At 44.8% G+C, this 125,710-nt stretch overlaps 1 protein-coding gene and 1 long non-coding RNA gene across 4 annotated transcripts; both read left to right on the forward strand.

Moving 5' to 3' along the window:
- Positions 1–39,230: 39,230 nt before the first annotated feature.
- On the forward strand, positions 39,231–51,653 carry LOC118366295 (uncharacterized). The gene is made up of 2 exons (XR_004821927.2): positions 39,231–40,116; positions 50,523–51,653. It is a non-coding gene; the product is annotated as an uncharacterized LOC118366295 (long non-coding RNA).
- A 5,914-nt stretch (positions 51,654–57,567) lies between these two features.
- On the forward strand, positions 57,568–95,566 carry LOC118366296 (neuroepithelial cell-transforming gene 1 protein-like). 3 transcript variants are annotated; one of them, XM_035748853.2, is made up of 10 exons: positions 57,568–57,760; positions 70,398–70,464; positions 75,343–75,405; positions 90,144–90,428; positions 91,960–92,022; positions 92,262–92,435; positions 92,624–92,881; positions 92,989–93,159; positions 93,523–93,709; positions 93,826–95,566. In XM_035748853.2, the coding sequence occupies exons 1-10, from the start codon at positions 57,618–57,620 to the stop codon at positions 94,278–94,280; spliced, it is 1,866 nt and encodes a 621-aa protein (XP_035604746.2). In that variant the 5' UTR covers positions 57,568–57,617; the 3' UTR covers positions 94,281–95,566. The 3 variants fall into 3 exon arrangements, with proteins under 3 accessions (XP_035604746.2, XP_035604747.2, XP_035604748.2); XM_035748854.2 differs by lacking the exon at positions 57,568–57,760 and adding an exon at positions 70,002–70,057; XM_035748855.2 differs by lacking the exons at positions 57,568–57,760; positions 70,398–70,464; positions 75,343–75,405 and adding an exon at positions 86,559–86,826.
- The last annotated feature ends 30,144 nt before the right edge of the window (positions 95,567–125,710 follow it).

Here is a 125,710-nt window from a genome sequence, read left to right on the forward strand (position 1 = left end):
AAAAAAATCTACGCACTCATCTGCAATAGCACCCGCGCAATAGCCTCCGTGCAACTGGGGACCAAGGACAGGGGCGGTCCAGAATACGTCCCCATCTGACGGGACATGTCTGTTCATTCGCGATTATACCTACAACTATTAAGCACTTTTTGAAGGGGAAGATCCCTTTTAAGTACGTGTTTATTCCATCCATCTACCTGGGAGTGGAATCGGTGCGCATCTCAGGTGAGTGAACTTATTTATATAATGTCCCAGATGGTCGATACGCAGCTGGGTAGAGACTGTTTCTCTATGCTCTGCTCAGCTGTCATTTCTGCGCGTTACCGCAGGTGCTTTCCGCGCGTTATTTTGGCTTTCTGGTGTTGACACAGCGGAGGAATCGCATTGTGTTCTGTTTTCTGTAAGTGCGTGAAACGAAAATTCGCCCCTGCTCTTGTGGCTGAGCAGATTTGTAAAAAAAATTCTGCCAGATGGGTTTTGCTCTCTATTGCTTTGCCAATGTCCGCATTCCAGTTTGTGTTGCGCAGATTGAAGTTGAAGTAAGCTCGACAACTGGGTCTTTGCTTTCTACACATATTTGATAGCCTATTGCATGTATGCTGTTTAAAAAATAATGCCTATAGGTCGTCCACCTCACCCATATCTTGAAGGATGGCACCGAAACAACACATAGACAGCTGTCCGGTCCAAGGCTAGAAAATACAAGCAATAAAATGTTTTGTTTAAACTAAAATTGAAGTCGCTACTATAGTCTGATTTTGCGTTGTCAAGACAGGTTATTTGGAGCTTGCGCTGACAGCGGAGAGGGCGGCATTTTCATAATTTGTGATGTTCAGATCTCTCCAATCGTCATCATTACGCAACAAAAACAGAACATAACTACTAATCTTTATGAATCATATTCTATTCTGATGTAACATATTGGGTAGCAAAATCATTCATAACCTGGTTAAAATGTATTTCTGTGAAATAATTGTAAAGTTATAGAATTAACCAAATACTAGGCTACAGCATTGTGATTGGGGTAGCCTTTATATGTCCGATGCATGGATACATTTCTACTGTCAAATCGGAAACTGCGTAGCTGTAGGACCGTCCGCCGTTGATTACATCCTATACCCCCCTGTTAGCCTGCAGGTGGGGCCAAATCCTTTACTAACATGTTCTACGGTCCCTCTGTCGGACCGGAACGGGATGTTAGGGAAATGTGGCAATAACATGCGACGTCACTGCCTTGTACAGTAAGTATGTCGGAGTAGTGTCAGGGACAAATGCGCTTTCAAAACAGGTAGGAACTCGCAAATCTCTAAAGTTCATGATAACTGGGATTCGAAAAAAAAACGAACTCTGACAGAGAGAAATAGTTTTGAAAGTTCATCCAACTCGGAATTCCATATTCCTAGACCTCCGTCCTTCCGACCTGAATATTCTTTATTTTATTTAACTTTTATTTAACTAGGCAAGTCAGTTAATTAAGAAAAAAAATGTATTTACAATTTGTATTTGTATTTATTTATTTCACCTTATTTCACCTTTATTTAAGCAACTGTGATCTGGCCAAGATAAAGCAAAGCAGTTCGACACATATAACAACACAGAGTTACACATGGAGTAAAACAAACATACAGTCAATAATACAGTAGAAAAATAAGTCTATATACAATATGAGCAAATGATGTGAGATAAGGGAGGTAAAGGCAATAAATAGGCCATGGTGGAGAAGTAAATACAATGTAGCAATTAAAACACTGGAATGGTAGACTTGACAGTAGATGAGTGTGCAAAGTAGAAATACTGGGGAGCAAAGGAGGAAAATAAATAAAGTAGGGGAAGAGGTAGTTGTTTGGGCTATTTATAGATGGATATGTGCAGTGATCTGTGAGCTGCTCTGACAGCTGGTGCTTAAAGCTAGTGAGGGAGATAAGTGTTTCCACTTTCAGAGATTTTTGTAGTTTGTTCCAGTCATTGGCAGCAGAGAACTGGAAGGAGAGGCGGCCAAAGGAGGAATTGGCTTTGTGGGTGACAACTGAGAAATACCTGCTGGAACGCATGCTACGGGTGGGTGCAGCTATGGTGACCAGCGAGCAGAGATAAGGCAGGACTTTACCTAGCAGGGTCTTGTAGATGACCTGGAGCCAATGGGTTTGGCGACGAGTATGAAGCGAGGGCCAGCCAAAGAGAGCGTACAGGTCGCAGTGGTGGGTAGTATATGGGGCTTTGGTGACAAAACGGATGGCACTGTGATAGACTGCATCCAATTTATTGAGTAGGGTGTTGGAGGCTATTTTGTAAATGACATCACCAAAGTCGAAGATCGGTAAGATGGTCAGTTTTACGAGGGTATGTTTGGCAGCATGAGTGAAGGATGCTTTGTTGCGAAATCGGAAGCCATTTCTAGATTTAACTTTGGATTTGAGATGTTTTATGTGAGTATGGAAGGAGAGTTTACAGTCTAACCAGACACCTAGGTATTTGTAGTTGTCCACATATTCTAAGTCAGAACCGTCCAGAGTAGTGATGCTGGACAGGTGGGCAGGTGCAGGCAGCGATCGGTTGAAGAGCATGCATTTAGTTTTACTTGTATTTAAGAGCAGTTGGAGGCCACGGAAGGAGTGTTGTATGGCATTGAAGCTCATCCAGAGGGTTGTTCACACAGTGTCCAAAAAGGGCCAGATGTTTACAGAATGTTGTCGTCTGCTTAGAGGTGGATCAGAGACTCACCAGCAGCAAGAGCGACATCATTGATATATTCAGAGAAGAGAGTCGACCCAAGAATTGAACCCTGTGGCACCCCCATAGAGACTGCCAGAGGCCCGGACAACAGGCCCTCAGATTTGACACACTGAACTCTGTCGGAGAAGTAGTTGGTGAACCAGGCGAGGCAATCATTTGAGAAACCAAGGCTGTTGAGTCTGCCGATGACAATGACGGCATACCAAAAGGCATCCTGTGGTGATGGGGGCTGGGATTAAATATATATATGACAAAATACACATCACGATGAGAGACAACACAGCACTACATAAAGAGAGACATAAGACAACAACATATCAAGGCAGCAACACATGACAACACAGCATGGTAGCAACACAACATGACAACAACGTGGTACACAACATGGGACAAACATTCTTTTGCACAGACAACAGTACAAAGGGAAAGAAGGTAGAGACAACAATACATCACACAAAGCAGCCACAACTGTCAGTAAGAGTGTCCATGATTGAGTCTTTGAATGAAGAGATTGAGATAAAACTGTCCAGTTTGAGTGTTTGTTGTGGCTCGTTCCAGTCGCTAGCTGCAGCGAACTGAAAAGACGATCAACCCAGGGATGTGTGTGCTCTGGGGACCTTTAACAGAATGTGACTGGAAGAATGGGTGTTGTATGTGGAGGATGAGGGCTGCACTAGATATCTCAGATAGGGAGGAGTGAGGCCTAAGAGGGTTTTATAAATAAGCATCAACCAGTGGGTCTTGTGACAGGTATACAGAGATGACCAGTTTACAGAGGAGTACAGTGATTGGTCCTATAAGGAGCATTGGGGGCAAATCTGATGGCCAAATAGTAAAGAACATCTAGCCCCTCGAGAGCGCCCTTACCCAACAATCTATGAATTATGTCCCGTAATCTAGCATGGGTAGGATGGTCACTTGAATCAGAGTTACTTTGGAAGCTGGGGTGAAAGAGGAGTGATTACGATAGAGGAAACTAAGTCTAGATTTAACTTTAGCCTGCAGCTTTGATATGTGATGAGAGAAGGACAGTGTACCATCTAGCCATACTCCCAAGTACGGCTAAAAGATGGCGCCAAAGAACATGGCTGACGTTTAACGTTCTCCAAAACAATTGTGCTATTTTGTTAGTTCTTATGTGTTTTGTGTAACTTTAAAAAAAAAACATTTTTTTTGTACATAATGTTGCTGCTAGCGTCTTTTATGACCGAAAATAACTTGGTATCAGAACAGTGATTACTTCCTTTAACGAGTCCAACGAAAATAATATACTGCTTTCACTGGAACGGGCCCAGATCCCCGTAATTTGCTTGAAGAACAGATGCAGGAAAAGGGACCGCAGATCTGGCTGCCTTCTGAGAATCAGTAGGCGAGCGAGTAACCTCCCACTGACATCCGTTCTTCTTGCTAATGTTCAATCATTGGAAAATAAAATTGATGACCTACGATTAAGATTATCCTACCAATGGGACATTAAAAACAGTGATATCTCATGTTTCACTGAGACGTGGCTGAACGATAATACAGATAATAATGAGCTGTCAGGATTTTCCATGCACTGGCAGAACAGAGACTCTACCTCTGGGAACACCAGAGGTGGGTTGTGTGTTTGTTTGTCAATAACAGCTGGTGCGCGATGTCTAATATTGAAGAAGTCTCGAGGTACCTTTATGACAAGCTGAAGACCACACTATCTAACAAGAGAGTTCTCATCTATATTATTCGTAGCTATCTATTTACCACCACAGAACGAAAGTGGCACTAAGACTGCTCTCAACCAACTCTATAAGGCCATAAGCAAAGAAGAAAATGCTCACCCAGAAGCAGCGCTCCTAGTGGCCAGGGACTTTAATACAGGCAAATTTAAATCAGTTTTACCAAATTTCTACCAGCATGTTACATGTGCAACCAGAGGGGGAAAAAATCATAGACCACCTTTACTCCACACACTGAGATGCATACAAAGCTTTCCCTCACCCTACATTTGGCAAATCTGACCGTAATTCTATCCTCATGATTTCTGATTACAAGCAAAAACTAAAGCAGGGAGTACCAGTGACTTGCTCAATACGGAGTTGGTCAGATGACGCGGATGCTACGCTACAGTACTGTTTTGCTAGCACAGACTGGAATATGTTCCCGGGATTCATCCAATGACATTGAGGAGTACACCACCTCAGTCATCGGCTTCATCAATAAGTGCATCGACGACATCGTCCCCACAGTGACCGTACGTACATATTCCAACCAGAAGCCATGGATTACAGGCAACATCCGCATCGAGCTAAAAGCTAGAGCTTCCGCTTTCAAGGAGCTGGAAACTAATCCGGACACTTATAAGAAATTCCACTATGCCCTCAGACGAACCATAAAACAAGCAAAACGTCAATACAGGATTAATATTGAATCCTACTACACCGGCTCTGATGCTCGTTGGATGTGTCAGGACTTGAAAACTATTATGGACTACAAAGGGAAACCCAGACACGAGCCTATCAGACAAGCAAAATGCCTTTTATGCTCGTTTCGAGGCAAGCAACACTGAGCATGCATGGGGCGGCAGGTAGCCTAGTGGTTAGAGCATTGGATTAGTACCCGAAAGGTTGCAATATCGAATCCCCGAGCTGACAAGGTAAAAATCTGTCGTTCTTACCCTGAACAAGGCAGTTAACCCATTGTTCCTAGGCCGTCATTGAAAATAAGAATTTGTTCTTAACTGACTTGCCTAGTTTAATAAAGGTTAAAAAAATATATAATAATTTAAATGCACGAGAGCACCAGCTGTTCTGGATGACTGATAACGCTCTCGGTAGCCGATGTGAACAAAACCTTTAAACAGGTCAACAGTCACAAAACTGCTGGGCCAGGCGAATTACCAGGATGTGTACTCAAAGCATGCGCGGACCAAGTGTCTTCACTGACATTTTCAACCTCTCCCTGACCGAGTCTGTAATACCTACATGTTTCAAGCAGACCACCATAGTCCCTGTGTCAAAGGAAGTGAAGGTAATCTGCCTAAATGATTACCGCCCCGAATCACTCACGTCGGTAGCCATGAAGTACTTTGAAAGGATGGTCATGGCGCACAACAGAATCCTCCCAGACACCCTAGACCCACTCCAATTCGCATACCGCCCCAACAGATCCACAGATAACGCAATCTCTATTGCACTCAACACTGCCCTTTCCCACCTGGACAAAAGGAACACCTATGTGAGAATGCTGTTCATTGACTACAGCTCAGCGTTCAACACCATAGTGCCCACAAAGCTCATCACTAAGCTAAGGACTCTGGGACTACAAACCTCCCCCTGCAACTGGATCCTGGATTTCCTGACGGCCCAGTACATCACTGGAGCCAAACTTCCTGCCATCCAGGACCTATATAATAGGCGGTGTCAGAGGAAACTCCAGTCACCCAAGTTATAGACTGTTTTTTCTGCTACTTCACGGCAAGCGGTACCGTAGCGCCAAGTCTAGGACCAAAAGGCTCCCCAACAGCTTCTACCCCAAGCCATAAGACTGCTGAACAATTAATAAAATCGCCATTGGACTATTTACATTGACCCCCACCCCCCTCCCCTCCCTTTTGTACACTGCTGCTACTCGTTGTTCATTATCTATGCATAGTCACTTCACCCTACCAACATGTACAAATTACCTCAACTCACCTGTACCCCTGCACACTGACTCGGTACGGGTGACCCCTGTATATAGCCTCATTATTGTTATTCTTATTGTGTTGCTTTTTATTCTTATTTTTTACTTCAGTCTATTTGGTAAATATTTTCCTAACTCTTGTTGAACTGCACTGTTGGTTAAGGGCTTGTAAGTAAGCATTTCACGGTAAGGTCTACACTTGTTCTATACGGTGCATGTGACAAAGTTTGATTTGATAAGGTGACTACCTCAATCTCTAAACTCTCAGAGGTAGTAATCACACCTGCGGGGAGAGGGTCATTCTTCTTACCAAACCACATGACCTTTGTTTTGGAGGTGTTCAGAACAAGGTTAAGGGTAGAGAAAGCTTATTGGACACTAAGAAAGCTTTGTTGTTGAGCATTTAACACAAAACCCGGGGAGCCTGCTGAGAATAAAACTGTATCATCTCCATATAAATGGATGAGAGAGCTTCCTACTGCCTGAAATATGTTGTTGATGTAAACTGAGAAGAGTGTGGAGCCTAGGATTGAGCTTTGGGGTACTTTGGGGTGTGCTCCCTCTCCGGCCTCTAGTTCACCAGGCTGCTCGTTATGGCGCACACCTGTCACCATCGTTACGCGCATTATGACACTCACTTTGACTCATCACCTCCTTGATTACCTGCCCTATATATGTCACTCCCTTTGGATCCTTCCCCAAGTGTCATTGTCTCTGTTTCTTGTCTGTGCGTTGTTCGTGTTACTTGTTTTGTTAATTTGTTTATTTAAAAAAACGCTCCCTGAACTTGCTTTCCGACTTTCAGCGCACATCGTTACAGAATAATGCCTCACCAGAGGCCATTCTGAAGTGATATCGGGTCCAGGTGTCAAAACCGGAGCAACATGGGAGCCAGTTTGTCGGATTCCCATATGCCTCGGCAGGTTCCCCGTGTCAGCTGGCTTGACGGGTTTCCATACCTCAGCGGGTTCGATAGGTTCCCGTGCCTCGACCGAGGCAACTGGGGAGGTCTCAGCCGGCTCATTTTCCCCTTTTAATGTGTTTCCTTTAATCTTGTGTTGGCCCTGCATTTAATGAATTCTGAGGGATTTTATTTTTGCTCCTCGTGTCATTGTCAATAAAGTGCCACATTGGCCTAAATTCTGGACCACAGCTCATTCTGATAATGAATAATCTAGCTATTGAGCAAGGTGAAGAGACTAAATTACTTGGTGTCACCTTGGATAGTAAACTTGTCATGGTCAAAACGTATTGGCTCAATTGTTGTGAAGATGGGGAGCGGTCTGTAATTGATAAAGAGATGCTCTGCTTTTTGACACCACACTCCACAAAGCAAGTCCTGCTGGCTCTAGTTTTTATCTTATCTTGATTATTGCACAGTCATATGGTCAGTTGCGGCAAAGAAGGACCTAGAAAAACTGCAGCTGACCCAGAACAGAGCAGCACGTCTTGCTCTTCACTGTAATCAGAGGGCTAATATCAATACTATGCATGCCAGTCTTTCTTGGCTAAAAGTATACTGACTGCATCACTTCCTGTTTTTATAAGAAACGTGTTCAAAATTCCAAATTGTTTGCATAGTCAACATACACATAGAACTGACACACACACTTACCGTACCAGACATGCAACCAGGGGTCTTTTCACAGTCCCCAAATTCAAGAAAACGTACAGTATTATAAAGAGCCTTGATTCCATGGAACTCCCATCTCAGATTGCTCCAGTGAACAGCAAACCTGGTCTAAAAAAAACAAATAAAGCAACACGCCTCTCCCCTATTTGACCTAGATATTTCATGTGTCTTTAATGTACTGTACTGAACTGTACCGTTCCAGCCATTATTATGAGCCATCCTCCCCTCAGCTGCCTCCACGGATGTACTGAAATGTAGGCTATGTGGGATGTGTAAAATGTATGTAGTTCTGTTCTTGTCTATTAATATTCTGTATTATGTCAGGTTTCATGTATTATGTGGACCTCAGGAAGAGTACTTGCTACTATCACAACAGCTAATGGGGATCCTAATATAAAACCCCAAATAAACAATGGTCAACAACAATCAGACGAAATGTGAATGAAGTATGTTTGAGTTTGAGCAGGATTGACATTCCAAAGCATTGAGTGAGATTGAGTGTGGGGATATTCTAACACCCATTTCAAAGGAGAGGTTCAGGGATATAAGCAGTTGTTTCCTCTGGAGAGTGCATGACTTAGCTAAACTACGCGCTGCACTACACTACAGAGGAAGCAGCGAGATTAGTGACATGTTTAAAATGGCTAGAGTGTCACTCAAGTACTGTCACCCAAGTGTTTGTGTGTGTGTCTGGTGTACGTCCATATGCTGAAACCGACATCGCAGTCTGCGTCACAGGCCATGTATGAAGTCCAGTGTTGACAGTCTCCCTGTTACAGGCCAAATGGGTCTGTTCTTGTCCATTACAACAGACAATTTCATTGAATGATATGTTGTTGTGTTTGTCTTTTAAAGCCACGGCTATATTTAAAATTGAAGCACGCAGACACCTCCTGTGTCTTGGTAATTTGCAGCAGACTGCAATTTAATTCCTGTCCTCTTTCCCCTCCCTCTTCCTCCCTCTCTTCCTCCCTCTCCATGCGCCATCACTACTGGTGAGTCAACAGTAGCATGTTACTTGAAAACACTTGGATTGCAGACTGATTTGAGTACAGAGATCACTGAGGTTGGTGGTTTCACTGTGTGTGGGATGTATTGAATTATTGCATTTCCTCAGGCAGGTGTGTTGTAGTCAGAGTGTTTGTGTGTGTTTCTAGTTATACATATGTCTCTGTTTGTATCTGTGTGCCTGTGAGTGGGAGACCAGCTGTTAAAGTTTTATTTCCGCTTGGTGGTTGTGATTAACAACTCCCTTGTGACTTGTGTGTGCGACTGTGTGTGTGTGTGTGTGTGTGTGTGTGTGTGTGTGTGTGTGTGTGTGTGTGTGTGTGTGTGTGTGTGTGTGTGTGTGTGTGTGTGTGTGTGTGTGTGTGTGTGTGTGTGTGTGTGTGTGTGTGTGTGTGTGTGTGTGTGTATGTGTGTGTGCTCATGCAAATGAAATGAGCATGGATGGACTAGGAGAGGAAGTGACGCAGGAAGCAGCAGAAGAACAAGAGCTGCAGACATTAGGATACACTGCTGCAGAGAAACGGAGGGAGAAAGAGGGAGACAGGTGGAGAGAGAAACTAGCTGTACGTGCAGCACTGCTGAAATGCTCCATCATTTGCTCACAAGAAACAGACGAAGACAAGTTTAGTGTCTCTTTGAGTGCGTGTCTGTTTGAGTGTGTGACTGTGCATGTGTGTATGCGTGTGATAACAAGATGTTAACCGTAACGTGGCATGGCATTTGTTTCACCAGAGCCCTCCCGGTTCCTGCTCTCAGCAAACTCTACTGTTGCCAGAGCTATAACAGCTCTAACACAGTTCTAAGTCTCTCTTGAACACTAATCTAGACTGTTCTAGAATGGAAGGGTTTTAGCCCCGAGGTGAGCAGGAGGCTCTAGTCTAGAGCAGGTTGATTCCAGAGCCGAGCAGTCTGGTGGATAGGTACGCATTGTCAGTGTGTCTGGGCTGGCAGAGTTGGCACAGGGGTGGCCTGGGGAGGGTGTGAAATGAAACCTCAGTAGGGTACTGGCAAACAAAGGGAAAACTCCTGCCCACCTTTATTTTATGAAAATTAGACGTCTACAAATTGCCTTTATAGATCTCCCTTCCTTTACATTTCATATCAGTTATTTATCATTCTGACAATAACTGAAGTTGCATTAGGGTCTTTGTCAGCGGGTAAATGTTATGTGAAAATGATAAAACAACTCTGGCAAGGCTGTCTGAATGTGTGGGCTCGCCAATTAAGCATACTGGAATTTGGATGAGAGAGGGAGGGAGAGGGAGAAAGAGACCGAGAGATGAATAAAGAGAGGTGAAAGAAAGAGCGAGCGAATGAGTGAGAGGGTTGGTTGTCAAGCTGACGGGCAGAGGGGTGGTTTGGGTAGGAACTGAGATGCATTTTCACACAGCAATCACATGAGCTGTACTTGGCAGCCACTATTTGCTTTGATTCTGTCCGGGAGAACAAGACGTTCTCATTCCGGAACCCATCCCGGACCCTGGCCTGCCATGAGGAAGTGGAGCAGTCGTCAAAAGAGAGAGCGAGAGAAAGCATGGAGCCTCATTCAACCCAGAGTGAGAGTTAGAGGGGAAGTGCAGAATGCTACGGCTAGCTAAGTAGGCCACAGACACAGCGACTGTCACATGAACGCTGCTGCAGCGTTAGCCATTCTCTAGTGTATGTGTTACCACAGAGTGGAAGAGAGAGTTCATCATTTACTGTACATTAGACCTAATGGGGTTGGCTATATATGAAAAAGCAGGGCAGTGACTAGCTACGTCAGAGCTTCCAATATCCTGTGAAAGACAAATATCGACAGACAAACTTTGGTTATTTGATTTTTTTAAAAGCAAAGGAAAATTCTCATGTTTCCTTGACGACACCCCCATGACCACATGACCCTTGGATCTCAATAACCACTACACAGAAGTGGACGTACTATTGTTTCCTTAAAGAGGAAATCCACAGTAGGGGAATCGGTGCCGCCACCCACGGCCGTTGTTATTGTTTTTGTTTTGTTAAAGCAGACCTGGGAAGTATCATGGTAAAAGGATTGCAGCTTTAAACACATATTGATGATCTCCCTAACTCACCTAGTTAAAATACAGAAAAATCCCTGAGAAGAAATAAAATGTTAAGGGATTGTGTCCAGTCAGAGAGGAAGAGGCTCCGTTCCCATCAAAATCCGTCTACGTGAGAATACAGCAATAAGCAGACCAAGTGGGGATTTCTTGTATAGAGGTCTATGAGAGAGGGTTGGATTTGGTCAATAAAATGTTGTATTGTTAATTTGCTAAGTGAGACTTATTTAATCCAATAAAAGTTTTTGTAATGTTAAGGTTGTTCCGAATGTATTGATATACACTGAGTGTACAAAACACTAATATTCAGTTGCACCCCCTTTGCCCTCAATTGCACCCCCTTTTGCCCTCACAATTCGTCAGGGCATGGTATCGAAAGTGTTCCACAGGGATGCTGGCCCATGTTGACTCCCATGCTTCCCAAAGTTGTATCAAGTTGGCTGGATGTCCTTTGGGTGGTGGACCATTCTTGATACACACAGGAAACTGTTGAGCGTTAAAAACCCAGGAGCGTTGCAGTTCTTGATACTCAAACTGGTGCACCTGGCACCTACAACCATACCCTGTTCAAAGGCACTTAAATATGTCTTGTCAATTCACCCTCTGAATGGCACATATATACATTGTCTCAATTGTCTCAAGGCTTAAAAATCTTTCTTTGACCTGTCTCATCCCCTTTGTCTACATTGATTTGAAGTGACATCAGTAAGGGATCATAGCTTTCACCTGGTCAGTCTATGTCATTGAAAGAGCGGGTTTTACTGATGTTTTGTACACTCAAATATTTGATATCGGAGTTGTCTTTTGTTCACACGAGTATCTGGCCAAACAATGTGCTAGAATGTTCCCACCTGATCTCACCTCCTCCCACCTACCTTTCTGACAACGACTTCCATTGTTAGGGCAGAGACAAGACCATTTCGACATTATATAGATTATCTCTGGTCCAGTTGTTATCTGAAGTCACAGGAAATGAGGTCATCACTTCACTCTAGCCTGGTGGTGAAACAGTGCTCCCTGCTCTAATTTTCAGCTATCCCTCACCACCCTGACACTCTCTCACCCATCAACAAGTCACACCACTACTGTAAGGAAGATAGCACTATTCCTCTCTTGTGTGAGGATCTAACATCCAGAGGTAGAGAGAAAGAGAGAGAGACACACACACACACACAGAGGGAGAGAGAGGGAACAGGAAAGAGACAGAGCACAAACAAATAAAGCAACAGATCGATGGAAGCCCATTTTGGGGCCCCTGCTGTCAACAGACAGGGCTTGTATTTGCATTTAGATTTATTCCCTGTTCTGTCTCTGTGAGCACCCGTCTCTTGAGAGCTACTGCTGCTGCTGGGAGATTGACCCCCAGGCTGTCATCTGTCTTTGTCTGACTGGAGGAGGCCTCTCTCTCTCTTTCTGATTCTCTTTCTCTGATTCTCTCTCTCTCTGATTCGCTCGCTCTCACTCTCTCTCCACGGAGCTGTGTCGTCTCCCAGTGACTACATGAAATGTGATGACTGTGGAGGACTTTGGTTCCCAGTATGAGATGGAAACAGGGTTACATGGGGATAGAAACGGGTACACTGAGGATTAGGATTCCCAGGAAGATGTATTAAACTCTTGTTCTGGACTAATTGATGGTGATAGTGGGTCTCTCACACACACACACAAACACACTCACACATTTCCTCAAATCCAGGATCATTACATTCGTCCCACCCATTTCCAGGCGTAACTGGCCTAGATTGATGAGTGACTGGCCTAGATTGATGAAAATGGACCTGGAAGACTTACCATTTTAATACTTTCCTCTGCTTCTACCCAAGCAAGGTTTTCCAAAAAGTTCCACTGAGTCTAACCATTTAAGTGCTATGTGCAAGTCTATGAAATTATATTTGGCTTAGCTTTACAAAGTTGTTTGATGTTTTGTGCCAAATGTATAATGTGGGTGTAACGGCCGTCGTTGGTGGAAGAAGAGGAGGACCAAGGTGCAGCGTGGTATGTGTCCATATTTATTAAATGAACACGGAACTAACAAAGAGAACAACCGAAAACAGTACTGGCTGGTGCAGACACACAACAGAAAACATAAAATAATCACCCACAAAACACAAGTGAAAAAAGGCTACCCAAGTATGATTCTCAATCAGAGACAACTAACGACACCTGCCTCTGATTGAGAACCATACCAGGCCAAACGCAAAACACAACATAGAAAAAGGAACATAGACAACCCACCCAACTCACGCCCTGACCATACTAAAACAAAGACATAATAAAAGAACTAAGGTCAGAACGTGACAGTGGGATAAAAGGATAACTTACAGTACCAGTCAAAAGTTTGGACACCTACTCATTCCAGTATTTTACTTTATTTGTACTATTTTCTACATTGTAGAATAATAGTGAAGACATCAAAACTATGAAATTACACATGGAATCATGTAGTAACTAAAGAAAGTGCTAAACAAATCAAAATATATTTGAGATTCTTCAAAGTTGCCACCCTTTTCCTTGATGACAGCTTTGCACACTCTTGGCATTCTCTCAAGTCACCTGGAATGCATTTCAATTAACAGGTGTGCCTTGTTAAAAGTCAATTTGTCTAATTTCTTTCCTTTTTAATGCGTTTTAGTCAATCAGTTGTGTTGTGACAAGGTAGGGGTGGTATACAGAAGATAGCCCTATTTGGTAAAAAACCAAGTCCATATTATGGCAATAACCTGCTCAAACAAGCTAAGAGAAACGACAGTCCATCATTACTTTAAGACATGAAGGTCAGTCAATCTGCAAAATGTCAAGAACTTTGAAAGTTTCTTCAAGTGCAGTCACAAAAACCATCAAACACTGTAATGAAACTGGCTCTCGTGAGGACCGCCACAGGAAAGAAAGACCCAGAGTTACCTCTTCTGCAGAGAAGAAGTTCATTAGAATTACCAGCCTCAGAAATTGCAGCCCAAATAAATGCTTCACAGAGTTTAAGTAACAGACACATCTCAGCATCAACTGTTCAGAGGAGACTGTGTGAATCAGGCCTTCATGGTCGAATTGCTGCAAAGAAACCACTACTAAATGACACCAATAATAAGAAGAGACTTGCTTGGGCCAAGAAACACGAGCAATGGACATTAGACCGGTGGAAATATGTACTTTGTTCTGATGAGTCCAAATTGTCGATTTTTGTTTCCAACGGCATGCCTTTGTGAGACGAAAGGGTAGGTGAAAGGATGATCTCTCCATGTGTGGTTCCCACCGTAAAGCATGGAGGAGGTGTGATGGTGTGGGGGTGCCTTGCTGGTGACACTGGCGGTGATTTATTTAGAATTCAAGGCACACTTAACCAGCATGGCTACCACAGTATTCTGCAGCGAGACGCCATCCCATATGGTTTGCGTTTTTTTTAATAAAACGTTTTATTTAACCTTTATTTAACTAGGCAAGTCAGTTAAGAACAAATGCTTATTTTACAATGACGGCCTACCCCAGCCAAACACTCCCCGAACCTGGATGACGCTGGGCCAATTGCGTGCCGCCCTATGGGGCTCCCGATCACGGCCAGTTGTGATACAGCCCGGAATCACTGAGATGCAGTGCTTTAGACCGCTGCACCACTCAGGAGCATTTAGTAAGACTGTCCTGTTGAAAAACCAATGAGAATGACCCAGCACACCTCCAGGCTGTGTAAGTGGTATTTTATTTTATCCCCTTTTTTTCCCCAATTTCGTGGTATCCAATTGTTTAGTAGCTACTATCTTGTCCCATCGCTACAACTCCCGTACGGGCTCGGGAGAGACGAAGGTTGAAAGTCATGTGTCCTCCGATACACAACCCAACCAAGCCGCACTGCTTCTTAACACAGCACCATCCAACTCGGAACCTTGGTTAGCGCGCACTGCACCCGGCCCGCCACAGGAATCGCTGGTGCGCGATGAGACAAGGATTTCCCTACCGGCCAAACCCTCCCTAACCCGGACAACGCTAGGCCAATTGTGCGTCGCCCCACGGACCTCCCGGTCGCGGCCGGTTACGACAGAGCCTGGGCGCAAACCCAGAGTCTCTGGTGGCGCAGCTGGCGCTGCAGTACAGCGCCCTTAACCACTGCTCCACCCGGGAGGCCTGTGTAAGTGGTATTTGACCAAGAAGGAGAGTGATTGAGTGACATGGAAAGCAGTCAACAAGTGCTCAGCATATGTGGGAACTCTTTCAAGACTGTTGGAAATCATTACAGGTGAAGCTGGTTAAGGGTGTGCAAAGGTGTCATGAAGGAAAAGGGTGTCTTTGAAGAATCTAAAATCTAAAATATATTTTGATTTGTTTAACAGTTTTTTGGTTACTACATGATTCCATGTGTTATTTCATAGTTTTGATATCTTCACTATTATTCTACAATATAGAAAATAGTAAAAATCAACAAAAACCCTTGAATGAGTACGTGTGTCCAAATGTTTGACTGGTACTGTACATTTTCTATATGTGTTATGTGGAATGAAGAGCTGATTATATTCTATAGGTTGTATCTCTATGGCGCTGACTGTGCTGCTTCCAGACTTTTCTTTAGCTCAAGGCCTTTGATTTGACTCCTCAGCAACCAGCGCCAGACACGTGGGCAGCTGGCTGGAAAACAGAGTCAGAGCAGCTCAACGTCACACACACCCACACACACATGCACACACATGTACATAGACACGTGTATATGCAATAAACATTATATTACCAATGTATAACAGTATGTGTGGACAAAAACATGTCACATGTCATGTCACGCACAAAGTAATGTCACATGCTATGTTTACACTGTGCTTGTACCTGTGTGGGTGGAGGAGGAAGTTATTTGTGACTTTGTTCCTGGTGTTGTCATGCCCCACTGGCCTCCACTGAGCTGGATCATGATAGAGCCGGGGGCAGACCTCGAGCACTCTGGGACAGACTTATCACTCTCACCACTCACAATGTCGTCTGTCTGTCTGTCTGTCTGTCTGTCTGTCTGTCTGTCTGTCTGTCTGTCTGCATCGTCCAATAGATGAGTATTACACATGCATAAACACAAACTGACACACTCTCTCTCTCTCTCTCTCTCTCTCTCTCTCTCTCTCTCTCTCTCTCTCTCTCTCTCTCTCTCTCTCTCTCTCTCTCTCTCTCTCTCTCTCTCTCTCTCTCTCTCTCTCTCTCTCTCTCTCACTTCCCTCTCTTTTCTTTGACACTTCCCTCTCTTTTCTTTGACACTTTCCCAAAGGGATGTCTGGTATACATTTATGTCATCACAATTCATCATGCTTGACACTGGCAGTAATAGTGGTGTCATGGTTACTGCTGAGCGGAAGAATAAAACACAACACACGTTGTGTTCTGTAGCTCAGTTGGTAGAGCATGGCGCTTGTAACGCCAGGGTAGTGGGTTCGATTCCTGGGACCACCCATACGTAGAATGTATGCACACATGACTGTAAGTCGCTTTGGATAAAAGCGTCTGCTAAATGGCATATATTATTATTATTATTATTGTTGCCCTGATCATACTTAAGAGCCAAGGCCATATTTCTTATATTATTTATCAGTAATGTTGACTCTTAATTTTATATTTTATATATATGTGTTACTGCGTCATGCATGGTGTTTACTGAATGTGTTCATGCATAATTTAATAGGTGGCAGGGTAGCCTAGTGGTTAGAGTGTTGGACTAGTAACCGGAAAGTTGCAAGTTCAAACCCCTGAGCTGACATGGTAAAAATCTGTCGTTCTGCCCCTGAACAGGCAGTTAACCCGCTGTTCCTAGGCCGTCATTGAAAATAATTTGTTCTTGCCTGGTAAAATGAATAAAAATAGGTCATTTGGCAGTTGTACACTTTACCTCCACTAGGTGTCCCTACCACCTCAGCACTGATGCACTTTCTGTTAATCTAGTTTGCTCCGAAATGCCGGCGCTATGACATGTACAAAACATGTTTTACATAGTGAGTTCAAGAGGTTAGTGCTACTGATCCTCACTTTCTTCAGGTTTCACCCTCCTACTACCCTGTGTGTGTTCAAAGAAGCACGACATGGACACTCACCATAGAGCCCCACAGTGGAGGTGTCATAATAGCCAGAAAACCTAGCGGTCAAACAGGGAAATGGTTCCAAATGTTTTTCCACCATTCATCTTTCTCATAGAGGATTTTAGAAACACTTCAAATAAGGGCTGTGTTTCGTGCAGGCTTACAGTGATGTGATGATAACCATGTAAATCTCTCTCGGACAAGGTGACTTATATTCAGCTCTATTTACTCTCAGATTCAAAAATGATAATTAGCATCAAAGTAGACATCATGCAAGACTACAAATCCCTGCAAGCTCCCGCATGTCATGTCTAGCTCACACGTTTGCTAACAGATATTGTGTCAATTTAAAACTTGCACAAAACAGTTCACAGAATTGTCCATTTAAAGAAATGTAGTCAATTTATTCATTACTACATTTAGCTAACATTAGATAGTTAATCCAGAGATTCTTAACTTTGCCTTAATCCGGTATTCTCGTCCAGATCATGATGACATTTGTAGTTCTTTATGATAGCCACATTAGCAGATAATTATTTGGGGGGAGGGGAGATATAGGTGAATATATAGGTGAATATATTGATAAAAGTCACCTTGTTCTAGGGAGATTTACATTTACATTACATTACATTTAAGTCATTTAGCAGACGCTCTTATCCAGAGCGACTTACAAATTGGTGCATTCACCTTATGACATCCAGTGGAACAGCCACTTTACAATAGTGCATCTAAATCTTTTAAGGGGGGTGAGAAGGATTACTTTATCCTATCCTAGGTATTCCTTAAAGAGGTGGGGTTTCAGGTGTCTCCGGAAGGTGGTGATTGACTCCGCTGTCCTGGCGTCGTGGGGGAGTTTGTTCCACCATTGGGGGGCCAGAGCAGCGAACAGTTTTGACTGGGCTGAGCGGGAACTGTACTTCCTCAGTGGTAGGGAGGCGAGCAGGCCAGAGGTGGATGAACGCAGTGCCCTTGTTTGGGTGTAGGGCCTGATCAGAGCCTGGAGGTACTGAGGTGCCGTTCCCCTCACAGCTCCGTAGGCAAGCACCATGGTCTTGTAGCGGATGCGAGCTTCAACTGGAAGCCAGTGGAGAGAGCGGAGGAGCGGGGTGACGTGGAGAGAACTTGAGAAGGTTGAACACCAGACGGGCTGCGGCGTTCTGGATGAGTTGTAGGGGTTTAATGGCACAGGCAGGGAGCCCAGCCAACAGCGAGTTGCAGTAATCCAGACGGGAGATGACAAGTGCCTGGATTAGGACCTGCGCCGCTTCCTGTGTGAGGCAGGGTCGTACTCTGCGGATGTTGTAGAGCATGAACCTACAGGAACGGGCCACCGCCTTGATGTTAGTTGAGAACGACAGGGTGTTGTCCAGGATCACGCCAAGGTTCTTGGCGCTCTGGGAGGAGGACACAATGGAGTTGTCAACCGTGATGGCGAGATCATGGAACGGGCAGTCCTTCCCCGGAAGGAAGAGCAGCTCCGTCTTGCCGAGGTTCAGCTTGAGGTGGTGATCCGTCATCCACACTGATATGTCTGCCAGACATGCAGAGATGCGATTCGCCACCTGGTCATCAGAAGAATTTACACGATTATCAAAACGTCACGCCAGAGTAAGCATACACGAAACACAGCCCTTATTTTAAATGTTTATAAAATTACCTATGGGAAACCTATGGGAAAATGAAAAAAGATTGGAACCATTTCCCTGTTTGACTGCTAGGTTTTATGGGTATTATGAATCATACTGTGGTACTCTATAGACCTGCAGAGTTACCTGGAACTTTACTGTTTTGTGTGTATGTGTCCACTGTCTTGCTGTGATGATAAATAAGGATGAGTGTTTTTCCTTGCCCCCCGTGAGGGGTCCTGCATTGAAATAAGTCTGTGGGAGTGGTACATCGAAGAGTCCTCTCTCACACACACACACACACACACACACACACACACACACACACACACACACACACACACACACACACACACACACACACACACACACACACACACACACACACACACACACACACACACACACACACACACACACACACACAAACCACACGTTTGTTTTACTATCCTTGTGGGGACCAAACAGTTGATTCCCATTCAAAATCAGATTTTCCCTAACCCCCAAACCTAACCTTAACCTCTAACCCTAACTCCTAACGCCTAACCCAAATTGTAACCCTAAACCTAACCTCTACGCCTAAAATGTCCTTTTTCCTTGTGGGGACTGGCTAAATGTCCCCACTTGTCCGAATGTTCCTTGTTTTACTATCCTTGTGGGGAATACGGTCCTAGTGAGGACTTCTGGTCCCCACAAGGACAATAAAACTAAAAACACACACACGTGGAGGATGCTGCCCTCAGATCCACTAATGGCATTAGTCAGGCCTCACCAAAGGAGCATAGCTGCTGTTCGTTTCAATTAAGAGCATGTCAAGACCAAGTCCCACACGGCGCTGGAGTGAGCTCTGCCTAATTTAGCTCATTTCTTATTTATGAGAGAGAATGCAAGTAATACATAAACATTCTGTTCTCTCTCTCTCTCTCTCTCTCTCTCTCTCTCTCTCTCTCTCTCTCTCTCTCTCTCTCTCTCTTTCGCTCTCTCTCTGAATGTTAAATCCTCACACAAGAGAGGGATAGTGCTATCTTCCTTACAGTAGTGGTGTGACTTGTTGATGGGTGAGAGAGTGTCAGGATGGTGAGGGATAGCTGAAAATTAGAGCAGGGAGCAGCAGACACTGTTTCACCACCAGGCTAGAGTGAAGTGATGACCTCATTTCCTGTGACTTCAGAGAAGAACTGGACAAGAGATAATCTATATAATGTCGAAATGCTCTTGTCTCTGCCCTAACAATGGAAGTCGTTGTCGTAAAGACGGAAAGGCAGGTGGGAGTAGGTGAGATCAGGTGGGAACATTCTAGCACTAGACTAGCACATTGTTAGGGCAGATACCTGTGTGAACAACAGACACAACTCCGATATCAAATATTTTTTTCTCAAAGTTGCCCAGATGCCATGTGTGTTCACTTATACTGATTGTACAGAACATCAGTAACACCTGCTCTTTCAATGACATAGACTGACCAGGTGAATCCAGGTGAAAGCTATGACCCCTTACTGATGTCACTTCAAATCAATGTAGACAAAGGGGAGGAGACGGGTTAAAGAAAGATTTTTAAGCCTTGAGACAATTGAGACATGAATTGTGTATGTGTGCCATTCAGAGGGTGAATGGATGGGGAAGACAAAATATTGAAGTGCCTTTGAACAGGGTTTAGTAGTAGGTGCCAGGTGCACCGATTTGAGTGTGTCAAGAACTGCAACGCTGCTGGGTTTTTCACGCTCAACAGTTTCCTGTGTGTATCAAGAATGGTCCACCACCCAAAGGACATCCAGCCTGTGGGAAGCACTGGAGTCAACATGGGCCAGAATCCCTGTGGAACGCTTTCAACACTTTGTAGAGGCCATGCCCTGACGAATTGGGTCTGTTCTGAGGGCAAAAAGGTGTGCAACTCAATATTAGGAAGGTGTTCCTAATGTTTTGTACACTCTGTTGATATCAATACATTCAGAACAACCTTAACATTAGGATACTTATATTCGATTAAATAAGTCTCACTTAGCAAATTAGCAATACAACATTTTATTGACCAAATCCAACACTCTCTCATAGACCTCTTTATAAAAAATCCGCACTTGGTCTGATTATAGCTTTTGATGGGAGTGGAGCCTCTTGTTTCGGTTTTTCCTCTCTGACTGGTCACAATCCCATATCATTTGATTTAATCTCAAGGTTTTTTCTGTATTTTAACTTGTTGACTTTGAGATCATCCAAATAGCTTCAGGACTAGTGTTTAAAGCTGGAATCCTTCATGGTGAAACTGCCACTTCCATTTGCAATATTACAACAACAAATAAGTTACTGCAAACATCCAACGCTGTTTTTTCCCCCTCTGACATCATTGCACGCGTGACAGAACAACAGCATATGTAATGCAACAATTAGACAATGTACTGTAATAAAGGTTCCAGCTCTCTTGTCTTTACGACCTGTGCTGTGCTGCTGCTCTCACTGTGACTAGGCCTGTTGCTATGGTACACCACCAACCCTGCTCTACAAATACAGCCCAGACTCAACACTGGGGAGGCATTTCGGTGGGTGATATGTAAATAAGCTTTTCCCCTTCCCACTCTGTTACCTGATGTTGGGTTTCAGAACTGATCCAGGGACAATGTTGTATTTTTGTTCTGCTCATAGTACAGTTGCAGTAGGTTTAAAATGAAGTCACTTCCTCATACCATCAGAGTAGAGTAACTTATTAGCTGAAGAGCCTTAGTCATTATGACGCTGCGTCTGTGTGTGAAGAATAATTTTGCACACCCAATTTTTCAGTTTTTGATTTGTTAAAATTTTTTGAAATATCCAATAAATGTCGTTCCACTTCATGATTGTGTCCCACTTGTTGTTGATTCTTCACTACAAAATACAGTTTTATATCTTTATGTTTGAAGCCTGAAATGTGGCAAAAGGTCGCAAAGTTCAAGGGGGCCGAATACTTTCGCAAGGCACTGTATATTTGTGTTGGCATGCGTGCGTCATTGGCTGATTTTCTTCAGGTCTCACTCTCTGATTGGTTCTAAGACTCCGTCTTCAGTTGCATAAACGCTGACGGTCTTCTGACGGAAGCCTGTGATTGGCTGAGAGCCACAGGTCATCCATTCTAACATGAAGGGACTGGACTTTGCACAACGTGTTTCCATAGCAACTGCGTAGAGGTCAGTTGCTGGAAAAGCATGCACGAGTCCTTTTGTAATAAAACTCTCTTTACAGTGTTTTTATATCTATCTCTTCACTCGCTATTTATTTTCCTCTCCCTCTCTGTCCTCAGAGCAACAGCAAACATGCCTAAACTAATACAGTCGAACAAAACAGAGAGAGAGAGAGAGAGAGAGACTGTCCTCTCCTTGACTCCTCCTTCCTCTTACCTCCGTGACCCGGAAACCGTTAAGTGGGGGGGTGTCAAATGCTCAAGAGTATCCTTGCAGCAGGTCGTGTGGAGGTGTTTTATAATTTGCCACACCCCCTTTGAATCAGCTGTTGTTTTCTAGAAAGAGAAAAGCAATCACACATTTAAAAACTATTTGCTACTTATCCTTCTATCTAAAAAATGTATTGTACAACTAGCCGTTATTCAATTTTTTTTAAATCAATTTGCACATTTTTGGGGGGGATTGCACCCCTGTAAATGTAATTTGCATGCAAGCACATTTGTTTCCACAATTCCTCTCCTCCCCTCCCATCTTCTCCTCGATTACCTTTGAACTTGTTCAAAAAGAGGCGGGAGAGAATGGAGGATGGAGGAGTTAGCTAAACCAATTGACAATCTCCCTGAGAGGGAGACTGAGAAAGTGATTGAGTGAAAAGGAGAGTGGGAGAACCGAAAACAGGGCGGGAAAGAGAGATGCACAGAAAAAGCGAGAGAAAAGGAGCCAGGCTTGGCAAACAGAGTGAAGAGGGGAGGCTTTACAAGAGAGGAAATTCCAAAATGATGGCCGTCTTCTCCATTTTACTGGCTTGATCCCAGGTTTGTGTACCTTGACCTCGTCTTCATGGCCTATTATTGTGTCCTTGACTCATTGTACAGTGGGGATGTTTAAGCACTGGATGTGAAACCAGGTCACAAAGTAGTAGCAGTGCAGTGTTGTGTGCTGACACTTTGGACTGCACTGTGACCTCCTAAGCCAGAAGAACCATTCATACCCGTTTGTTAGTGTTGACCATTTTCTGGATCTTACTATGGCAAAAAAAGCATTTGTTTCCACTGTGTTCCCAATGTGTTCACAGTTTAGTCCTTGGCTATGAAAAAATAATGGAAAGTCTTCAAACAGGGAAACTCATGAGAGAGAGGGAGATAAGGCGAGAGGGAATGGAAAAAGTGGCAGGCTGGTATTTGCATTTGTTTGCGGCTTGTGATAATTTTAAACCATTAAATGATTAATTTTTGTCAATGTTTGAGGTGGTTTCTTGAAATTAACCCTCAAATGGGTGGGGATGATGCTACATCTCAGGGGTGTAAAAGCAGTAGAGCAGACGTCACAACAACGGTGATAACTAAAAGGAGATGTGTGCCGCCTGCCTGACGAAGAGCAGCTTGGGTCGGAACAGACCGCGCCACTGTACCCGTCTGCTGCTGTGTTTGATATAACCATTAGGGATCTGTTTCTCCTAAACACTATGTTTTTACACAGTCTTACACCGCAACAGATTCCTTCTACTTTGCAAAGACCAGGGGGGGAGGTTTTCAACGTCGACATGAGAGTTTTGTCTAGAAAAGAACCAGCGTGACAGACACAGAGAGACATGTTGACTATTTCGGTAGCCGTGTTTCCTGTCTTTAGTGTTCGGTGGTGTTTGTGTGTAGAAGGTCTTTAGACGTGTTCTGTTATTGTCAAAGGGAGCAAAGGTAACCATCTTATTCACCCATATACCCCCCGCGTCTTCTGCCTCCACTCACCACTATGCAAGATCATTGCTCAAGCTTGTTATTTTACTGCATGTGTCATCAATGGACCTTTTCTATTCTCTATCCCTCCTCTCTCCCCCCTTTCGCTCTGCCTCCTAAAGAGACGTTCCTCCTTTCTCTGTCTCTCTCTCTCTTTTTCTCTTGCTCTCTGTGGTCAGTTTCCTGTTTGTATGTTTGTCAGTTAGTCTCTGTTTCAGAATGACCAATTTGCGCTGAGAGCCAGTCGTCCATTCCATTTCCTGGAAGAGAGGCTTATGTTGTCTCATAGGAACGGGGGATTTTCTCCACACAACAATCAGCCAGTACATAATCCAATTCTAATTACTGATAGAGGCACTGTGACATACTGAATCATAACTGGAGTACTGTAGTGACTGGTATGAATGGACAGAGGTGACTATGTTCACTGTGGTTATACAAGGCCTTTTGGATGATTGTGGTGTGTGCGTGTGGTGCTCCTCATTTCCATGTGTTGGTTTGTGCCATAAACCATATATACACTATACAGTATATGCAAAAGTAGGTCTACACTCCTTCAAATTAGTGGATTATTATTATTATTATTATTATTGTGAAGTGGAAACATCTAGGAGCAACAACAGCTCAGCCGCGAAGTGGTAGGCCACAAAAGCTCAAAAGCTCACAGAACGGGACCGCCGAGTGCTGAAGCGTGTAACGTGTATAAATCGTCTGTCCTCGGTTGCAATACTCACTACCAAGTTCCAAACTGCCCCTGGAAGCAACGTCAGCACAAGAACTGTTCGTCGGGAGCTTCATGAAATGGGTTTCCATGCCTGAGCAGCCACACACAAGCCTAAGATCACCATGCGCAATGCCAAGCGTCGGCTGGAGTGTAAAGCTCGCCGCCATTGGACTCTGGAGTAGTGGAAACGCTTTCTTTGGAATGATGAATCACGCTTCACCATCTGGCGGTCTGATGGATGAATCTGTGTTTGGCGGATGCCAGGAGAACGATACCTGCCCCAATGCATAGTGCCAACTGTAAAGTTTGGTGGATGAGGAATAATGGTCTGGGACTGTTTTTCATGGTTCGAACTAGGCCCCTTAGTTCCAGTGAAGGGACATTTTAACGCTACAGCATACATTCTAGACAATTCTGTGCTTCCAACTTTTTGACAACAGTTTGGTGAAGGCCCTTTCGTGTTTCAGCATGACAATGCCCCCGTGCACAAACTGAGCTCCATGATTTGTCGAGATCTGTATGGAAGAACTTGATTAGCCTGCACAGAGCCCTGACCTCAACCCCATCGAATACCTTTGGGATGAATTGAAACGCCGTCTGCGAGCCAGGCCTAATCACCAAACATCAATGCCAGACCCCACTAATGCTCTTGTGGCTGAATAGAAGCAAGTCCCGGCAGCAATTGTCCAACATCTAGTGGAAAGCTTTCCTAGAACAGTGGAGGCTGTTCTAGCAGCAAAGGGGGGACCAACTCCATATTAATGCCAATGATTTTGGAATGAGATGTTCAAAGAGCAGGTGTCCACATACTTTTGGTCATGAGGTGTAGGTTAATGGCTCCTGTGCCTCTTAGCAGGAAAAGGCTGTCACCTTGGTGATACGTTGGGTTCATTCCTAGAAAGAAATGTGGCGGTCTGACATCCCCAGAGTGGGAGAGGCAGAGAGCACCAGGTAGCCTAGTGGTTAAGAATATTAGGCTAGTAACCAAAATGTTGCTGGTTTGAATCCCCGAGCTGGCAAGTTGGAAAAAAATCTGCCGTTCTGCCCTTGAGCAAGGCAGTTAACTCCCAACAACCACTGCTCTCTGGGCGCCTTGGACGCCAATCAAGGCAGCTCCCCGCACCTCTCCGATTCAGAGGGGTTGGGTTGAATGCATTGTTATGCGAGTAATTAGGTATCATCCTCCTTTTCAAATCCTGATCAGATAAAAAAAAAGAATTAAATGGTAACTTCAGAAGGCAAGTGGGTGCACTGTATTGCCAGAAGTCAGGTCATTTCAACATATAATATGCACATTTTGCAGTTAATCACAAGATATCAGATCACTAAGCCTCCTTAGGCTGTGGCCTTGTCTCAGTGTGTCTCTTATGGGGCCACTCAATCAGAAACCCAACATTTCTCATACGATACTCTCATCTCACAGTTGGTAGCTAACCATCAAACCACACCAGCACAGTCAATGGCAGTTTATTCATTCAATTAGAAAAGTACCTGCTGTCTTTGACAGGGTGAAATTAGTGTGCCAACCAAAAGCATTCAATACAGTGGAACTGAGACAGCTTTATTTGGCTGTTCTTTCAGATCAAAACACATCATCAACTGTTGAGATTTGAATCAGAGATCAGCACCGTTCATTTCAAACAAACCTCCCTCATTGGTCATTGGTGATGTCTTAGTTTGGTGTGTTATAAAAAACAATCGGAATCAAAAAACATGAGCTGGCGCACACCCAGAAAAATGATTTTGTGTGGAGGTGCTGACTAATGGCGAATAAACTATAAAAATCACACTCGTTGGTGATCACACGTTGGTGATTAGTTATTAGATGAAGGCATTTCTCAGGGAATTATTGGAATATAAACCATTTATTATCAGTATTATCTCCTGACGATGTCACTGTTTTCTGTTGCCTCCCTTTTAAGTGAACGTTTCATTTCCTCCCAAACGAAACTCGCCAAACCCTCTTGACGGTTGTGTGACCCCACCCTAGCAGGTTCAGTTCAACAATGAGGTTTTGCACTTTGAGGAGGTCACAAGTGTGGGCCAGTGCTGGTGTTGAATCATAGTGCTACTGTATGGTTACCTTCACTTCTGCACTGCAGTATAGCAGCTCTTACCATTTCACATACTAATAAGGCTATAGGACAGACTCCTACTGTACACTGTAGTATAGAAAGCCCTTCGCCAAGGTCTTGCTCTAGCATGAAGCATGTCTGTAGGGATGATGAAGTGCTCTATGTTGTATCTTCATACTTTGTATGTATGGCATGTTGTAGGGGTCGGTAGCATAGCATGGTCTGAATGTTGTGCCTGTAGCGAGCTCTGGATCAATGAATCATAGCAGAGCACAGATGGAGAGATCAAGAAAGGGAAGGAGAAATGAGTAAGGTAAGGAAAAGGTGAGATAGGGAGGAGAGGAGAGAAAGGGAAGGAGAAATGAGTAAGGTAAGGAAAAGGTGAGATAGGGAGGAGAGGAGAGAAAGGGAAGGAGAAATGAGTAAGGTAAGGAAAAGGTGAGATAGGGAGGAGAGGAGAGAAAGGGAAGGAGAAATTAGTAAGGTAAGGAAAAGGTGAGATAGGGAGGAGAGGAGAGAAAGGGAAGGAGAAATTAGTAAGGTAAGGAAAAGGTGAGATAGGGAGGAGAGGAGAGAAAGGGAAGGAGAAATGAGTAAGGTAAGGAAAAGGTGAGATAGGGAGGAGAGGAGAGAAAGGGAGACAAGACGATGCCAGCAAGGCAAATGAAGTATGTATTTAAAAAACAATGATAGCTGTACAGCCATGATGACTCTGCAGTTGTGAGGGGGACGGGGGGATTGGGTTGTTGTTAACTCCCAGCGTTGAGAGGTTTATTGCAGCGCAGGCACACTCAGCTACACATACATACTCTCACACTATTAGACTTACAGGGGACAGCACTGTTTCCCAACCCATGCTCCAGCCCACAAACCTCCTTCTTATCAATTTAATTTGATTGGGCTATGTATCCCCATGAGCTTCAGGTCGGTCTCACACTCCCCTTAGAGAATGAGCATTGGACTGGTGATCAGTGATCCGATGGTGTGAAGGGGACAGAGGAGTTCTAGAAGGTTCTAAAATGAGTTTCTGATCTCACACACTCATAGCTTGACCTCTATCACACACTCATAGCTTGACCTCTATCACACACTCGTTTTCTTGCTTTGTTGTTGTTGTTGTTCGGATACGATGTTAGATTGCATCATCCTCGATCCCTCTACAAAGCACAACATGTTGGGTAACATGATTGACATGTCACAGAGACACTGCCCTAACATTAGTTCATAGGAATTCATAGGAATCTTACTGCTTATGAGTCTGTTGAGATGGTTTCTCACTCTTTGGCTGGACTTAGATATCAAGACAGGTAGTTGTCACATTGCATTATTCATATCTCTCTCTTCCTCCTTCCTCCACTGTGTGGGAGTGAGCAGAGGATGTGTCTTTGTCCTGCTGTCCGTGTGAACATGAGGGTGCGTGTGCCTGTGGTAAGCTCTGCCTTGGCTGTGTTGTGTTAAATGAATCATGCAGTCACCCAGGTCATAAAATGCTGCAGTTCAAAGGATCACTACAGAGACACTCACCACACTGTTGAGAGAGAGAGAGAGAGAGAGAGAGAGAGAGAGAGAGAGAGAGAGAGAGAGAGAGAGAGAGAGAGAGAGAGAGAGAGAGAGAGAGAGAGAGAGAGAGAGAGAGAGAGAGAGAGAGAGAGAGAGAGGCTGATAAAGAAGTCCCTGTCTCAACAGCATGCTGGAGAGACATACAGAGGGGTAAGTACACACCCAGCTTGTGAATGCCATTATCTTGTGTTTTTTTAGACTGTTTGAGGCAGTGTTTGTGACCAGAGTGACTTGGCTGGTGCTTGATGGATGTTGTTCTGACCACTTGCCAGTGTAGTTGTGTTTGTGTGACAGGGAGAGGAGATGGTTCAGAGGTCAGGGATGATCCGGGGTGTTGTTTTTGCAACCATTTATATCAGTAAATTGCATTAGAAATGTCATACGCCCCTGTTGTTGCTTGCCAACACTTTCATATATGAACTGATTTCAGTCACCTCCAAGGTATTATGATGGGATGGGCTATAGTGGAATGGAAGTGTGGATACAGACGTAATTTTTCCACTGTGTTACTGGTGATTGGTCAACAAGGAGTTGTCAAACTGTCAGAATGACCACTTCACAATCAGAGTTATGGTAACACAAGGTACATCTATGCTTCAGTACAGCCATGCTGTGTACTGAGATTTAGCAGCCAGATTCACTTCGAAATTGGACGTCCATCCATGTCCCGAGGAGGTCTGGAGATGCCTTCAGAATCCTGCTAGGGCATTGTGGACGGAGATGGTGAATGAGCGTTAGCCACCCAGTGCTAAACAGTCGTTTTACATGTATTTGTTTTAACCCTATCCTTAACCTTGTTAGTTCTAGATCTGTCATTTTCATTGAAAGCAAATCGAAGAAGTAGTAGTTCTGTCATATGCTCTATTTCTATGCTTCCTGTTCTTCCGTTTTGTTTTTGTACACCAACTTCAAACAGATGAAAATACAATATTTTCGGTTATTGAAAATATATTTCACAGCGGTTTAAATGGTACAATGATTCTCTACACTATACGGTTAAAGGTGAAATATGCAGAAATCGCTCCCCCATTTCCTGGTTGCTAAAATTCAAATAGTTAGTTCAATTTCAGTTTATGCTAAATTACTTGTTTTGTCACAAACTTAAATTAGGCGATCTATTCAATTTTTAACCTTTAACTATTGTTTTTGTTTGAACTCTATCCCAGCCCTTAACTCTTAACTTAACCATTCAGAATGAGAGACAGCAGTGGTGCAACCCCAGATGCAGATGCTGCAGTAGGAGCAACTCTTGGTGTCCAAAACATGTCCTAATTTGACATTTGGAGCAGTTTTTGAAATTTTACGTTTGAAGAAACATGAAAAAACATCTGAACCTGAAGTTAAATTGATCAAACCGTAAGATCTTGTTGGATCTTTCTTCAAGGCGTCTAGTTGTTCTATATTATAGACTTCACAGTCACTACTAGACAGCAAGGTACGCTAATATGTGGTGAAGAAGGAACTACCCAGATTACTCTACTACGATAGGGCAGTTGTGAAATGACTCAGTCGCGAATGGCTGGTTTCTGAAATGACTTGCCACCGATTGATTGGATGATGTGTCAGTCAGAGAAAAGGGTAGGGCTTCATTCCAACCACTGATTCAAACCACCTGTGGGGACTTCACCTGAAAGTATCAATGTGCTTGTTTAAGGCTTTTGGCCAGTGCTCTTTTCTCAAGAACATACACACCACAGTTCCCAAGGCTATGGTAATACAAATACAAGAGAGTCACTTTGAATAATATGTGTGTTCTCTCACTCTCTCTCACTTTGTGGAAATCACACTGACATTGTCACTGTAACTGGGCCTTTCAGAGCTGTGGGCAGGAATGACTGTGACATCTCATTTTCACAGAGCAAAAAGTGACACGGTTGTCAAATGGACATTATCACCATTTACACTTCACTCACTTGAAAAACCCTCTTTAAAACCCTGTAAGAACTATATTTACCCCCAGGAGAGGGAAATTACATTTTAACTTGAGTATGAGTGGGGGTATAAAATAAAATTTGTTTGGAAATGGAATACGCTGTCAGACATGATTAGAATTCTAGATGTATGCAGGTTGGGAGTACTTCACTCTTCGTTCGAGATGCTTTCGCCCTGTCAAGGAAGGTCGGAGAAAAAAATAAAATACAGTTGGCACTATGCATTGGGGCAGGTACCGTCAAACACTGATTCATCCATCAGATGGTGAAGCGTGATTCATCATTCCAGAGAAAGCATTTCCACTACTCCAGAGTCCAATGGCGGCGAGCTTTACACTCCAGCCGATGCTTGGCGTTGCGCATGGTGATCTTAGGCTTGTGTGTGGCTGCTCAGCCATGGAAACGAATTTCATGAAGCTCCTGATGAACAGTTTTTGTGCTGATGTTGCTTCCAGGGGCAGTTTGGAACTTGGTAGCTTTAAGATTTTCCTTCACTGGAACTAAGGGGCCTAGTCCCGAACCATTAAGAACAGCCACAGACCATTATTCCTCCTCCACCAAACTTTACAGTTGGCACTATGCATTGGGGCAGGTAATGTTCTCCTGGCATCCGCCAAACCTGGCATCTGCCAGTCCCCGTCACACACGTTTTTTGGTTACTACATGATTCCATATGTGTTATTTCATAGTTTGATGTCGTCAATTTTACAATGTAGAAAATAATAAAAATATAGAAAAACCCTTTAATGGGTAGGTTTGTCCTAACTTTTGACTGGTACTGTCCTCGTTCAGCCATGACTCTGAGAAACATTGGATATTACAGTTTTTCATGTCCCGTTGATAAGATAGTCTCAAACGGACCTCATCCAGTTTGTTTTTGCCCACGTAATCTCGTCAGGGAGCCGGCTCGCTTGCCAGAGCTGCCAACTCGTTGAAGTAGACATTTTAGTCCAAATCGAGGTTAGTGATCGCTGTTCTGATGTTCAGAAACTGTTTTCAGGTCGTGGGAGAATTGGTCAGCAGCCGGTAGGGGGATCTGGGTATGGGCCGACAGTTTCTCCGGCTGGTGCCAAAAATGACATTCTTTGGCAGGGCACAGGGCTGTTGCAAAGCACTACTCAGGAACACAATGTTCGGGATGCTGGATGCAGCAAAGAAGCACTCTTAGATTAAACAAGACCAATGTGATAACTGCTGAGCTCTAATGGAAAACAATACAGTCGAAGCATTACTACTGTTGAAATATTACTGTAACATTACAGGAACAGTCACTTAGCGAAGTTGTCCTCTTTTTTTGTCCACTTTGCCGAGTGATTGATTGACACTTCCTCCAGCCAATAGGCCACTCAATCTCCTGGCTGTGGTCCTGGCCCAACAGAGGGGAGATGAGAGTTATTCTGCCTGCAATGCCAAGGGTAATGAGAACAACGCCACCACTGTATCTGGCTTCCCGGGGTCTGTGCCAGTCTAGGGGCCTCTCTCTCCATCCATGGCCGAGCTCCCCTCACCCTCAGTCAGCCACAGATGGGTGGTGTCTCCCCTGGGTGTGGTAGTGGAGAACCAAGAGACTGAGCTGAGACATCCGGTCAATTAATTATATAAAATGGCCATAATTATAGCATCTTAGCATTCATTTGTCTTATTAAATGGAGATTTGACAGACTTCCAATAGCAATCCATTAGTTTATTTAGATGTCTTGTGAAGAGGCAGGTAGAACTATTGTTACATGCAGGTGTATTGCTTGTCCACTAGAGAGCAGTGTGTGTTGGACTGTATTGTATTTTTTTGCCAGCTCAGACTTGATTTGTTAACTTCCTGGGATAGAGGATGGAGATGGTAGTATGGCTGTATGTGGTAGGGCTGGGTTGGAGGATGGAGATGGTAGTATGGCTGTGTGTGGTAGGGCTGGGTTGGAGGATGGAAATGGCTGTATGTGGTAGGGCTGGGATAGAGGATGGAGATGGTAGTATGGCTGTATGTGGTAGGGCTGGGTTGGAGGATGGAGATGGTAGTATGGCTGTATGTGGTAGGGCTGGGATAGAGGATGGAGATGGTAGTATGGCTGTGTGTGGTAGGGCTGGGTTGGAGGATGGAGATGGTAGTATGGCCGTATGTGGTAGGGCTGGGATAGAGGATAGAGATGGTAGTATGGCTGTATGTGGTAGGGCTGGGATATAGGATGGAGATGGTAGTATGGATGTATGTGGTAGGGCTGGGATATAGGATGGAGATGGTAGTATGGCTGTGTGTGGTAGGGCTGGGATAGAGGATGGAGATGGTAGTATGGCTGTGTGTGGTAGGGCTGGGATATAGGATGGAGATGTTAGTATGGCTGTATGTGGTAGGGCTGGGATATAGGATGGAGATGGTAGTATGGATGTATGTGGTAGGGCTGGGATATAGGATGAGATGGTAGTATGGCTGTATGTGGTAGGGCTGGGTTGGAGGATGGAGATGGCAGTATGGCTGTGTGTGGTAGGGCTGCGATAGAGGATGGAGATGGTAGTATGGCTGTATGTGGTAGGGCTGGGTTAGAGGATGGAGATGGTAGTATGGCTGTGTGTGGTAGGGCTGGGTTGGAGGATGGAGATGGCAGTATGGCTGTGTGTGGTAGGGCTGCGATAGAGGATGGAGATGGCAGTATGGCTGTATGTGGTAGGGCTGGGTTAGAGGATGGAGATGGTAGTATGGCTGTGTGTGGTAGGGCTGGGTTAGAGGATGGAGATGGCAGTATGGCTGTATGTGGTAGGGCTGCGATAGAGGATGGAGATGGTAGTATGGCTGTATGTGGTAGGGCTGGGTTGGAGGATGGAGATGGTAGTATGGCTGTGTGTGGTAGGGCTGGGTTGGAGGATGGAGATGGTAGTATGGCTGTGTGTGGTAGGGCTGGGATAGAGGATGGAGATGGTAGTATGGCTGTGTGTGGTAGGGCTGGGATAGAGGATGGAGATGGTAGTATGGCTGTGTGTGGTAGGGCTGGGTTGGAGGATGGAGATGGTAGTATGGCTGTGTGTGGTAGGGCTGCGATAGAGGATGGAGATGGTAGTATGGCTGTGTGTGGTAGGGCTGGGATAGAGGATGGAGATGGTAGTATGGCTGTGTGTGGTAGGGCTGGGATAGAGGATGGAGATGGCAGTATGGCTGTGTGTGGTAGGGCTGCGATAGAGGATGGAGATGGTAGTATGGCTGTATGTGGTAGGGCTGGGTTAGAGGATGGAGATGGTAGTATGGCTGTGTGTGGTAGGGCTGGGTTAGAGGATGGAGATGGCAGTATGGCTGTATGTGGTAGGGCTGCGATAGAGGATGGAGATGGTAGTATGGCTGTATGTGGTAGGGCTGGGTTGGAGGATGGAGATGGTAGTATGGCTGTGTGTGGTAGGGCTGGGATAGAGGATGGAGATGGTAGTATGGCTGTGTGTGGTAGGGCTGGGATAGAGGATGGAGATGGTAGTATGGCTGTGTGTGGTAGGGCTGGGATAGAGGATGGAGATGGTAGTATGTCTGTGTGTGGTAGGGCTGGGATAGAGGATGGAGATGGTAGTATGGCTGTGTGTGGTAGGGCTGGGTTGGAGGATGGAGATGGCAGTATGGCTGTGTGTGGTAGGGCTGGGATAGAGGATGGGGATGGTAGTATGGCTGTGTGTGGTAGGGCTGGGATAGAGGATGGAGATGGTAGTTTGGCTGTATGTGGTAGGGCTGGGATAGAGGATGGAGATGGCAGTATGGCTGTGTGTGGTAGGGCTGGGATAGAGGATGGGGATGGTAGTATGGCTGTATGTGGTAGGGCTGGGATAGAGGTTGGGGATGGTAGTACCTCTGTGTGTGGTAGGGCTGCGATAGAGGATGGAGATGGTAGTATGGCAGTGTGTGGTAGGGCTGCGATAGAGGATGGAGATGGTAGTATGGCTGTATGTGGTAGAGCTGCCATAGAGGATGGAGATGGTAGTATGGCTGTGTGTGGTAGGGCTGGGTTACAGGATGGAGATGGTAGTATGGCTGTGTGTGGTAGGGCTGGGATAGAGGATGGAGATGGCAGTATGTCTGTGTGTGGTAGGGCTGGGATAGAGGATGGAGATGGCAGTATGGCTGTGTGTGGTAGGGCTGCGATAGAGGATGGAGATGGTAGTATGGCTGTATGTGGTAGGGCTGGGTTAGAGGATGGAGATGGTAGTATGGCTGTGTGTGGTAGGGCTGGGTTGGAGGATGGAGATGGCAGTATGGCTGTGTGTGGTAGGGCTGCGATAGAGGATGGAGATGGCAGTATGGCTGTATGTGGTAGGGCTGGGTTAGAGGATGGAGATGGTAGTATGGCTGTGTGTGGTAGGGCTGGGTTAGAGGATGGAGATGGTAGTATGGCTGTATGTGGTAGGGCTGGGTTGGAGGATGGAGATGGCAGTATGGCTGTGTGTGGTAGGGCTGGGTTAGAGGATGGAGATGGTAGTATGGCTGTATGTGGTAGGGCTGGGTTGGAGGATGGAGATGGCAGTATGGCTGTATGTGGTAGGGCTGGGTTGGAGGATGGAGATGGCAGTATGGCTGTGTGTGGTAGGGCTGCGATAGAGGATGGAGATGGCAGTATGGCTGTATGTGGTAGGGCTGGGTTAGAGGATGGAGATGGTAGTATGGCTGTGTGTGGTAGGGCTGAGGGGAGGCATGGAAAGGTACTCATTGGGGTGTTGGACCCAGCAGCTCTAACAAGGCTGTATGTGACTCATCACAATGTGTGTGCTACTAACAATGTGTGAGATGTGCTCTGGCTGGCATTACGAAACCCAGAGTGTTTAGCCCCTCTCACCCAGTCCAGCCTTAGAGAGAGAGAGAGAGAGAGAGAGAGAGAGAGAGAGAGAGGGGAGAGAGAGGGGGAGAGAGAGAGTGTTTGTGTGTGTTTACTGTTAAGTCCAGCCTTAGAGAGAGAGAGAAGAGAGGGTGTTTGTGTGTGTTTACTGTTAAGTCCAGCCTTAGAGAGAGAGAGAGAAGAGAGAGTGTTTGTGTGTGTTTACTGTTAAGTCCAGCCTTAGAGAGAGACAGAAGAGAGTGTTTGTGTGTGTTTACTGTTAAGTCCAGCCTTAGAGAGAGAGAGAGAGAGAGAAGAGAGTGTTTGTGTGGGTTTACTGTTAAGTCCAGCCTCAGAGAGAGAGAGAAGAGAGTGTTTGTGTGTGTTTACTGTTAAGTCCAGCCTTAGAGAGAGAGAAGAGAGTGTTTGTGTGTGTTTGCTGTTAAGTCCAGCCTTAAAGATAGAGAGAGAAGAGAGTGTTTGTGTGTTTACTGTTAAGTCCAGCCTTAAAGAGAGAGAGAGAAGAGAGTGTTTGTGTGTGTTTACTGTTAAGTCCAGCCTTAAAGAGAGAGAGAGAAGAGAGTGTTTGTGTGTGTTTACTGTTAAGTCCAGCCTTAAAGAGAGAGAGAAGAGAGTGTTTGTGTGTGTTTACTGTTAAGTCCAGCCTTAAAGATAGAGAGAGAAGAGAGTGTTTGTGTGTGTTTACTGTTAAGTCCAGCCTTAAAGAGAGAGAGAGAAGAGAGAGTGTTTGTGTGTGTTTACTGTTAAGTCCAGCCTTAAAGAGAGAGAGAGAGAGAAGAAAGAGTGTTTGTATGTGTTTACTGTTAAGTCCAGCCTTAAAGAGAGAGAGAGAGAAGAGAGAGTGTTTGTGTGTGTTTACTGTTAAGTCCAGCCTTAAAGAGAGAGAGAGAAGAGTGTTTGTGTCTGTTTACTGTTAAGTCCAGCCTTAAAGAGAGAGAAGAGAGTGTTTGTGTGTGTTTACTGTTAAGTCCAGCCTTAAAGAGAGAGAGAAGAGAGTGTTTGTGTGTGTTTATTGTTAAGTCCAGCCTTAGAGAGAGACAGAAGAGTGTTTGTGTGTGTTTACTGTTAAGTCCAGTCTTAGAGAGAGAGACAGAATATAGTGTTTGTGTGTGTTTACTGTTAAGTAATGTTTATGTAAGATGTCTCCCCGCCTCTTCGATGGGATTGAGAGGCTTGTTGAAGATGAGATGATGTCCTTATAACACGGACCTTATATAAGGAGCTCTCTCTCTCTCTTTGTTTGTCTGTCTCTCCCTCTATGGCCTTGAGTGGAATATGCAGACAACGTCTATGCAGATAACGCATAGGTGTTACGCCCCTGAAAACAGGGGAGAAATAATCACGAGAGTGATACGGTGTTGTATTCTCAAGTCAACATTTAGTTCAATCATTTCACAAAAGTAACACATTACATAACAGAAAACCCATTATCCAAATAACACAGCAAAATAGCTTATTAACAACACGCATGTTCATTCACAATCGACATAAAATGGCAGCTACTCTCAGTACGACGCTATCCTTCACTTCAACCGAGCAGGGCTAATATTACTCTCTTCAAACTTAACTCTAACTTCCTCAAGACGTTACTAAAACACACCTTAAACACTCTTGACATGTTCGCTAGTTATAACATTTAAATTACTATTTTTATCATCAATAAAGTACCTGAAAACAGGGGAGAAATAATCACGAGAGTGATACGGTGTTGTATTCTCAAATCAACATTTAGTTCAATGAGAAAAGACCGCGAATTTCCCCAGGAATATGCGTGGAGACCAGAGCAATCGATCTCCGGCTCATAGATTAAGAGCATTTCGTAGATCACAGATTAACACTTTTAGGCACCACAAAATAAAGTAATCAATATAACGTTTACACATTACTCTCACAATTCGTACCCTTTGACAGATTTGAACTTTATATGAATGTTATCAATCTCTATCAACTAATACTGAATGCATCTTTTTAACCTTAGATGTTTTAAGATCCTCACATACTATGAACTTACTAATACTTTTCAATGTATAACAGGCTATGAATATGTCCTTTAACCTGTCACATAGGCAGTCAAAGTTATATTGGAGATGTACTGTATATCATAAAGGCAGAAGTTCTCCTCTTGATGCTGTCCACAGTGTTATGTGTGGTGATGAATGTTGAATCGTTGTGTACATTTTGTGTGTACACAACGATGTGTTTGCATAAAGGTGTGTGTTTATGTGTATGTATGTGCTTAAGGGTGTATGTGGTTGATTGGGTGAAGGTTTTATGTTTGTGGGGTGGGTGTTGACGGAGGATATTTTTGGTCACTGGTGACGTGGTGGTGTGTGTGTGTGTGTGTGTGTACTGTGTACCGTGTGTGTGTGTGTGTGTGTGTGTGTGTGTGTGTGTGTGTGTGTGTGTGTGTGTGTGTGTGTGTGTGTGTGTGTGTGTGTGTGTGTGTGTGTGTGTGTGTGTGTGTGTGTTTGTGTGTGTGTGTATACTGTGTACTGTGTGTGTGTGTAACAAGATCTCATGTTGCTCCAAACGTCACATTTCTAAGTGGTTTTGACAATCTAGATTCCTCTTCTGCTCAGTATCGTTCTGTTTCTCCAAACATAACGTTTCGAAGTTGCTTTGTCATAGTTAAGGGTTAAGGTTTGGGATAGGGTTGGATCCGCAGTCATGGAATTACGCCCATTCACAACCCCTGTCCGCAGCTCCCTAGCAAAATGAAAACCTACTCAGTGGCATGTATTCATGGATGCCAAGGGAAGGGCATTTTAACCAGGTAGTTTAGGACAACAAAAACTAAGTGTGTATTGTCTGACAGAGTCATAGACAGTTTTGGCAACATGAAAGAAAGGAGGATGCCATTGGTGTTTCTCCACAAGTAGGGTGAGTCAACATTTTGTTATACTTGCAAACACACACACACACGCATACAGAAATCAGTACCATGGACAGCCACATCATATTTAGCTGATGTTGATTGGACTGAATTGTTTTTGGTCTTTTAGTCACTGTATTATATTAAGCGTAGGTGATTTGATGAATTTGAAATGGTGCTGGAATAGTGGAGGCAGCTCCTGTTTTCTTTGCGACTTGCTGTAAGTCTCTGTGGTTCTAAATCAATAGTTGTTTAGTAGTCCTAAAAATGTCAGAAACATCAACTTGCTTGACCATGCTGTAGGTCATGTAACTGTTTGTTACATGCAATATGCTTTGTGGACTTCACCGGACAGAGCGTGCTCTCCGGTTTTGTGATGAAACAAAGGTGTGGTTGAATTTATTCTGCCACTGTGTCTTCTTGTTGTCTCGGCCTTTAGGCCCAAATATGACGGTGGCAAGGCATATGAACTAACAGGTTATAGAGCAAACAACTAAATGATCACGTTGTAATATGCAAATTTACCCACGCACCGCTGCTGAGCCTATTTGACCTTGATTTCCGGATTCATGGGATTCTGCTCAAAACCCAGGCCTACTTGATGGTAATTGCGCTCACTGTTTCCTCCAGTGAATGGTTTTGAAGGCATTTTCCAACTTCGTCGGGAAATGGACAGATGTCCAATTTCTAAGTCAATCTTGGGCGGTGTGTGTGTGTGTGTGAGCACATTCTAACCCCTCTCTTTCTTTACTTAATTGTTTACCTGGCCAGAGAACTTTAAAATGTGTGTGTGTGTGTGGGCATCTTGCAAGTTCATGTTGTGTGTGTTTTGGACTGGCCATACACACCACCACCACTTCTTTCACTACGAACTCTGCCTCACATACCCAACTATTAGTTCTAGGATGTACTGTATGATCATGCTGTTTTTGACAGATACATGGACGTTTGGAGGGAATGATTAAATGGAGGGAGGGAGGGATAGATTGAAGACAGGTGGAGGAAGGAGGTGGTATGAGGCAGATAGCTGCTGGGGGTTGTGGGTAGTGAGAGGAACAGGGTCAGAGTATCGGGTGACTTGGGAAGGGATGCAGAACTAGGTGAAGGGTTATGGGCTGGAAGACAGGGGCTGTTAAGGGGCTGTGGTGACACATATACACACACACACACTGAAACACACACACACAGACAGTGCTGGCTGCTGGCGCCTGATGAAGAACATCAAGAGTGAAACCTCAGTGACTCATAGTCCAGTCATGGAACCATAGATGCAGAGCACTTATGTGTTCATGGATGTGGACATGTTTAACTATACTTGTGGGGACCAGAGGTCTCCATAGGAATAGTAAATGAACAAAAATGTTATCAACTGGGGACATTTTGTTAGTCCCCACAAGTTCAAATGCTATTTTTAGGGGGTTTATGGTTAAGGTTAGAATTAGAATTAGGTTTAGTGTTAGGAGCTGGTGTTCGTTTTAGGGTTAGGTTTAGGGTTAGGGTTAAGGTTAAGGTTAGGGTTAGGGTCAGGTAAGGGTAAGGGTAAGGGTTAGAGTTGGGGAAAATGTGTGTGTGTGTGTGTGTGTGTGTGTGTGTGTGTGTGTGTGTGTGTGTGTGATGGCATGTAAACGTAGTGTCTCCATTCCAGTGAAATGGTGTTTAACATCTAGTTTGGGCAGATATCTCTCTCTCACCATGATTACAACATTTTGAAGGCCAGCAAAATGTTTTTTTTTCATGAAACATCTGTTTAATCCTTTCAACAAGTTGTTTTTGATTGTAGTCTGAGGATTCCTTTGCCCCTTCCACCCTCCAAGGTTTCCAACACAATGGCAGCCCGTCATAACCACAACCACAATAACACAATCCCAACACAACAGTCACACTAACCATTACAAATGTGAATCATGGCAGTCAGAGGATGTTTTCACTCGGAAACAGTACCGACTGCTGTGTGTTAGAAGAACTGCAACAGAGGAAGACAACCAATCTATATACAGAAAGGAGTAAAGGGAGAATCTTAGAGTGTTTTGGAGAGTGGTAGAGAAAGAAGGAATTGGAGAGAAAAGAGGATGAGGAAGAGAGAGAGTGTGGCTCACTGCCTGTTGACTCACTGAGCAGGAATGACTTGACTGGTCATGATCTGTATGACTGAGCAGTGCGCAAGCTCTCTCTTTCTCACACACGCTCTCTCTCTCGCACTCTCTCACCACAGACACACTCACCCGCTGAGTGGAGAGCTCCAGGACAGGCTGCTCTCGCAGCACAGCCTCAGGGACTTAGAGGTACTCTGCTGGGGAAGAGAGACAGGCAGGGACCCCCCCCCCCTGGAGCTCACTGGAACTTACTCTGTTTTTCTCTCCCTCTCTTTTTGTCTATTCCCTCTCACTCAGTCTCTCTCCCCTTTCTCTCCCATTATCTCTCTATTTCTACTCTCTCCTTCCGTCTCTTTCCCTCTCTCCTCTCCTTCTCAGGACGGACACAGGATGTGAAGAGAGCAGGTGGCTGACAGTCTCACAGCAACAGTAGGTTACTTTTTCTATTTTCATTTTTTCATGTTCATAATATATTACAGGGAGTTTGTTTGTGTGTTTTCGTTCCAAGGACATGGAGTCATATTGGAACACATCACTGCAAGTCAGGACAGATTCAGAGGAGATTCAAATCATGATCTTAATAAGTGGAATGCGTGATTATTCAAATGCCGCCGCTTATTCTCAGAACTCATTGTTCACCTACTGCCAGAGCTTGGCTTTAGGCTACCCTTTGGCTAGGTTAGTGATGATATGGTGCAGCTCTGTGCTTAGTCATTAGTAGGGATCTATGATGTAGTCTGTCTGTTCGCTGTAATGACTGAGGTCATTTATCTCCATTATATCTCCTCCTCCTCTGATTGCTGTGGAATATGAGAGGCTAGAGAGGGAGTTAACCTACCTACTGTACGGTTGTGAACGGGTCAACTCAGTTAGGAGCCCATATCAATTAGAAAGGGACTCCAAGGGACATTAGAATGGACAAGACTTTCCAAGGCGTGTTTGAATCAGATTTATTGTGCAACATTCCGGTTTCTGAGACCAATCTCACAGAGACACACACACACACCTACACCTGAGGTAACTATAGCTGTTGACTCAGCTGGTTTTGTGTTTCTGTGAGGCTCCTCCTCACACCTCCGTATGTTCTTGGAATCAGCGTGTGAATGGCTGGGAGGGGTGGGTGTGGCACGCACCACTGTACCTTGACCTAACACCCGCAACGCCCACACACTCGTAAACCTGTATCTTCACAATCACACTCTTACATACAAGGTTAAGGGCATGGCAAAGTTTGTGATTTATACTGGACTAATTCAGGTAGGGGCTCCTTCCTTCTCCACACACCTGGATTGTCCTACTGTGTGTGTGTCTGCTGCAATAGAAAGGCCTCATTCTGTCAGTATGGCTGATTCACTGTAGGGGGGAGGCCGGGGGAGCTTAAAACCTGCTCGTCTCTCATGTGACACACACACACACACACACACACACACACACACACACACACACACACACACACACACACACACACACACACACACACACACACACACAGACACACACACACACACACACACACACACACGCTTATCTCTGCTGGTCCGACTTAGCAGTGTGTTTGTGGCCATAGATCATGTCCCTCTAATTGAAAATGAAGCTCCTGTTCTCATGGCTCTGGATGTATGGGGACTGGAGTTGTCTTTGTGCCTCACTAGAGTGGCCCAGATTCAGTCAGGTCAGCTTGGGTCTCCACTTCAGGGTTAGTAGACAGGTCAGGGTCAATGGCATGGTTGTTTGTGTGTGTGTGTGTGTGTGTGTGAGAAATAAAGAAAGAAAGAAAGAAAGAAAGAAAGAAAGAGTTGGATACCACTGAGAGAGCATGTGAACTGGGTCCGGTTTCCCACAATGCCAAGTGTGTACAGAGATATGAGTCGTGGTCACTCAGGTGGAGCCCACCTCTGTTCCTACATCACCACAGAAACAGGCCTCTCATTTTGTTATCACTTACAGACTAAATTGGGGCTACATTGGAATTGCCCCACTTGACCAACAATCGCCGCCCTACTAGGGAATATGCTCTTTAAGGAATAGCTAACACTTGGGAACTGATAAGTGGGATTGACAATAATCTGTGATTAATATATAGATGTTTAAACTTCCTCTTCACTTTTTGGTTGGTGGTCTGTGCTGTTTGCTTGTCAACAGCCCTGTGGCGTGCCCAAGCCTGTGGCTATTCCCATTTCTCCTGGTATTCCCAGTTCTCCTCCTGGCTTGGCTGGGCTCCTCTCCAGCTTCCTGTAGTGGAGTGTTTGGCATCACACCGTGCCCAGGAACACACATTGCAGCCATGCCTGTGGGCATGAAGTGTGCATGTGGGAGAGGGAGAGAGATGGAGTGTCAGGGGAGGTAGAGTAAAGGTACTGTCTCTCTCAAACACACACACACACACACACACACACACACACACACACACACACACACACACACACACACACACACACACACACACACACACACACACACACACACACACACACACACACACACTACTTAGCAGTGCCACACTTTCTCACATGGTTGTGGGCTTCCTTTTCTTTACTAGTTTTTGTTGACTGCTGAGATAGACATACCCTCTGTGTTTGGTAGACCTGGAGTCAGAGGAGAGGACAGGAGAGGGGCCAGACTCACCCAGGTGGACAGAGGTAGGAGTGGACGGAAGGGGACACCCATGGAGGAAGGTCACTCTGATATTTCCCACTACTGACCCCCTTGTCTTGCATAGCCAGACATCGTATTCTTGCAATCGCAAAAATCAAAGCTCGTGACACTTTGATGACTCGACTGGTATTCTTGTGCTTTTCTCAGGAAATGGGAGGCTGTGGAGGATATGACAAACAGGCCTCATTCAGTCAGCAGACTAACAGCTCTACTGTACGCCACAGGGTACAGTGAGTAAAACTATGTATTTACTAAGGATCATACGGGAAGCCGTGACCTGTTTGTCATGGTCCTGTTAATGACTAATTAGTGTGTGTGTGCAGATGTATTTCAATTCAGAATTTTTTTATTTGATTTGTGTGTCTGTCAGTGCCTGCGTTTCTTCATTGTATGTTAGTATTGTGTAGAGAATGCGTGTTTGTTTTTGTGGGTGTGTGTATTTGTTTACATCTGTGTGTGTCTCTGTGTGAATGTGCGTCAGTGGATGGTAACCAAATCTGGCCTGCTCTGACCCATCCCTCTGGTGATGCACACACTCTGCCACGTCTCACAGCTCTGTTGTAGTGGAATGAATACCTGTTACGTCTCGGAGGGAGGGAGGGAGGGAGGGAGGGAGGGAGAGGGAGGGAGGGAGAGAGAGAGAGAGAGAGAGAGAGAGAGAGAGAGAGAGAGAGAGAGAGAGAGAGAGAGAGAGAGAGAGAGAGAGAGAGAGAGAGAGAGAGAGAGAGAGAGAGAGAGAGAGAGAGAGAGAGAGAGAGAGAGAGAGAGAGAGAGAGAGAGAGAGAGAGAGAGAGAGAGAGAGAGAGAGTTCACCTGGGACGACTTCTCAGTTGAAGCAGAACACACACAGTTCTGAAGCAGTGAAGCTCGCTCCCACACGTGCTGGAGAACGGTCACTGTTTGGCTGGTCCCAAGGGTATCTACACATCAGGCCCTGAGTGTTGCGGGAAACCAGGCCAGCCTGTTCCACACACACACACACACACACCCCTCCGTAGCTATCACTGTCAGAGCTCCCATTAGCGTCATTGTTCCCTTGGCGACAACAGGGTTAGGGGTCACTTAGCAACGGCAGAATGTTGAGGACACTGGAGGGAGACTGGAGCTCAGTGCTTCTGGCCTTTTGTTCCAGAACATAGCCTCAAGTCTGAAAATAGATATGGGCTTTAATATTTCCACACTGTTTTCCTCCGCAAAGTGATGACACACTCTTCTATGGTAGTCGGATGTCGTCATCACAGCTGATGACATACGTTAATGTATAGAGAATCTATGTCCTTCTATGATATGAGGAAGCCGGCGTGATGTTCTATATGACACTGAGCATGATGGATCGTCTCCTCTCCTTCTGGCTCACTGCCAAGAAGGGCTTTACATGTCTTAGAGTAGGCTTCCTCTTTCCTTATTCCCTATTTGATCAGACGGCACACCGTAAACACAAGGGGTGGTGATCGATACAAGCAGTGTGAGAGTTCTTCCCAGTAACAAATGTTTTTGACAAGGTTAACAGCGGTGATAAATGACCATAGTACTGGAAAAGCAAGCGTGAACATTTATGACACCACCAGGCTGTGCTGCCGTGTACCTGTGCTTCATGTAGTACCTGCGTCACACTACCTGTGTACTCTAATGACCGTCAGAGAAGTGGCCCTATATAGTCCTTACAGTGCACTATAAACTGAATAATCAGATAAACATGATATTATGAAAAAGCTTATCATATACTGGGAACCACGTAAAAATATATTCAGGAAAAATAACATTCTGGCATGTGGATATGCTTACACCTTTTTCTCTCTCTCTCTCTCTCTCTCTCTCTCTCTCTCTCTCTCTCTCTCTCTCTCTCTCTCTCTCTCTCTCTCTATGGAGTGGCACTGTGACACAGAGTGATTGAACCTTTAGATATTGAGGCAGGCAGAGATCAAAAAAGTCCTGTAGTTATTGATTTGTAGGGACGGAGAGGTGCCTGAGGAATGATTTGTAGGGAGGGAGAGGTGCCTGAGGAATGATTTGTAGGGAAGGAGAGGTGCCTAAGGAATGATTTGTAGGGAAGGAGAGATGCCTGAGGAATGATTTGTAGGGAAGGAGAGGAGCCTGAGGAATGATTTGTATGGAAGGAGAGGAGCCTGAGGAATGATTTATAGGGAAGGAGAGATGCCTGAGGAATGATTTGTAGGGAGGGAGAGGTGCCTGAGGAATGATTTGTAGGGAGGGAGAGGTGCCTGAGGAATGATTTGTAGGGAAGGAGAGGAGCCTGAGGAATGATTTGTAGGGAAGGAGAGATGCCTGAGGAATGATTTGTAGGGAAGGAGAGGAGCCTGAGGACTGATTTGTAGGGAGGGAGAGGTGCCTGAGGAATGATTTGTAGGGAGGGAGAGGTGCCTAAGGAATGATTTGTAGGGAGGGAGAGGTGCCTGAGGAATGATTTGTAGGGAGGGAGAGGTGCCTAAGGAATGATTTGTAGGGAGGGAGAGGTGCCTGAGGAATGATTTGTAGGGAGGGAGAGGTGCCTGAGGAATGATTTGTAGGGAAGGAGAGGAGCCTGGGGAATGATTTGTAGGGAGGGAGAGGTGCCTAAGGAATGATTTGTGGGGAGGGAGAGGAGCCTGAGGAATGATTTATAGGGAAGGAGAGATGCCTGAGGAATGATTTGTAGGGAAGGAGAGGAGCCTGAGGAATGATTTGTAGGGAGGGAGAGGTGCCTGAGGAATGATTTGTAGGGAGGGAGAGGTGCCTGAGGAATGATTTGTAGGGAAGGAGAGGAGCCTGGGGAATGATTTGTAGGGAGGGAGAGGTGCCTAAGGAATGATTTGTAGGGAGGGAGAGGTGCCTGAGGAATGATTTGTAGGGAGGGAGAGGTGCCTGAGGAATGATTTGTAGGGAGGGAGAGGTGCCTGAGGAATGATTTGTAGGGAGGGAGAGGTGCCTGAGGAATGATTTATAGGGAAGGAGAGGAGCCTGAGGAATGATTTGTAGGGAGGGAGAGGTGCCTGAGGAATGATTTATAGGGAAGGAGAGGAGCCTGAGGAATGATTTGTAGGGAGGGAGAGGTGCCTGAGGAATGATTTGTAGGGAAGGAGAGGAGCCTGAGGAATGATTTGTAGGGAAGGAGAGGAGCCTGAGGAATGATTTATAGGGAAGGAGAGGAGCCTGAGGAATGATTTGTAGGGAGGGAGAGGTGCCTGAGGAATGATTTGTAGGGAGGGAGAGGTGCCTGAGGAATGATTTGTAGGGAGGGAGAGGTGCCTGAGGAATGATTGTAGGGAAGGAGAGGAGCCTGAGGAATGATTTGTAGGGAAGGAGAGGAGCCTGAGGAATGCTCTTCAGATGTACAGTCGTTGATTTTAGAGGTGGAAGAGAGAAGTGCTCAGACTCCGAGGGCTTTGGACTGGCCGTGAGCCAGCAAGCAAACACTGGGCGTCTTTGAGGAGAACCGCTATGGTGCTGGGGGGAGGTCAGAAATAGTTGGCTCATTTTCCATCTGCATATCCAACGATAGAGAAATTATATATTATTCTCTGGAGACCGTGACATAAAGTTCTTGCCTAATCATCAACCATTCCCCACTCACTCAAACACACGCCTACATAGTACTATCAGATGTCTAAACTTGAAGATTTCTCTCTTCATAAACAATGTTGTACAGTCATAGTGTGGCTGCTGTTGAAGCCGGCTGGGGCTTTCTGGAAAATTAGTTTACGGTAAAAAGGAGCTCTCTTTTTGGGAAGTTGCCTTGGCGATGGGCCAACAGGGAGTCCGCCTGCTTTGTGTGTGTGCATGTGTGTGTGCGTGTGTGTGTGTGTGTGTTGTTGTTGTGACTCAGTGTTTGTGGGCTGCAGATAACTGTGTCAAAATTAAAAGAAAATGTGTCCCATTTAAAATAGATTTTAGGGCTTTAGTAAGAAAATAGCAGTCCTCAGTTTGCCGTGGCAGATGTTTGTCAGAGACTAAGAATGTACTGTACATATATACTATCTTAATTTGACCAGTTTCGCACTGCAGGAAAATAATCCTGCAGGAACAGGAAATGTGAATTATTATGTGGATTGTAATTAATGGACGTTCCTAGGCCGTCATTGAAAATAAGAATTTGTTCTTAACTGACTTGCCTAGTTAAATAAAGGTAAAATAAAAATAAATAAAAATAGGGGCTGATTCATTTTTAAAAAATGTTTTAAATCAAGTCTCACAAATTTAAAGTGGAAATTAAACTTAAGAAGCCGTTTTAAACCTCAAATACACTACAATTTGCATTTCCTGTTGCACTGCAAAATTATCTGACAACACAGTGATCAAATTACGATAGCACATCTGTGTATAATTGGTTTACTGTAAATGTGAACCACTTTGTCAAGATGTGTGAGTTTTGTCTCAGCTTAATTCCAAGGAGGGTGATGGTTCCCCCCTTTCCCTTCTCTTGCAATAGACACACACAAACACACACCCTGTCAGTTGGGATGTGTGGAGATAAACAGGAGGCTGATCACAGCAATCCTGAATGCTACCACCGTCATCTGGGTTTAGTGACTCACCCTGCCGTCATCTAGCCCCTCCGAGGGTCACACACGTCACCCAGAGCCCCACAACACACCCCTCTTCCTGGCTTGCCCCCCCCCCCCTCTCTATGGCCTACTCATCCCTCTCTGGCTCCCTGGCAGCCTGCTCCTGAGCTGGAGGTGAAGAGAGTCTCTGTTTTTCTTTCTCGCACATTTCCAGAGCCTTTCAGTCTCATACGCAGAAAAACAAGGGCTATTTTTTAACCGTGCTCCAATTAGGATGTTAAGATTGTTTATCTATTTCCGTGAAAGACGTGTCCTCCCAGCTTGCAGTGGCACAGAAAATGGAGCAACGTTCGTCCCGTTCCCGGAACTGGATCCAAACAGAGACAGATATTTAAGATTCTCTTGCAAGCGAGGAGACGCACTTGTTATTGTCCTCTTTTTCTCTGACAGTGGAAAAATACTTTGGATGGTTATGGGGAAACGTCAGCCTGCCTTGTGTGTGTTCTGAAAAGCCAGGAACTCTTAAATCTTATCTTATTATGTGGGCTTATTTTCGTGTGTGTGTGTGTGTGTGTGTGTGTGTGTGTGTGTGTGTGTGTGTGTGTGTGTGTGTGTGTGTGTGTGTGTGTGTGTGTGTGTGTGTGGCATTCAAAAGTCTGGCACTGTACTGTATTCCTCGCTTACTGCATAGATGCATGTTCGATAGTATTTGATTAAAAGCCCCCACTTACTCCAGAACCATGATGGATGTTCTGTTCTCCCTCCATCAGACTGATCTGCCATTAGCATAGCTCCACACAGTGGGCTAATACCTGCCATCAGTACAGCCTATTGCTCTGCATGGACCATGCATGAACCCATAGCGCAGCTAGCGCTCGCGCGCTAATGCACATTAACACACACATGAACCCAGCGATACACGCTAGGCTTAACCACATGATCTGGAATGGGGTACTGACAGAGACACTTATCCAGTAATGGAGGGTCTTTATTGGTTAACTCCTGGAATGCCCCTCAGAGAATGGCCCCATCATCCAGTTTAATGCCTTATCACCACATCTGTACTGAACGTGTGGCGTCATCTGTCACGGTTCACATACTGTACAGCACAGGGTCTTTGATGGGGTTGCAGGCTCCTTCATTATCATTACTCAGTTGGCACTCCTGTTTTGTAACATCCTATGCAGATTGACACGCACGCGCACACACAGAAACACACACACACACAATATTCACATCATGGACACCTGTGCATGTTGGCTGTGTACCCTATCATGAAAGATCTGTTTCAATGTGCAACCTCCTCCTTTAGCTTCTCCCATTGACTTTCCATAGACTTTCTTGATCAGGAATCCAATAAAGAGACTTAAGCCAGAGGTTCCAGGGGTTCTGAAAAGACTAGGAGGGAAGGTATTAATCAGTAGTATGTCAACACTGATTCACTGTCTCTGATGAAATGCCAGTCACTCCTTTGAGCCTCTTCAGCACTGCATTCCGCTACACAGTTCCAGGAACAGTTATGTCAATATAATGGCTCAGATGCTATCTTTACAGGAATGAAGGATACGCTCAGGTCAGGAATGATGTAGTCCCAGGGGATAGAGGGGTTTGGCGTGCTGCCTGTTGAAGACAGGAGAACTTAGTCAGTCATCAGGCCTCATAAAGCTCTGGATGACTCACTGTTTTAACACCTCAGCAGTGTGTCCTCTCTATTCTGCTTTAGTGAGTCCCATCAGAACAGTGTTTCTCACATTCATCAAATGACTGATTCGCATTATATTAGATGTGTTGTCATGGTGGGAAAGATGCTCTGAGTGATGACTCATAATCCCTTTCCCCTCCCACACGTATCGACACACACACACACACACACACACACACACACACACACACACACACACACACACACACACACACACACACACACACACACACACACACACACACACACACACACACACACACACACACACACAACCCGTAGGTAACTAATGCCATATCCGGCAGGAGGGGTAACCTTGTCGTCTGATTATCATACTGGCAGTGAGTAATTCTTCCTGTGTAATGACGAGAACATCCTTTCCAGAGTCAACCCTCCATCATCCCCCATCATCCTCCTCTTATGCACCTTGACCACAATCTACCCTCTCGCAGTCACCCCACATCCACAGAGCTCTGTCTGTCTCCTCCTCTTGTGTGAGGCGTTTATGTGTGTTTGAAACTCAGAGTGGACGACTTGCAGCACATACCGTTTCCACCCTTTTCTGAAACTAACAAATGAATAACCTTGTGTCACTTTTTTGGATGAGTATAAGATGAAGTCTAATCTCACTAAATAGGTGTGCCGCAAGGCAGATGTGCCCATACAAGTTTGGACAAAAGAAAGATGCTACTCTACCCAGAATAGGTATAGGCCGGCCTCTCCCTGAAAAAGGAATCTCATAAAATCTTCAGGAAAATTACCCCCCCCACCCCTCTCCACCACCATCCAGGCTGTTATATAAACACACCACCGTCACTTTCTCTCTTTCTTGCTCTCTCTTGATGTTTTTGATACCCCGAGTGAAGGAATGGAGGAGCAGCAGCAGGAAGGGGGACATTACCGTCACCCGCAGCAGCTAGGGCCTGCCGGGCTGGTGTGTGGGAGTCTCTATCTCTGCATGTTACTTCCTGGGAGAGAATGAAACAGAAAGCGCAACGGCCAAACCTCACAAGGGCTCCTTTCACATGGGGGGGAAGTGGTAGAGTTGAAATCTGTCTCTTACTTATTCATTCATCCCACAGGGTGTTGTTGTTGGTAGGTTTGGGGTTGGCTTCTCTCTTTCCTCTCCCCTACCATGCTACGTGCTGGTGGGTGACTATTTATGGTGTGGTTTATGAGATGTTATGCCTCCCCCTAGTGTCCAAAGGCAGGATTGTAGAAAAGTGCCACGTTGTGATGATACTGTTCTATCCAACTGTGTTTTCCTTATTTACAACATGCTCTGACATACACTATGCTCTATGGCCATTATAGGTCATCCAACACCCAGCATTCAGACACCTGTGATTGACTGTGAGAACCTCTTTGACCAACTGCTATTAAGCTGTGTTGTCATGGCGACGCCATGGTTACGTAAGTGTTTTGGCCTGGTTCTCATAATCACAAAGCACAGAGCTCTTTGTGTCCCAGTCGTTTTTTCCGACACTGGACACCCCAGCTGTGATCTGTTCACTCACTGTACATTCCTCCACCTGAATGTGATATGATGAAGATCAGGTGGGATACACAGGTGTGTGTGCTGCCTGCCACGCCCTACGTGAAACCCACGTGTGTGTTTGTGTGTGGTGTGTGGTCATGATGTCATCGTCAACACAAGCCCCATTGTAAATAGAAATAGGGTTTGGGGAGGTGCACATCGGTGTGTCACTGTGTCACATGGACAGCAGCCTGTGCCCTGCCGTGTCCATAGATACCTGCAGGACAGGTACAGTAAGCCGGACACAATAAGGAAGCTATTGTAAGGCTATGAGGCAAGCACTGTAAAACAGGTAAGATATCACGACTAGTGTTTAGTGGCTGTGAGAGTAGTTTGTTTGGTTACTCATGGATGTGGAGTGTTTGCCCAAACACACACAGACACACACTCACTCACACACACTCTGTGGTCATGTGGTGTTTCTATGTGTTTTTCCCAGGACCCTTGGCAGGCAGAGAGGTCGCTGAGCTCTGAGAACAACAGTTAGTTGGGTGGGTGAGTAACATTGTAACATTCATGTTTGTTGGGTGAGTTCTAGAATAGAAGACGAGTAGACTGGTTAGATGTTGTTACGTATTTCTTACAGTCATTTATTGTTGATAGATAATGATTGCTGTAATGAATTGTGCATACAAAATTGTATAATTGTCCTATACTGTCTAATATTGTAATGTGTTATGTTTTCTTTATGTTGACGTGACGAGAATAGTATCTAAAGATATGATAGTATTCTTATAATGTTGCTGCAGATCTTCTTCACAGCTCTACTGTTAAGAGGCAGTGTCCAAAGTGTGGAGGATGATGTCACACATCAGCTGTCCTCATAGCTGGGCTACCATGGCAACGACATTCATCAGAATGACTTCCTGCAAAAGCAAAGCACTGTCACGATCACTTTCTGTAATGACAGATCACTTTACGAGGATAATTATTGTGTTTGTGTAAGGTTAAGCATTGAAATGCGATGCCAAATGAGTGGACTGTCTTTGTAAATCTACTTGTCATCCATGTCACAACTGCTGCACAGAGTTTCTAAATAAGCAAAGTGTCCTCCAAAATCTTTGCTGCTGCCATGCAACCACTGCATCCCTATTATCCGGCAGTGAAAGTCTTCCCCCAGAGGCTGGTTTCACATGGTGGTTTAGATTAATGTTCCCAGTGTCTAGCACCATTTGAAATCAGTGTTCTTGGGGACAGGAGAACAGCACTGGGCCTCTGGTAGTGTCAGTCAGTCTATTGGAGCCAATCCTCTCTCTCTCTTTCCCCTTTAAAGGATGACTGATTTCCTCTGGTGTTTAGAGCCCCTTACAGCCTTCTAGCACCATTTGAAATCGGTTATAATGACTGGGGTTCAATGCCTCAATGTCTTCATGATGTCTACATGTCAACTCTACAGTCAAGCAGACAGGAAATGAATTGGATGAATGTTCATATTATATGTGTCACAGGGTCTCTGCTCTTCAGATCCTGGAATCACAATGAGTTGGACAGGAGCTCAATTCCAGTGGGACAGTTTAAAAGTTTTTATTGAATAAATGTTCAATAAAACTGAATTGATATTGCAACCTTATTTTACTTTTTCTGTGTGTATGTTATCATATTTGTGTCCGTGGTTCTGAACCTGCATGTGAACTATATAAACCTGCTCTGCTATGTATAAAACTTATCAGAGCTCAAGGGATCATAACAAGTCTTTTCACAATACCCTCACTCATAACAGATTTAATCACTGTTATATCTACAAGCACTCAACACAATCCAACACTTACTTTATAACATGATAATGGAAACAGGAAAGGCTTTTTATTGCAGGGCTTGTACCAGACACCACACAGAACCACAGAAGATGGCGTCTACTGAGTACAGAATGTTAAACCGGAAAAGTTCCTGTTCTGTAATGTGGGGTGAATGAGTTCCAAGGAAGCCTGATGTTTTCAATAAGATTTTAAAGTTGTGGAAGTTTATCTCATCTCTGCTCGGCGTCTCTGTCGCCTGTGTTACCATGTCACTCTCCGGGTCTGGCGAGACATGCAGTGCACAACCGGTATCTATTCATTTAGTGTGTTGTTGGGTGTAGGTAAAGGTGTGGGCGATGGCATTGATGGTGGTTAGCATGGTAGTATGAACATGATCATGGAGTTGAACTTGGAGACCATCCCAGAGAATGCAGTTGAACTGGGAGAGGAAGAGGAGGAGGCAAAGGAAGAAAAATAAGTGCCTCTCCACATTCGAGCTCTACAGGGGTACAACTTGGACCCGAGGTCATTCTGTGTACATGATTATTAGCTGAGATACTATGCAATTTCAACTCATATCATTATTTTAGAACCTAATTGGGGAGGACAGGCTCATTGTAATTGCTGGAATGGAATGAACGGTAAGAAACACATCAAACCTGTGGTATTATGAGCCATTCTCCCCTCACCAGCCTCCTGTGGAGCCTGTATTGGCTAGGTTGAAGACAAAATAGGTAAGGACAAGTTGTATTCATGAAAATTAAACAGATTCATGTTTATTCTAGTTGATAACTAGCATCGCCTGGTCGTTCTTTAAAAGTAATATCCTCACCATCTTAAATAAGCATGCCCCTTTAAAAAATTTTAGAACTAAGAACAGATATAGCCCTTGGTTCACTCCAGACCTGACTGCCCTCGACCAGCACAAAAACATCCTGTGGCAGACTGCACTAGCATCGAATAGTTCCCGCGATATGTAACTTTTCAGGGGAGTCAGGAACCAATACACACAGTCAGTCAGGAAAGCAAAGACTAGCTTTTTCAAACAGAAATTTGCATCCTGTAGCTCAAACTCCAAAATGTTTTGGAACACTGTAAAGTCCATGGAGAATAAGAACACCTCCCCCCAGCTGCCCACTGCACTGAGGCTAGGAAACACTGTTACCACTGATAAATCCTCGATAATCGAGAATTTCAATAAGCATTTCTCTACGGCTGGCCATGCTTTCCTCCTGGCTACCCCAACCCCCGGCCAACAGCTCTGCACTCCCCGCAGCTACTTGCCCAAGCTTCCCCAGCTTCTCCTTCACCCAAATCCAGATAGCAGATGTTTTGAAAGAGTTGCAAAACCTGGACCTGTACAAATCAGTTGGGCTAGACAATCTGGACCTTCTCTTTCTAAAATTATCCAAAGCCATTGTTGCAACCCCTATTACCAGTCTGTTCAACCTCTCTTTCATATCGTCCGAGATCCCTAAAGATTGGAAATTGGAAAGCTGCTGCGGTCATCTCCCTCTTCAAAGGGGGAGACACTCTAGACCCAAACTGTCACAGACCTATATCCATCCTGCCCTGCCTTTCTAACGTCTTCGAAAGCCAAGTTAATAAACAGATCACTGACCATTTCGAATCCCACTGTACCTTCTCCGCTGTGCAATCCGTTTCCGAGCTGGTCACGGGTGCACCTCAGCCATGCTCAAGGTACTAAATGATATCATAACCGCTATCGATAAAAGACAGTACTGTGCAGCCGTCTTCATCGACCTGGCCAAGGCTTTCGACTCTGTCAATCACTGTATTCTTATCGGCAGACTCAACAGCCTTGGTTTCTCAAATGACTGCCTCGCCTGGTTCACCAACTACTTCTCAGACAGAGTTCAGTGTGTCAAATCGGAGGGCCTGATGTCCGGACTTCTGGCAGTCTCTATGGGGATACCATAGGGTTCAATTCTTAGGCCGACTCTTTTCTCTGTATATTAACGATGTCGCTCTTGCTCCGGGTGATTCCCTGATCCACCTCTACGCAAACGACACCATTCTGTATACATCTAGCCCTTCTTTGGACACTGTGTTAACTAATCTCCAAATGAGCTTCAATGCCATACAACACTCCTTCCGTGGCCTCCAACTGCTCTTAAATGCATGTAAAACTAAATGCATGCTTTGCTGCCCACACCAGCCCACCCGACGAGCATCACTACTCTGGACGGTTCTGACTTAGAATATGTGGACAACTAGAAATACCTAGGTGTCTGGCTAGACTGTACTTTCCTTCCAGACTCATATTAAACATCTCCAATCCAAAATTAGATCTAGAATCGACTTCCTATTTCGCAACAAAGCCTCCTTCACTCATGCTGCCAAACATACCCTCGTAAAACTGACTATCCTACCGATCCTTGACTTCGGCGATGTCATCTACAAAATAGCTTCCAATACTCTACTCAGCAAACTGGATGCAGTCTATCACAGTGCCATCCATTTTGTCACCAAAGCCCCTTATACCACCCACCACTGCGACCTGTATGCTCTAGTCGGCTGGCCCTTGCTACATATTAATCGACAGACCCACTGGCTCCAGGTCATCTTTAAGTCTTTGCTAGGTAAAGCTCCGCCTTATCTCAGCTCACTGGTCATGATAACAACACCCATCCGTAGCACGTGCTCCAGCACGTAAATCTCACTGGTCATCCCCAAAGCCAACACCTCCTTTGGCCGCCTTTCCTTCCAGTTCTCTGCTACCAATGACTGGAACGAATTGCAAAAATCGCTGAAGCTGGAGACTTATATTTCCCTCACTAATTTTAAACATCAGCTATTTGAGCAGCTAACCGATCGCTGCAGCTGTACATAGCCCATCTGTAAATAGCCCACCCAATCTGCCTACCTCATCCCCATATTGTTTTTATTTACTTTTCTGCTCTTTTGCACACCAGTTTTTCTACTTGCACATCATCATCGGCTCATCTTTCACTCCAGTGTTAATCTGTTAAATTGTAATTACTTTGCTACTGTGGCCTATTTATTGCTTTACCTCCTCACGCCATTCACACTGTATATAGACTTTCTTTTTTTAATATTGTGTTATTGACTGTACGCTTGTTAATTCCATGTGTAACTCTGTGTTGTTTGTGTCACACTGCTTTGCTTTATCTTGGCCCGGTCGCAGTTGTAAATGAGAACTTGTTCTCAACTAGCCTACCTGGTTAAATAAAGGTGAAGTAAAAAATAATGTAAAAAATTGCTTGTCTGTTTGTTTAGAAATTGTTTACAAAGCTTTATGGGATATTAGAAATCCTCCTAACCTGGGTATCTTCAACCTAGCATATTATTGCTTCGATGTCACAACATACAACTTTTGGGGTGTTTCAGCAACAGTGCAAAGTTCTACATTACAGTTCTACAGTACACTATGACATCACCCAAAGACCTGTAGAATGCTGAATATCATATCTAAATATGATGGAACGGTGCTTTCACTTAAGCCTCTGAATCACAATGTCAGTATTCTCATTGTATCAACTTGTTTTTGAATCATCCATGCAGGCTAAAAAGTACGGTTTGATTTGATAGATTATTAGAGTTTGTTATTATAATACTTATGGATTGCAATATTAATTGGCTGTAGTGAGATTGTCCATGCATTGATTTAGAGGGCTTTAGGGAATAAGGCTTTCCTCCATCCAGTGAGCAAGGATGAGATTATTGAGATGAGATCTATCAGAAAACAAAAGGTGAGAGAATCATTCTAATAATGCAAATATATGACCGGGTTCCTCCTCAGAAACATCCTCTTAAATTGCCATCTGGGACGAGAAGAGAGGGCAGTTAGTGGAGCAGCATGTGCGTGTGCTGGGAAAGAGTTGAGTGGTCTTGAGTTGTTTTCACAAATCATTTGAAACATTATATTTCTCTCCATTACCATGTACAGTACATGTACAGTTAGGGATATTGATGAATGGCAATACTTTGTGTCCCACAGAGCTGCATCATGGGTGTGAACACATCTCTGTGTGCAGTTCTCTGAGGATAGGTCAACTTTTCAGGCAGGGACAACTGGCAAGAAGGTATTTCATCACACGCGACACGACATTGATTTTGGTGATTACAATTATAGAAATATTTTGTGCGTGTGTGTGTGTGTCTGTATCTAAGTGCTGCCCTAGATTTGACCGAGAGCACTGAGGTTAAAGATCAGTGTACTGAACTGTGTGAGCCCCTCACTCTCTCGGCCCTGCTGGAGACTAATGTCACAGTAACAGCACCAGGACAGGGGGCGTTCGGTTACAGCCTACTGGAATGTGACCAGCAGCTGTGAACTGCCGCCATGACTTCTGAAGCCTGGACCTTTCCGTGCATGCACGCTAGATTTGGAGCTGTTTGACAACTATTTGTTGAAATTCAGCAATAAATACTTTATACTTTATACTGGACTAATTCAGGTAGGGGCTCCTTCCTTCTCCCTATCCTTTGGATGATAGGTGAACACACCTGGATTGTCCTACTGTGTGTGTGTCTGCTGTAATAGAAAGGCCTCATTCTGTCAGTATGGCTGATTCACTGTAGGGGGGAGGCCGGGGGAGCTTAAAACCTGCTTGTATCTCAGGTGACACACACATATATACACACACACACACACACACACACACACACACACACACACACACACACACACACACACACACACACACACACACACACACACACACACACACACACACACACACACACACACACACACACACACACACACTTATCTCTGCTGGTCAGACTTAGCAGTGTGTTTGTGGCCATAGATCATGTCTCTCTAATTGAAAATGAAGCTCCTGTTCTCATGGCTCTGGATGTATGGGGGCTATGTGTGTGTATATGTGTGTGTATATGTGTGTGTGTGTGTGTGTGTGTGTGTGTGTGTGTGTGTGTGTGTGTGTGTGTGTGTGTGTGTGTGTGTGTGTGTGTGTGTGTGTGTGTGTGTGTGTGTGTGTGTGGACTCACTAAACACAAATGCATCTTTTGTAAATAATGTGTTGGAGTGTGCCCCTGGCTATCCGTAAATTGTAAACAAGAAAATGTTGCCGTCTGCTTTGCTTAATATAAGACATTTGAAATTAATTATATTTTTTACTTTTGATATTCAAGTATATTTTAGCAATTACATTTACTTGTGATACTTAAGTATTTTCAAAACGAATAACCTTTAGACTTTTACTCAAGTAGTGTTTTACTGGGTGATTTTCACTTTTACTTGAGTAACTTCCTATTAAGGCATGACAATTGGGTAATTTTTCCATGTGTGTGTGTGTGTGTGTGATTCTATCCAGAATAGTTCATTTTACACCAGATGACCCCATCTGCCTTTTGCAGTTGCATAACAATAATGTAATATTTTAAATCCTTGCAGAACACAACTGTTTGTTGAACTGAAATATCAAAGAGGGCAGAAATGCACAACATTAGTCTATTACAATACAAAAACACGGTAGAGTGCATTGATATTTAATTGTGTCTAAGGGTTGTTTTGTGCAGATAATAGAAGCAAGTTCATTGTAACAGCATTTCCAATTGTTATTAGAGGTGCTGGACCCGCCCAGAGTCGTCTGTTTATGTTATGACCCCTCCCATTTAACCATATAGCCTAGCAACTAGAACCTCAGGTCTTTCCTTATTGGTCATTGTTCAGATTTCCGCCATATTCAAAGAATTTCAAACATCCGTCTACTGTTATTATTTTTTCATAAATAGTTATCTATGATCTAGGTGAGAATCCTTTAACATTGATTTCTGGTTCTGCCTTTCAAATGGAGGAAACCGGTGAAGCACAGGTTCAAATTTCGATACCAGAGAAGCAGAATGACAGACCAAAGAGAAAGGCAAACATGAAGAGGATGTTCACCATAGATGATGAGACATCCCCCGAGAGAAATAACAATAGCAAATCAAGGTGAGACAAACGCGGCCTTAACTATTGAGTGCAGGGGATGAAACGATAGTGTAAACTATTTATATGGCGTTAACAACGTATTACCAACATACTCTAGCTAACATTATTTAGATAGCTAATCATATTAGTTACGTCAGTTGAATGTCTGTTTCGATTGCTAGCATGTGCCTGGCTGACGTTACAATTCGAGTAAGTTGTCATTGTTACACCCCAGTTTACCTCATGGTTCTCACAAGGGAAGTGAAATTATAGGCTTGATGACTTTGCTCATGAGATCATGCACGCCGCAAATGACATGTTACTATAAATTCCTTGAATTTTCTTTCACGGGTGTCTTTTCATTATCGATAACGTTACACCTATCAAAGCAGGGCGAGAGTGATGAATGGTCAACTATTCATCTTGGAGCGGGTTTGCGGAATGCTGTCATATCACGTAATTATACAATTTTATACAATTGAGATTTATTTATATATGAATAAATTAACAAATTATCCAATGGATTATGGTATTTTTTCCCACCGAAGAGCACAACAGGCTGTTTGGCGCATCTATCATGAAGAGGAGTAACTTTGCAGCTGTTTCTGATTAATAAGCAATGCCATGCTGGCGGGTGGTAACCAGTGGCGATTTTAGCATTTTAGCAAATAAATATTTAACCAGGTAGGCTAGTTGAGAACAAGTTCTCATTTACAACTGCGACTTGGCCAAGATAAAGCATAGCAGTGTGAACAGACAACAACACAGAATTACACATGGAGTAAACAATAAACAAGTCAATAACACAGTAGAAAAAAAGAAAAAAGAGAGTCTGTATACATTGTGTGCAAAAGGCATGAGGAGGTAGGCGAATAATTACAATTTAGCAGATTAACACTGGAGTGATAAATTATCCGATGGTCATGTGCAGGTAGAGATACTGGTGTGCAAAAAAGCAGAAAAGTAAATGAATAAAAACAGTATGGGGATGAGGTAGGTAAATTGGGTGGGCTATTTACAGATGGACTATGTACAGCTGCAGCGATCGGTTAGCGGCCCAGATAGCAGATGTTTAAAGTTGGTGAGGGAGATAAGTCTCCAACTTCAGCGATTTAAATTTTATATATATATATATTTGCAATTCGTTCCAGTCACAGGCACCAGAGAACTGGAAGGAAATGCGGCCAAATGAGGTGTTGGCTTTAGGGATGATCAGTGAGATACACCTGCTGGAGCGCGTGCTACGGGTGGGTGTTGCCATCGTGACCAGTGAACTGAGATAAGGCGGAGCTTTACCTAGCATGGACTTGTAGATTACCTGGAGCCAGTGGGTCTGGCGACGAATATGTAGCGAGGGCCAGCCGACTAGAGCATACAGGTCGCAGTGGTGGGTGGTATAAGGGGCTTTAGTAACAAAGCGGATTGCACTGTGATAAACTGCATCCAGTTTGCTGTAGTAGAGTATTGGAAGCCATTTTGTAGATGACAAGTTTGGCGGCGTGAGTGAAGTAGGCTTTGTTGCAAAATAGAAAGCTGATTCTAGATTTGATTTTTGATTGGAGATGTTTGATATGAATCTGGAAGGAGAGTTTACAGTCTAGCCAGACACCTAGGTAATTATAGATGTCCACATATTCTAGGTCGGAACCATCCAGGGTGGTGATGCTAGTCGGGCTTGCGGGTGCAGGCAGCGAATGGTTGAAGAGCATGCATTTGGTTTTACTAGCGTTTAAGAGCAGTTGGAGGCGACAGAAGGAGTGTTGTATGACATTGAAGCTTGTTTGGAGGTTAGATAGCACAGTGTCCAAGGAAGGGCCAGACGTATACAGAATGGTGTCGTCTGTGTAGAGGTGGATCAGGGAATCGCCCGCAGCAAGAGCAACATCATTGATATATACAGAGAAAAGAGTCGGCCCGAGAATTGAACCCTGTGGCACCCCCATAGAGACTGCCAGAGGACCGGACAACATGCCCTCCGATTTGACACACTGAACTCTGTCTGCAAAGTAGTTGGAGAACCAGGCAAGGCAGTCATTAGAAAAACCGAGGCTACTGAGTCTGCCGATAAGAATATGGTGATTGACAGAGTCGAAAGCCTTGGCCAGGTCGATGAAGATGGCTGCACAGTACTATCTTTTTTTCGATGGCGTTTATGATATCGTTTAGTACCTTTAGCGTGGCTGAGGTGCACCCGTGACCGGCTCGGAAACCAGATTGCACAGCGGAGAAGGTACGGTGGGATTCGAGATAGTCAGTGAACTGTTTGTTGACTTGGCTTTCGAGGACCTTAGATAGGCAGGGCAGGATGGATATAGGTTTGTAACAGTTTGGGTCCAGGGTGTCTCCCCCTTTGAAGAGGGGGATGACCGCGGCAGCTTTCCAGTCCTTGGGGATCTCAGAAGATATGAAGGAGAGGTTGAACAGGCTGGTAATAGGGGTTGCGACAATGGCGGCCGATAGTTTCAAAAATAGAGGGTCCAGATTGTCAAGCCCAGCTGATTTGTACAGGTCCAGGTTTTGCAGCTCTTTCAGAACATCTGCTGTCTAGATTTGGGTAAAGGAGAAGCTGGGGAGGCTTGGGCGAGTAGCTGCGCGGGGGGGGAGTAGCCAGGAGGAAGGCATGGCCAGCCGTTGAGAAATGCTTGTTGAAGTTTTTGATTATCATGGATTTATCGTTGGTGACCGTGTTACCTAGCCTCAGTGCAGTGGGCAGCTGGGAGGAGGTGCTCTTGTTCTCCATGGTGGGGCAACCTCAACAAAAAATGTTTTATTTGCATGCCAGCAAAGCCACAACACTAAACAATACATTCAAATGGTGCCCACAAACTGTTAGGGCCTACATAAAGCTGTCCCAGCAGCGGAGTCCCACCAGCAGTCTCAACACCTGAATATCAACTACGACTTGTCTGGCAGCGAAACAGTTCATTCAGCCTCATTTACTGCCTTTAACAAAAAAAAGACTGCTAATATGGCTGACTTGGTTAAACAAATGTGGATAAGAGGCTATCTGTAATTTTGATTAAGACATTAATGAGCTAGGACGGACATAGTCAATATAACTATTTGTTCAGCACTTTTGAAATGTACAGCAACATAATTCAGAACAGGTCGTTCTTACAGTATTCTCCCTGTACAGCAAGTCAGAACTGTAGTATAAATAAAGGGGGCATATAAGCAGACAATGAAAGCGCTTACAATATTCAATGATGACATTTTTCTAAAACAGGCTACAGGCTACATGTGCACCACCAAGTCAGAACAGTAGGCTAAGTTATGGGGGGAAAGGAGACCAAATGAATAGGGTGAAGAACACAGGCTACCAACAGCTTACTACACAATATATATTAGTATTACATTCTTAGCTACAGTATACATATCTCCCTGGCATATTACATCATTTATGCAGCAGCATACAATACATTTTTGGACTCGCCTTGTTGTGCCTTGCTCACTTGAACAAGAAGGTGGCGCGGCGGTCCTTCGTGGGCAAATTCTGTCATCAAAGTCTGGAATCCTCTGGATTTATGGTCCTATCTCCCATTGGCTATATAGCTAGCTTTGTTAAACCCGGATTGAGGCTTATTTGACAAGGATACAGTCGTTCAAGTGATGGCCACCCGCATCATCGGCGTGCCATGAAGGCGTCACTCTCTGACCAAATATGGTGTCCTATAAGATATACTACACCCCTAATGAAGTCTTGTTACCTTCTAGGATCTCTGAGGAATAGATACGAACATGATTTGACTCGTTCAAACAACGTTCAGGGTGAGATTTTCACAGATTCCTTTCTTTGCAAATTGAACGAGTGGAAATACAAAATCGATTGTGCGTGCTATATAGACCTTTTTAGGATATGAAACATGTTATCTAACAAAACAGCACTTCATGTTATCTCTGGGACCCTTTGGATGATACATTCTGAAATCTTGCTCTAAGCCCACATTTCACCTTCAGAGGTGAAATTAGCCAACCTATTGCATTGAAAAAAGTGTTTTCTTGATATAACGCGCTGCATGATTTCTAACTGTCCCGTTTGCATGATTTCTAACTGTCCCGTTAACGGAAAGCCGATCCTTAATTAAACAAGCAAACACATTTATATTGCAGCTAGAAGGTAGTGCTGGTTGCATATTCCAAGTCCACGGAAAACAATTTTAGCTGGTTACTTTTGCATGTTCCCATCAGGACCTAATTATCATTTTGCGTCAGCACATGTCGTAATTGTAAACTTTTAAACAGACAGTCGGCTACAGATAGCAAGTACTGCAAATAATTGTGTACTACTGGACAGTATGCTGCAATACTGTAATACACACTAGTTGACCACAAGGTGGCAGTAAATGCCAACAAATTAATCAAGTAACCACGAATAACAGTTGGTGTGGGTGTTTGGATGATAGATAAATAGTTTGTTAGTCACATGTGTAGGGACGCAGATGTAATTTCCGTGTACAGGGAAAATCTTATGTGCCGTGCTCCAACAGTGCAGGTCATTTAAAAAGAATTGAGTGAGACAAAATAAAGATGATAATAATATAACCACATTTACAACTGTGGGGGCAGGGTAAGAGTGAATGAAACAGGAATATAAAAAATAATACTATATACTTTACATAATTATTATTTTAAAAAATGTAACCTTTACAGTTAAGAACAAATTCTTATTTTCAATGATGGCCTAGGAACAGTGGGTTCAGGGGCAGAACTACAAATTTGTACCTTGTCAGCTCGGGTTTCGATCTTGCAACCTTTCGGTTGCTCGCCCAACGCTCTAACCACTAGGCTACCTGCTGCCCCTTACACTGTAGCAATGATAAATGTCCATTGGGGGTAGTCCGGGGGGGGGGGTGTAGCAGGGAGCTGCCTAGTGACTATCGAGCAGCCTGATGGTCTGGGGATAGAAGCCAGTCTGACAGTTTTTGTCAGAGTTGGGACGTGCCAAGTATACCGTTTAGACTTCCTATCAATTCAATTCAAAGGGCTTTATTCGCAAGGGAAACATATATTGACATTGCCAAAGCAAGTGAAATGGATAATAAACAGTAAACCTTACCCTCAAATTCTGACTGAATAGAGACATTTCAAATGTCATAGTATGGCTATGTACAGTGTTGTAATGATGGGCAAAAAAATAAAGTACAGAAGGGAAAATAAACATAAATATGGGTTGTATTTACAATGGTGTTTGTTCTTCACTGGTTGCCCTATTCTTGTGGCAACAGGTCATCTTACTGCTGTGATGCACACTGGTATTTCACCGAATAGATATGGGAGTTTATCAAAATTTGATTTGTTTTCAAATTCTTTGTGGGTCTGTGTAATCTGAGGGAAATATATGTCTCTAAATGGTCATACATTTGGCAGGAGGTTAGGGGGTGCAGCTCAGTTTCCACTTAATTTTGTGTACAGTGTGCACATAGCCTGTCTTTTCTTGGGAGCCAGGTCTGCCTACGGTAGCCTGTCTTTTCTTGGGAGCCAGGTCTGCCTACGGTAGCCTGTCTTTTCTTGGGAGCCAGGTCTGCCTGTCAGCCTTCCTTGTTTTGGGTCACAGTGGTCAGGTATTCTGCCTCTGTGTACTCTCTGTTTAGGGTCAAATAGCATCTAGTTTGCTCCGTTTTTTTGTTAGTAGTGTCCAATATGTCAACTAATTATTGTTATGTATTCTCGTGTTTTGGTTGGGTCTAATTGTGTTGCTTTGTGCTTTCTGTTTGTTTGTGAACAGAGCCCTGGGACTCATCTCTAGGTTCATCTCTCTGTAGGTGATGGCTTTGTTATGTATGGTTTGGGAATCGATTTCCATTTAGGTGGTTGTCGAATTGAACGTCTCTTTTCTGGATTTTGATCTTTAGTGGGTATCGACCTAATTCTTGCTCTGCATGCATTATTTGGTGTTTTACGTTGTACACCAATATTTTTGCTGAATTCTGCATATCTCTTTGGCCTACAGAACAGCATATGTCTCATGAAAGGACTTGGCACTTCTTGTTCAAAGTCTCATAAAGGTAGTGTTCCCGTCTGACTCCAACCTCTACTTGTAAGGAAGAAAATACTTGATTTGTTTCCACTTTTTTAATCTTTCCTGTTTGAGTATACAATTTATGACACATAGTCTTCATGAATTTCCCCAGGCCTTTAAATCAAACTTACTATTTCAGTTTTAGACAGACAGCAGACAGAGAGCCAAAAGTCACATTTATTTTGGGGTAATCAGTACTGAGAAATGTGATGTTGGCATGTGGCACACTGGTAGGCTTTCCATCCTTTGTGCCAAAAGGCCCCTGCCCACTGTTGGGAAAACATGGAAAACTGTGACTATAAATATGACCCCAATAGCCAACCCTGCAGGAAAACAAGGAGAGTGTTGCTCAGTGGACTTTGGACTACTAGGTAATAGGTGTTTGATTGCATGTTACCTTTGTGATTATTGAGCTGCGTGCTCCTGTGTCTCGATCGTTATTCACTGTCCTTCAGCCTCAATTATGTCAACATTTTCTGACTTGCTTCCAGCCTATTCAGGTGTTATTCACCCACAGAAGTGTGTAACGGGTCTACCTCTGCTTAAGAATCATACCCCTGCCCGTGACGTCCAATCACAAGCCCCAGGGTCCGACCTTTGTCCCCTTTTACAATGGACAGGTGTCGTGGGAGCAGAATGGTCAGTAATGTTCTAGAAAAATAAACAACTAACTATATAATGTCCTACAAACCTAGATTGTAAAACATCTATAGTTTTTAGACCCTTTAACAATATCATTCAGGTGTATCCAATGTCACGTTTCCAACCCACGATGAGCTGTTCAGAAAGCTGATATCAGCCATTGTGCTGGTGTGTGGGGCCTTTTTATGCATACGTGATTGATGTCACTTCGTATTCACTTGGTCATAGCAGTCAGCTTTGGGGCAAAGGCCACTTTCACTGTGCCAGTGTGAGAGAGCTGTATGTGCTGTGAGTCAGTGGAAAGGCATCATAGTAGGCCCTGCCTTTGTTTGTTAGGTTAGGTTATATAAAACTGATTCCAACCACCCCACCTCCCGCTCCCCTGGCCTCCACTCTTCCAGTATTTCTCACCTGGAAAAACTCTCCTGCCCCAGGTAAAGATTTCAGAGTAAATGACCTTCAGGCATGCACAGTCAGACACTCGGAGGGGTTTTTATGATGAAGTCTGTCAGGTGCACCACATTGCTATCTCTGTTTTTTAACAGGTCAGCATCCGTAAACATCCGGTCCACACATAAGGTCAGATAAAAGGAAATTGTGTCTGAAATAATCATTTGTTTTGTAATTGGGATGGTTTTTTTTTTTTTCATTTTAATGACCCAGGTTCCCGAGTGGCTCAGCGGCCTAAGGCACTGCATCTCAGAGCTTGAGGCGTCACTACAGACACCCAGGTTCGAATCCAGGCTGTATCACAACCGGCCATGATTGGGAGTCCCATAGGGCGGCGCTCAATTGTCCCAGCAACGTCCGGTTGTGGCCCTCTAAACAACATTACATCCCATCAACATTACAGAATCTGAAATAATTGATTTAGGCTAAGGTCAGGTGTGACTGTTATCTGGTGTGTGTGGGTCAGAAATGTGAGTAAAAGCAATGCTGGCCTAACCACTCTAGGATGATACAACGTTGATGTCATTTGCTGAACAACGTGTGCATCAGAGGAAGAACCTTCCAAAACATCATGATTAGGCCTAAATCCTGTTAGCAAACACCTTTCCCAGTCTCTGGGTGGAATTCTTTTCTGCATTATTACATAATGTACCTTTTTACTGTGTTTGTTTAGAATGATGAGCCAGGGGGAGAATGAGAGACCGGACTGCTGGTGATATGTGTGTTGGTGTACACACACACCTGTGTTTGGGCTCCAGCCTCATTCCCTGCATGTTTTGACCACTGTCTGAGAAATAGCCCTGCTCTGGCCGTCCCTTGGCTTCTCCTGAAGGAGCTACTGCGTTTATCTAGTGTTCCTGTGAAGCTCCATTGCATTCCTCAGACACCACCACCAGGCAGACACCAGAGAACCACCCAGGTCGTCACAGCGTAGCAGCATAGCTTTCATTCATCACCTCGCATACCTCAGTGTTCCTGCTGTCTACAGAACACACCGGTTCCCAGAACATAGAATAACACAAAGCATCACCTCACTTTATGAGCTCATTGGCTGCCAGATGTCACTGGGATGTCTATTGGACAGGAATGTCTCACTGAACAGAGACGTTTCTGATAGCATACTGTTGATAGACCTATCAGGGTACTTATTACTGGTGTCTCTTCAGATTTGTTTCACATCATGGCTCATTGTCTGAGGTAATGTCATTTTGAATAATGTACACATTAATACACACCCTAGGGGTGTTCTTGACAGTCGTCATAACCATCCTCCTCACCTCCAGGCCACAGCAGATCCAGTAACTAAACTCTCCCTTCTTTTTCCCACCTTATGGTGCGTTCAGTTGAATACTGAGTCAAACCGATCATCCCGTTCACGCTGTGGTTCTGACTCATGCAGGAGCAGCACTGCTTGTGCGTAGGTCTCTCGCTCATAATGGCTGTGGCTGTGTCACTGACCACTGTCCTCATGATGTAAAGGGGTAAGATGGCGGAGGGGTGTGGTGTCTGTTGACCACCTGTAGTGACCTTTCACATCTCCCAGTGCCACACAGACACAACTCTCTCTTCTGCCCAGGTCTCTCTCTCTCGCTCAATTCAAAGGGATTTATTGGCATGTTAAACATATGTTTGAGGTCTGCCTACTGCGGCCTCTCTCAATAGCAAAGCTATGCTCACTGAGTCTGTATATAGTCTAAGCTTTTTTTTTCTCTTTTCCCTTGTTGATTCTCCCATCACTCTCTTTATCCTTGGCCTTATTCCCTACAATCTACTTTCCACCTTTTAGTCCTATATTTTTCTTCCTGTTTGACTTGTCTGAACTCCCTATGTTCTTCGTTCTCTCATGCGTTCTCTCACACTCGTGCTCTTGTTCTCTTTCTCTCGCACTTGTTATTTCTCACACGTGCTCTTTTTCTCACTCGTTCTCGCTTTCTCTCACACTTGTTCTTTCTCTCACACTTGTTCTTTCCCTCACACTCGTGCTCTCACACTTGTTCTCTTTCTCTCACACTCGTGCTCTTTCTCTCTCAATCGTGCTCTCTTTCTCTCTCTTCTCTCACACTCATTCTCTCGTGCTCTCTTTCTCTCACACGTGTGCTCTCACTCGTGCTTTCTTTCTCTCACACTCATGCTCTCTTTCTCTCACAGTTGTGCTCTCACACTTGTTCTCTTTCTCTTGCACCCGGGCTCTCTTTCTCTCGCACCCGTGCTCTCTTTCTCTCGCACCCGGGCTCTCTTTCTCTCACACTTGTGCTCTCACTCGTGCCTTCTTTCTCTCACACTCGTGCCTTCTTTCTCTCACACTCGTGCTCTCTTTCTCTCGCACCCGTGCTCTCTTTCTCTCGCACCCGGGCTCTCTTTCTCTCGCACCCGGGCTCTCTTTCTCTCGCACCCGGGCTCTCTTTCTCTCGCACCCGTGCTCTCTTTCTCTCGCACCCGGGCTCTCTTTCTCTCGCACCCGGGCTCTCTTTCTCTCGCACCCGTGCTCTCTTTCTCTCGCACCCGGGCTCTCTTTCTCTCGCACCCGGGCTCTCTTTCTCTCACACTTGTGCTCTCACTCGTGCCTTCTTTCTCTCACACTCGTGCTCTCTTTCTCTCGCACCCGGGCTCTCTTTCTCTCGCACCCGGGCTCTCTTTCTCTCGCACCCGTGCTCTCTTTCTCTCGCACCCGTGCTCTCTTTCTCTTGCACCCGGGCTCTCTTTCTCTCGCACCCGTGCTCTCTTTCTCTCGCACCCGTGCTCTCTTTCTCTCGCACCCGTGCTCTCTTTCTCTCGCACTTGTGCTCTCACTCATGCTCTCTTTCTCTCACACTTGTTATTTCTCACACGTGCTCTTTTTCTCACTCGTTCTCGCTTTCTCTCACACTTGTTCTTTCTCTCACACTTGTTCTTTCCCTCACACTCGTGCTCTCACACTTGTTCTCTTTCTCTCACACTCGTGCTCTTTCTCTCTCAATCGTGCTCTCTTTCTCTCTCTTCTCTCACACTCATTCTCTCGTGCTCTCTTTCTCTCACACGTGTGCTCTCACTCGTGCTTTCTTTCTCTCACACTCATGCTCTCACTCGTGCTTTCTTTCTCTCACACTCATGCTCTCTTTCTCTCACAGTTGTGCTCTCACACTTGTTCTCTTTCTCTTGCACCCGGGCTCTCTTTCTCTCGCACCCGGGCTCTCTTTCTCTCGCACCCGGGCTCTCTTTCTCTCGCACCCGGGCTCTCTTTCTCTCGCACCCGTGCTCTCTTTCTCTCGCACCCGTGCTCTCTTTCTCTCGCACCCGGGCTCTCTTTCTCTCGCACCCGTGCTCTCTTTCTCTCGCACCCGTGCTCTCTTTCTCTCGCACCCGTGCTCTCTTTCTCTCGCACTTGTGCTCTCACTCATGCTCTCTTTCTCTCACACTTGTTATTTCTCACACGTGCTCTTTTTCTCACTCGTTCTCACTTTCTCTCACACTTGTTCTTTCTCTCACACTTGTTCTTTCCCTCACACTCGTGCTCTCACACTTGTTCTCTTTCTCTCACACTCGTGCTCTTTCTCTCTCAATCGTGCTCTCTTTCTCTCTCTTCTCTCACACTCATTCTCTCGTGCTCTCTTTCTCTCACACTTGTGCTCTCACTCGTGCCTTCTTTCTCTCACACTCGTGCTCTCTTTCTCTCGCACCCGGGCTCTCTTTCTCTCGCACCCGGGCTCTCTTTCTCTCGCACCCGGGCTCTCTTTCTCTCGCACCCGGGCTCTCTTTCTCTCACACTTGTGCTCTCACTCGTGCCTTCTTTCTCTCACACTCGTGCTCTCTTTCTCTCGCACCCGGGCTCTCTTTCTCTCACACCCGTGCTCTCTTTCTCTCGCACCCGGGCTCTCTTTCTCTCGCACCCGGGCTCTCTTTCTCTCGCACCCGTGCTCTCTTTCTCTCGCACCCGTGCTCTCTTTCTCTCGCACCCGTGCTCTCTTTCTCTCGCACCCGGGCTCTCTTTCTCTCGCACCCGTGCTCTCTTTCTCTCGCACCCGGGCTCTCCTTCTCTCGCACCCGGGCTCTCTTTCTCTCGCACCCGTGCTCTCTTTCTCTCGCACCCGGGCTCTCCTTCTCTCGCACCCGTGCTCTCTTTCTCTCGCACCCGTGCTCTCTTTCTCTCGCACCCGGGCTCTCCTTCTCTCGCACCCCGGCTCTCTTTCTCTCGCAACCGGGCTCTCTTGCTCTCGCGCTCTCTTGCTCTTTCACTCACTCACTCCTCCACTGTCCGCCAGGCCTCCACTACTAGTCGTTCAGTACCGATTTCTGAGTGCAGACCACATAGGAAGCTGTAGAGTGGCACCACAGCTGCGGTCAGTGCAGTCTGCCCTTCACTATAGACAAGTGCTGTGTCACTGTGCACAATGCCACCTGTAGCAACGAGGCAGGCAGGCCAACGGAATGACTTGGCCCAGTAATAGCAGTACAAGAGGAATACATGCTAGAGACAAGTGGTTCAATGGAATCAAGGAAAGAATGTTAGGATTGTAGAGGTTTAATTTCCTTTGAGGTTTCTCAATATATAAAGACCATTATCACCAATCTGTTTTCAGATATGATCTGAACATATTGTTGATGGTTTCAGAAGATATGAGTGTTCATCTAAGTAACACCTTGACATGAACTCAAACCCAAACAATGTGGAAACTGGTCTTTTTGAAAGCCGTCCAATTTGGCTTCATCGTCACTCATGTGGGTTGTTATCAGTGTGTGACAGGGCAATAATAGAAATCCAATCCTTCTGTCTCAAAAGACTGACAGAGGTTTTTAGGTGTGCTGACAGGGTGCCTGTCTGAAGGGGAATCGTCTCGTCAGACAGAGGGAATAGATTCCGCTTTGTCTAAGAGCTCTCAACTTGTCCTGATCTGACCTAAACTAGCCCACTCTAATGGCCAGACTGACGTAATCCCTCAAAAATCCCTTATACAGATCTCTCCCTCATCAGGTTATCAATGATTAAATATAATCAGAAGTTTAATCATTGATGATAACCTGATAAGGGTGAGTATTGTATTCGAGGGGTTCCATGAGGTCCATGAGCATTGTGAGGACATCTTGGAGACCTGGTAACCCTGTGGGTGCTGCACAGAGAGTGAGGGGTGAAGGACAGTTCTCTGACTGGATCTACTCTGCTGGGTGTCTATCCTAGCTGACTGTCTGAGGATGCAGAGAAGGGGACATCGTTATGGCTACAGCAGGCTGTGGTATGTACCAGAGCCCATGCACCGTGTGCCACAGATGTATACGGTGGCACCTGAGCATGGGTCTTTGGGGAAGGCACTGGATGACTGAAGTAGTTATTGTGTTTGAGGCACTTCCTGCACTACCATGATTGAGCGTTCACAAGGCAAGGGTGAGCTTGCGTTCTTGCATGCGGTTGTTACCTGCTGGCGTTGTGGTGGTGTTATGTCATCTCGTGCCCTGAGATGTAAAGGTCTTAGTAGTGTCACCTTTTTGAATTATGGTGTAGGGTATGGTGTTATTCATATTGTACTAGTTGAACAAGCAATCATTTCCTGCTCTTTTTCCATCTTCATCTTGTAGGCCTGGACTGAGAAGAGGGAGCTCCTTCACCTTCCTCACCCCTGGACCTCAATGGGACTTCAGTCTGGTGAGTACAGCCTCCATCCAGCTCTTGTTTTTGTGTTTCCCTGTTCCCTCACAGAACCTTGGCTCATTCCACTATCCTCCACATTTTATCCTGGCATTGTTTGGGACGATTATGGCTATCCGGCCTGTTTGTGCAAAACTGTCTGTTTTGGCTTCAAATCTGGCCTTGGTGTTTTTAAACCGACACAGAAGCAAATGGACCTGTTCATTCTCAAAGCTGTAAAGTTCCTCTGACTTGGACCACAGATACTGACTCTTTGCACTTAGGTTTAGGAAAAAGTCCTTTATTAGTAAGCGATAATGACAAATGACTGAATCACTTTGGTCTTAAGGTTTTGAGGGGAGGTTTGGACTGCATCTTGGATGCATCCGGCATCACTTGTGTATCGGTATTCAGAACATAGTCTATTGTAACCCAGTCTTCACCCATTACTCCATAGTGGATGATGGTGTCACTCAGGCTCCTGAGTGGCACAGCGGTCTAAGACACTGCATCTCAGTGCAAGAGGAGTCACTAGTTTATTCCCTGGTTCGAATCCAGGCTGTATCACATCCGGCCATGATTGGAGTCCCATAGGGCGGTGCACAATTGGCACAGCGACGTCCAGGTTTGGCCAATGTAGGCTGTCATTATGAATAAGAATTTGTTTTTAACTAACGTGCCTAGTTTAAAAAATACACATTACTGCATTGTTCATGATAACCTTGATCCCCAAAATAAAGGCACACAAACTAAACCTTGAATCGCTCATGCAACTCGCAATCACCTCTGAGTGAGAGGTGACGTAAGCATTCTGCAGGTCCATCTGATCCTCCATTCAGGAACTTTTTAATTGCATGACTCCCTCACAGCTGATTCCAGGCACAGGACATACTACCCAGTGAACAAACAAAACAAATCTTCCTGTTTCTATTTCCCCTTCAACATAATGGAATCAACATACCTCCTGTTCCTCTCAGATTTGCCGGCCTACTGTTTACAGTAAAACCTAGACCTCAATGTGATCAGTGATTGGAAACAGAGTTGAGAGGAGAGATTAGAGAAAGGAACGGAAAGACAAGGCCTGGAGCATTCCAGGGTTTATGAGTGAACCCCAGCTGAAACCCTATCTATCACTCATCTGAGCCGGGGAGAGGGGGAGATGAAAAGAAGGGACGAGGGAGGGGTAGAGGAGAGGAGGCCAGCGGCTCTTCATCTCGTGCCAAACGTTGCCTTTGATTCCACTAATTTACTTTAACTGGCATGCTTACCTCAACCACTAAAAGCATATAGCGCGTGTTGCCTAGGCCCCCCCCCACCCCCCATGACTCCACTATTATCTCAACTTTTATAAATCTACCCAAAGAGAGAGAAATGTAGACAAACGGTGGGCTCCTTTCTTCTCCTTTGTCTCCCATCCCCTCTTATCTCTACCTTGAAACTTGAATAAGGTCAGGAGGATCCTGTGCTTTGATGTGAGAATGTAGGGGACTTTCTGGAGGCTGGGGCAGGCATAGTACAGTTTAGGTAGGGGGGGGGGGGCTGTAGTGTTTCATATTATCTCAGACTACATTAGCAAGGCCTCAGGGCAGTTCTGTAATGTTGAGAATGTCATTTAGGTTTCCAGTTCTGTGCAAAGCCCAACTGCTGTTGTGTGAATGTAGGCAGGTAATTAGTAGGGGAGCTGGCAGCTTTTCTGTCTCTCCCAGCGACGTGTTCAGACAGACAGAATGTCAGTCAGCATCGCTTTCCATGCAAACGTTCCTACTTCAAACGTGTGTGTGTGTGTGTGTGTGTGTGTGTGTGTGTGTGTGTGTGTGTGTGTGTGTGTGTGTGTGTGTGTGTGTGTGTGTGTGTGTGTGTGTGTGTGTGTGTGTGTGTGTGTGTGTGTGTGTGTGTGTGTGTGTGTGTGTGTGTGTGTGTGTGTGTGTGTGTGTGCCTAGAAATTGAGATTGTATTTTGATGTGCCTATGTGTGTGTCCCTGTGTGTAAGATCAAGCACCCTAATTCAATGATATCAACATAAACCTACCCAGCACATACCAAAAGACTGAGGTTGGGTACTAAGTATGACCACTGTTTATCATCGTCTCTGTTCTAGAATCTCTTGAGTCCATGGCATTCTTTAACACAGTGTCGACCCCACTGCCCCCACCTTTTTCTATGCCTACCTACCTCATACTTTGTTTTGTGCCGGTAATTACATAGGGCCAGCCAGGTTGTGTATTCTGGCAGCTGACCAGGTCATGGTTTTATTGTGCCATTTTCACGTGACACACACAAACAGGCCAGCACAATAATAGGCCAGTGTTACTTGTGAGAGAACTCCACTGTTGCCTCACTCCCAACCCCCACTCTGTCCTTTCTACACCTCTCCCCATCCTCCCTCTACCACTCCCTCCTTCTCTCACTGTTTCCCTCTCTCTGTGCAATCAATGTTTCTCACCTATCATTCTATCAAGCAGAACATACTTAACAAATATCACCAAGTTCTTTATCTAATCCCACCTGACATTAATGCCCTTTTTTCTCAGGCCGAAGATGGGCTTGTTTAAAAGGTTAGTTTAGCCTAGCCCATAATGTTATGGTAATGTAAAATTGTATCATTTGCATGGGCAGCAGCAGCAGTCAACAGAGACTCTGCCCTCACACAAGCCTTGTTGTCTGGGGGAGGCTCTGAAGAGGAGACCCCTCTAGCCCAGACTTGCATGGCATATGCAGTAGTTTGTTAGCTTCATGAACTGAGGAGCTTCCACATTATGCCTCTAGTCCAGTGTAAACATTCCATCTAACCTGGCACACCCTTTTTGATGATTTCATCAAAAACTGACCAGAAACACATTGTTATTTAATAGCTAGCCTAGCACTATGCAGTTAAGCCCTCTGATGATAAACTCTTTAATGCCTTGTTATTTTCTCTGATCAATCACTTGAATTCCTTTTTGAATGGGGATCAGCTTAATGATTAGTCGTTCAGTCACTAGCTGATTAAAGACACTAGTCTAAAGCTATTGGCTAATGAGCCTTTTTTTTTATAGCTAGTTGATGAATGGCTACACTGTAGCCTTTTGATCAGATTGCCAGTTTCAGCCTCTCCTTTTACCGTCAGCTCTACTATAAACAAGAGTTTAATTGATTGATCCCACTTCCCTCATTAGCTTCAGAAAAGGTCCTAACTGCCTCAATTAGCCTACCTTTAAAAAAACTGACTGAGTGTGGAACTACTGTATTCAACAGCTGTAGCATTAAATGAGAATATCTTGATAAGGAGCTGTACTGTAGTATTGAGTAACTTTCTGTTAGCCAAAGCACTGTTCACTCCCCTTAGTAGGCTAGCTAATCATCTAGCCTTGTTCTCTCATCTGGGGCATTGCATATGGAGGCCCCTTGTGTCCCCTTGTAATTTATGAACCATGCAAATTCACATTTTCTCACCTTGTATGATCAGATATTGCACAAGGAGTTGTCTTTATATTGCACAAGGAGTTGTCTTTATATTGCACAAGGAGTCATCTTTATATTGCACAAGGAGTCGTCTTTATATTGCACAAGGAGTCGTCTTTATATTGCACAAGGAGTGGTCTTTATATTGCACAAGGAGTGGTCTTTATATTGCACAAGGAGTGGTCTTTATATTGCACAAGGAGTGGTCTTTATATTGCACAAGGAGTGGTCTTTATATTGCACAAGGAGTTGTCTTTATATTGCACAAGGAGTTGTCTTTATATTGCACAAGGAGTTTTCTTTATATTACACAAGGAGTTGTCTTTATATTGCACAAGGAGTCGTCTTTATATTGCACAAGGAGTTGTCTTTATATTGCACAAGGAGTTGTCTTTATATTGCACAAGGAGTTGTCTTTATATTGCACAAGGAGTTGTCTTTATATTGCACAAGGAGTTGTCTTTATATTGCACAAGGAGTTGTCTTTATATTGCACAAGGAGTCGTCTTTATATTGCACAAGGAGTTGTCTTTATATTGCACAAGGAGTTGTCTTTATATTACACAAGGAGTTGTCTTTATATTACACAAGGAGTTGTCTTTATATTGCACAAGGAGTTGTCTTTATATTGCACAAGGAGTTGTCTTTATATTACACAAGGAGTTGTCTTTATATTGCACAAGGAGTTGTCTTTATATTGCACAAGGAGTTGTCTTTATATTACACAAGGAGTTGTCTTTATATTGCACAAGGAGTTGTCTTTATATTACACAAGGAGTTGTCTTTACTGTGGAAAGCTGACAGGTTTGTGGAAGAAATGCCCATTTACCTCCTTCAAAACAAACTATTCATAACAAACAACTACCTCAACATACTGTCTCACTCTGCACACCCGTGGTCCCGTCTCGACTTCCTGAATGCCCTGTGATGGCCCTCTACTCCCTCTGTGGTTAATGTGCCCTAATGACAGCGCCCTAAGAGCCCCGGCAGTCAGGCGACGCCAGCGCTCCTCCAGCGCTCCTCCAGCCTTTACAACCCTAGTCGCATACACACAAACTCCGGGCCAGACCTCATCTCACCTGCCAGCTGGTCTTTTCCCCAGGTGTTCAAGTGCTCTTGTGCTTCATTAACCCTTTCCTGTTCCCAATGGAACCTGCAGGGGTGAACATTGTCCCTGGGGCAATAGTGGCAGTTCTTCACTTCACTGGGGTTATTCTCAAACCTATGAGACCAGGATAGGACAGGGTAATGGGGCAGAGGGGTGGCGGTTGTCTATTCAAGTCTAACTATTTCTAACATCAGAGAACAGCAGGAGTCCAGACTAGATGTAGTTGTTTTGTGTGAATTGGAGAGACTCATGAGTGTGTGTAGCTATCTGTCTAAAGAGTATTTGTGTGTGTGAGGTTTATCTGTCTAAATTTGAAAAATAACAATCTAATTTCCATCTGTCCACAGAAGCGGAAGTGCAGAGAGAAGGATGAGTCTGATGCAGTCAGCCTGTGCAGCTTTGACTTCAAGGTAAAATACACAATAAATCGGCCCATAACACTGATCTGAGTTCACAATATAGATGCCCTGAATCAGCATTACTGATCCGAGATCCGTTTGTCAAAGTGATGCACACAGTTCTGTAAACTGTTGTTGTCCCCAAGAGTTGCTGACATTCATGAATGTACGGGAAATTCCATTCCAGACTTAGAATGTTATTGCAATGGATCATTTGGTACCAACATGGAGGACAGTTTCCTGACCTCTGTATATCTTTGGCTGAGGTCTGAAGAAGCTAGGTCTATAGCCTATCCAAAGTCTAGCCCTCTCCTGTTTGTTTGTGATACTTGAGCATATCACTGAAAACCATCCAGATAAGGACCATGTTTGTTTATAGCAACCACCACAACATTCATCAACTTATGTTTGGGGAATTCCATCACCAAATCTACTGTAGTTACTAAGATTATTATTTCTAGTAAATTGACAATCAGGGCTCGTTGGTTGGAAAAGGTCCTCCTAATGGGTCTATAATGTTGTCTGGGTGTTTGACTCATACTCAGGCCTGTCACCAGTATTCCAACTTGGGATGATTTTCTCAATAATCCCCCTTTGGTAATGCTCTCTGCTTCCACAGAGGTTTCATTATCACACTCAATCTGGAGGCGAAAGAAACGCACACCTGGTGAGGTGAGGTGCTGGCTAGTGGAGTAGAACACCTGGTGAGGTGAGGTGCTGGCTAGTGGAGTAGAACACCTGGTGAGGTGAGGTGCTGGCTAGCGGAGTAGAACACCTGGTGAGGTGCTGGCTAGCGGAGTAGAACACCTGGTGAGGTGAGGTGCTGGCTAGTGGAGTAGAACACCTGGTGAGGTGAGGTGCTGGCTAGTGGAGTAGAACACCTGGTGAGGTGAGGTGCTGGCTAGCGGAGTAGAACACCTGGTGAGGTGCTGGCTAGCGGAGTAGAACACCTGGTGAGGTGAGGTGCTGGCTAGTGGAGTAGAACACCTGGTGAGGTGAGGTGCTGGCTAGCGGAGTAGAACACCTGGTGAGGTGAGGTGCTGGCTAGTGGAGTAGAACACCTGGTGAGGTGAGGTGCTGGCTAGTGGAGTAGAACACCTGGTGAGGTGAGGTGCTGGCTAGCGGAGTAGAACACCTGGTGAGGTGCTGGCTAGCGGAGTAGAACACCTGGTGAGGTGAGGTGCTGGCTAGTGGAGTAGAACACCTGGTGAGGTGAGGTGCTGGCTAGCGGAGTAGAACACCTGGTGAGGTGCTGGCTAGCGGAGTAGAACACCTGGTGAGGTGCTGGCTAGCGGAGTAGAACACCTTGTGAAGTGAGGTGCTGGCTTGCGGAGTAGAACACCTTGTGAAGTGAGGTGCTGGCTAGCGGAGTAGAACACCTGGTGAGGTGAGGTGATGGCTAGCGGAGTAGAACACCTGGTGAGGTGAGGTGCTGGCTAGCGGAGTAGAACACCTGGTGAGGTGAGGTGCTGGCTAGCGGAGTAGAACACCTGGTGAGGTGAGGTGCTGGCTAGCGGAGTAGAACACCTGGTGAGGTGAGGTGCTGGCTAGCGGAGTAGAACACCTGGTGAGGTGAGGTGCTGGCTAGCGGAGTAGAACACCTGGTGAGGTGAGGTGCTGGCTAGCGGAGTAGAACACCTGGTGAGGTGAGGTGCTGGCTAGCGGAGTAGAACACCTGGTGAGGTGAGGTGCTGGCTAGCGGAGTAGAACACCTGGTGAGGTGAGGTGCTGGCTAGCGGAGTAGAACACCTGGTGAGGTGAGGTGATGGCTAGCGGAGTAGAACACCTGGTGAGGTGAGGTGATGGCTAGCGGAGTAGAACACCTGGTGAGGTGAGGTGCTGGCTAGCGGAGTAGGACACCTGGTGAGGTAAGGTGCTGGCTAGCGGAGTAGAACACCTGGTGAGGTGAGGTGCTGGCTAGCGGAGTAGAACACCTGGTGAGGTGAGGTGCTGGCTAGCGGAGTAGAACACCTGGTGAGGTGAGGTGCTGGCTGGTGGAGTAGAACACCTGGTAAAGGAAAGCCGCAAATCAAATGCAAATTTATTTATATAGCCCTTCGTACATCAGCTGATATCTCAAAGTGCTGTACAGAAACCCAGCCTAAAACCCCAAACAGCAAGCAATGCAGGTGTATAAGCACGGTGGCTAGGAAAAACTCCCTAGAAAGGCCAAAACCTAGGAAGAAACCTAGAGAGGAACCAGGCTATGTGGGGTAGCCAGTCCTCTTCTGGCTGTGCCGGTTGGAGATTATAACAGAGCATGGCCAAGATGTTCAAATGTTCATAAATGACCAGCATGGTCGAATAATAGTAAGGCAGAACAGTTGAAACTGGAGCAGCAGCACGGCCAGGTGGACTGGGGACAGCAAGGAGTCATCAGGTCAGGTAGTCCTGGGGCATGGTCCTAGGGCCCAGGTCCTCTGAGAGAGAGAGAAAGAAAGAGAGAAGGAGAGAATTAGAGAACGCACACTTGGATTCACACAGGACACCGTATAGGACAGGAGAAATACTCCAGATATAACAAACTGACCCTAGCCCCCCGACACAAACTACTGCAGCATAAATACTGGAGGCTGAGACAGGAGGGGTCAGGACACACTGTGGCCCCATCCGAGGACACTCCCGGACAGGGACAAACAGGAAGGATATAACCCCACCCACTTTGCCAAAGCACAGCCCCCACACCACTTGAGGGATATCTTCAACCACCAGCTTACCATCATGAGACAAGGCCGAGTATAGCCCACAAAGATCTCCGCCACGGCACAACCCAAGGGGGGGCGCCAACCCAGACAGGATGACCACATCAGTGAATCAACCCACTCAGGTGACGCAACCCTTCCAGGGACGGCATGAGAGAGCTCCAGTAAGCCAGTGACTCAGCCCCTGTAATAGGGTTAGAGGCAGAGAATCCCAGTGGAAAGAGAGGGAACCGGCCAGGCAGAGACAGCAAGGGCGGTTCGTTGCTCCAGAGCCTTTCCGTTCACCTAGGAGCTAGGAGCACAGTCTAGGAGCTCAGATGCAATAATTGAATAACCTAATAACTAATGTTTGGACAAACGAGATATAATTATCACACTCAAAACATAACAAGCACTTTTCTGAGTAATCAGACGATTAATAGTACCCTGTTAAATTTCTCACAAACCACTATGACAGGCCACATTTCTAGTGAATGCTTACTTTTGATGACTACATGGAGGACATTAGTCTGTTTCTACCCAGCGGAGCCTAATCTTGTTTTTTTGATCGCTTCATATTTCTTCAGTAAAATGCTTGGGTCTGAAATGACTCGAAAGCTGAGGGTGGTCTGATGAGACTGTTGATAGTCGTGCATTAAAGAGATTTGCCCATCACAATTTATAAACAACCCTACATCATTATGCTCAATCAGATTTGAGCCATTTTACTGGTAGTCTCTATATACAAAGACTTGTTATTGTCCTGTAGCATTGGGTGTTTTTGAGGTGGTTTATAGGCTGGTCTATGTATTGGTCTATACCAGGGAACTCTGTCGGGGTCTCGACTTTCTACAGTTAAAATACTAGAATACACAAGGTGCAATTTCAAAATGTGGTTGTGTATCAGCAGTTTCTCTTATGTCAATCACTGATAGTCAGTCAATTAGCTCATGTCGGCTAATCGTTTTTTAGATTAGCGGTCAGCTATCTAAACTTGTTATCATTGAGGAATTACGACCAGGGGGCCCCCGTTGATTTTGTTAGTCAGTCTCACTCGGTTATGATTTTAAAAAATGCTAACATTTCTGTCCACACTGTGGCAAAATGAATAGAATTGCATAAAATGACACTGAACAAAAATATAAACGTAAAGTGTAGGTCCCATGTTTAATGAGCTGAAATAAAATACCCCAGAAATGTTCCATACTCACAAAAGCGCATTTCTCTCAAATTTTGCACTCAAGTTTGTTTACATCCCTCTTAGTGAACATTTCTCCTTTGCCAAGATAATCCATCCACCTGACAGGTGTGGCACATGAAGAAGCTGATTAAACAGCATGATATTACACAGGTGCACCTTGTGCTGGAGGTTTTGTGTCACAACATAATGCCACAGATGGCTCAAGTTTTGAGGGAGTGTGCAATTGGCATGCTGACTGCAGGAATGTCCACCAGAGCTGTTGCCAGTGAATTGAATGTTAATTTCTTTACCCTAAACTGACTCCAATGTCATTTTAGATAATTTGGCAGTAAGTCCAACCGGCCTCACAACCGCAGACCACAATCTATGGCGTTGTGTGTGGGGGCAAGCGGGTGGCATCAACGTTGTGAACAGAGTGCCCCATGGTGCAGATTATGCCATGCCTTGTCTCTGTTGTTGCTTCATTCATTCCATGATCCGTGCCTGAGCTTCCAACACTTTCATGGTTGAACTGATTTCAGTCACCTGAAATCAGTGACTGGTCTAATGATCCCATCACAAGGTATTATGACGGGATGGGCTATAGTGAAATGGAAGTGTGGATACAGACGAAATCCTGTCTGTCATTCTGTGGTATTAAAGTTTTATTTTTCCACTGTGTTATTGGTGATTGGTCAACAAGGAGTTGGCAGAATGACCACTACATGATCAGAATTATGGTAACACAAGGTACATCTATGCTTCAGTAGAGGGCGCCATGCTGCGTACTGACATCTAGCAGCCAGATTCACTGAGAAATTGGACGTCCATCCATGTCCCGAGGGACGTCTGGAGATTCCTTCAGAATCCTGCTAGGGCATTGTGGACGGAGATGGTGAATGAGCGTTAGCCACCCAGTGCTAAACAGTCGTTTTACATGTATTTGTTTTAACCCTATCCTTAACCTTGTTAGTTCTAGATCTGTCATTTTCATTGAAAGCAAATCTAAGAAGTAGTAGTTCTGTCATATGCTCTATTTCTATGCTTCCTGTTCTTACGTTTTGTTTTTGTACACCAACTTCAAACAGATGAAAATACAATATTTTCGGTTATTGAAAATATATTTCACAGCGGTTTAAATGGTACAATGATTCTCTATACTATACGGTTAAAGGCGAAATATGCAGAAATCGCTCCACCATTTCCTGGTTTCTAAAATTCAAATAGTTAGTTTAATTTCAGTTTACGCTAAATTGCTTGTTTTGTCACTGAAATTAGGCCATCTATTCGAATTTTAGCAACCAGCAAATGTCGGCGCGATTTCTGCACATTGCACCTTTTAACTGTTGAGTTGTTTTTGTTCCAATACTCTACTCAGCAAACTGGATGCAGTTTATCACAGTGCCATCCGTTTTGTCACTAAAGCACCTTATACCACCCACCACTGCGACCTGTATGCTCTAGTCGGCTGGCCCTCGCTACATATTCGTCGCCAGACCCACTGGCTCCAGGTCATCTACAAGTCCATGTTAGGTAAAGCTCCGCCTTATCTCAGTTCACTGGTCACGATGGCAACACCCATCCGTAGCACGCGCTCCTGCAGGTGTATCTCACTGATCATCCCTAAAGCCAACGCCTCATTTGGCCGCCTTTTGTTCCAGTACTCTGCTGCCTGTGACTGGAACGAATTGCAAAAATCGCTGAAGTTGGACACTTTTATCTCCCTCACCAACTTCAAACATCAGCTATCTGAGCAGCTAACCGATCGCTGCAGCTGTACATAGTCTATCGGTAAATAGCCCACCCAATTTACCTACCTCATCCCCATACTGTTTTTATTTATTTACTTTTCTGCTCTTTTGCACACCAATATCTCTACCTGTACATGACCATCTGATCATTTATCACTCTAGTGTTAATCTGCAAAATTGTAATTATTCGCCTACCTTCTCATGCCTTTTGCACACTCTCTTTTTTTCTACTGTGTTATTGACTTGTTAATTGTTTACTCCATGTGTAATTCTGTGTTGTCTGTTCACACTGCTATGCTTTATCTTGACCAGGTCGCAGTTGTAAATGAGAACTTGTTCTCAACTAGCCTACCTGGTTAAATAAAGGTGAAATAAAATAAAAAATCCCAGTCCTTAACTCTTAACTTAACCATTCAGAATGAGAGACAGCAGTGGTGCAACCCCAGATGCAGATGCTGCAGTAGGAGCAACTCTTGGTGTCCAAAAAACGTAGACATTTTACGTTTGGCGCCACTTCTAAATTTTACATTTGGAGAAACATTTGCAGTGCAGTGATTAAAGCAAAGGTTAAAGGCTCTTGTAGTGTATGACTAACTGAGGTCAAACCACTCACTGACTCAAACTAAACACGATCAAAACAAGATTCGGCTCCGCTGGGGAAGAACGGAATAATTACAATAAACTTGCCAAGTGATATTTCATAAATTTTAAGTTGGGCAAGAATGGAGAGAGGAATGATTCACTGAACCACTCCTCTGTCATAAAGTATGTGTTTACTAGAAATGTGGCCTGTCGTAATGTAGAGGTTTGTGACATTGAACAGGGTACTATTATTCATCTGATTAGAAAAATCTGCCGTTGTGTCCTTGATCAAGGCACTTAACCCTAATTGCTGCTGTAAGTCTCTCTGGATAAGAGCGTCTGCTAAATGACTCAAATGTCAAATGAACTCATTCGGCTGCTAGGTGAACAGTCTACTCTGGCGAATGGTCCTCGTTTCATGAAGTTAGATCAAAGCTGAATCAATGTCTGCATCCAAGATCAGATGGTCATGATGGTATTCTACATAACTGAGTATTATAGTGTATTATAGTTTTCCTGTAAAACAAACACCACCTCAATCAGGGTGATTGTGGCATGCTACAGTTTGATAACCCATCTACACTAAAATCTGCCCACTGTCCATAATTCTAAACCACACTGTAGGCTACTTCAGAACAACGCTGTATAACTCCAGAAGAGCTAAATGTATCTCCTCGTGAAACTGATTGAGATCCAATAGTTGGCATGCAGACGCTGCATGGATGTTTCACCGGTAAAACTTGAAGAATTATTATTCCCGAGTGAAAGTGAGAAATGTGCAGGGAGGGTACCACAAAAATGTGTGCGTAAATCCCCCCCACATGCGCAGAACGTGATTTGGAGGGCGGTTACCTACAGATTCGCAGTCTCGGCCTGTTCACAAACTTGTTGTACCAGACCAGATCCCCTCCCCCGCACACCTCCCCAAATCCACCTTCAACCCCCCCATGCTGTCTTGCTCTTTGGCCCAGGTGGAGGGGGTTGAGGCAGCTTAACAACCTACGAACAATAGGCTACTTCCATAGTTCTCTGCCCCCCCCTCAACCCTCCAGGTTTGACCTCCATGCTTGCCCGGAGAGCCAAAATGTTGCCACAATAAAAACAGGGCAGGGGGGTTGAGTAGCTGACTAGAAGGTGTTTGCTGTAAATGCTAAACACTTGTATCGCCAGTCCTGGCTGGAATCAGGGTTCCTTGAAAAACCTGAAGCCACAAGTTGTAACTTTCCAAGCTTCTTTCACCACCCATTTTTTTCTCTTCTGCATGTTTGCTTGGTGGGTTAGCTAGATTGTGTGTGTGTGCTCTCATGACAAACCTGTGGTTCTTGGTTACCTCCACACTGTTTGGTAGCAACCCATAGAAGCCCTGGTTGTGTGCACTGAGTAAAACTCACTTAAGTAAACTATTGGGTAACCAGGGGATGTTTGTCTGGTGTGAATTATAGCGCTGGTATTGTGTTTAATGGCTGCTCTGTGATGGTTTTAGTGGGACACTGCTGGATAAGAAGCCCTGTCCTCATCTCCCCTCCAATAGCTGCCGAAGATACCTTTTTTAAAGGTTGATTGGCAGTAAGACAGAGGAATGAGGGAGGAATGGAGACCACAGGAAATTGGGGATCAGGTACAGGTGGAAAGTGAATGGGAAGAATCGAGCGAGAACAACGGAGGCAAATTCCAAATAGAGAGAAATGGGGCAATACAGGAGTTGGTGTATCAGAAACTAAACTGTTTTTGTTTTTCTCTTTCTCTTGGCCCACTCAATCTGGCAGTGCCTGGGCTTGATATGATCACACTGAAGCTGTGATTCATTATAGTATATGAACACCCGTAGACCTATTCTCTTCCTGCCTGCTCAATTAAGGACTCACCGACCAAATGTATATAGGGAGGAATAATCTACTAATATTAGATTCATTCCAGACCATATCTGCCATTTGTTGTACCTGAACTCCTGCACCAAACTCCCACCACCAGGGGGCAATGGAAAGTGTTGGCTGTTATGTTTTCTCCAGAACTCTAATAAACACTAGCCTTTTCCTGTACTGCTGGTGTGGAGGGCATGTTCAGTTTAGTCCGAACTGTAAGCCCCAGGGCTCTGTTTGTTCCTGGCAGGGAGGTACCATGGTGGAATAGAGGGTAACGCTATGGTTGAGGTGACTCACTCCTGCCTGCCTCTCTGTGTGTGTGGGGCGAGGGGGGATAGTAAAGTGTGTGAGAGGGTAGTATTAAGTAAGTAAGTGTGTGTGAATACACGGTTGTTTGTCAGACCTTTCCTACAGCTGCCTGGGTGTTTGGGCCCAGCAAGTTGAGCTATTTTGTGTTTGGTTGTGTTCACAGCCCACCCACGGGTGATGGACCAGACAGAGGGGTGACTCAGCCTCAGGTCTCCCCACACGGAGTGACTAACACTGAGATGCACCGTGTTGTCTTCCCTGTGTCTGGATGATTGCACGATAAAGACTCTTTTCACAGACACAGGTTTTAATTTTCTCCACTGAAAGTGTACACTGGGGCAGTGGTGTGTTTTATAGTCTATCTCCTCCAGACTGTCTGTTTCCTGGTTCATATTCCAGCAAACAGACATTTTGTAAATATTATTATTCAGTCTTCCCTGAATAATCATTCACACCATCCTCCCTTCTGGCAAACTGCTCTCCCTTTTTCACAAGTAATCTAATCATCCCCCAAATCAACATGTAGTCAGACTTTCCCCCTGGGCTGTTAATTAGCATTTGATTCCTTGCCTGGAGCTGTGAATCCTAGCCACTTCTTAGTTCAGTTTGTGGAGTGGACTCTGCTTGTGGAGTGATGTATGCCAGACTGTCAGAGCCCTGTTTGGTCTGTATAACACAATCAATTTTACCTGTAAACAGACAGTCCTGACGAACACATTCTCAACCATGGTGCCAGTCCTCATGTAGTTTAGCAACAATGATCCATCTGTGTTTTCTCAATTCTGTCACCACACACACACACACACACACACACACACACACACACACACACACACACACACACACACACACACACACACACACACACACACACACACACACACACACACGCTTAGTTGCATATGTCCTGTTTCACACCTTAGTATTGACACAGGAGGGTGAATTCGAGCCTTCACATTGGTCTAATTTGTTTGCTCAACACACACGCAAGCACACACAGACTGTGGCTAAATGACTAGCAAGGCTTTACATCCCTTCCACCACATTGCACCTCAGCACATTATCCAGTCCATCACACAGTCAACACCTTGGAATCTGCAGTCCATTTGCACAGCAGTTATGAGTATGTAGCAACGTGTGTAGGGTTTAGTGGCTTGGCACAGGTGTTTTCACATCTCTAATCATGTCTCGGTTCACTTTTATTCAGATGGAGCATGAACGTGTCTGGCTGTGACATGAGTTTGTGCAGGAAAAGGGACGCAAGCTTGTCTTTTACTTTAAAACTCTGCTACAGAATGACCTGAGTTTAGTTTCTCACTTCTATGTACTGTTAAACTGGGTGCAGATGAAATGCACCCCCCTCCCCCGCCCTTTATCTACATTCAGAGTCTGATGAACTTGTGGATACCATTTGTATGTCTCTGTGTGCAGTTTGAAGGAAGTTGCTAATTAGTGTTAGCGCAAGGGAAGTCTATAATATCTACTAGCATTCTGGGTAATAACAAACTAAACACCCCTAATTTAAATCCACCCCACCCCCACACACAACACTTCTGCCCTCAATACACAGGGTCTTGTGAGTGTGTGTGTGATATAATAAGGAGGTGAATGAGTGCGTCCCTCTTATTGATATTCTAATTGATCTTCCCCTTCCCCTGCTGATCAGAGCCTGGTAACAGCTCTCTGCCATTAGCTAAAGCAGACAGCGAACACTGGTGCACTTTACACCTTTCACACCAGAAAGCCAGGGGACAAAGAAGTGCTCCATAATTACTCACTCAATGAGGTGTGTTATTGATTACATGATAGTTCATTACTTATAGGTTGTGTTTGAACTAGATTCTATAGGTGGAAATGTACAACTGCTGTTTTCAAGGAATTTACATGATTAATTATCTGAAGTAGAATTCCTCTTAGCCTACTTTTTTACATGATTCATCAGTAAGAGCTCGGAAGGCATTTCTCTATTTTGTTTAGTTTAAAAACGCGAAGCAGGTTTCTCTCTGAGTTAGGGATGCTCAATGAATCTAATTTGGATCGAAATTGCAATATTGTTAGAGGCTGCATTTTTAAACATGTTTTTAAATTATTTTTATGCCATGATTATAATATTCAAATGTAATAAGGGTCTCCAGGGAAACTCTGATCAACACTTTGGGTTCCTTCCCTTTCACAACGTCTACTGTACCTGTCTTTTTCAGTAGTTGTCATGACAAACAACACCAACCATAGAATTGGAGTACTCATTTTATTTCTATGATTCTTAGTGTAAAATCGCAATCATAATATTGGGTTCAAAAATTGCGATTTAGATTATTTTCCCATATTGTGCAGTCCTAAATTGTTGGACGGTAACTTGTTCTCTGATGCGAGAGCAACAGATCTCTTATCAGATCTGTGACTGAATCAGCAACTAGCCCTGTTCTCTCTGCTATCTTCACTGAACACTGTATCTTAGCAGGGTATGTTTGTGTGTGTTTAGTCTCTGGCAGATTACTGCCTTGTTCAAACCAGAACTCTTAGAGATCATTGTTCTGTAATACTGTCTGCACATGATGCATACCTTTTCCATGCACTTTAACAACAGACCTACACGGAATTCTCCCAGCACTTTTTGGTTTTAATGTGTGTGTGTGTGTGTGTGTCACCAAGAAAAAGCAAACGGGCAGCTTCGCCTGTATAGCCCTTCACAGTTCCAAGAAGAGTCTGATTCCTCCAACAGTAACCCCCGTAAATGGTGGGAGGGGTTTGGAGAGCTTGGTCCTCCCTTTACCAAGGAGTATTTAAACCTCCCCCTCCCTAACTCCACCTCAGACCAAAGTTTAGAAAGAGAGAGCGGTAGTGTGTGGAGTGGAGTTGTTCTACTCTCACAAAGATATTTTGAAGAAGAGAAAGAAAAAAAACCTATTTCATATGGATTAATGAAGACTAACTGGATATAGCAGAAACCTTGTTGGATTTTTTTACTCAACGCTATGGTGGCTTACGATGAACTGGGTAGCTTGGTGCCTATCAAACGGACTCTACAAGCTATAGACTGTCAGAACCGAGGCAACAAAGACTCAGAGGTGAGATACTGGGAGAATAAATTATTGATCTAGTATGTTCTTTCTGCTGGCTTTGTCATTTGGTATCAGTTGGATAGGAACTTGTTCTCTGCTGCGATAGCCACTGATCTCTTATCAGATCTGAGTGAATCAGCACCTTGCCCTGTTCTCTGCTATCAAATTGTATTTGTCACATGCTCCGTAAACAACAGCTTTGTCACAAGCGTATTTGTCACATAATTCGTATCTCACCTGAACACTGCACCTTACTTATTAGTAAGGTATGTGTGTGTGTGTGTGTGTGTGTAGTCTCTGGCAGAACCTTGAGCAGGCAGGAACCATATTTGTTCTATGATACTATCACACTGAAGATTGCTCAACAGGTTGAAGTTGAGGTCATAAAACTATCCATCCCTTTAGCTTTGCTGGCTTTTGTGTGAATCTATCTGTCCAGACAGGTAATGTATCCTATATCCCTGGGGTTTGATTAGTACCTCATCAGCACTGTAACAGCAGGGGACAAATAGCCATATAGAGATCAGCACCATGTTTTCAACTTCTCACCAAATGTTTCATTGCAATAACATTCTAACTTGGAAGGTATGTGGTTTGAAGTTGGAATTTAATGCCAACATTATTGCACATTTAAATGTTCCAGTTGGGATTCCCCCAGCCCCATTTCTCCGAGCCCTGGGGGAGTGAGTGCAGTGAAGCGGCTCTCAGGTGTGAGTGCTCACACAGAAGGCTGAGAGCATTCCTCACACACAATTAAAGGGAGGGGGGTAGAACCCAGGTGTGCCTCTTCTTCTCTGACTTACACAGAGCCACTGGTCAGCAGAAGCCTTTCTTACTCACTTCTCTAGTCTCCTCCCTTCCCCCATTCAAGGTTTTTGTGGTTATATTTCGGAAGGGGTTTCAGGGGGAAGCCAGCGGCTACATTGTCGGTAAATCAGAAAGAAGAAGTTGAGTTCTTCAATGAAGTGAGTAGTCATGTTTGGAAACCTAAGTTTGGAAACCTAAGTCACCCCACAGTTACACTTTGATGAGCTTGGAGTCCAGGGTAAACCATGGCGTTCCACTCCCTCAGAGCCCTGCTATCAGCTATGCTGTAATGAGAGAGAGAGAAAGATTCAGCAGGGAGGGACAGCCAAACCAGCAGCGATTAACACATGTGGGGTTACATCAAAGGGAGGCCAGGGGCACAGGAAGGGGCTATTGGGGGGGGCTGGCTGAAAAAGTGGATGCATTTAGTTGATGAGCCTTTGGCTTTCTGGTTGGAGATAACGAAGTAGAAGGATAATTGTGGAGAGGAGGAAGGGAGGGGCATTGTTATTAAAAGGGGCCAATTTAGGACATTAGGGAAGATTTGAGTGAGTGCCCATGGTCCCTCAATCTCTGTGTGTGTGGGGGGATTGTTCCAAAGACTGTACAGAACGATACAGTCCAGCAGCACAAACCCCGGATATATCTGGCTTCCTGAAGGGAGCGAGACCGAACAGTATTCCAGGGAGTTCCCTGTAGTCAAACTGCCTGGACCAGGACTAGTTTCTATCAGTCTGCAGTTGTCTCTCCAGCTGATAGTAACACTGGGTGGGCGTACAAAGAACAGCACTAGTGGCCTTTGTTATTCCAGGGCCAGTCCCCAAATGACAGGAAAGGCACAATGGGCAACACACGTTTCCAAAGTTTACATTGGAAGACCCCATGATTTCCAAAGCAAATTCCCCCTCTTTTTCCATTGTCCAATGGGGTTTACAGCAGAACTAGTTGGTCACAGTGTGGCTGTTATGGTCCTCTCTCCACTCAGTAACGAGGCCCATTAAAATACATTCCTAGAGAGGTTTAAATCAGGCCTGTGTTTTAGGATTGGGATTCCTTTCTGACCGCACCACTGTCAGAGCAGTTCGGATGTGGTCAGTGCTGGTCCTCTCGGTTTATTGTCTCTGGGGTACAGTGGTTTAGATAAGTTCCTGGACTGTCTGGCGGTCCTGGTCAAAGACCCCGACCACATTTGGACCATGACCCTAGCTGGCTGCAGCCACAGTGGCTTTCACACCAGACTCTGGGGTGGATCTGTTCTGCAGCTGTGGTCTGCTTCTGGGGCCAGGAGGAGCCTGAATGGCTCTCTGTTCCCCCAGTTTTGCTGAGCCAAGGCAAAACCCCATTCATCCTGAGTCAGGAGAAGGCTGGTCAGAGAGTTTAAGAGCTTGGGGGTTCCAATAGAGCATGCAGCATAGATTTCATAAGACTGATTTTTTTTTCTTTCTTTCCTAAACATGTCTAAGAGCATTATATTTAGGGTTGTTTTTGAATAGGTCTCTCTCACAGTTTATGAATTCATTACCTCAGATCTGCAGTGCTTTGATATGTGTGTTGCTGTTTGCAGCAGGCCAGTGCATTGGCAGGAGAGTGTTGCGCTCAGTACAGGGGAGTGAAGCGGGATTACATGGTGTGATGCTTCTCTCACGCGACAAGGGCTCCAGGGCCTGTTCCGACTCGCACCCACAAACCCCACACCACCCCCTGTGACTCCTAAAAAAGACTGAGACTTCCAGTATTCTAGTGCCTGTTTAGGACGAGGCCTGTGAGTTCCTCTCTATCTCTCACTGGTGGTCTTTCGTCTAGAGTCTCACATCAGTTTTACTCTGGCTGTCCAAACACAGCACCGTCCTGTCTCGTACCTCACTGAACTCTGGGAGATGGGAGTTAAATGATGAGGCCTTTTGTCGTCCTATGTTTGAGTGACTGAACAGTCCCAGGCTCACGGTCAGTTTGCTGTAGTTAAGCCATAATGCTGAGTAGGTGTGTGTGTGTGTGTGTGTGTGTGTGTGTGTGTGTGTGTGTGTGTGTGTGTGTGTGTGTGTGTGTGTGTGTGTGTGTGTGTGTGTGTGTGTGTGTGTGTGTGTGTGTGTGTGTTGGACAGCTGAGAGCAGGGGTCCCATGCATTCCTGGCATGCCTCCAGGCCCCTTCTCTGGTCGGCGCCTCTGGGCTGCAGTCTGAAAGGGGGTCTTTGTGCTCCCCCAGCCTGCCCTGGGTTCCTCAGTCCTCACATGATGGAGGCAACAGCTGCTGGGGCTGCTGCTTCCTCCTGCCCGCTGTCTCTATGGCCTGACCCCAGCTCCAAACCCCTCCTCCCTTTTGGAGGGAGTGTCATCAATAGGGATTCATGGCTGGCATCATCAGGGCCATGTCATATCAGTAATGGGGAAGCTTCTAGCTGTTTCCTGTTGAGGCTTCTGCTAAAGGAGTTGACGTTCTGATGGTTGAGGTTTATGATAAAGGAAGTTGAGAATATGAGGCCTAATCTGTGTTTCCCCCCTCTCTCTCTTCTCTCCAGGAACCCAGCAACAAGCGTGTCCGTCCTCTCGGCAGAGTGACCTCGCTGGCTAACTTCATCTCCCCCGTGAGGAATGGGGCCGTCCGGCGCTTCGGCCAGACCATCCAGTCCATATCCTTCCGGGGCGATGGCAATGGTGGCAAGACGCCGGGCGTGCCCCAGAAGCCATGCAGTAAGGCGGCGGCGCCCACGCCGCCCAAGAGACGCAACAGCACGCTGTGGTCGGAGACCTTAGACGTCCACCAGAAGGGCACCTTCTCCACCAAGGAGATCAAGAGACAGGAGGTGAGAGTCAACACCGTCACCTTAGACTTCTCAAATCTCTTTTCACACAAATCCCAATATAGAAAGAATGGGAACTCAGCTGCAACCATAGATGGTGTGATTAGATTAGAACGGTGTGAGGTGAGAGACTGAACCACATACCTGATGTCTAGTTCGGCTGGCCCTGCTAAAGCGCTCCAGATGACTGAGTGCGCTCCAGGTCACAAAGCCAGACGTCACTGTATTCAGCCTAGCCCGGGACAGAGTTATTAAAGCCAGACGCCACTGTATTCAGCCGAGCCCGGGACAGAGTTATTAAAGCCAGACGCCACTGTATTCAGCCTAGCCCGGGACAGAGTTATTAAAGCCAGACGCCACTGTATTCAGCCTAGCCCGGGACAGAGTTATTAAAGCCAGACGCCACTGTATTCAGCCTAGCCCGGGACAGAGTTATTAAAGCCAGACGCCACTGTATTCAGCCTAGCCCGGGACAGAGTTATTAAAGCCAGACTCCACTGTATTCAGCCTAGCCCGGGACAGAGTTATTAAAGCCAGACGCCACTGTATTCAGCCTAGCCCGGGACAGAGTTATTAAAGCCAGACGCCACTGTATTCAGCCTAGCCCGGGACAGAGTTATTAAAGCCAGACGCCACTGTATTCAGCCTAGCCCGGGACAGAGTTATTAAAGCCAGACGCCACTGTATTCAGCCTAGCCCGGGACAGAGTTATTAAAGCCAGACGCCACTGTATTCAGCCTAGCCCGGGACAGAGTTATTAAAGCCAGACGCCACTGTATTCAGCCTAGCCCGGGACAGAGTTATTAAAGCCAGACGCCACTGTATTCAGCCTAGCCGGGACAGAGTTATTAAAGCCAGACGCCACTGTATTCAGCCTAGCCCGGGACAGAGTTATTAAAGCCAGACGCCACTGTATTCAGCCTAGCCCGGGACAGAGTTATTAAAGCCAGACGCCACTGTATTCAGCCTAGCCCGGGACAGAGTTATTAAAGCCAGACGCCACTGTATTCAGCCTAGCCCGGGACAGAGTTATTAAAGCCAGACGCCACTGTATTCAGCCTAGCCCGGGACAGAGTTATTAAAGCCAGAGGGCTGGGTGCTTTTCCTGCCCCCTTTGCACTGTTTTTCTCTTTTGATCCTCATACAAGAGTTCAGACTTTTGTTTGTTTTGAAAGTCCCCTCGGTATTTGTGCTGAGTGAGCTAAGTGGGGTTAGAAGCGGTCAGGGCCCAGTCTGTCACCAGTCTGTTCCAGAGCTGGTGTCTGACGTCACTAATGTACCCCTGGCCTGGCAGACCTCTCAACCAACTGTCAGAATACTCTCAAACCATAAACAACACAGAGAGAGTAATTGAGAGAGAAGGGACACAAGAATTTGGCAACTCATTGACCTCAGTAATTTGGCGTTGATTTGGCCTCTTACTTTAATATGTCCTCGGTAATTTGGTGTCCTTTTTAGTTTAATGTGTTTTAATTTGGCATGGCCTCCCGTTCCATGGTGTTTTAAATATGTATTTCATCTCCTTTGTCCTCAGGCCATATTTGAGTTGACTCGCGGAGAACAGGACCTGATTGAGGACCTCCAGCTCGCACGCAAGGTTCGTACTTTAATTCAAACCCTCCGAGAGTGCATATCAGGCAAACAGATTAAATCTGACTAGTTGGAAGCTCTCCTCTAAACATGACCGACCATTACCCATGAGCTATAAAAATAAATGATTCCATTTCTATCTCACTAAAACCTTTCCTCCAGAGCTATTCTTAGGCTCCCACTCTCTTTATAAATAAACCGTAAGCTGTTGAATGACCGCTTGGCTCTATTTTCTCTCTCCTCCAGGCGTACCACGACCCCATGCTGAAGCTGAGTATCATGTCGGAGGAGGAGCTGAGCCATATCTTCGGGGACTTGGATGCCTACATCCCCCTCCACGAGGACCTGCTGGCCCAGCTGGCCAGAGCCACCGGCCCCGACGGCACCGTGGGACAGATAGGACAAATCGTCGTCAGCTGGGTACGTACCAGGGCCCGTGCCCACTCAATTCTGGCCTCTCTCTATCTTTCTCTACCTGTGTGTTTAGCAGGGACTAAAGTGTTGAAGATGTCTTAAAGATGCCCCTTTATGACATGATGTATCTGTATGTTTATCTAGCAGAGAATGGCCAAAGTGCTAACAGTACGGTACATCTCTCTCCCCTCCAGTTGCCAGGGCTGAATGCATACCGAGACTACTGCAGTAACCAGGTGGCAGCCAAGGCCCTGTTGGACCAGAAGAAACAGGACCGGAGGGTGCAGGACTTCCTGCAGCGCTGCCTGGAGTCTCCCTTCAGCAGGAAGCTGGACCTGTGGAGCTTCCTAGACATCCCCCGCTCCCGCCTGTTCAAATACCCCCTCCTGCTCAAGGAGATCCTCAAACACACGGCGCCCGAGCACCCTGACACGCCCCACCTGGAGCTAGCGGTGAGTGGAGACGCCCACAAACACTTATGAATACAGCGTTCTGAAACATCAAATATATCATTGTATCCTATCAGTTTGTGACTATAACTGTGTGTGTTTGTCTCCAGATCACCATCATCCAGGGTGTGTTGTCTGACATCAACATGAAGAAGGGTGAGTCAGAGAGCCAGTACTACATAGACAAGCTGGAGTATCTGGACGACAGGCAAAGAGACCCGCGCATCGACCAGTGCAAGAGTCTGTTGTGTCACGGCGAGCTACGCAACAAGAGCGGAACAGTGAGTTTAGAAGACACGCATACACACACATTATAATGCTAAAATACACACACTCGCACGCAAATCCACCTAAAGCAATGATTCTTCCCTGGCTCCTAACCCTCACGTGCACAAACTTGAGCTCTGCACCCCCAAATAAGGCAATCGGGGCCAAAACCTGGACCTTTTTTCATTTAAAACGAACCGAATAACACGTGAATTACATAATCACATGAGAATCTCTACCAATGATTAATCCTCAGGAAAAAAACAATCTGTTGGCAGATGAGAATGTGAGAAACTATGCCTGAAATTAAACAAAACCTTGCAATGATCTGATTTTTAACATGTATATATTATTTATTCCTTTCCTTTGTCCTCCAGAAGCTGCATGTGTTCCTGTTCACAGAGCTGTTGGTGATGACCCGGCCTGTGACGCGGAACGAGCACCACTGTTTCCAGGTGTACCGGCAGCCAATCCCGGTGCAGGACCTGGTGCTGGAGGACCTGCAGGATGGAGACGTCAAAATGGGTGGCTCCTTCAGAGGAGCATTCAGTAACTCAGACAAAGGTGAGCCCCTGACCCCTCACCTATGACCCCTCCCCTATGACCCTCCATGTCTATCTGGAGGTTAAAGCCTGTAACTGAAAGTGATGGTTAATCTAACGTCTTGTTCATCTCCTCAGCCAAGAACATCTTCCGTGTGCGTTTCCATGACCCGTCTCGGGGCCAGTCCCACACGCTGCAGGTCAACGACGTCTTCCACAAGCAGCAGTGGCTCAACTGCCTGCGCAGCGCCATCTCCGTCCACCACCCCGCCGATGTCACCACGCCCACTTCCTCCCCTGCAGCCGACGCCCACTCCAAGCGGCATTCCTCCAAAATCTCCTCCGTCATCCACACGGAGGAGGCCGACGAGAACTGCCCTTTGACGCCCGCAGGTGCAACGTCCGCCTCCAGTTCTCTATGCGGGGACGAGACCCCCAGTCCGACCTCAACGTCTCCCTCCTCATCGTCTCCCTCCTCCCGCTCCTCATCCTCCTCTTCATCACCACTATCCTCCCCATCGCCCAAACACAAAACCAAAAAGGACAAGCGCTCCCTCTGTGCTTTAGGGAAGAGGAAGGAGACCATGGTGTAATTAGAGGGGAGAAAATGGACTCCTAGGCGAGTGGACAATATGTTTGTACATAAGGAGGGGGGAGGGGGGGGCTGCGTGTCCCCTCCCCATGGGACTTTTATTTATGCATCTGTGTGCTTATTACAACAGTGTTTTGTGTTACTGTCCCCATTGGCAGCTATTTACATTACCCTTCCATCCCTCCACTGTTTGGTTCTGTCCACAAAGGGGCTAAGTGCATACCATTCAGTATTCTGGAGAGGCCTGCTTGGCTTTCAGTAATTAGATAGAAGTCGTGCATATAGTCCTGTTTACTATTAGATTTTTTAAAATTTACGTTTTACTCCTTTTTTTCCCAATCTGAAATGACTGTAGCTCTGTTTAAAACTGTTTCTAGCTTTTTGCTGTTGCTGTTGAACACTTTTTGGGGAGGTGGATAGAAGGGAAGAGTTCCCAAGTCTGATTTGTAGCTGTACTGGAGGACGGGTCTTATTTTTGTACATTCCTAATAACAGATATTTTTTTATGGTCCGGACACCTTTTTGCATCACCTGCAGTTGAAGGCATTAACTTTAATCAAATCACATTTTAATGGGAAAAAACATGAATTGCTACAGAATTGTAGTAATTTTATGTCAAAACGCATATCAAATGAGATTTTGTTTTACTATAATGTAAAAACAATTTAAACTGAGCCATGTTGGTTTAAAAAGCTGACTCTTCCAAATGAAAATGGATCACTTTTCAATGTAGCAATCTTGCATGGAGCTTTAGTTGTTGACACTGCCACTCCCCAGCCACAGTACTGGCAGGAGCATATACATGCTTGTCTGATGGGTTGGGATCTACTAAGGAGATGACGTATAGCTGAAAGAAACCACAAAGATGGGTTGAGAAAAGCAAGAGTATGTTAGAAGAAGATTTAAGAGATGTGGAAAAAGAGGGAAATGTTGAATGTGTTTGAAATGAGAAGTTGAGGATTTTTGTTTTCAAGGTGTGTGTAGCCACTAGCCACGCAATGATGGAGCTGTGATGTGGTGCCTTGTCCAAAAATGAAGGTTTGAGGCACTGGTCAAAAGCCAGTGAGAAAAATGAAAGGAAAGACTATGTATGTTATAGGGAGAAAACAGATGAAGGTGTTATGAAAGTGTTGAAGAAGGAAAGTGAATGAGGTTTGACTGTTTGAAAAGGGGATGGTAAAGAACTGTACTGGAAAGTAAAGGGCTGTGATATGACTGCCATGGCCTATATGTAATGTGGTGTAAAAACAACACAAACATCTATAATAAAGATCTGTGTAAGAGTTGCATCTGATCTCTTGAGTTACTATCTTCCTTTCTGTTTTCTACCTCAGTGGACTGAATGATCTGACCTGAATAACTATGTGTCATACATAAACACACCATCATCATCATCATTGGCTGTTGGTTGCTGTCTTGGTAACTGTTTTTGAGTTATCTGAATTGTTTAGATAGTTAATGGCGTGACGACAATGTTTACACCATTATGGCATCTCTTAGTCTTGCTTATAACAGGCAAATCACATTTACGTAAGTATTCAGACCCTATACTCAGTACTTTATTGAAGCACCTTTGGCGGCGATTACAGCCTTGAGTCTTCTTTGGTATGATGCTACAAGCTTGGCACCTGTATTTGGGGAGTTTCTCCCATTCTTCTCTGCAGATCCTCTCAAGCTCTGTCAGGTTGGATGGGGAGCGTCGCTGCACAGCTATTTTCAAGTCTCTCATGAGATGTTCGATCTGGCTCAAGTCCGGGCTCTGGCTGGGAAACTCAAGGACATTCAGAAACTTGTCCCAAAGCCACTGCTGCGTTGTCTTGGCTGTGTGCTTAGTGTCGTTGTCCTGAGCACTCGGGAGCAGGTTTTCATCAAGGATCTCTCTGTACTTTGCCCTCTTAAATCTTTCCCTCGATCCTGACTACTCCCAGACCCTGCTGCTGAAAAACATCCTTGCATAGTCACTTTAACTATACATTCATGTACATACTACCTCAATTGGGCTGACCAACTAGTGCTCCCACACATTGGCTAACCGGGCTATATGCATTGTGTCCCGCCACCCTCCACCCACCAAACCCTCTTACGCTACTGCTACTCACTTTAACCATATCTACATGTACATACTACTGCAATCAGCCTGACTAAACGGTGTTTGTATGTAGCCTCGCTACTTTTATAGCCACGCTACTGTATATAGCCTGTCTTTTTACTGTTGTTTTATTTCTTTACTTAACTATTGTTCACCTAACACCTTTTTTTGCACTATTGGTTAGAGCCTGTAAGTAAGCATTTCACTGTAAGGTTTACCGATACCTGTTGTATTCGGTGCAGGTGACAAACTTTGATTTGATTAGATTTTTTGCTGCCATCACCATGCTTCACCGTAGGGATGGTGCCAGGTTTCCTCCAAATGTGACGCTAAAAGGCCAAAGATTTCAATCTTGGTTTCATCAGAACAGATAATCTTGTTTCTCATGATCTGAGAGTCTTTTAGATGCCTTTTGGCAAACTCAAAGCAGGCTGTCATGTGCCTTTTACTGAGTAGTGGCTTCTGTCTGGTTGTCCTTCTGGATGGTTCTCCCATCTCCATAGAGGAACTCTGGAGCTCTTGATCACCTCCCTGACCAAGACCCTTCTCCCCCAAGCTCTAAGAAGAGTCTTGGTGGTTCCAAACTTATTCCATTTAAGTGCGATGGAGGCCACTGTGTTCTTGGGGACTTTCAAAGCTGCAGACATTTTTTGGTACCCTTCCCCAGATCTATGGCTTGACACAATCTGGTCTCGGAGCTCTACGGACAATTACTTTGACCTCATGGCTTGGTTTTTGCTCTGACATGCACTGTCAACTGTGGGACCTTATATAGACAGGTGTGTACTTTTTCAAATCATGTCCAATCGACTGAATTGACCACAGGTGGATCAATGGAAACAGGATGCACCTGAGCTCAATTTTGAGTCTCAGAGGAAAGGGTCTGAATACGTATGCAAATTTTATGTAGGTAGGGAGTCCATTGCAGACATCACTGTAAACACATTCATATCCAGCAGCATAAAGTCCTGTTAGACTGGTTTAACTTACAGCCATTTTAATTGGTCTCTGTGCAGCCAGTGCTGCTTGGCAGGGCTGAGCTCGGGTTCAGCTTTTATGGAGAAATGGCCTCATGTCTGCTTTTCAGTAATAGGAGAATTCTCAGAGCATTCGCTCATTCTCTCCACAAAGCAAACCTGCTGTTGCATATTTACTTTAACCCAGGCCCTATATACACAAGTACATAATTGTTACAATTCAACAAATGGACACTTAACTTTATTTGCCAGTGAGGTAATATAAGGATCCTATCAAGTGTCTGTAGTCAGTAGAAACTAAAACATTTACTTATATTGTTTTTATCTGCTTGAGGAAAGGGATATTTTGTGTTTTTTTCCTACAAAGAAAGTCCAAATGAGAAATTATTGTCAGTAATTGTCATTTAACAACTCTGACTGAGACTAAACATGAACCAGTGTCAGCTCACTGCTTGAGGGGTTGTTTGGCTCCAAGCCCTCTGAAAGTATTACAACTCCCTCCTCACTGTGTTCAACTCTGACTGAGACTAAACATGAACCAGTGTCAGCTCACTGCTTGAGGGGTTGTTAGGCTCCAAGCCCTCTGAAAGTATTACAACTCCCTCCTCACTGTGTTCAACTCTGACTGAGACTAAACATGAACCAGTGTCAGCTCACTGCTTGAGGGGTTGTTTGGCTCCAAGCCCTCTGAAAGTATTACAACTCCCTCCTCACTGTGTTCAACTCTGACTGAGACTAAACATGAACCAGTGTCAGCTCACTGCTTGAGGGGTTTTTAGGCTCCAAGCCCTCTGAAAGTATTACAACTCCCTCCTCACTGTGTTCAACTCTGACTGAGACTAAACATGAACCAGTGTCAGCTCACTGCTTGAGGGGTTGTTTGGCTCCAAGCCCTCTGAAAGTATTACAACTCCCTCATCACTGTGTTCAACTCTGACTGAGACTAAACATGAACCAGTGTCAGCTCACTGCTTGAGGGGTTTTAGGCTCCAAGCCCTCTGAAAGTATTACAACTCCCTCATCACTGTGTTCAACTCTGACTGAGACTAAACATGAACCAGTGTCAGCTCACTGCTTGAGGGGTTTTTAGGCTCCAAGCCCTCTGAAAGTATTACAACTCCCTCATCACTGTGTTCAACTCTGACTGAGACTAAACATGAACCAGTGTCAGCTCACTGCTTGAGGGGTTTTTAGGCTCCAAGCCCTCTGAAAGTATTACAACTCCTCATCACTGTGTTCAACTCTGACTGAGACTAAACATGAACCAGTGTCAGCTCACTGCTTGAGGGGTTGTTTGGCTCCAAGCCCTCTGAAAGTATTACAACTCCCTCCTCACTGTGTTCAACTCTGACTGAGACTAAACATGAACCAGTGTCAGCTCACTGCTTGAGGGGTTTTTAGGCTCCAAGCCCTCTGAAAGTATTACAACTCCCTCCTCACTGTGTTCAACTCTGACTGAGACTAAACATGAACCAGTGTCAGCTCACTGCTTGAGGGGTTGTTTGGCTCCAAGCCCTCTGAAAGTATTACAACTCCCTCCTCACTGTGTTCAACTCATGTTTCCTTTCTTGTGTTTCCCTTTGACCCCCAATAAGGAGAACTGGGTAACATCCATCGTTGTGCAACACTATTATACACAGTCTTACTTCGTCTTTGGAGCGGAAGGGAGGAGGGGAGTCACTCGGGAGAAAACCCCCAGGCGTTCGCTGTTGTCTTTTGTGCTTAAGGTGTTTCTAAACAAACAAGGGAACGTTTGGCTTAAAGTGGTCGATAAAACTGCCACGCTCCCCATTAACAGTAACAACTGCGGTTGCGTGACAGGGCTTTGTCTCAAGTGTGTACTTTTGAGGTGTGGATGTATGTAATTCAATGCAGGGTCTTTGAAGCAGACAGTTACACCATAGTATTCTTCATGAGGCTACAGAGTCAAAGCATTGCTCTGGACACTGTTATACCTGTAGATATTGATATGGAGAGATATGCAGAGACCATATCAGAAAGTGATTGTGATACCACAGTGGCATCAGTTGTCAAAGTCATTGGGTCAGGGGGCATTCAACAGAGCTGGCTTGTATCCAGCATGGCAGGAAGCTGTCTCATTAGGCTATGTAGTTGAAGCTACCCGGTGTCCAAACAATCAATCAATGTACACCTCCGCAAACCATGGTCAAAAGCCCCTATTGCATGATACCATATAATCTCTACTAAATGTTGATATGTGAATACTGAATAATGCACAAACAAACACATATGAAAACTCTCGTCCACCCTAAAAAATATTCCTCTCAGCAGCTCATGGGGACATGTGATTGAGATAGACAGCTGTGGCTCGTTGCAGTAACTGATCACCCCTCCATCCGGTAACACTCATCCTAAACCCCCCACCATGCATCACTCATCCCAACTCTTCCGGATAGACAGCCTACTTCTCTATTACCCCTGGGGTGACAAAGAGACACAGGGATATGATTCAGACCAAGTAGGGAAGCAGCAACGTTTGTGTGACTAAGTGACTAAGTTACATATTACCTTAACAGTGCCATGGAAGTGACACTGTTACTCAGTTCCGGAATCAAACCAACTTGACAAAGACTACAATGGGGAAAGGCGATAACACACTCTCCTCTATACACACTCTCATATCAGTGCACTACCCCCGGGCTAGCTCAATGACCAAACTGTTTTGTATTTCCCTAATGGTGCAACCCCACATCCCAATGCTTTGGACAAGCTCCCCAAGTCCATTCTCACCACCCCCAGTGAAAATGTAAAACATATGCACGCACCATCAAAGAGTCCTTTGAAATCAAATTGGATCTGAATTGTAATAAGTGAGGCCCATGAACAGCCAAAAGGTCAGCCTCCCCTACACACAAGTACATACGTATTACAGAACAAGGATTATCATGTGATAGATGTTATGTTTGATGAAAAGCTCTCAACAGCGTTGCCTCCCTTATAGTGCCTGCGAGTCAGAACAGAGTGAACCTGCTAAACTCTTTGTCATGTCAGTTTTATGACTCTCAAGGTAGAAATGACTCACTTTGCACAGACCTAGGATCGGTTTTCCCAAATGAATCTCAAACTGAACTCATTTGGAGCTTTATGTAACATATGACTTGAGACCAGTGCTTAAGAAGGCAACTTCTATGGACTCCGGGTCACATGGGTACACAGACGCCCCATTTGAAAGCCAGCCTTCATGTTTCTGTCACAGAAGCGGTCCTCCATCCTCACCCTGACATACCAGGGCATCAGAGTGTAGAATCAAAAGGCACGTTCAGTCACCACTAACACCGTGTCAAAAGGACCTGTCAGCTAAATGCATTTTCCTCTCAGACAAACAGTCTCAGGGATTTCCGCCATAGACAGTCGCCTCAGGTGAGTGAATTCACCCTGAAAGACAGCTCAAAATGGACCCAAAATAAGATGAACCTGTTTCAGTCTGAAATGTAGCTTCAACTTTGTCTTGCTCTAACGGCAATTATCAATCCTACATTTTTTAAGCTTCAAAAGATAAGGTGAAGAATACCACCAAATACCAATTAGGCCGTCATAAATAAGAATTTGTTGTTAACTGACTTGCCTAGTTAAATTAAGGTTAAATAAAAAATAAATAAATAAATAAATACAATTCAACACCGCTGACATTTAGAAGTCCTTAATCATGCCTTCAAGTGCAGAAGGTCACTAGTTTAGCAGAATGGGTGGATAAATCTCTATTGACAATGGGGATAAACTTAATTGTGACTGAGTCATGTGTGGAATTATACTAACTTAATACATTTTCTGGTTCATATCAATCTGATGCTCACCACTATCTTTCCAACCTAGTTTTTGAAGCATGATACCTCTGTGTAATCACTCTCACCCACATCTCAAACATTTAAATATAAAAGGTTTAAATAGAAGATGTATAAAAGTGTATAAACATACAGGTGTGGCTTTTGGCGAGTAACCCAGAAACGACACACCTTGGTTAACTCACAAAACCAAAGGAATTAGCAGTAGGGGAAAAATATTTTAAATCAAATCAAATTGTATTTGTCACATACACATGGTTAGCAGATGTTAATGCGAGTGTAGTGAAATGCTTGTGCTTCTAGTTCTGACAATGCAGTAATAACCAACAAGTAATCTAACCTAACAATTTCACAACAGTTACCTATTACACACAAGTGTAAAGGGATGAAGAATATGTACATAAAGATATATGAATGAGTGATGTTACAGAACAGCATAGGCAAGATGCAGTAGGTAGTATAGAGTACAGTATATACCTATTAATAATGTAGGGTATGTAAACATTGTATTAAGTGGCATTGTTTAAAGTGGCTAGTGAATTTTTTTTTACATGTATGGCAGCAGCCACTCAATGTTAGTGGTGGCTGTTTAACAGTCTGATGGCCTTGAGATAGAAGCTGTTTTTCAGTCTCTCGGTCCCCTGCTTTGATGTATCTGTACTGACCTCGCCTTCTGGATGATAGCGGGGTGAACAGGCAGTGGCTTGGGTGGTTGTTGTCCTTGATGATCTTTATGTCCTTCCTGTGACATCGGGTGGTGTAGGTGTCATGGAGGGCAGGTCGTTTGCCCCTGGTGAATGTACTACTTAAGTAGCTATTTTGGGGTATCTGTACTTTACTTTACTATTTATATTTTTGACAACATTTACTTTTGCTTCACTACATTCCTAAAGAAAATTATGTACTTTTTACTCCATACATTTTCCCTGACACCCAAGTACTCGTCACATTTTGAATGCTTAGCAGGACGGAAAATGGACCACACTTATCAAGAAAACATCCCAGGTCATCCCTACTGCCTCTGATCTGGTGGACTCACTAAACACAAATGCTTTGTTTTTAAATGATGTCTGAGTGTTGGAGTGTTACTCTGCTATCCATAAATTTAAAAAACAAGAAAATTGTGCCATCTGGTTTGCTTAATATAAGGAATTCTATGCATACTTTTACTTTTACTTTTGATACTTAAGTATATTTTAGCAACTACATTTACTTTTGATACTTAAGTATCTTTAAAACCAAATACTTTCAGACTTTTACTCAAGTAGTATTTTACTGGGTGTCTTTCACTTTTTTACTTGTTTTTTACTAATTTTCTATGCTTTTTACTTTTACTCAAGTATGAGAATTGAGTACTTTTTCCACCACTGGGGATTAGTTTGCCATCATCACAAGTACCTTATTGGCAGTGAATGGCAGGTTCATTGCCATTTTTCATACCAGTCACAACACCCCTGTCCTGGTTTATGTCTGGCCTCTTTACACACATGGCATTTTACTAGTGTTGTGTTATACAAGCGTGTTGAGCATAAATCTATGGTGATATGCAGAGGTTGAGTTGTTTTCCCCCTTATTTAGGTCATGTCTAATGATTTTCAATATGTCTGGAAAATGTTTGTGGGGAACGGAAAGGGGGATATCTAAGTCAGTTGCACAACTGAATGCATTCAACTGAAATGTGTCTTCTGCATTTAAAGAGAAGTTCCGGTAGGCTATTTTGGCGATTACAGTAAGTAGTTTTTAAACCTCCCTCTATGGGTTGGATGTGTCAATATGTAGTTCATACATGCATAATCTATGAGCAGAATGACTGTTTTACCTTAATGCAAAAAGATGTTGAACTCAGACTGTCATTGTTTTATCACTCTCCACTACATCTTTTTAAACTACGGTGAGCGACATGCCAATAAATCAGCACAATACACTTTTTCTTCTTTTCATATTGCCGGTGTACACTGGGCTAATGACAACACACAAAATAGTAGGTCTAAACGAGATAATTGTACAATAGAGCGGACTTAGTAAACCAGGCATTTGTAATGAGTGCATGGGGGCCGCCACCTTTATAAACCTCCGCTATTAGCCACAAAATCCCTAGTTTGAAAGCGATTGTTTTCTGCAAGCAGTGTGGTGAATCATTCTTAACACACACGGGAAACTGTTGAGCGCTGCAGTTCTTAACACAAGAACTGGCACCTACTACCATATCCTGTTCAAAGGCACTTACATTTTTTGTCTTGCTCATTCACCCTCTGAATGGTACACACACACAATCCTTGTCTCAATTGTATCAAGGTTTGAAAATCCTTCTTTAAACTGTCTCCTCCCCTTCATCTAGTGGATTTAACAAGTGACATCAATAAGGATCATACTGTAGCTTTCACCTGGATTCACCTGGTCTGTCTATGTCATGGAAAGAGTGTTCTTTATGTGTTGTGTACTCAGTGTAAAATGGGTGACACAGCAGAGAGCGAGAGCGCGAGATAATGTATTATACATTATCTGCACATATGTGACTTTGTGGGAATTATTATGTGTATTATCATTAATGGACGTTTTTGTGGAGGTACATTTTTTTTTCGTAAGGGAAAATCAAGTCTGAAATGTAAAAGTGGAAATTACAAGCTTACGAAGACTTTTTAAACCTCAAGTTTAAAATGTCCTGCATGGCAGGAAAGTTCTACTGCAACAGGGTGATCAAATTAAGATCCTACTTCTGTATGTAGATCGTTTGACTTTGAGGTGGGATACAGGTTGGTACAGTATTGCCAGCCAACTGCATCTTGGGAATGTACTAGTAGTGTAGCCAATTAGTGCATACAGTACATGCTTTTTGAGGCAGAACATTATTAGATGCCTTATAGTTCAAATCTGTGTTTATTCCCACAGTATTCTGCTCATTTCTGGTGTGACAACCAGGTAGGCCACATATTGCTCATGAAGCAGTCCTTTAATTTCCTCTGCAAAAGCCTGTGGCTTTAGGGGTCTAAACCACTCACTCTGCTCAGACTGAAGTAGAGTTTTTCTTGGATGCCTGCACAGCTACGTCAAGCATTTCTCTTTCCCAGTCATGTGTAACGCTGTCCTGTGGTAGTGAGTGTGTAATCGACCGACCCTTATATGCCGAGATACTGAGGCCAGCAAGGAGAGGAGCTATGAGTTCTGTCTGCCCAGACTGGCATAAATACACAAACAACTTCACAGACGATTATTTACACACACACACACACACACACACACACACACACACACACACACACACACACACACACACACACACACACACACACACACACACACACACACACACACACACACACACACACACACACACACACACACACACACACACACACACACACGCAATATCCATCTAGATTCACATCATACTATTTTAGAGGCACGCACACTGCACACTGTGATAAAAAAAATCCACTCCTTCATTTTACTTTACTCTGTCTTTCACATCACGGAGGCCCCGAAAAGAAATCTACATTTCCTTCAATATCTGTAGGCTCAGATTGGGCTTGACTAATGGTGTCTTGGCTTTGCCTTTGTCCTCCCTGTGGGTTCTTATATGAATGGTTCAGTGACAGTGGCGACCCGTCATTCAGGGCAGGTGGGGCAACAAACAGCATTTTAATGACCAAACCTTATGTTTGTTTAAAAAAAATAAATGTGTAAAGTTCACCGATTCATTATAGATTTCTGCTGACAGGTTCGATGATGGACCTGAGAGACTAAGCCAGAGCTGTGGCCCAGTGTTAGTGTGTCTCTGTCTAGGTAAATCCTACTTCATTATTGTATTATGTAAGATTGGTTCTCCATATCTCATGCTCTGCTACTGTCGCCAGATAGGGAGTCGTGTATGTGTGTGTGTGTGCGTGTGTGTTTGTGTGTGTGTGTGGGGGGGTGCAGATTTGTATGTTACAAACTGTGTATTTATTTATTGTGTTATCTTTTTATTATTTCTCTTGTTTCTCTGCCCATAAGTAAGCATTTCATTCATTGTTAGTCTACACCTGTTGTTTACGAAGCATGTGACAAATAGCATGTGATTGATTTATTGTAAACTCAGCAAAAAAGGAAACGTCCCTTTTTCAGGACCCTGTCTTTCAAAGATAATTCGTAAAAATCCAAGTAACTTCACAGATCTTCATTGTAAAGGGTTTAAACACTGTTTCCCATGCTTGTTCAATGAACCATAAACAATGAACATGCACCTGTGGAACGGTCGTTAAGACACTAAGCTTACAGACGGTAGGCAATTCAGGTCACAGTTATGAAAACTTAGCACACTAAAGAGGCCTTTCTACTGACTCTGAAAAACACAAAAAGAAAGATGCCCAGGGTCCCTGCTCATCTGCGTGAACATGCCTTCGGCACGCTGCAAGGAGGCATGAGGACTGCAGATGTGGCCAGGGAAATAAATTGTCTGTACTGTGAGACACCTAAGACAGCGCTACAGGGAGACATGCCGGACAGCTGATCGTCCTCGCAGTGGCAGACCACATGTAACAACACATGCACAGGATCAGTACATTCCACCTGCAGGACAAGTACAGGATGGCAACAACAACTACCCGAGTTACACGCACAATCCCTCCATCAGTGCTCAGACTGTCCGCAATAGGCTGAGAGAGGCTGGACTGAGGGCTTGTAGGCCTGTTGTAAGGCAGGTCCTCACCAGACATCACCGGCAACAACAACATATGGGCACAAACCCACCGTCGCTGGACCAGACAGGACTGACAAAAAGTGCTCTTCACTGACAAGTCGCGGTTTTGGCTAACCAGGGTTGAATGTATGATTTGCGTTTATCGTCGAAGGAATGAGCGTTACTCTGGAGAGGGATCGATTTGGATGTGGAGGGTCCGTCATGATCTGGGGCGGTGTGTCACCGTATCATCGGACTGAGCTTGTTGTCATTGCAGGCAATCTCAACGCTGTGCGTTACAGGGAAGACATCCTCCTCCCTCATGTGGTACCCTTCCTGCAGGCTCATCCTGACATGACCCTCCAGCATGACAATGCCACCAGACATACTACTCGTTCTGTGCGTGATTTCCTGCAAGACAGGAATGTCAGTGTTCTGCCATGGCAAACGAAGAGCCCGGATCTCATTCCCATTGAGCACATCTGGAACCTGTTGGATCGGAGGGCTAGGGCCATTCCCCCCAGAAATGTCCGGGAACTTGTAGGTGCCTTGGTGGAAGACTTGAGTAATATCTCACAGCAAGAACTGGCAAATCTGGTGCAGTTCATGAGGAGGAGATGCACTGCAGTACTTAATGCAGCTGGTGGCCACACCAGATACTGACTGTTCCTTTTGATTTTGACTCCCCCTTTGTTCAGGGACACATTATTCCAGTTATGTTAGCAACATGTCTGTGGAACTTGTTCAGTTTATGTCTCAGTTGTTGAATCTTGTTATGTTCATACAAATATTTACACATGTTAAGTTTGCTGAAAATAAACGCAGTTGACAGTGAGAGGACGTTTCTTTTCTTGCTGAGTTTATATGTGTGTGTGTTTGCATACTTTGAGTAGATGAGTTCCTCTCTGGAGTCCTACTTTTAAAAAGTCAACTGAGTTTGAATTAGCAGCCTTTTGTTAAATATGTAGGATAACTTTCCAGGAAATGTAAAACCTGAAGTATATTTGAGGTCTTTGGCAACTTTTTCTCTCGAGGCAAGCCGAAGTCTACACCCCGTCATCGGTGATTAGTCAACAGTAGTGATTCTTCAATGAGGTGTTTGTTGTCATTCAGCGAGAGACAAATCGTTTTCATGCGAGAAATACTGCAATAACATCTTAGTTTGCGTGACTAAGATCTCTGCAAAAATGTCCAAATGAATGACAGATTTCCTGAGTTATCTTAGATGAATTCAGACTGTTTTGAGGAAGTATACTGGCTATGGCCTCAAGGGGTCTTTTAACACTTGTTTGCTTCAGCCGAACCAAAGCATGCGGACGGCTCTACCTCTCCTTCGTACATACACCAGTATCCCACCTTCAGTAGTAGTAGTTCTCTGTTTTCAGGATAATGTACTGGTTATTTTGAAAAAAAATGTCCTCTTCTAAAATTGATATACTGACTTTGGAAATATATAAGAGTACTCCACTCAGGTATTTTGGAGGTCTTGAGACTCTCAATCAGGAGGACCATACAGTTACATTTTTGGATGGTTGACCTGCTAGGAAATCTGTAGGATTGTATCCCGAGGCCTTTCCCCCTAGCTGTGTGGTCTAGGAATAAATATCTCTTAAAAAATAGTGATATTTATGAGCCAAGTTCAGGATCGTAGAGGCTGATCTCCCTCTGAATTGGCAGTCTTCCAAACCGGCATCAGAAATATGAAAAAATATAAAATTACATTAACCCTCTTAGAGCTGGGGAGGAGGTGGGTTCTGGGTTATGTGGATGGGTGGGTGTGAACTCAAATCCTTCCCTGAGGCTATGTGGTTAGCTTGAGTTATTTAGCCTTGTTGAAAAATCCCCCATCTCCCCTATGTGCTATGTCTGTGTTCCTGGTAAACCAGATTTAGAAGCTTTTAGGGAGCTACAGAGGAGGCAGCATTGAACTACTGATCCATTGTTCTTCAGTGAACCTGTGCGGCCCCTGTCTCCTCCCAGTGGGTTTCTAACAGGTTAACTACAATTTGTCATGTCTTCACACTGGGCTTAGCATGGTGGATGATGAGCAGTCACAGAGATTTATTTTTATTTTTTACCTTTATTTAACTAGGCAAGTCAGTTAAGAACAAATTCTTATTTTCAATGACGGCCTAGGAACAGTGGGTTAACTGCCTGTTCCGGGTGAGTGTAGTGGGCGGGGTAGTGGGCGGGGTAGTAGGTGAGGTAGTAGGCATGGCCAATGGCACGGTCTCCGGCCACAGAGACAAAATGTTGCTGTTTTAAAGCAAATTTCCTGCAATTCTACACTTTTTACCATGGCTTAAGCCGTGTTCTTACTCAAACCCCATGCCATGACATTTGAGAAATTTTAGATTCTTCCTGACTGTCTGGTTTTTATTCTGGTGGTTGTTAGTTCTCAAATATGATCTTATTTAAATATATATAACTCCATTATCTTTTCTACATAATGTATGTCTGGTTTTAGTTGTTTAAGTTTACACTGAAAGTGTTTTATCATCCCAAAAATGATTTTAAATATCATATTTTCTGGAGTGGAGGCCACGGCCATCGCTGCTAAATTAATATAGATATAATATAATATATAATATATTAATATATAATATATACACTGGACAACTATTGCTTTGTACAGGAACACTGTAATCTAGTTTGGTTCAATTTGAATAATTTTCCATAGCGAACAAAAACAAAAATATTCCTTTAAAAATTAAGGAATTCTGAATGGCAGTTTTATGTAGGTTTTACCTTCTGGTTTCTGAGAATCAGTGTCTCCTGTCATGTAATCTGATAGCGTTCTGAACAACATCCACCTCTGTAGCATCAAACAGCTAGAATATACAAACGCAAACCCACAGCCCATTATTGTACAAACATCTCCGTCCTCCCCGCCCTCTTCCTGATCTTGTCCTCTGCCTGTTAAACGAGGTGAGCGAGTTCTGTTAAGTCAAGACCTTGATTTACTTCCAGACCATCGCTCTACTCCACACCAACATCAAAGTGAAAAGACAGACAGTGTCCTCAAGCTCAAATGATGTGTTCCCTTTTCTGACTGTTGGGAAACTTAATGTCTTTGATTCCAACACAGCAGGTAGTTTTTCAACCCCCCTGTATGTCTCTCTTTTTCTCTCATGTCTTTCTTCTCACCTGTTTTTCCCCACCTGTCTGTCTCTCATGTCTTTCTTCTCACCTGTTTTTCCCCACCTGTCTGTCTCTCATGTCTTTCTTCTCACCTGTTTTTCCCCACCTGTCTGTCTCTCATGTCTTTCTTCTCACCTGTTTTTCCCCACCTATGTCTGTCTCTCATGTCTTTCTTCTCACCTGTTTTTCCCCACCTCTGTCTGTCTCTCATGTCTTTCTTCTCACCTGTTTTTCCCCACCTCTGTCTGTCTCTCATGTCTTTCTTCTCACCTGTTTTCCCCACCTGTCTGTCTCTCATGTCTTTCTTCTCACCTGTTTTCCCCACCTCTGTCTGTCTCTCATGTCTTTCTTCTCACCTGTTTTTCCCCACCTCTGTCTGTCTCTCATGTCTTTCTTCTCACCTGTTTTCCCCCACCTCTGTCTGTCTCTCATGTCTTTCTTCTCACCTGTTTTCCCCCACCTCTGTCTGTCTCTCATGTCTTTCTTCTCACCTGTTTTTCCCCACCTCTGTCTGTCTCTCATGTCTTTCTTCTCACCTGTTTTCCCCACCTCTGTCTGTCTCTCATGTCTTTCTTCTCACCTGTTTTCCCCACCTGTCTGTCTCTCATGTCTTTCTTCTCACCTGTTTTTCCCCACCTCTGTCTGTCTCTCATGTCTTTCTTCTCACCTGTTTTCCCCACCTCTGTCTGTCTCTCATGTCTTTCTTCTCACCTGTTTTTCCCCACCTGTCTGTCTCTCATGTCTTTCTTCTCACCTGTTTTTCCCCACCTCTGTCTGTCTCTCATGTCTTTCTTCTCACCTGTTTTCCCCACCTCTGTCTGTCTCTCATGTCTTTCTTCTCACCTGTTTTTCCCCACCTCTGTCTGTCTCTCATGTCTTTCTTCTCACCTGTTTTTCCCCACCTCTGTCTGTCTCTCATGTCTTTCTTCTCACCTGTTTTTCCCCACCTCTGTCTGTCTCTCATGTCTTTCTTCTCACCTGTTTTTCCCCACCTGTCTGTCTCTCATGTCTTTCTTCTCACCTGTTTTTCCCCACCTCTGTCTGTCTCTCATGTCTTTCTTCTCACCTGTTTTTCCCCACCTCTGTCTGTCTCTCATGTCTTTCTTCTCACCTGTTTTTCCCCACCTCTGTCTGTCTCTCATGTCTTTCTTCTCACCTGTTTTTCCCCACCTCTGTCTGTCTCTCATGTCTTTCTTCTCACCTGTTTTCCCCACCTATGTCTGTCTCTCATGTCTTTCTTCTCACCTGTTTTTCCCCACCTGTCTGTCTCTCATGTCTTTCTTCTCACCTGTTTTTCCCCACCTCTGTCTGTCTCTCATGTCTTTCTTCTCACCTGTTTTTCCCCACCTCTGTCTGTCTCTCATGTCTTTCTTCTCACCTGTTTTTCCCCACCTCTGTCTGTCTCTCATGTCTTTCTTCTCACCTGTTTTTCCCCACCTCTGTCTGTCTCTCATGTCTTTCTTCTCACCTGTTTTTCCCCACCTCTGTCTGTCTCTCATGTCTTTCTTCTCACCTGTTTTTCCCCACCTCTGTCTGTCTCTCATGTCTTTCTTCTCACCTGTTTTTCCCCACCTGTCTGTCTCTCATGTCTTTCTTCTCACCTGTTTTCCCCACCTCTGTCTGTCTCTCATGTCTTTCTTCTCACCTGTTTTTCCCCACCTCTGTCTGTCTCTCATGTCTTTCTTCTCACCTGTTTTTCCCCACCTCTGTCTGTCTCTCATGTCTTTCTTCTCACCTGTTTTTCCCCACCTCTGTCTGTCTCTCATGTCTTTCTTCTCACCTGTTTTTCCCCACCTATGTCTGTCTCTCATGTCTTTCTTCTCACCTGTTTTCCCCCACCTCTGTCTGTCTCTCATGTCTTTCTTCTCACCTGTTTTTCCCCACCTCTGTCTGTCTCTCATGTCTTTCTTCTCACCTGTTTTCCCCCACCTATGTCTGTCTCTCATGTCTTTCTTCTCACCTGTTTTCCCCACCTCTGTCTGTCTCTCATGTCTTTCTTCTCACCTGTTTTTCCCCACCTCTGTCTGTCTCTCATGTCTTTCTTCTCACCTGTTTTCCCCACCTCTGTCTGTCTCTCATGTCTTTCTTCTCACCTGTTTTCCCCCACCTCTGTCTGTCTCTCATGTCTTTCTTCTCACCTGTTTTCCCCACCTCTGTCTGTCTCTCATGTCTTTCTTCTCACCTGTTTTCCCCACCTATGTCTGTCTCTCATGTCTTTCTTCTCACCTGTTTTTCCCCACCTCTGTCTGTCTCTCATGTCTTTCTTCTCACCTGTTTTTCCCCACCTCTGTCTGTCTCTCATGTCTTTCTTCTCACCTGGTTTCCCCCACCTGTCTGTCTCTCATGTCTTTCTTCTCACCTGTTTTTCCCCACCTCTGTCTGTCTCTCATGTCTTTCTTGTCTCAAAAGGGTCATCCGGACAGGGAACACCTCATTAAAATCGAGGCTCAGTTTACGAGCATCAACGTCATCCTCCTAAACTGTTATCCATATGGCTTAGAAATGGCATTCACGTGCAATGTTAAAATAATGGAGTGTGCTCTTATGAAACGCTAATTTGACTGTAATTATATTTCATAATCACTACTTAAGGGCAGATGTCTAATGATCATGTCAGCCTGCAGGTAATAACATGTGTCCTTGACTTTGTGTCCCTGACATGGTAGCATGGAGAGCATAGCGACTTAGATGTCAAAATAGACAGCAGGTCGATTGTGCCGATGAGGTAGAGAGAGGCTTCGACTTCCACCTGTAACCTAAAAGAACGTAGCGGTACACATACATGCTCTCTACATGTGGGTGTTTCATAAACCCAAACCAGAAGCCATGAATGTCCTATAGTGTTGCTGCAATGCAGCAGCACAGGCACTGTCAGGTGAGGGGTTGAAAGGTGAGAGTGAGTGTGTGTTTCTTTTTTGCGCAATATGTGGTAGAAGACGGTTTTTGTGTGTCAACAAGAAAGAGATTGAGTAACAATGTGTTTCTCAGTGAGCGATTAACAATGAGTGTGTGTGTCTGTGGGTGTGTGCGTGTGCAGGTTTGGGTGGAGTGCTGTATTTCTTAACCACGATGACAGACACGTTGGTGTCGGTCAGCCGCCTGGGCACTGAGGTGTGTGAACTCTCTGCTCTGAAGGTTTCTGCACACGACTCCCAAACACACACCCTTCTGTCTCTATATTCTCTGGAGCTGGGAAACCCCCCACAGAGTGTCACTGGGCCTGGTCTGGTCCTTACCTGGGTCAGGTCAACCCGTTCCCTGCAGTCGATCGCGTGTGAGAGGCTCAGCCATCTGGATCTCATCCGTGTCCTCAGGGAACACCATGTGTTGTTCAAGGTGTTATTCACTGTGTTACTCATTCACTCACTCAGTTTACCTCGGGCCTAGCAGTACACTCTCCAGTACACACTTCGGCCTGACACCTTTTTGTGGGCCGGCCTTCCTTTGACAACACTGGTTGAGTCACCCCTTGCCAACAGTCAACTTGGCTACGGAGACAAACAGAGAGAGAATACAGAGCTGTGCCATCCGTTAGGCTGCCGGCGACACGTCAGACAGCACGCCTCAACAGAGCACTTCAAGTTGAATTACAACAACACAGGTAACATTCAATAACAAAACTCTTCACCCCAAATATAATCATGGCTGACAAGCTCAAACATCAAACAGCTGCAGCGCGGTACAGTATTACATCCCTCAGCAGTCTAAGAAGCTCAAACAATGACAATATTGTCTTTCTCCACAGGAGTATTGCTATGAAAACACTGGTCCTTGTCTCTTGTACTCTCTTCAGCCCCCAAGCGACAATAGCAACCGTCTGGGTTTAGTCCTGGTGGTCAAAACATTTGAGCATGACGGATGGCCCAATGTACTGTCTGTGCATACCAGTCCTTGTCTGGCCCTCTAGCAGACTGACTTGGAGGGAAGGAGGTTTTTAGGATATCCATCCCAGTGTATTATCGGCCTAACTGCTGCGTAGTTTATCTCGGTGCAATATTGACTTTGGTATGCTCTTCAAAGTTGTTGTAATACTTACCTTTATTTGACCAGGATTGAACACTCGGATCATTTACAATGAAGGCCCTGGGAGCAGGGAATGTAAACCACCTGGCAGAACCATGCACTCTTCAACCTGTTCCAAGGTGTCCAATGTCTCCACTCTAAAGCCATCAGGCTTACACCTGGATCACGCTGTTAAGGCTTGGTTTACTAGGATTTGGGGCCCATAAGCCTCTTGTTCAGAAGCTTACTAAGGTGTTTCAAGGACAGATTTAGATCATGTCTCCTTTGTCTTTGCATGCCTTCTCCAGACTGATACCTCTTGCATGTATGGGACAGAGGAGGTAAACAGAGTATGAAAAAAGACCCAGTGTAGGGACAATAGGACACTCTTAGAAAAAAGGTTTCCAAAAGGGTTCTTCGGCTGTCTCAATAGGATAACCCTTTTTTTTGGTTCCAGGTAGAACCCTTTTGGGTTCCCTGTGTGAAAAGGGTTCTTCCTGGAAACAATAAGGGTTCTCCAATGGGGACAGCCAAATAATTATTTTAGGTTCTAGAAAGCACCTACAGTATTTTTCTAAGAGTGTAGATGAGAGATCACATAGCTTCAAAATACACTTAAATAAATAAACTATAAATATAAATTACATCATTTTTTATCTATGAAAAGTTCCTACATAAATAAAACAATAATCCCTGTGAGTTCAAAATGTCAGAGGCAGGCAGTCAACCAAAACAGTATAATCAAGCAGTTTGTGAGAAGAGTCAATTTAACTGAGCCAAAGGGCAAAATGAAATGGAAACATTCCACTGCAATAATCGTGAATCTCTCAACAGTCTAGTAACAATGTCCACTAAGACTTTAATAGTAAAACATAATCCCGTGGGGGTAAAGTGGGGGGTATTTTCAGAGGGCCCTAAGGTATTACCATAAAAACAAAGGAGTGGATGTGGAGGATGTACATTTCTCTGCTAACATAATGCTTCATAAGATATTCTTTTTCATGGTTGTAAGGTTTCATGATCTTTCCTTTTAAAGAGGGAGTTGTTTCCTCTCTGTTTTCCACAAACTGAAAAAAAGGCTTTTCCAAAGTGGAACCTTGGCAACATTATCCTGAGCTGTTTACATGTTTTAAAAAATCTGCACAAAAAAAAATACATTTGAGATGAACAAGCCATGGTAAGACCTGTCAGCTGCCTAAAGCTTAACAGAAGCCCCTCAGAACAGCAGTTACTGTATTCCAATAAGTCATCTATATCTAGTCTTATGTTTACTGTTGCAACCCATAACTATGAGGGACACCCCTTTACATTGTGCTACATCTGTAAAACACAACTACACTCAATTGAGGGATGATCGCCTGGTATGGATAGCATGCAACACAGTACTATAAACACCCAACTCCACCTGACCGTGGAGTCACTTGACCGTGACCTTTCCCCAACCCCACTTTAGTTTACAGTTCAGTGGTAAACTGATCCGCTGGGCTTTCGATACATACAGTGGGGCAAAAAAAGTATTTAGTCAGCCACAAATTCGGCAGGTTCTCTCACTTAAAAAGATGAGAGAGGCCTGTAATTGTCATCAACTATGGCAGACAAAATTAGAATAAAAATCCAGAAAATCCCATTGTAGGATTTTTTATGAATTTATTTGCAAATTATGTTGGAAAATAAGTATTTGGTCACCTACAAACAAGCAAGATTTCTGGCTCTCACAGACCTGTAACTTCTTCTTTAAGATTTGTAAGTCGCTCTGGATAAGAGCGTCTGCTAAATGACTTAAATGTAAATGTAAGATGCTCCTCTGTCCTCCACTCGTTACCTGTATTAATGGCACCTGTTTGAACTTGTTATCAGTATAAAAGACACCTGTCCACAACCTCAAACAGTCACACTCCAAACTCCACTATGGCCAAGACCAAAGAGCTGTCAAAGAACACCAGAAACAAAATTGTAGACCTGCACCAGGCTGGGAAGACTGAATATGCAATAGGTAAGCAGCTTGGATTGAAGAAATCAACTGTGGGAGCAATTATTAGGAAATGGAAGACATACAAGACCACTGATAATCTCCCTCGATCTGGGGCTCCACGCAAGATCTCACCCCGTGGGGTCAAAATGATCACAGGAACGGTGAGCAAAAATCCCAGAACCACACAGGGGGATCTAGTGAATGACCTGCAGAGAGCTGGGACCAAAGTAACAAAGACTACCATCAGTAACACATTACGCCGCCAGGGACTCAAATCCTGCAGTGCCAGACGTGTCCCCCTGCTTAAGCCAGTACATGTCCAGGCCTGTCTGAAGTTTGCTAGAGAGCATTTGGATGATCCAGAAGAAGATTAGGAGAATGTCATATGATCAGATGAAACCAAAATATAACTTTTTGGTAAAAACTCAACTCGTCGTGTTTGGAGGACAAAGAATGCTGAGTTGTATCCAAAGAACACCATACCTACTGTGAATCATGGGGGTGGAAACATCATGCTTTGGGGGTGTTTTTCTGCAAAGGGACCAGGACGACTGATCCGTGTAAAGGAAAGAATGAATGGGGCCATGTATCGTGAGATTTTGAGTGAAAACCTCCTTCCATCAGCAAGGGCATTGAAAATGAAATGTGGCTGGGTCTTTCAGCATGACAATGATCCCAAACACACCGCCCGGGCAACGAAGGAGGGGCTTCGTAAGAAGCATTTCAAGGTCCTGGAGTGGCCTAGCCAGTCTCCAGATCTCAACCCCATAGAACATCTTTGGAGGGAGTTGAAAGTCCGTGTTGCCCAGCAACAGCCCCAAAACATCACTGCTCTAGAGGAGATCTGCATGGAGGAATGGACCAAAATACCAGCAACAGTGTGTGAAAACCTTGTGAAGACTTACAGAAAACGTTTGACCTCTGTCATTGCCAACAAAGGGTATATAACAAAGTATTGAGATAAACTTTTGTTATTGACCAAATACTTATTTTCCACCATCATTTGCAAATAAATAAATTAAAAATCCTACAATGTGACTTTCTGGATTTTTCTTATTTTGTCTGTCATAGTTGAAGTGTACCTATGATGACAATTACAGGCCTCTCTCATCTTTTAAGTGGGAGAACTTGCACAATTGGTGGCTGACTAAATACTTTTTTGCCCCACTGTACACTATGACCGACGTGAGAAAGGCAAAGGGAAAACTTCTCATTATGGTTTATCAGACACAATAACTCGAGGGCAGGTTGGTTTACCCCTCAAGCAGTGACAGAACACTTTGGAAAAACGTCAAGCTTTTGTTGAATTGATTAGAGATTGATTGCTTGTGTGTCAGTGGCAAGGTGGGGTAAGGCTGGGTTAAACTCCCAAAGCAGGTCAGAACATGCTTCAGACCTGGTAGGGCAGAGGCAAAACTGGACTAGTAGTGTGAAATGTGTGATAATCTTGAAACTGGAATTACAGATGAAATTGTTGAAAGGTTGGGATACTTTTTTAATTGGAAATGGAATTACAGATGAAGCTAATCAGCGCTCTATAAGCTAAGGAGGAATTTGGCTACAACATGGAGACCGGGAGAAATTCCTTTTGTGGATCTAGTTGCTCTCGTTCAGACTCATCACAATCCAAAGCCGTCAGTGGTTGTCCAGAGGTTCAAATTGAACTGCCATTTTCGGGAATGTTGCTAAATTACGTGAGCTCTCTGAACATTGTGAGTTTGGGGCTATGTTAGAGGACATGCTCCGTGAAAGATTAGTCTGTGGCATTAATGAGGACAGCATACAGCGGTGTTTGCTGGGAGAAGCCACACTGACTTTCAAGAGAGCATTGGAACTATCTGGCTCACCAAAATACAACTGAACTGGGGTGAGATAAAACACACACGAGTGACTGAGGATGTCATTCAAAAGTACCCTGAGATATTCAAAGATGAACTGAGCACACTGCATGGCACTGCAGTTAAGCTGTTCGTGGATCCTCAGGCCGAGCCTCGCTTTTTCAAGCCCAGGACAGTGCCATATGCCATGAAAACTTGGAGCAGCTGCAGGAAACAAACATCATTACTCCCATTCAGTTCTCCCGCTGGGCAGCTCCAATTGTTCCCGTTCTGAAAAGTGATGGCACGGTGCATATACCTGTATGTGGGGACTACAAGCTCACCAACAGGGCCTCTAAGCTGGATGCTTACCCGCTGCCACGGGTGTAGGACCTGTTTGCGACTCTTGCTGGAGGCAAGACGTTCTCAACGCTTGATATGAGACACCTACCAACAGCTCCTCCTGGACGAGGACTCAAAAGAGTATGTCACAGTCAACGCACAGAAAGGCTTGTTCAGGTACAACCGCTTGGTATGTGACATAACTAGGTCACAAGATCACAGCGCAGGGTCTGTGTCCTGTGAAGGACAAAGTCAGGGCAATCAAGGATGCTCCAAATCTCAAGAACGTGTCTGAGCTCAGGTCGTTCCTGGCCATGGTGAACTACTATGGTAAGTTTCTCCCGGACCTGTCAACAGGGTTGGCTCTTTATCAGCTGCTCCACTAAGACTGTAAATGGAAGTGGAGGCCAGCACAAGAGAAAGCTTTCAAGGAAGTGAAAGCACTACTCCAATCAACACAACTGCAGGTTCATTTTGACCAAGACAAAGAGATCATTCTGTCATGTGACGCCTCGCCATATGGCGTCGGGGCAGTACTCTCTCATCAGATGGACTACGGGTCAGACAAACCCATTGGATTCGCATAACGCACGCTGACGAGTGCTGAGAAGGGTTATTCAGTTAGACAAGGAAGGTCTGGCCATAGTGTTTGCTATGAAACGCTTTCATCAGTACCTCTACGGTCATCATTTCACCATATGCACTGACCACAAACCACTGATGAGCCTTTTCAGTGAATCAAGATGCATTCCTCCAATGGCTTCAGCAAGAATACAGCGCTGGCTCCTGAAAAGGCTGTCAGCTTATCAGTACACTATCGAGCGGGGAAGGACAATGCAACCGCAGACGCGTTCAGCCGTCTCCTGCTACCAGAGATACCCGCCACAACTGTGGTGCCTCCCGAGACAATTTTCCTAATGGAGAGATTGTCAAACTCACCTGTGAATGCCAAACGGATCAAACAATAGACAGACCGGGATCCTATCCTGGCCCTGGTGAAAAGATTCCTTATGCAGGGCTGGCCTCCTGTAATAGAGGATGATGGACTGAGATCTTATGCCAAGCGCAAAACTGAGCTGAGTGTGCAGGATGCTGCATACTCTGGTGGTCCAGAGTGGTTCTTCCACCCCCTGGCCATTCACAAGTCATGGCTGAGGTCCATGAGGCTCACCAGGGTGCCTCCCGGATTAAAAGATAGGGAAATAAAAACAAAGTGAAATCGTGTTCTGAGTGCCAGATCAACCAGAAGATGGCGCCACCCATGCCACTACATCTGTGGGAGTGGCCTGATCGCCCATGGTCCAGGCTGCACATAGACTTTGCAGGCCCTTCCGTAGGCCACATGTTCAAATATGTATCAAATACCACCAGTTACAGTAGATATCAACTCCCACCCGTTACAGTAGATATCAAATACCACCAGTTACAGTAGATATCAAGATATTAATGAATTGCACAGTATGTACACTATACAGTGATGTCAGACATACAGGCATTCTCTGTCTTTGTTGACAGTACTCCACCATTGGGTATGTACAATCACACAAAAAAATCAGTTGCAGCGGGACAATTTCTGGACAACCTTCGACTGTGACTCAGGATGCAGAGAAAGGGAGAGAGATTGAGCGAGAGAGGGAGCAAGAAATGACAAGGACATGGCCACCTCATCAGATGATAAGATAAAGACCCCTAAAGGCGTGAGGTTCGGTATCAACACACAGAGAGAGAGAACAAACAGTGGCCTTCCTGTGGTGAGTTCATACCCTGTCTGAGTATCACTTGGTTCACGCTGAAACAATGCTGAACTGTCTAATCTGTCCTTTCGGCTGTCCTTAAACGGTTTGTTTTGTGTTACCGAAAAAAACAGCTCCTGACGGTTGCTATAGATATTCATGCCTGATGGACATTGAAGACAAGGTGACGCATCACATTCCAGAATGGTTCCTTTATTGTTCCAGGGACTTTGACAGAACCTTTTGTGCCTGAAAACCGGTTTGTAGACATAGATGTGACTGTTAGTGAGCTCGTGTTTCGTCCTCAATGCATCTTTTGTCCAGCTGGGCCTGCCTTGTAACTCATACATGACTTTCTTGTTATGTTGTTGTTATGTTGTTGTTGTGTTGTTGTTGTGTGAGTGTTAAGGGTTGCAGTATGGCCAACCAGCACACTGAATGAGGCTACAGAAAGAGGATGTGAGAATCAAAATGAGGCCACATGCAAACATGACAAACTGTGTAGTGTTAACCCATGTCAACATAACGCTGAAGATTGACTAGGCCCACTACTTGGAAATGATATATGACGGGATTTTGGCTCATAAAAAGTAGTATATCGCTTCTGATGCTCCCCTTATTCGCCAGTGCTGAACATCTCACTCAGTCTTTCTACCGGGCCCTAAGCCCTAAGCCTCCAGCTGCAGCCATGGGCCCTAGCAACACCTGGTGGATGCATTACTCTCCCTTTCTCAGACAAAACAAGGCCCTCTCACAGCGAGCTGCGCAGGAAGCCCTGATTAAAGCACTTCCTGTCTGACTGCTTGCCAGGAGCGAGGTGGCGGTCACGGTATTATTTTACTCCCTGCTGCACCGAGCGAGTTCGCCTGATTACCCCTTCGTGAAGTTTATTACCGAAATATGAGAAGCCGCTGTCGACCGCAGAGCTCTGTTAATCAAGGAATACAGGGAAGGTTGTGTACAAGGAGGGACAGGGGGACGAGGGGAGGAGTGCAGGGAAACTGGTGGGAGGTGGAACTGGTTCTCTATGTTACTTAACTCCCTACAGCTGAGGGTTTTTGGGTGTACATTGAGATAAACTGGACCCATATAGAAAAATCTGACTTTTACTTGACTTGGATATCGCGCTTTATTCATCTCTTGTTTAACTTGATATGATGGTGAGGTCTTCGTATGTTAGTTAGCGAATGCACTTTATCATTTGAATACGGTTGTGTAATGTTCGTCCCCTTCTCTTTTCCTCATTAGTCCCAATTAGGTTTTAATGGGACGGTCGTGTCTCTAGTCGGCTCATTAGTTATAGCAGCTTATGGAACTGTTGTGTAACAGCGGTGTCAATCTTTATTGAACTGCTGTTTTCATTCAAGTATGGAGAGGGGGGAGGATGATGTTGAGACTGTTTGTCGCTGTCTGGGTGACTGGCGAGGGATAGGATGAGACTGCAAAAGTCTGGGTTTGTATTCCTCTGGCTCTCTCTCTCTAAACACTGTGATTCATCAGAGGGGGACATCTGAGAGTCTACTGAACAGGAAGCTGTGTCTCTATCTGTGTCTATCAGCAGCCTGTCTGCTTCAGTCACGTGTGCTGCGTATCAGTTTCTGTGTGATCCTATCATCCTATATAATAATAGGTATCATGAGGTAATTAATACTCCCCAGATGTGATACTCCATGCATACATCATACACATTGTGGATTTGGTTTAGCTACACTGATGGTGAAAAATACTGATGTGGCCATATATTGCTGTAATGCATTAGTTAGATTCAAATTTTGGGGGAAATTGTATTTTGTCATTGGGTTATCACATAATATATGTACATTTTTCATTTTCTAGTCAAAATTCATTCAGCCAGTTTATTTTATTGAGTATTTCACTTGTTTCCATCGTTACCTTTCAATCTATGTGGAGGAGGGTCACTGTGAGTGATTAGTATATGTAGTAGTTCGTCTGGGTAGTAGTTAGTATGTGTAGTAGTTAGTCTGGGTAGTAGTTAGTATGTGTACTAGTTAGTACGTATAGTAGTTAGTCTGGGTATAAATGTACTTTCACTCATGAAGTCTGAGTCATATGAGAGGGTCACCAGTATTCCCTTTACTCACCAGTACTCCCTCTACTGAGAAGGTCTGCTGTCTACAGACCAGGGAGCTCTGTCTGTGTCTCTGTGTCCACCAACCTCTGTCAGCCTTGCTCAAGGGGCGTGTGTGTGTGTGTGTGTGTGTGTGTGTGTGTGTGTGTGTGTGTGTGTCTGTGTGTGTGTGTGTGTGTGTGTGTGTGTGTGTGTGTGTGTGTGTGTGTGTGTGTGTGTGTGTGTGTCTGTGTGCGTGTCTGTGTGCGAGCCTGTGTGCGAGCCTGTGTGCGTGTCTGTGTGCATGTCTGTGTCTGTGTGTGTGTGTGTGTGTGTGTGTGTGTGTGTGTGTGTGTGTGTGTGTGTGTGTGTGTGTGTGTGTGTGTGTGTCTGTGTCTGTGTCTGTGTGTGTGTGTGTGTGTGTGTGTGTGTGTGTGTGTGTGTGTGTGTGTGTGTGTGTGTGTGTGTGTGTCTGTGTGCGTGTCTGTGTGCGAGCCTGTGTGCGAGCCTGTGTGCGTGTCTGTGTGCATGTCTGTGTCTGTGTCTGTGTGTGTGTGTGTGTGTGTGTGTGTGTGTGTGTGTGTGTGTGTGTGTGTGTGTGTGTGTGTGTGTGTGTGTGTGTGTGTGTGTGTGTGTGTGTGTGTGTGTGTGTGCGTGTCTGTGTGCGTGTCTGTGTGCGAGCCTGTGTGCGTGTCTGTGTGCGTGTCTGTGTGCATGTCTGTGTCTGTGTGTGTGTGTGTGTGTGTGTGTGTGTGTGTGTGTGTGTGTGTGTGTGTGTGTGTGTGTGTGTGTGTGTGTGTGTGTGTGTGTGTGTGTGTGCGTGTCTGTGTGCGAGCCTGTGTGCGTGTCTGTGTGCGTGTCTGTGTGCATGTCTGTGTCTGTGTGCATGTCTGTGTCTGTGTGTGTGTGTGTGTGTGTGTGTGTGTGTGTGTGTGTGTGTGTGTGTGTGTGTGTGTGTGTGTGTGTGTGTGTGTGTGTGTGTGTGTGTGTGTGTGTGTGTGTGTGTGTCTGTGTGCGTGTCTGTGTGCGAGCCTGTGTGCGTGTCTGTGTGCGTGTCTGTGTGCATGTCTGTGTCTGTGTGTGTGTGTGTGTGTGTGTGTGTGTGTGTGTGTGTGTGTGTGTGTGTGTGTGTGTGTGTGTGTGTGTGTGTGTGTGTGTGCGTGTCTGTGTGCGAGCCTGTGTGCGTGTCTGTGTGCGTGTCTGTGTGCATGTCTGTGTCTGTGTGCATGTCTGTGTCTGTGTCTGTGTGTGTGTGTGTGTGTGTGTGTGTGTGTGTGTGTGTGTGTGTGTGTGTGTGTGTGTGTGTGTGTGTGTGTGTGTGTGTGTGTGTGTGTGTGTGTGTGTGTGTGTGTGTGTGTGTGCGAGTCGTGGCAACACAAAGGGAAAGCATTGGTCCTCTAGAGTGATGCGCTGTACTCTACACCACCTTGCCTCACTCTCTCTCTATGACTTATCCCATAATTAGCCTCTATAGCAGCAGGGAGGAATGGTGAGGCGGGTGACAGAGAAAACACAGCCAACCTAAATATTGACTTTACTTTAGGTTGTGTCTGTTTCCTCAGAAAGAACAACACCGTCCAAGAGCCCACAGCCTTTTATACATGATTATTATTAGTGTTATTTACTGATGGTAGTGCTCCATCTGTGGTTAGACAATGGATTCTCCCCAAGAGCAACACTGCTGCGTACTGTTCTAACCTCATAGTCAGATTGGCTCAGCAGGTTGCCAGATTGGCCTTCTGTTTAGCACGTTGACGTTTATTGTCCTCGAGGCAGAACTGAGCGATTTCCACTAGATGGGCCAGCAGCAAAGTAAAAATATTCTATATCGTAAAAATTCATGAAAACAAAAATGTGCTTTTTGGTCTTAAGTTAAGGTTAGGGTTAGGCATTATGGTTAGCGGTGTGGTTTAAAATTAATATTTTATGACTTTGTGGCTGTGCCAGCTAGTGACCATTCTGCAGATCTGCCTCAGGGAAAGATTGAAGACAATAAATGCCAACCTGCATCTGTTTATTCAATATGCCCTGCGGAGAGAGAGACAGAGACAGAGAGACAGAGAGAGAGAGAGAGAGAGAGACAGAGAGAGAGAGAGAGAGAGAGAGAGAGAGAGAGAGAGAGAGAGACAGAGACAGAGAGAGAGAGAGAGAGAGAGAGAGAGAGAGACAGAGAGAGAGAGAGAGAGAGAGAGAGAGAGAGAGAGACAGAGAGAGAGAGACAGAGACAGAGAGAGAGAGAGAGAGAGAGAGAGAGACAGAGACAGAGACAGAGACAGAGAGAGAGAGAGAGAGAGAGAGAGAGAGAGAGAGAGAGAGAGAGAGAGAGAGAGACAGAGAGAGACAGAGACAGAGAGAGAGAGAGAGAGAGAGAGAGAGAGAGAGAGAGAGAGAGACAGAGAGAGAGAGAGAGAGAGACAGAGAGAGACAGAGAGAGACAGAGACAGAGAGAGAGAGAGAGAGAGAGAGAGAGAGAGAGAGAGAGAGAGAGAGAGAGACAGAGAGAGAGAGAGAGAGAGAGAGAGAGAGAGAGAGAGAGAGAGAGAGAGAGAGAGAGAGAGAGAGAGAGAGAGAGAGAGAGAGAGAGAGAGAGAGAGAGAGAGAGAGAGAGAGAGAGAGAGAGAGAGAGGGCCCAGTGATGTATTGAACACTGCTGGAGCAGATATTAACGTATATATTGATATTTTTATTCCTCTGTTACGGAGTGAAGCTTTTGATACTGTACCTTGTGTGACTATTTGTAGTCGAGCCCAGCAGCTCTTTTCAGTTTTTGTATTACGAGTGCCCTGAAACAAAAGTTACAGCATTATTCTGGAATCATTCCCTCAGCTTAGCGTGACACGGGATGAATCCAAAATATGTCTCTTCAAAATAGAGCATATGCCTCATGAACCTGTTTTAGCGATGTCAGCAAGGGGCACCTTGACAAAGGTAGATATATCACAATGAAAAGTACTTCCATTCTATCTTCAGAACCCCTCCAATTCTAATAGAATTGATTTTCGAACAATGGAGTCCCAAAGGAGAGTCCAAAATAGCATTCTAGTGCACTACCTTTGACCAGAGCCCTATGGCATCCTATTCTCTATATAGTGCACTACTTTTGACCAGAGCCGTATGGGCCCTGGTCAAAAGTAGTGTACTTTATAGACTAGAATAGGATGCCATTTCAGACACAAACAGCCCTAACATGACATCAGTGTTGACTCTGTCTGTCGACTCTTATCGTTTCCTCTCATCTCTCTGCTGTCTGGCAGACTACAATTAACCCTCTTCTGTTTGTGTACTTCTAAACATACCATACTGCCATGGTTGAAACTGTCACTGCCTTCCCTCCCTCATAGCTTTGACTTTCAGCCTCCAGGCAGTGGTAGATTATGAAAAATAGTCCCAGTCTGAGTGGAGATACTGAATGAAGAAATGTTGTTTGTCACCTGCAATAATCTTGACCTCAGACCCACTGAGAAAGGCTCCTTTGATGCAGCGCTGTGCAGTTGACTGTAATCTGATTTTTGCTGCATTGGCTTTCTGCCAATAGTAGTTCAAATACAATCTCGGCTGGTGGCATCACTCTTACAAAAGAAAAAAATTACATTTGCAGTTTCACGTTTTTACATGTTGAGCTAAAATGTCACATATTCGAGTTAGAGTTCACATGTTAACGCCACTTTTTCTTGTGTGAGGAGAAAACCATGTTTTCACCTCCCATGTGAATTGCAAGTTCACATGTAAAAAATAATCATGTGAGAATCACATTAAATTCATGTCCTAGTGTCTGGTCGAAAGCAGACTGAACCAGGTTTTCCTCTAAGATTTTGCTGGTTCTTAGCTCCATTCGGTTTATTTTTTATCCTGAAAAACTCTTCAGTCCTAACGATTACAAGTATACACATAACATGATGCAGCCTACACTATGCTTGAAAATATGGAGAGTGGTTTTTAGTAATGTGTTGTATTGGATTTGCCCCAAACATAACACTTTGTATTCAGGACAAAAGTTAATTGCTTTGTCACATGTTTTGCAATATTACTTTAGTGGCTTGTTGAAAACAGGATGCATGTTTTGAAATATTTGTATTCTCTACAGGCTTTCTATATTTTCACTCTGTCAATTAGGTTAGTATTGTGGAGAAACTACAATGTTGTTGATCCATCCTTAGTGTTCTCCTATCACAGCCTTTGAACTGTAACTGTTATAAAGTCACAATTGGCCTCAGCGGTTTCCTTTCTCTCTGGCAACTGAGTTAGGAAGGACGCCTGTATCTTTGTAGTGACTGGGTGTAATGATACACCATCCAAAGTGTAATTAATAACTTCACCTTGCTCAAAGGGACATTCAATGTCTGATTTTTGTTACCCATCTACCAATAGGTGCCCTTCTTTGCAAGGTGTGGAAACCCCCCTGGTCTTTGTGGTTGAATCTGTGAATCTGACTCTCTCTGTCTTTCCCATATATAGTATAAAGGACTGCAAAAGGCATCCTCACCTGTACATCAACACACTCTACCAACCAATGCATTTACATGATTCAAATCTGTGTCATGCTAAGATATTCTGCTTCCACTTCTCAAATTACTTTTGTGACAAACACTCTGTTTCTCAGTATGTGTGTGTGTGTATGAACGATATACACATGTCTCTGTGTCACGTGTTGTAGAGAGAAGGGACACAAAGGGCCATGCAAACACTGGCTTCTGTTGGCGGGAGTAACCCTATATCCCTCCACCGCTGCCAACAGTCTCTCTTACACTCCTCTGTCAGTCTTTGAGGGTAGCTAATATGCTAACTTAAGCCCAGTTCTTCTGTGTAGTGTGTTTATAATGTGTGTAGCTA

The sequence above is a fragment of the Oncorhynchus keta genome, chromosome 33, assembly GCF_023373465.1.
Source record: "Oncorhynchus keta strain PuntledgeMale-10-30-2019 chromosome 33, Oket_V2, whole genome shotgun sequence".
Taxonomy (NCBI): domain Eukaryota; kingdom Metazoa; phylum Chordata; class Actinopteri; order Salmoniformes; family Salmonidae; genus Oncorhynchus; species Oncorhynchus keta.

Bases quoted from the DNA above. Each gene is read 5' to 3' on its own strand.
- LOC118366296 (XM_035748853.2), top strand. From the start codon at position 57,618: ATGGAGGAAACCGGTGAAGCACAGGTTCAAATTTCGATACCAGAGAAG. The intron at 92,023-92,261 runs GTTCGTACTTTA...TCTCTCCTCCAG, and splicing joins ACCTCCAGCTCGCACGCAAG to GCGTACCACGACCCCATGCT. The intron at 92,882-92,988 runs GTGAGTGGAGAC...GTTTGTCTCCAG, and splicing joins CGCCCCACCTGGAGCTAGCG to ATCACCATCATCCAGGGTGT.